Raw genomic sequence first — 105,187 nt, 5'->3', positions numbered from 1 at the left:
ACAAATGTTTTGAATATCAGTTTTTTAAGATATTTGTAGCAAAATGTTGCCATTTTTAAAGATGAATTACACATTCACAGGCTTCGAGAAGTGATTCCTGAATTTGTTTTGGTGTAGTTCTGCGTTGGTATCGCTTGAGAGCAGAAGTCGTTTTTTTGTACTGTATGTTAGTCACAACCTGCACACGTGCAGTATGTCTTAACGCAAACTCCGATGACTGAATAGTAATTAATTATGTATTGTAAATGGGAGGTATTATATATTGTATTGTACAGTGGCTAGCAACGTGCGTAGGGTTGAAAAGGCTAACTAAAAAAAGCCTGCGAGACAAAACTCAGGATCAACAAATATAGTCTTACAATAACATGTAGCAGTTTCAACTATGAGACATGATTTGAACAGGAAACAAATGTCATATTTGGCAGCAACGTCATCATTACTATTGTACCCTTTTCTATGTGATCTAGCTCTGTGCGGTGACGCCGTTGCCATGGTGATGAACGCTCAAACAAACGTCATCAGCCTGCGTTGGAGGAATTAATCTTCGTCTCAACATTACCGCCGAGGTAAGCATATTTCTCTGAGCAATTTTGCGCAGCAAAACAGTTCGATTTTATGATTTAAATTGTATTATTGTGTCGTTTGTTGAGGGCCACGTTGGAGTTAAAAAATATCTCGACATTGTTTAGTTACAAACGTCACAGTTGCTAATGAGACAACATTGTTACATTATAACATATTTGCAAGATCAAAGACGTTTCCTCCATTACGCTAATGTTGCTGACAGAATTACAGATGCCTTTCATTTTTCTAACGTTTTTGTCGTCACTGTAGATGTATATAGACCACTTGAAACCCTTACACTCTGACATACAGTCAGTATTGCGAATAATGAGTCACTTAGGGATGTGTTACATGTGTTACATTCGAAATGTTCAATCTCTCTGCTGGCTGACATTGTTATTATGAATTGACAGCTTTTCAATGTGCGAGGGACCTTCATCAATATGTGGACCTATACCCCCAGACCCATCACTTATTCCTCAGCACTACAAAAGACCTGCTTCAGGTTAGTCGTAGACAGACACATAAAAGTGAGTACCCCTCACCAACCATTTTGTTGTATCTTGTCAAGGGACACCACCATATCAATGAACCTCAGATATAATTTATAGTAGTCAGTGTACAGCTGGTATAACAATGCGGGGATTCTGCGAAAGTGGCTCAGTCAACCAAGGCTTTGTGCTCAAGATGCAACTCAACAAAACAGAATTAAACGGTACTTCAATGGTGGTTATGCACTTAACACTGTCAAGTCCGGTTCTCTGCTTTGTGCTCAGTGCACGTTCACACAAAAGGGACTTCCGCTCAAAAGCGAAGCAATCCCAGCCAGTGTATTTTAAGCAAGTAGAGAAATTATTATTATGCACCGTTATGTAGAGTTCCCAAAAGATTATGACTACCGTAGAGAGAGGGAGGACCGCTGACAAAATAATGCTTGGGCGTGTAAATGCGCAAGTTTGCACTACTATACCCTACTAGTCTTTTCAACATTGCACAACTTTCATATATTAACACGTATCCAATTAGAAAATAAATCAATTGGAGCAACAACTGTCTTTTTTCATCTTTGAAATATGTCTATTTTACGGCAATATAATGCTATACCTCGTGGTGACCACTAGGTGGCACTGTTGACGTGTTTTGTGGTGACTTTTTCTTTGCGACAAGCTTTTCCGTATTGTTAGAATAAATGTTTTGTTGCAGTTGATTGATGCCTCAGCGTGCTTATTCGGGCTGAGTACACATGCAAGCACTGCTGTGACATACACGTCTGCTAACATTGGCCTAATTATTTCGTATTGCATTTTATTCCTGGTGCTCGGCTCAAAAAGTGACCAAATTTAGCGTATTCTCTCGCCTGAAAATCTATATCAATTATAGAGGATTTAATCTGGGAATGCTCTGTTTGGCAATGTCAGCACTCATGCAGCCCTAGACCATGACGCTACCACCACCATGCTTGACTATAGGCAAGACACAATTAACTTGCTATTCACGTGTTGACAGCTTTTTTGAAAATAGCGGCTGTGGGTTGTGTCGTTTTCAGTGGAAAGTAAAGCTACACCACTATACAAGCTGTACACTGACTACTCTAAATTCCATCCAAGATTCATGTATACAGTGTTGACTCTTGAGGAGATACACTGATACAAAATGGTTGCTGAAACTGCTCCTCTTATGAGCTTCTCTTTACACCCCTTGTTCAGGCTACTTTTTTGGAATAAGTGTTGCAAAGAATGAAGGAATTAATGGATTTCATTTTCTTTATCTTCCAGCTAAAGGTCGCATAGAGGGAAACAGAGACGGGACGTTAGCCCTGCTCTCAGGGCCCCTGGCTCCAGACGCTGTTCTGCACCCTGACTACTACAAAGGTCTCACCTCAGCACGTCGCCCACGCATTGGCCCCAGTGCCTCGCATATTCTGGAACGAGGACAGAGAGGCGTCATAAGGGAACTACTTAAACTAGATAGCTTTCCTGCCAAAGAGATTATTAAACTAAGTGAGTCTTCTTGTTTTTTTCTTTTTGAATAATGTTACTGACAACATGGATGAATATGTTGGAAACTTTGTTACCCCCCCTCCAGAAGAACCAGAGTTTGACTTTCGCAGAGAGAATGTCCGTCGGCTTCGGGAAATCCAGAGACGTTGCAAAGAACTGGAAGCTGCTCGTTCCACCCCGGTCAAAGCCCTCTGGACTTCATCCAAATACCAAAATGTTCCATCCAAATTCATGACACACCTGAAGGTGACAATCACATCAACACAAAAGCGCAGGTTTTTAGAAAAAGTTAAAAAAAAGAAAATAGTGGAGACCATTATGTGTGTCTGTCCATTCACACCCTAGGGAGTGTCAGTTTCTGCAATCAGCAGTATGCACTCTGACAAGAAAGTGCCAGTGGATGAACTTTAAACACACACAAACACAAAACAGTGCACCTCTCTGCTATAACCGTCTAAATGAAAACCCGACACATACTGTGGTTCCTCAGACAGAAATAATGCTAATAAAAGTAGTGGTTCATATTTCATCTGACCGCTGTACAGTGCAGCAGTTTCTGCAATCAACAGCATGCACAAAATCTTGTCATTCAAACATAAAATACGTCAAAATCAATTACACAAATCATAATCCCGTACAGAAAGGATACCATAAGATGCCAGGACTGTACCATAATTGATTCCAAGGCGTGGGGGAAGTGCTTCAATTGTTGAGTGTTTTGTGTGTTCCTTTCATGAAGCACTTGTGTTTTTATATTTTTATAATAGTACTTCTGCAGCAAAATGAAATGGGTTGTGTAGTTTTTGCGTCATCCTTTGTTACTGACAAACCAGATCAAGATCTGATTCTTGCAGATGACTTTGACCACCGATGTTGTCTTCTGTGCAGGTCACCAGCCCGGCTGTCAAACCACAGTGTCAAAACTTTCTAAAGAGTCACTCTAACAATAAATGTAAGACACCACCAAGACCACGCTCAACGCCCCCCGCTGTCAGCTTTCATCTCTCCAACTCCTGCTCGCCTATGCAGGATGAGAGTTTGCAAGTAACAATAGCCAAAAGCTAAGATGCACTACACACCGTGACTGATTACAGTATATACATGATTGTTATTTTGCATACAGTTCCAGGTTAAAGGCCCGAGCGTAGACTTCATCAAGTATAATGTGAAAGCTGCAGGAAAGACTATGCAAAGGTCCCAATCGATGACAAACCTCCGAGACAAACCAGTGCCCAGCGCCGTCAAAGGCCAGGTGCCTCACTAGTGAGTATTCCTGAACTGTATTTAACAAAAAAGTAGACTTATAGTCGCACATTCGGTGTCCTTGAACTTGTAGCTTAGAGCAGAGGAAGAAGCAGTGGCGTAAAGAGGAGGAGCGGAGGAGGAAGAACGCACCCGATCCCTCCGTTCCACCACATCACACCTTAATGGCTGACAGCGAGAAGCAGGAAACTCTAAAGTCTCTCCAAGAAAGTATGTTTTTCTTCTTTCAAGTTAGGGGTGTCAAAACTGCGGCCCGGGGGCCTTTTGTGGCCCGTGGCTCTTTTTTCTTGCCCGACGGCACATTCTAAGAGTATAATTTAACAAGAAAACTAAAGAACACAATACAATTAGAATAAGAATACAAGTAAGAATAAAGTCAGTTTTTTCAGAGAGAAAACGTTGCAATTAATTACAAAAAGGTGTAATTTTTACAAGAATAACATAATATTATGAGGAAAAATGTCATTTTATCAGCACTAAGTTGAAATATTTTATATATATATACGACAGCCGAAATGGAAAAAACAGCTGTAATTTTATGAGAATAAAGTCAAAATATTACAAGAAAAAAGTTGTATTTTCACGAGTTATTTTCACATAAAAGTCGCAGCGACTTTTATGTGAGTAAATGCAAAATATTATGAGGAAACCTAATTTGAGTAGCTTACAGTTGGAATATTAAAGAAAAAAGATGTCATTTTTCAAGTTGATATTGTGAGAAACAAATCATGATAAAGTTGTCATTTTTACAATATTAGGCTGGGGAAAACATATATGATTGCAATAAAATCATAATATTACAAAAACAAAATTTACAAAGATGTTTAAGAAGAAAGTGGCAATACAGTAGTTGGAAAATAAGAAAACAGAAAAAATGGGAAAAAAGAGCCAAGATGGAAGTTGATACTAATAGTAGGCTTTTTGACCTATATCCCAAAGCTGAGATGCATTTTTTTTTTCTTTAAATATATATAACTTAGTGTATCTCTTACAAAATATCAAAGAGGCTCTTGCATCCTTTCATTTTTCAGTATTTGGCCCTCGCTGAAAAAGGTTTGGACACCCCTGCTTTAACTCCTATTTCATGTATTGTTTCGGTTGAACTTTCTTTCTTTCTCCCGTAGGCCACCGCACCCTGGTGACAGAGTTGCTAATGCTGCCTCTCAAAGCTGACAACCTGAGTGTCCGCTCACGCCGGGCTTATCTTGATAGAAGACTTTCCGAAATCGAAGAAGCCATTAAAATATTTTCCAGGGATAAGGTTTATGTCAAAATAAATTCCTAACACATAAAGAGGGAGAGAAGGAACATCCCCACCTGCTGAAATATAGTTTATTGAACTTTGCTGTTACATTATGCAATTTGACAGAATGTTACTGTTCAGAATGTAATAATCCACCTTGCAAAATAAGCTTGTGTATGAATAGTATTGTATATATACATGCATTATTTGTTATTTTGTAAAGCAGTGACATTTGACATGTTTCAACCAGTTTTTTTTAGTTTATAACCAACAGATCGGCAAACAACACTGATTAATACGACTTTCTTTCAAAGAAGTCCCTGTAAAAAGCAAGGAGGCCTACTTATTTTTGCTAATCTGTCATTTACATTGATTAAGTGCTTGTTTATATTTGTTGCTGTGAATTGGAGTAAAGGTGGCAGATCGAGACAGTGGCTCATGATTAAAAATTACTACCAGAAAGTTTTATTCCTTTAGTCTTTTTTCCCTAATAATTTCTTGTTAATTAAAATGCTTTAGAATCGGCTAGTAACAGTGATGTCGCAAATAATTGTTGAATTTTATATGGTACAAAACAATGTTTATTTAGAAACGCAAAACGCTTGCTTGACAATATGTATGTCATCACTTCGTTCAGTTTGACGTAACTCCGCCCTCTTCTAACGTATCTCATTACGTAGTTCAGTTCAAGGACTCTAAAATGGGATACCATATGTGAGCTTCAACTTTCACATTTTCGTAGTATGCCCTGCGCCGGCTTGGCCACCATGATGGTAGGCAGAATCCAGAAACATTGGATTGTGAACATGTAACCCGCACACTGTTACGCCATGAATTGCGCCAATATAGCGTCCAAAATATCAGATTTGTCATGTTTCAGGTTTCCCAAAGACAAAGGCTGGTATAACACTGCTAGTTGTAAATAAGCAGGACAGTGGCCAAGACTCAAAGTATATTTAGTGTTGGAATTCTACACAATATAGCTTAAAGCTAATTTATTTCTCTGGGTGATGAATTAATCACATACTGAAATGTTGAGTTGTGTAAATACTTCTAGTTAATTATTCATATAAGTATTGCTTTGTATGTTAAGGGTTGGTAACACTGTAAGGAAGGGGGAAAAAAGCTGCTGCTCAGGTTTGTATTGCTATCTACATGTAGGTCATATTTCTGCAGTATAATGGAATTTTTACACATTTATAGATATTCATATATATTCATTCTGTTCAGTAAATAACATTCATTCGTTTCATCAATGTGTACGCATCGCGCATAACTTCATTTTACACTCGGCTCAAAGCTAATGAATGCTGCTGAACACTGCTGTGCGGCTAGCCCCGTCTACCTCTCTTGCTTACCATCATGGTAAACTTTCTGCTCATGGCGTACTACACTTTATTGCATTCCTTGGCGGTGATGTGCCGTCCAATCCAATTTAAAGTCCTTGGTTCAGTCATTGTTCATGCACTAGCCACTAGGCTAGTTCACAAAAAATACATTTAACTTATTGTACCTCTATCAAGACCCACCGGAATATCAACTGACCTGTTTTAAGGATTTGACGACTCAACCATGAGCAAGAGAAAAGCCCCACAAGAATCTCTAAACGAAGGAATAACAGACTTCCTTGTGGGTATGTGAACAAGAGCTAACCGCTGAGCTATGCTAATGTTAGCGAGAATGACATCTGGGTATTTTTCTAAAAGCAATAGTGCATATATGGAGTTTACATTTGAAAAATAGACGCGAGGTCGTTCATTTACAATTCATGTTATGTGGGTGTACACAAAGTGCAATATTAGATAGGAAACTGATATGGTTGCAGGTTGGGCATTTAAACGCCCCGAGCCTGCAGCAAAGACAGTCCCTTTAGTAATGGCTGTTATAGACAACATTTTGAATCGAAAATCTCTTTTGTGTTTCTAGAGCTGGCCAACTACGAGAAGAACGTCAACAGGGCAATTCACAAATACAATGCTTACAGGTAATGTGGTAATAATCAAAACAAAGACTTTGTAAATCTCAGAGATGGGATTTATGGCTCTTTGAGGGGTCGTATTTGACCAACGAGGGGTGGATGCAATTTTCGGCAGCTCCAAAATCCGTCCTGCCGAGAATTGCATGCACCCCCTATTTCTTGTTTGGGACATTTTTAGATGAAATGACGCCAACTACGTGAGAAGTGGGTGTCTTTGAAGCACATTGTGTGAATTACATACATTTAGGAGTCGTATTTGACCAACCAGGGGTGCATGCAATTTTCGGCAGGTTCAAAATCCGACCTGCCGAGAATTGCATGCACCCCCTATTTCTTGTTTGGGACATTTTTAGATGAAATGATGCCAACTACGATAGAGGTGGGTGTCTTTGAAGCACATTGTGTGAATTACACACATTTAGGAGTCGTATTTGACCAACCAGGGGTGCATGCAATTTTCGGCAGCTCCAAAATCCGTCCTGCCGAGAATTGCATGCACCCCCTATTTCTTGTTTGGGACATTTTTAGATGAAATGACGCCAACTACGTGAGAGGTGGGTGTCTTTGAAGCACATCGTGTGAATTACACACATGTAGGAGTCATCTCTGAACAACGAGAGGTGCATGCAATTTTCGGCAGCTCTTAAATCCTCCCTACCGAATACTGCATGCATGCCCCTCTTTTCTATAAATGAATGAGCTTGGTAATTTGTCATTTGTTATGCAGAAACAAATAAATCGAGGGACAACTGTGTAACAAAGTGCCACAGTTACATTGTGAATGTCTAACCTGCTCCTCCCACCGCGTTTCTGGATATGCTTGAATCAAATGCATCGACATATCTAACAAATATAAAGTCAAGAAATTCGTGCTTTGGGTGCTGTATAGTTACCCATAAAGCTGACAAAACGTACCATCGCTTCATTATCATGAAGTACTGTGCCTTAAGACTAACACGGCGTCACACGGTTGAGTTTTCAGCTGAGCGTGCGCGCTCCCGCGACCTGCATGCAGATCTCGGCATGGATGCCAAACTCGGCACAACACCGGGTCTTTGTGAGCCGTTCCTTCCTGAGAGCCGTTCAAAAAAATTGGCTCATTTGGTTCGTTTTTATATTAAGTTTTAAGAAGCCAGCCTGGCCTTAACTCGTTTTATCTTGTAAATAATCACTGGGAGGAGGAGTGAATTTAGATATCCCACCAATATGAGTTTGAACTATTCTGCAATATTGATTATAACCTTATTTGACATGTGTGGATGAACAGTTCTCAGCTGCGACTCCCATCGTCAGGTTCTCATGTTCATGTTAACGAGCCGTTCAAAATAACCGGTCTGTTAGTGAACGTCACAACACTAGTAAATCTGCATCTTGGCATGACTTGATATTTTCATAAGATTGCAGTCCACTGTACTGATTGTATCAAACCAAATTTATTTATTTTTTAATGTAGGAAAGCAGCCTCTACAATTGCCAAGTATCCCAACAAGATCAAAAGTGGTGAAGAAGCCAAGAAACTGGTACGTACACTGAATAGAATTTCAACATCCTCTAAACCTCTCTTGAACATTATTTGGCAATGGCCATAGTGAAAGAGACAGCATAACTGTATATACCCCTGTAGTTTATGTGGTAATAATTGAGATTTTTGTGATATTACAGATGAAATAGTAAATGTTTAAAAAATAATTGAAAATACATGTAAATGGCTGTTTTATGGCTGCCATGGATGTGTCCACCTCCAAGTGTACAACAAAACATGTCACAGATTTTGAGATATTGCTTTTTCACATTTTAATAGGATGGAGTGGGTGCTAAAATAGCTGAAAAGATTGACGAATTCCTACAGACTGGAACACTGCGGAAATTGGAAAAAGTGAGTCTTATTCTAAAACATTTTTAAATTGATAGGTCAAACTGTTGTATCATAGCTTCTGTTTCTTATTTAGATTCGAAATGATGACACCAGCTCTTCGATCAATTTTCTCACAAGAGTAACTGGAATTGGGTAAGAGGCAGAGGTGTGGACTCGAGTCCACAATTTTGATGACATTGGACATGACAATATCATCAAAGACTTGACATCAATGACTCGGACTTTAGTCTGATGACTTGAAAATACTATACTTGATTTTTAGTGAGTGTGTTGAGTAAAATGTGTGCCCGTTCAAAGTATTCAACTAACGTGACCACTGTTATATCATTTCCAGCAAGACAACTCATTTTCCCACAAAATCTGCCTCATTGAAAGCATCTATCTATTAACAGATTTCAGAACAAACAATGGTGTGGCTTACATTTCTGTGAGCGCCAAGGCAAGTTTATTTATAGAGCACCATTCGTACACAAGGTAATTCAAAGTGCTTTACAGAAAAGAAGGGTAAAATCACTTCATAAAAGGCTGAGCAGTTTTTTTGGTCCCAGGTCGGGACCTTACTGTCTAGCTCATTGAATCCTCTTCCTGCCTGTTTGGAGGCGGGAGACAAGGAAAACCGACACGCATGCACGTGGCAATATATTGAGGCCGGGAAAAATTATAGAGTTTATTTTTAATTTATTGTGTGATTAATAAATTAGTTTGTTATTGTCCCAGGCCTAGTGCCCACAAAGCATTTTTTTTTTTCTGAACAAGATATCTTGTCACGTTTTACTCTCGTGAGAGCTTATGACACGAGATCATGTGACACCCCTACCAGTGCTTATGACTTGTAAAGACTCGAAATTTTCAAGCCTACGACTTCGGACTTGACTCGTCTTGTCTTGGCGTGAGACTTGCACATCTGTACTTGAGACTGGACTCGAAACTTGGGATTAAAGACTTTTAAATTCCATTATTTGGATGTGCCATGTAACAAAATTCAGCAGTGTCAGGAGAATTTTCCCTCATAAAAATACTGCATTTCCTCAAATAGTGGCCTCCACTGTAATAGATACCATGCCTCAATTAATCACAGGGTGTGTCATCCACTTGAATAGCCTTACCACAAATAGACACCAAATTTTTCCCCAACAGGAAAAAAAAACAGGTGGTGACATTTGATGCCTCGTTCAAGTGGTTGATGTCTCTACCACAGCAGACATGACATCTGTAAAGCTGTAATTTACCGCACAGTTCCGGAACAAAAGCTGCTTAATAGTTCAACATTGACTTGGAAAAAAACCAAAGATCTACACAGCCAAGTAGTTTGCAGAAAAATGTTTTTTTAAACCAAGAGAGATCTTCCCTCTAGTTTGTGATGTAAGCCATGATACAACATACATAAAGTACTAATCAAAAGTTGGTACACGCTTGATCATGCTATTGAATGGGAATGTGTCTCCAAACGTTTGACTATACTAGGCCTCCCTTACTTACTAAATAGAAACCTGGTACTCTCTGCAGTTGAGTAAATCAAGACCCCTGGACAGTATTTGAGTAAATACAGTAGATGAAAGATGTAACAATGTGCCTCTCTTCGGTCTCCGCTTTAGCCCAGCAGCTGCCAGGAAGTTTTTTGACGAAGGCGTTAAGAGTCTTGAAGGTTTGTAAAAAAAAAACAAAAAACAATAAATAAATAAATAACATTACAACATGTCCATCAGAGATCCATCCTCACTTAGAAATGTTGATTTTCTGTGCCTTTTTTTTAAAGATTTGAAGAAGATCGAACACAAGCTTAACCACCATCAACAGATTGGACTCAAGTGAGTTTGTTGACAAGTTGAATTATATCCTGATTTCATCTCACACTATTCAATTTTACCTCGCTCAGGTATTTTGAGGAGTTCGAGAAAAGGATTCCACGAGCTGAGATGGAAAAGATGGAGGTGATGAAGATTTCTAATTATAATCAAGGGCTCTCAGGCAGAAAAAAACATGTTATGTAAAGCTGTTCTGGTGTCCTTATTTAGACACTTATTCTTGGAGAGTTGGAGAAGATTAATACGGAATACATAGGAACAATCTGTGGAAGTTACAGGAGAGGTAAACACATGTTTCACCACACAACGATATTGTTGAGTCACTTCACAAAAAGACCCCCATTTCAAATTTTCAGGCGCTACCTCCAGTGGTGATATTGATATCTTGCTGACCCACCCGGACTTCACCTCTCAGACAGAGAAGCAGGTAAGCATGCCACCTGTATCTAAACAGAACTTGTCGCCATAAAATTCAATGGGACCTTTATGTGAAACTTGTTTTCCAGCCTAAGCTTCTTCATGCTGTGGTGGAACATTTGGAGTCCATGGGTTTTGTGACAGACACTCTGTCCAAAGGGGACACCAAATTCATGGTGGGGCCCCCTGTGTACTACTAATCTAGTGAGGACGGTCAATATACACGCATTCGTACAGCACATAACAGTTTACTGACTCTTGTGTTACCAGGGTGTCTGCCAGCTGCAGCAAGGAGATGAAGACGAGGAAGAATACCTTCACAGGCGCATTGATATCAGGTGCCATGTTTTATATATTTCTGTATTTTTTAATAAAAAATGTTTTGTTAACACATCACTCTGCTCGACACCTCAAGGTTAATCCCCAAGGACCAGTACTACTGTGGTGTTTTGTATTTCACTGGGAGTGATATCTTCAATAAAAATATGAGAACCCATGCTCTGGAGAAAGGCTTCACTCTCAACGAGTACACCATAAGACCACTAGGGGTCACCGGTCAGTATCATTTGAAAAGACTTAAGAAAGGGTGCTTTCGATGCTCCAAATCAATTGATCTTTTTTAAAAATATATATGTGTGTATATGTATATGTATGTATATGTATGTATGTATATGTGTTTATAGCGGTTAATTGGTTCCAGGCCCAACCGTGATAAGTGAATTTCCGCACAGTAGGATTCCTTCTAGAATATTTTTGTAGTTATGGCATAGAAAAACTGTTTAAAAATCTTCTAAATACGTTTAACATTATTAGAGCCCTCTACACATGACATAGCACCCATGTAGTCACCTTTACATTCGTATTACCCAATATTGTGTACCGTATATATAATCAAAGAAAATAAGCCATTTAAGACATAAGTACGGTGCTAGTAGGGGAAGCAGAATGGGTGGCGGACAGGAAGTGATTGTGCATGTTGTGAGATAATTTAAAGGGATAGTTTGGATTTTTTTGACATGAAGTTGTATGAAATCCCCATCAGCAGTGTAGTACACCAAGAGTTACTTACCCACAAGTTGGTCTGGTGAGTCCAGTTCTGGTCGCAGATCCCGGGTGAGGAATGTCGCTCTGTTTAGTTGCTGGAGCCATTTAAGTAGAGTCATTTAAGTAAAGACTTTGGCTTCTCAAAACAATATGTGTTCAAAAGATAGATATATTTACATCACAAAAATGCTAGAGTTAGCTAGAGTTATCCGCCTAGCTTCCGGTCTTCGGACTGCACTGTGACCACAGTGACATTTTGTTTTTAAAACAGAGCAATGCGGTTAGTTTGGTGCTTGTTTTTCTCCCACTGGGAAGTGTATATCATGTTCATGACGTACGTACTAACTTTCTGAAGTGTCAGTTAAACATTTTGCTCCCTTGTTGTCATTAGACTAATTATATGTTGTCCTCAAAACACTACTTGTGTGTAGTTGTTTAATGAACATAAACACATAGGATATCCAGCCTTATGATTGTGATACTATCACAGGGGTCTCTATCTGGTCAGCTGATTTTGAGTAGCTCATAAAGGGTCAAACAATATTTGCTTCAACTCTTAGTAGTTTGTATTATAACTGTTGAATTCAGACTTTATGCCTTTTTATATAATGACAAATGACCACAAAATGGCATCAAGACGACCCCTACCTACAACCTGGACATTGAATTTATTCTGTTTTATGTTAGGCAGGACTGATTTCTTTATTTTATTAGTATTATTTTATTCTGTTAATTTTGTTATCTTGAACTAAATAAATAGTGAACAATTTATTTTCCATGTAGTCGTATTACTCCAAAACATGCATTAAATTAAATTCAGGTTTGTGTCAAATTGTACAAAAGTTGTTTCACACAAAGGCAAAAAAAAACGCCCAAAAGTTTATTCATTAATAATTACTTATTTGCCAGAGGCCCTTGGAATTGTCTAATGGAGTGGCCATGGCTAATAGCACTCATAAGCAAATTGAAAAATGTACAGTTAATCCATGTGATGGGTATTGGCCCATCTCATTCATCGAAGAACGGAATGGAATGGAATCGGCAGCATAAAATCCTGATTGTAGCATCCCTATTCATAATTCATATATTTGTATATATATTTATATCAGTATTTTACGTGATTTAGCCATTTTTATGCCTCAAAATGCTTGATTTAGGGGAAAAAAATGTACAAATCGCTTAAATATGCAGGGGTTTTTTTTCTTTTTTTTTTTTTTTTTTTTTACTAATAAGCCGCATTCAACCACGAAACAGCATGATTTATTAATTAACATTTTTGTCAAGTCGTAATAGAGTTAAGCCACGAAATTTGAACCGCGATGTGGCGTGGGACAACTGTATTGAAAAGACCTGTTGCTCGACCTGGATGACATACAAACTGCATACAAACTAAATCAAAGACATTTTCAATAAGTCAATAGCCTGATATTGGTCGCCATTGTTGTTTACACACATATCTGGTCTGGAGTGGTTCATTTGCAAGTTTGGAGGTGAAGACTGGAGGTTCACACCTCAACCAAACTGCACAATTAGAACCATACCAGTTGATTTGACACATGACCACAAACTAGATAAGGACTATTCCACTCAATTGTTTTGGGGGCCACATTTTCTTAAAGCTAAGGACCGGATGTAGGACTGCTTTCTTCACTATTATTCTTATTTTGTGTATAATGTTGAAGCAAGGCTCTGTCATATCTCAAAACCTTCAAATGTCTAACCAAATGTCCAACACGCCACTCAAATGCCATCTTCTATATGATAGGAGGGAGCACTCTGCAGTTTTTAAGGACACCAGTTGAGCAGCGTTTAAAGAGCATTTGAATTATATCCAAAAGTGACCTCATCAGGCTTCTATGATCTCCAGCATTTTCTGTTTGTCGTTGAATTATCAAGTCATTCCTCTTTGTGGCTTTGTTGTAGGTGTGGCAGGAGAGCCTCTGTTGGTGGATAGCGAAAAAGACATCTTTGATTACATCCAGTACAAATACAAGGAGCCCAAGGACCGGAGTGAATGAAGACAATGAACACTTTTAGGCCTTGAAGCACATTTACAACTGTGTGACTGTGTGTAACAGCCTACATAGGTGAAGAGTACTTCAGGGCATTTTTGTTCATATGTAATGTACAGTGTTTTTGTAATCATGTGTTTCTATCATCAAAGTTTTGTCAAGTCTGGGTGTGTGCGCTTTCAAAGTTGTTTTTAAATCATATTTAACAGGCTTGCAAAGCCACTACTACAACTTGTGACTCACCAGTCTTAATGGAGGCTGGCATTATCTGGCTGCATAGTAGTGAATAGTTCTTATGTACTTTTTAAACAGGAAATTATTGAGAGTACTGCATCCCTTTGGGATCACTTAAATGGCATGTATCCAAGTCATTGTGTGAGTGTGTGGGCTTTTTGGGTTTTTTTGTATAATGGACGATTGAGGGGGGGGGCATTCTTATGGGGAATAAGTTAATTGTTTCACACAGATTTGTGAGAATAATATAGTTTGTTTTGTTGGTAGTTTTGTAGTTTATTTTGGGGCATTTGTAGATAACTGTTGGGTAGTTGACTTAATGAAATGCAGCAGTTTAAAGCGATGCTGAAGGACATAATTGTGAGAAAAAAAATTGAAAATATTTGAATTCAGAAATTTCTGAATGCAAATAAAACTCTGAAATAAATTACCTTGCCTCAGTTGATTGTACACAGGGCATGTAAGTATAGAGATAGAAAGAAACTGCCTTTTACATATCTAATTCTCTAGAAAACCTGTTTTATTTCGGGGTCAAAAATGTAAGAGATCAAAGACAATGTACAGTATATTCGCGCCATCAAAAACACAAATGACGGGAGAGATAAATTTGTATTACCGATACATGTAAAAGAATTACAAGTTTTTTGTCAACCGCTTCCACGTAGTTGTATTTCTGTACATGAGTTGTTAAAAATTGTGTAAAACGTCGATTAAGTAAAATCTAGATTATTTTTTTTTAGTAAATGAGATGAATTAGTCACCTGCTATTGCTCGCTGTTTCCATGGCAACGACGGTTTCGCAAAGCATCACGGTCTGAAATAAAATGCAAGCAGAAACACCAGCGACATCGTCCTTGATCAACCAATCACGTCGCCCAACGCGCTGACATCAGCCAATAAGAGCACGGCGTGGCCTCTGTGTTTTAACGCTACACACCCACATCTACTCTCGTGTCCACCACTTTGCGGGACTCTGCAGACAGGAGGTGTCAAGCTATACAAACACCAAATAACAAAAGACAAGTAGGTGCATTTGGGAACTTTGAATGCAATATTTTTTTTACAAATTGTGTATTTGTTTTTTAATACGTGTTTTTTTTTAATGGTAACCACCATTTAGCTCGATCGATATTCCAGTCAACAGCTCGACCATGTTAGCATGTGATGCTAGCTACCTATTTCCTTCATTTCTGTGTAGCTAATTTAATACAAACTGTTATTGTAAATGCAGTGATGTTTTCAAGCATGCTACAATATCGCTTGATACAGTAATGTTGGGAATGTAATTGACCACACAGCGTTAACAAGGTCAGCTGCGTCAAGGGTTTTTTTCTGTATTTTTTTGGACGTAAATCTTAAATGACTCTCGTATCCATAGAAACAACTAAGAGCGCGCGCATCCACTCAGCCCTGCGACTGATGGAAGTTGTTATGCAACACAAGTCCAAATAGCTTGGCCACATATCACCATGCTAGTCATTATATAACTACAAACTTGCTTGGTGACAAAAGTAAATATATGAATTAATAAATGTACCGCCTAGTCATTAGTCTGTCCATGTTTTGGTTTCCCAGGGGAACCATGTCTGACAGGAAGGCCGTAATCAAGAATGCTGACATGTCCGAGGACATGCAGCAGGATGCCGTTGAGTGTGCCACACAGGCCCTGGAGAAGTACAACATAGAGAAAGACATAGCTGCCTACATCAAGAAGGTAAATTATTAGTCATGCTGCATGTTCACGCCCATTCCTTACAAAAGGTGCAAAACTGATGTTTTGGCATTAATAATAAAAAAAAAGCCCTGTTTCCATTTTTTTTTATTTTTTATGCTCTTGTTAAAATGACTTTCAACTTGACTCACTTAAAAGGATGCATGTGATGTATGTATTCTGACCAATGGATAAGATGAACTTTAATAAAAAAAAAAAAAGTGGCTTTGGTCCCAGGCCAGTCAAAGTTCTTTGTGAAGACCTGTAGTAGTCTTTGTGTGTAGAGAAAAATGTATGGGATTGTTTATGAATTGACGCAACACCTATAGGCCTGAATAACATAAGGAAATATGATTGAAACTGGCCTAGTGGAGTAATGGGTTGGATTTAAGTTTGTCTTTTTGTTCCTCTCCAAGGAGTTTGACAAGAAATACAACCCGACCTGGCATTGCATCGTTGGAAGGAATTTTGGCAGCTACGTGACTCACGAGACCAAACACTTCATCTACTTCTACTTGGGCCAGGTTGCAATTCTGCTCTTCAAGTCTGGCTAAAGCGCACACAAACAAAACGCATTGCTACTACTACATGTTACTGACTGATTTGACAAAGGCACTCATCATTCCAAGGCAAGAGGCCGCTGCCTTTTTTTGTGCTTTCTTTTGTTTTGGAGGATTAAAATGTGGCCATCTAAACAGATTAAACACCTGTATTTATTTTTGTCTGTTACATTGAAATGTCTTTTTTTAATTAAAACATAGCTTATTAAGCTTTCTTGATGCACTGACTATTCATTACTATAGTGTAATCTTAGATCACTCGGTGTTCTAGTAAGAAATTCCAGGACAAATGGCTGAAAGACTGACTTTATTAACATGTTTAGAAGACCAGTTTGTGTGGGTACACGCCATTAGACAGGCAGAAGGAGCCACGCAGGTATCCTCTAAGCTGAGGAACTTTCTTGATGAGCGGCAGGAGCTGCGAGTCCACTGCCTTCTGGTCCTCCTTCCTCTGCTCTGTCAGCTGGTACTTCTACACACCAAGAACAACAACCATTAATTCACGTCACCAAACTAGTTTGCAGCAGGTTAATTTACCTCTTTTTCTGTGTCAAAGATCTCGCCCTCCTGGTGGCGGGGCCTCCTCAGCTTCTTCTTCTTGAAGTAGGCATCTTTGAGAGTTTTAGGGAGCTTCATGCTAGAGATGTCAACTTTGGTGGTGGTGGCAATGACAAACTTCTGATGAGCCCTGCGCAAGGGGACTCTGTTCACGGCAAGGGGGCCTAAAAACAAGAGGAAAACTTATGTTTTCATATTTTACATTCATGTATTTGGATTGTGATATTTCAGCACCAATTTACCAGTGACAAGCAGGAGACCACTTCCAAGCTGCTTCAGGAAGACAACACGCTAGAAAAAGCAAAAATTGAGGGTAACTTGGCATCCAAATTCAAAAGGAAAAAATTCTTACTATAAAGAGCGCACTGAAACATAGCCAACAACAAACTTGGATGTGCTAAAGTATTGAGTGTGTGGGTGCTCACACATGCTTCACAGAACTTGACCACACAGCCGAATGTGTGTTATATACTAAATATTTAGACTTGTAGGCTTCACGTAGTCTTCATGTAGTCATGGTGGGGCGAATTTTATTGCATGACTAAATTACATGTATGGCGCCCCCTAAGGGTTGTGATTCAAATGCGTATGTAGCCATGTACATAACAGTTTTACAAATTCTGCCTGATGGCAGCCTTGTTTTTATTTAAACAATCTCCAATTTGACAGACGTGCTTGTCAATCATACCAATTTCGTGGTGATTTGTCTAAACAGAGGATGATTTGAGTGCAATTGACTGAGAAATTAAGCCAATCCAATTTATGGGGTTAATAACAGCACAGATTTGTCAGAAAAACACATTATAACAAATCGTCACTGAGTGCACCTGTTCAGGCACAACCATTAGTTACCAATTATTCCCCATTGTATGTCCAAGTTACTTTTACCGAGGTAATGTGCTGGACAGACTAGCATGTATAACACACCAGGGTAATAGAAGCTAAAAGCTAAAATTGCATCCTGTGTGGCTTAAAAAAAAAAAAAAAGTTTGTTTCAAGACGTTACATTTCCCACTCAATCAGTTTCAAGACAACCCTGTCAAATTATCTCTATCTATGCAGTCTTGCTTTTCTAACAATACCAAGAGCATAATTAAGAGGATGGGTACTTTGTTGATCTCCAAGAGAAATTCACAAGAATCCTACCTTTCCACGGTGGCGACCAGTTAGCAGGATGAGGACAGTTCCTGGGGTGATGGAGGAGCGAAGCCTCCTCTTGTGCTGGCTGAAGGGCTTTTTGCCATGGCTCTTCAACTTGCGAGGAACATCTTCTGTGGGATAGTAGCGTGGCTACAACAAAACAACCAAATGCTCAGATAAAATGAAGACTATGTGCGGCATATGACTGCAGGTTGTTCACTACCATTTGTATCCCTACACATGAACTTAAATCTTACCATCTTGCGCAGCTTGACTACACGGTTGCCTCCATTTTTGTCACCACCGACAGTCTTCACAACTGTGGCTTGCGGCCTCGTTTTAATCTTCTTCTCCACCTAAGGACATGTCAAGGTGCATTCTTCAGTCTAGCACACATGGTGGCTGTATCATTGATGGTAGTGTCCTCACCTTAGTCTCAGTGGTCTTGGTCTTCCTCTTGTACATAGCACGGCGGGCATACATAGCCGAGCGGGAGTAACGACCGATACCCCGGGCTAGAACCGGGTTACGGCTCCCGTGCTTCTTCTTGACTGGCTTTTTGTCTCCCTCTGCCATCTGTCATGTCAGTCAATATGCAACACAATCAACATCTATACAGTGTGGAGTTCAAAGTACCAAAACACTATAGCTACCGTTCGGAGTGACAACTTTACCGAGCCTAGCCACACGCAAGCCACCAAGTGACTTTAGCATGACATTTGCTGGTAGTCAAAGAGAAGCCAGCTTTAGAGATACGTGGGTTCTACACGAAGGTTAACAAATAAACATACATTTGTACAGCTAAACCCCAAATAACACCAGTCACTTGCAACACGTTTCCATGCTACATCTAGCTCGAAAACTAGCCGGCGGCCTGAAGCAGCCGATACATCAAGCTATTTATCTTGACCATTATTACGTATAAACAAGTAATATGAGCATCTAACACATCATCTAATCATATAGATTGGTTATGCGATATTGCAAGAATGTAAAGGGTCTTCAGTAACACCGATTAGATTAGATTTTATTCTCAAAGAAACACGAAGGCAAGGAACCCTTACCTCGCCTATGAAAAAAAGAACGACATCCGGGGAAGTGATATATATAAAGACGCAGAGTGATGACGAAACAGTGACTATTTCTGGTCTTTGTAGTTTCCAAAACATTACTTTGTAGTTTTATTGCGCTTATACATCATAAAAAAAAGTTTAAGTAAATATCACGTATGTTCCAAATTACTTATGATCCATTTGAATGTAAAAGCCACTTCATTTATTCAGCTTATAATATTACACGATCAGACAAAATATACATCAGTTAGTGAGTGCAACTTGACGTCTATCATGATACATACATTTAAAGTAAGTTTAAAGAAACAATACAAAACATAAAAATCAAGCATAAACCTTATTCAACCTTAACGTTAAATGTAAAAATATGCAATGTATGACACAGAGTTGTCTCAAAATCGTTTTTGTAAGACTTTTAAATTGGAAATTGGTTTTAAAATGTCCTCATCGTTTCGTCATCCTGCCCGTTCCCAAGACCGGAATCCTATCCAACACCTCTGGGACATCATGTTTCGTTCCATCCACCGCCACCAAGTCGCACCACGGACTGTCATGAGTTGACTGATGCCCTGATGCAGGTCTGGAGCAGATCCCGCAGAACATCTGTCGTCTCTTAAGGAGCGTGTCCTGACATTGTATGGAGTGCATACAGGCACGTGGAGAACATACACACTACTGAACCTCGTTTTGAATGGTCTTGAGGAATTTCCACAAACGTTGGATCAACTTTTGATTTTTCTACTTTTGATTCTGAATGCAGACCACCATGGGCTAATAATTTATTCTCTTTTCAAGTGGAATATTGACATCTGGGATGTCATAGTTGATTGTAAATAATACTAATCATGCATTTTCACCCCTTTTCAGCCACAAAAATATTAACTTTATTTTTTATATTAACAGAAACTTAAAAGTTAAAAAAAAAGAAGTGTGAGTCAAATTTGGAGGACTGATGCAGCACTGTTATGAGTCAAGAAAAAAAAACAACACATTTTCCAAAATGTAATTTATTGATTCAACCCAACATAGAAATACTAAACATGATTTTTGCTATTGTCTGAGATTTTTGAAATAGCACAGACGTATAAGAATGGGCCGATTAAAATACATTAAGGCATATACACAGCAAGTCTTTCATCAAACAAACTCATTCATTATTATGGATTATTCAAGTAAGGCAACAATATACTTTCATAGAAAACAGTCATGAAATCAGTCTTTTTTTATATTATGTGAATATGAAGAAGTATGTGCGCGAACACATTTTGACTGTGACATTCCTTTTCTAAGGCAGCAAAACTCAGCACTTTTCAAGGATGATGGCGATACCTTGGCCGCCTCCGATGCAAGCTGATCCCACGGCATACTTGCCACCTCGTCGCCTGCCACGAAGAACAAATGAAGCATTCATAGCGGGAGAAAATAACTCTTAATGACTGCGCATATTCTCATGACCCAGCTACCTGAGCTCGTGAACCAGGTGAGCGGTGATGCGAGCCCCCGAAGCTCCGAGAGGATGTCCGATGGCGATCGCGCCGCCGTTTACGTTGCTTTTTTCTGGATCCAAACCGAGGGCCTTGGCAACAGCCAAGTACTGGGGGGCAAATGCCTCATTCACCTGTGGAAAGCAATCACATAGACACAACAAATGCTAGAATTATAGCTCGGGCATTTATTGACCTGAAACAAGATTACGGGCCGTTAACTAGAAGCAGGCGATCATTGGAGAGATGCTGTTATTTCCAATATGTGAAAACTCAATTTCTTAACTTTATCCATTTTGGGGTGCATAAGTATGTGGAAGGAAAATGTAGCTTTCTTTGACCACATGGTCATTTATTACCAGGTATTGTATATTGTACAACACAGCAGCAACAAAACCAATGTTGCAGTAGCGGTAAGCAGACAGCATCAATACTGCTAATGAGTTTATTCAACAGGTACACCTGTACAATATTATAGGATCTGATACAAGAGCGGTTCTTAAATTTCTATTTATTTATTTATTTTAAATCAGCCTTTACGATAATGAGGCACAGTTTTGATCGACACGTTTGAATGTGACAATATGTAACTTTCATTACTAACCTCCACCAGGTCCATGTCACCGAGCGAGAGGCCAGCTTTTTTGAGAGCTTCAGTAATGGCTGGGACTGGGCCTGCACGATTCAAATAAAATGTAAATATCATTCTAAACCAGGGGTGTCCAAAGTGCAGCCGGTGGCTGTTTTTTTGTTTGCCCGCCGCACAGTCTTAACATAATTCAACATGGAAATAAATAAAATAAAATAAAATAAAATAAAATAAAATAAAATAAAATAAAATAAAATAAAATCTGGAAAAATCAGAAGTAATTTTACAGGCATAAAGTGAAAATATTAAGAAAAAAATGTCGTAATATGAGAAAAAATAACTTACATTTTAGTATCATAAAGTGGCAATATTAGACACACTATTTTTTTTTTAAGTCATAATATTATGAAAAACAAACAAAACAATAATAAATTGTAATTTTTGGATAATTAGGTTGTGGGAAATGTTCAAATGTTGCGTGAATAAAGTCAAAATATTATCTGAATGACGTCCACGAGAAAACAATTTACAAGAAGAAAGCTGAACTACTTGGAAATTTAAAAAAAAACCAAAATTAAATTAAAATAAGAGGCTGTAATCTTACAAGAATAAAGTCAAAAATATTATGAGAAAAAATAATGTCCTTTTAGTAGGATAGATTTGACATATTAAAAGAAAAAAATACCTAATTTTAAAAAGTTCTGATGTTATCAGAAAAACAAAACAAAATAAAGTTGTCAATTTTGGAAAATTAGGTGGGGGAAAAAGTCGTACATTTATGGAATAAAGTCATAATATTATGAGAAGTAAATTTCCAAACATTATTCAAGAATACATTTTATATACTGTATTTGGAAAATTAACGAAAAAATGGGAAAAAAATAAGCCAAGACCGAAGTTCCTACTACTAATAGGATTTTTCATCTATATCACAAAGCTGAGGTACAGTTTTTTCTTGAAATACTTCTTAGCATGTCCAGCATGTGGCCCTTGCATCCTTTCATTTTTCACTGTACTGCCCTTGCGAGTGCCACTCACCGATTCCCATGATGCTCGGGTCGCAGCCCGACACATGATAGGCCACAATTCTTGCGAGTGGAGCGAGCTTGTGCCGACTGAGTGCATCCTCACTGGCAATCACCACAGCAGCAGCTCCATCAGACACACCCTGAGGAGGAGCAAAACACTGGGTAACAAACATTGGAACTAAAATGTCCTTTCAGTTTGAATATCTTTTAGAGGACCACTCACTGAAGCATTGGCTGCAGTAACAGTACCCCCCTTCTTGAAGACGGTAGGCAGTTTGGCCATCTGCTCCATGGTGGTCTGAGGGCGCGGGTGTTCATCCTGAGCCATGGACACTTTGCCTTTCTTGGATTTTACATCAATAGGAGCAATTTCTGCTGTGTAGTGGCCAGCCTCATGTGCTGAGAGAAAGCAAACATAGTTCTTGCAAAAATACATTTAAAAAAATCATATGTAAAGAGGTCATATTATGTGGGGAAAAAATGGTAAGGTTTTCAAATAATTTGTAATATTCAAAAAACGTTGTAATGTTACAAAATATTTTTTACGTCATACATACAGTTACTGTTAAGATAAAAAGTATGAGGGGAAAAAAGTTGTAATGCTGAATATTCCACAAATAATAAAAAAAAAATTTAAGTTGCAAGAATGTTACGAGAGAAGAAGTTGTAATATTATTTAAATAGTTTTAGTTTCTTGAGAAACAGGCTGTAATGTTACAAATAGGGATGTCCGATATGCAGATATTGTCCAACCCTCAATTTCCGATGCCGATATCAGCAGATACCGATATGTGTAACAGTACGTATCTCCTGTCATGGAATTAACACATATCTGTTGTGAAGCTAATGGATACAGAACCGGCATTTAGCTTCTCAACGTGGCTGTAAACAACATTGTAAAACATCTGAGAAATGCTTGCAATTAGGCTGTGACATTTGTTTTAAAAGTCAAGAGAGTAGCCATTTACATTTTTTTGATCATCAAAAAGTCCACGGAAGAAAATCAAGTGTCAGAATTTTCATGTAGGCCTAGAACTCTTAGTGCAGCAGCAGTGGCGCAGCCAGAAATGTTTCATTGGGGTGGCCAAGGTAAGACCATTACTCATACAGGAGTGGCAATAAGTTGATACCTGAAATGCCCAGGATGGCCTGCCTAGTTAGCCTAAACCACACCTCTTTATGATGGCTGGAGGCCTTGTTTTGAAGGCAAAGTTATTGTTTTTACAGAGGGAATTCGTTCCACAGACAAAATAGCTCCATGGCTTGAACACAATATAGTTATTTATTGTAATAAACCAAGGTTATATGAACAAGCATTCAAGAAAATCAAGTCATAACACATACTACGAACGCTGATAGAACATACTGTATAAGCTTGCCACCACAGCGGCACATCTAGAAAATGAATGGATGGCAGGAGCAAGCTAGTTTGCTACTAGTCACCCACGTTTGTTTACACGCTTGAGATTCGGTTTGATGAGGTCATCTTTTGCGCACCGGCAAATATGGGAGCCCATAGGCCTATATACAGCATTATGTTTATTATCGGCTTTCATTATAGGGAAAAATACAGATACCGATATTGACAGATATTACATTTTTATGCCAATGTCGAGGAGATAATATCAATGGGCCGATATTATCAGACATCCCTGGTTACAAGAAAAAAAAATCATATTAATATGCAAGAAAAGAGTTGTAATATTATGCAATAGTCATGTTCTGGGGGAAAACGCTGTTTGGAATGTTATCAGAATTAAGTTGTGTTTTACTTAAGTGATAATGTTAAGGAAACAATTATGCCAAAAATTTACATGTTGTGCAAAAAAGTAATAATGTTAAATGAAAAACGTAGGGATATTATAAAAAATTGAGTTATTGAGGGGTCTTTTTTGGTGTAAAAGTAATGTTAAGGAGAAAAACAGTTGTAAAATGATGAGATTAAAGGTTGATGATTATTAATTTACAGCTTTCTCTTGTAAAACTAACACAAATTCTTCAACATAATTATTGTAGCATTTTGGAGTGCATCACTAGCCGGTCTTTGAGCCACTTAGTTTTATGCAAGATGGACATTGTGAGAGGTGAGAGGGTAGCTTCCCTAACCTGCTTTCCACCTTTGCTGTGTCTGGTATGCGTAGTTGTCGCATTCCTCTCGTGTGATCTCATACTTCTCTGCCAGGTTTTCGGCCGTGATGCCCATTGGGATTTTGACATGCAGGTCGGTCAACCCCGCCCATAAGGTGTCCTCCAGCTGTCAATCACACTCAGGTAGATTTAATAGAAAGTCTGCTTTTGTGAAGTGTGACAAGATGAGAAAGAAAATCCAACCTTGAGATCAAATCCAAACTTTGTACCAAATCGCATGTTGCGGACAGCGTAGGGAGCCTGGCTCATGCTCTCTGAACCACCACACAAAACAACCTCAGACTCCTTCAGACAGATTTCCTATAAAAAGAGAAGAATGCGTTAAGAAAGGACTTGAGTCTAAGGTGAACGGGGGGACAGGGGGTTACCTGAGCACCATTGATGATAGACTGGAAACCAGAGCCGCACAGCCTATTGACAGTGAGAGCCGGCACTGGGATAGGAACACCGCTCCTCAGGCCAACATGGCGAGCGATGTAGGGGGCATCTGCTGAGCTCTAACAATGAAAGGGCGCGAGACAAACATTCATTTTCATTATTATGGCCTGTTAAAGGTCCCCGATTAGGAAAAATTGACCTTTTAAATGCTGTTGTAACATATAGAGTTGTAACCAGAAGTTGACATATACTGTGTAAAAACAAACTAATTCTAGAATACTTTAGAGGGTTTTTTTTCTTTTTTTCTTGAAAGTCAAATGTTTACATGTGCAAAGATGAGGGGCCATCTATTCAATGCCAAAAGTCAACAACGCAGAGCACAGTGGAAGGCACAGTCACTGACAATGTGCATGTGCGGGCAAGCAGGGAGCAGAAGCGAGCGGTTATCCAGTGACCGAACACAAAGTCCATCATGCACGCTGTATATGGTTTTTGTGCGTGCAGATTTTGGCACTGATTTGACGCCATATACTCCAAAGTAAACTTATAGAAAAGGTAAATTTATCATTATATAAAAGTCTGTAGACTTTACATACATGCATGACGTTGCCCATGATGACACTGTTTACGAGCTCTGGTACCACGCCTCCTGCAGCCAGGGCAGCTTTGGCTGCATGCTCAGCCAGGTCTGTTGCACTGTGGTCCTTCAGAACACCACCATAGGTACCAAATGGAGTGCGCTTGGCTGCTACAACAAATACACCTGTGGAGAAAACAGAAGCAAGATTTAAACGTCATCCACCATTATTGTTTTTAACTGACTGAAATTCTAATGTGCATCTTTCATATGTTCAATCTAAACATAAATTGTTCACATCGGTGAAGTAAACAAATATCTATTCCACATCATGAGCTTATCACCATATTTGTGCAGGACAGATTTACACTTCCCATGTTCACAACATCCATCCATCCATTTTCTATACCGCTTCTCCTCACTAGGGTCATCCCAGCTGACTTCGGGCGACAGGCGGGGTACACCCCGGACTGGTCGCCAGCCAATCGCAGAGCACATATAGACAAACAATCATTCACACTCACATGGACAATTTAGAGTCACCAATTAACCTCACCTGCATGTTTTTGAAATGTGGGAAGAAGCCGGAGTACCCGGAGAAACCCACGCGCACACGGGGAGAACATACAAACTCCACACAGAAATGCCCAAGGGAGAATCAGGTCTCAAGTCTCGAGAACCCAGGTCTTCCCGATCTCCAGGCTGTTACTGTGTTGGCCAACTTGCTGACCACTAGATCACCGTGCGGCCTGTGATCAGTAATAGCAAGCGGTTCGTCTTCTGCATAGCGAACCAGATACCGTACCGCGGTTGCTTTTACAATACATGTGTAAAAATCGTTACCTTTAGCTTAATTTAAACACAAATCACCTTTTTTCAATGTCGACTTTACATTGTAGTTACGGTCGTTTGATAAAACGATGACGCTACATTGTCACACAAACTGTCGAACTGTACTCTAAATGCCGTAGTTCTGCTTTGATTTGAATTCAAACTTAGCTACTTACCTCTGAGGAGTGCCATGATGACTATTAGAAAGTACAGCAATCACACTTTTTCACTTGTATCTTCTTCTGTTAGCGCCAAACTGTCATTGCAGGCATTGCAGACAAATGTGGGCGACCTTTAACCCAAATCGTGTGGCGTCTATCTTTTTACTTACATAGGACGATTCGCTACTATTGTCGTCAAAAATATATGCAACCTCATTAACACATTTAAATAATATTTCTTAAAAAATAAATAGTTATTTTTAAAGTGTATAAGATGATGTATAATTAGATGACAAAAGTGAAGTATTCAAATTTCACCTAAGAAAAATACGCGAATGTCCTTTCACGGAATGAAGGCTAAACCGACTGATGCGTCATCAGCATGCGCCGCGTCTTTGCTCAGTGAAGTGATGCTAGTACATTTGAACATTCTCTATTTTCATAACTCAACTATGTGTTTAGACTAAATTTTCAAACATGTCTGTGGCCGCATTTCGTTGTATTGGAAGGATTTTATCCCGACCGACTCTTCCAGCAAGGTAAGTTGTTTTTAATATTAGGCGAAATTTGAGTTCGTTTACGCCATGCTAGCCACATGCGGCTAAAGGTTATTTACTGGACAAATGACTTTGGCTCTGGTTTGGGCTTTTTTAACAGTTGTTTTTGTGTGTGTGGCGTTTTAGTTTTGTGTCAGCAGAAAATGCTGGTGTTCACAGCCCTTGGTTTTCTCGAGTGATGACAATAAGGACATCTGCTCCTCTCAGGTATGACTCGAAGAAACCTTCTGATTCGGAGTTTACGGAACATTTTCTTAATATTGTATTATAATATCATTCTTAACTGGCATATACTTATGTAACATTTCTGTAAATACACTCTGGCAGCAGTGTGATAATAAAAATAATGCTCAGTTTGGATGGACAATACTGAAGTATTCATTTAACAACACGTTTGTTTGTGTGTGTGTGTTTTTTTTCAATAAATACACAAGTAAAAACGTATTTTTTAAAGTGCGGAACCCAGAAAGAAGAAGAAGAAAGTGGACCCCAGAAGAGAGTTGATGGTAAGGGAGCGGTTGAAGAAAAAACTGAAGAAGTTGGAGAGGGTTCCACCTGAGCTCATTCCCGTTGAGGACTTCATCACACCAACCAAATGTTTGGATGAGACCAGGTGGGGTTTATTTTATTCTTATTTAATATTTCCTGTATACTTTGACGTTGGAACAGACCGGTGCATTTTCAATCATAAAAATGGCTTGATGAACTAAAATGCAAATACAACGTGATTGTCAGAACAGGCACAATAAAAATCATAATAACACGGGCTACTGTTGGGGCCATAACCCACGACAAGCCAAAAGTCAACTCTGAACCGCCGATGTCACTTCCTGAGGGGACTCATTTACTGTGACACACACGAGCAAGTGCTTCATTTACGTCTGGAATTACTTATTTACTCTTATTTTGTTTACTATATTGGATAATACGAGTGTGAAGCCATTTAAAGCCACCATTACAATATATTGATGAGACAATAGCCACCGCAGGAAGTACGCTATCCAGAAGAAAACAAGGAACTGCTAACGTGAGAGTCTGTTATCTTATTTATGTCTTATTTTCTGGACCACACGGTGGCTAGCATGATGGCCACACGGTGACGAGATTGGGGTTTGAATCTCCATTGTAATGTGCGTGGGTTTTCTTCGGGTACTCCGGTTTCCTCCCACATTCCAAAAACATGCATGTTAGGTTAATTGGAGACTCTAAATTGTCCATAGGTATGAACGTGAGTGTGAATGGTTGTTTGTCTATATGTGCCCTGCCATTGGCTGGCGACCCATCCAGGGTGTACACGCCTCTTGCCCGAAGTTAGCTGGGATAGGCTCCAGCATGGCCGCGACCCTAATGAGGAGAAGCGGCATAGAAAATGGATGAATGGATGTCTTATTTTCTGTGATTATATCTACTGTATTGGGAAATACAAATGTAAAGGTGTCTAGAAGGCTCTAATAATGTTAAAACCCCTAATTAGAAAATTGTAAACAGGTTTTCTATGTCATAATTACGAAAATATTCCATTGCTTAATATTGAAAACTACTAATTGACTTACTGCGGTCAGGTGTGGAGCCAGTTAACCACGATCAACAAGGGATGACTGTATCTTCTATGTAAAATTGCTTCAACCAACATACCAGACAAGCTTTGTACTTCTCTTTGGACATTCTAATACTGAAGTTCTTCTTTGTCTCCAAGGGTACGCGCTGCTCCGAGGCTGTCCTTTGATGAAAGTGAAGCTCGAGCTCTGCTGCTGAAGGAGTGGAGCAAGTACAAATATGTAATTGAAGAAGAAAATGTGACCTCCTACCTCAGTTTCCGCTCATGTCATCTGTAGGCTACATTTGACGCACTCATGTTTTACAGAAGCAGCACAAAGCTGAAGTACAGGCGATGGAGCTGGCCCTGCAAGCACAGACGGAGGCGCTGGAAGAACTCAAGGCTGAATCTGAGGAGCTTTACCAGGCTGCACTAACACCAGACCTCCAGCTGTTCCCTTTCACCCACGAGGGCCCTGCTTACACGCCGCCAAAGACCACATACGAAGCGCCTGATGGGAGGTACACCGACATCACTAAAGTCTACACACAATGATGAGAAGCATCCTGTTTTGTGTATTTTTGTTTTTTCATGGAAAAAAAAGTGATCTTGTATCAAGTGTAAGAACATGTAAAACAGGGGTCACCAACGTGGTGCCCGCGGGCACCAGTTAGCCCCCCCACCACCACATGAGGTACCCGCAAGCCTGCTTTTCATTCAGGTTTTCAGTTAATAATGTGAGAACACTGGAAAGAAATGTATTCTGAAACATAAAATGTGAGTTGTGGATACGAGCATTTTGTGATTGTTTTGGTAAAACAAGCATATTTGATCTGTTTGGGTTGAAATAAGGTATGAAAATCATTTCTACAAAAATGAGTAGCTCTCACAAGGAAAAACGTTGGTGACCCCTGATGTAAAATATGCAATAAATGTTCATGTTTAAAATGAAAACATGTACAGTATGATTGGATTTGTTCAAAAATATTAATCGCAGAACCATTGTGATGAAATGTTATCTTTATATGAATCATAGTTTTCATAACTACAGAAAATACTTTGCAAGGTTGTAAGCTAATTTTGTTACTGCTGTTGATACAAATGCATTCTTTAGGCTACTTTTTGGCTCAAACTTTGTTTTTTTTTTCCCCCAATACATCTTTCTCAGTTTGCAGCCAGCATAGTAAGAATTAGCTAATTGCTGTAAATATAAATACAATTACTTTGTCATCAAACAGATGGTGAATCTCAAGGGTGTTTCCACATAAAAATATTTTGGCATTGGAAAAAAAAACATTGCAATTCTGCCTAAAATGAACATGCAAGCATGTCACATAACAAATCATTGTATTGATTATAAATATTTTATAATTTTATCCAAAGCAACAAAATGCATTCAATTCACACAGTGGCCCACTGAGGATTAGTGTTGACCGCTGCAGCACACATCACAGTACACTATATAGTTGGCACAGTTTTCACGTTTAGAGGTCAAGAGTCCTGAGGTCTTTCTTGGTTGAGGGGCAAGTGCCAGTCGCTGGGTGGCTGTCGTCTCAGCTCCCATACTGGGGTGAACTTACTCTGCTCTGCCACTCTGTTCCCTTCACTCCTCTGTAGGGCTTCCTGCAACACACATCCCCAAATCATAGCTTTGTATGTATTCTTGAAGGACACGACTCTTTAAAGTGAAGTTTGATGTATTGATTTAGTACCTTAGCCTCAGTGCCTTTGTTTTTCTCCCACATTGTGCAGTTGTAGTAGTCCTCTTCCCACTGCTTGCAAGACGGGGATGTCCCATAAGTATAGTATTGGTGAAAACGATTCCGCAAACTTTTACAGTGTCTATATTCACTCCAGTAGTCACTGCAGGCCCGGGGGGTCTGCAAGAAACACGAAGGAAGACAGGACCACCTATTTCTGGCAAATATTTGCACCATGGCTAAGCTGGTACATATATGATTAGGTAAAAACAAAGAAACCCTATCAGCTGAAAAGGTACCTATCAAAAGGGGAATGCATTTACAATAAAGTGTCTACGTAGGTGTGTATAGAAATATAATTGCAAATGTCCTACCAACCGATACCTTCACCGTCTTTGACATGACTAGTTGCTAACGTAGCCATGTTTAGCTATTCAGCAACACTAGCCTACATTACCTTACTAACTTACAACTAAAACTGGGCAACATTTTAGTTCGAAAAAGTAAGAGCACTACAAATGACATTTAGTTTGTGTTTAATTTACCCTCCATAACCTCTCTCCAGACTTTTCCATTGCAAACGATGGATGGACACGCTTCTTCTTCGTCGGTTTTATGGCGGTTGGCATCCATCACTTTGGTGCATTACCGCCCCCTTTCAGTAGTGTCTTGGCTACAGTCACAGCTTCCCTAGGTGCCACATGGAAATACTGTATATACTTCCTACCCCAGAATAAATATTACACCTTGATTCTCCAAACTAAGTACATCTTCCCTCATATTCTATTAAACAACTCTGTGCTTCTTAAATAGTCAAACAACTTCATCTGATGTGTCCTTTCACCCATGTTCAGTTATCCTTTTAGTGTTATTTCTTCCATTCCCACTCCTCATCACCTCCCTTTGTGCATTATACCTCCTGCTCCTAAGAATCACATGCTCAACTGACTCCTCTTCCTGACAGTCTCCACATAATCCAACGTCATGCCTAAAGTCAGCTGGGATAGGCTCCAGCCTACCCGCGACCCTAGTGAGGATAAGCGGCATAGAAGATGAATGGATGGAATTTTATTAATGTAATAATTTCATGTATGTATTATTTATTAGTGTTTTCATAGTACCACAACCTTCATTCAAAATATCCGCAAAAATGTTTGGAGTTTCACATCATAGAGCTCTTTGGACGCATTTTAACGACTTTATTTTGTGGGACATCACTTAATGTGTGTGCAATCACATACTTTATCTACACATATTTGACATATTAAGGTAGTATTAGGGCCGCACTAAAAAATAGTAACTTTACAAGAAACACAGTCATCTTTTTGTGAGGTTAAAGGTGTAATATTGTGAGAAAAAATATATTTTCAGGATGAATACATATACTGTGTATATATATTGTTGAGAAAAACAGCAGTAATATTGCTAGAATACTGTGATTTTAAGAAGTGAATGCCAATATTCCCCCACAAACCTAAACGCACCTGTCTTATAAGTTTCATGTTGAGCTTAATGAACAACAAAAACAGCCAACTTTAATGTAACAATCATTTATTTATCTATAAATAAACCAAAGGACCCCTTCAATGTCTCAGAATAACAAACATTTTTCAATTATTATTAAAAACAAATATTGCACCCATTTTCTCACAACAATGCGGGGCATAATGGGATAACAGTATATTATGAGCGGATTGGAAAATCCTCAATAATAATAATTCTAAAAAAAAAAAAAAAAAAAAAAAAAAAAAAAAAAAGGGTCAAGTAAACCTTCAAGTCCAAATAATGATGCTTCAAAAATTTATCTTGGTCATGTTTTGGTAAAAGAATTCAAACCAACCACCGGCTGCATTTTGTGGATCTTACCTTTCATTGAGCAGCAGCAGTTATAATAAGAGTACAAGCCCACCTCCACAGCACAACTGCAACTTCAAAAGTGATGGACACGCAATGTCCCACTGCACCTGGAAGGAGGATTTTAGGTGTGTGTGTGTGTGTGTGTGTGTGTGTGTGCGCGCGCATGTGATTGAAGTCTTGCTGGAACCCATCACGGCTTTCTGCCTTTTTTGCGTAATGACTGTCCTTGTCCGGAGAAGGCGATGAATCTGTTCATGGCATCATCCTGAGAAAAACATTTGGAATAGCAGCACAAGGTGTGATGATTAACTAAAGTTGTGATATTAACTCTATTTTATGGAATTATTCCACATGTGGACTTACATCATCTACCATTTTCCTAGGCTGTGGCCTGGAGTTTCGGATGAAGGTGATCCTGCCAACTTTGAAGTCATAGTTGGGAATACCTCTGTTTGACAAAAAAATGATATCTAGCCATTTTTGATACAGCTCTCATATTGGAGCGGAGAGTGAATATTGAACATGTTTTTTTTTTTCACCTTTTAATGTCGCTAGCGGTCAGAGGAGCAGGGCTGGGCTCAATCCCTTTTGTTTTACCATCCAAACGATTGCCAGAGCCGGTGAAAGCCTGTGGAGTACACTCAGTATGACCACATTACATTATGAGGTCATGAACGTACGGCTCACCCTCATTGTTAACAACTACTTACTCTGAATCCTATGTCCATGTCAGAGTAACTGCTTGGATCTCCTTCTTCCTCCTGTAGAGAGAACACAAATTGTGGAGCAAAACAATGTACTCAGATGCACAGTTTAATATGTGCTCCTTACAGTCGGTTCTTCCTGGTTCTGAGTGCGGCGTTCGGGCTCTTTGTAGCCTAAAGGAGCATCAAAGTCCACCTGTGTGAGTAATGACACATTATTAAAGTAAACTACATACGGCACCAAATTTTAAAACAGTCGTCCCTCACCACATCGAGGGTTGAATTTCTCAGCCTCACTCTTATCAATTTTTCCAAAAATGTGGTGGTTGAATACGGCCTACTATTGGTTCGATCAAGTTCGTTTTGTCGTCTTATAGAATTAATTCAATTTCTTCTGTTCAAACTTTTTGAAGGTATGTTGAGTGGAAATTTTACCTTGACGTGTTTGGACTGTCACCTGCAGTGTTCTTCAGAAGGGCCAGCTAGCCACTGTGATGTGGCGCTTAACAGCTGTACTTCCTAGGCACGGTAAACCGGGCGAACCTGACAGGTCCACCCGGTTGTCCGCGCCTCCGCCACTTGCTGGTGCCTGTCCATTCAACATACCTTAAAAAAGTTTGTCAATCTATGATTAATTTTTTTTAAAGGCATTTTTAAGCAAACTGTACCTATTTTTGCATAAAATAAGCACTTTCAGACATAAAAATGGCTAATTTAACTAAAATACAAATACAAGGCATTCTGAAAAAAAATTGAAAACCCAATCAAAAACAGTGATATTAAGTAGTACTTTACACTAGCCACTAGGTGTCAGTAATGTTACTGTAATATAAATAAACACCTGATATGATCGCTGAAACAACAGGCTTTTATTGCACGTTTGAATGATCTCAAAACAGGCACAACAATCCTTAATAAAAATTCCCAATAAAAACGCGCTACTGTTCAACACATCGTTTTCAACAGCAGCCACTGTTTTTATTACGGGCTATGTATTCTAATACATAATACAGCCGTAACACACGCCAAGCTAAAACTCAACTCTGAAGCCCTGACATCACTTCTTGTCCCACCACTCAATTCCCCTAGGGAACACATTTATAGCAACACACACGAGCACAAGTATTAGTGATGTCTTATTTTCTGTCATCATGTCTACTAAACTGGGTAATGGGAGTGTAAAGGTGACTGTCATGTTCATGTCTACAGCGCTGTAATAATGTTAAAAAAAAACACATTTAGACGGTTGTAAACAGGTTCTCTATGCTCCAACTACAAAAATGTTCCATTTATTAATAAGGAATCCTACTTCACGGATATTGACTCAACACGGGCTGGAACCAATAAATGCGGGACTACTGTACTTGAAAACATACTTACGTTCATGTCACACTCAATGATGGATACGGCTTTATCTGGCTTGGTCTCCATCACTCGCAGCTCATAAATCTGAAAGAGTTTCTTCTTGTTAGTAGTCAGGCATCAAGACAAGCCAAGGACAACCAACACAAAAGACTAAAGCAAGGGACAATACGGTAGAAATCAAACTCGGACATACTTTAAAGTAGTCAGTACACAGCTTGTATAACAGAACAGGTTTACTATCCACTGAAAATGACGAGACACAGTCATTATTGTCTAAATCAGTTATTCTCAACTGGTGGCTTTTCTCAGTGGGTGGCAGTTTTTAATCTTGCGCTTTTATTCTGAAGGAATTTTTTTATGCAGCGGTGTGTTCTATAAGAGGTGACAACGCTCTGTCATGATATTTGAAACCTGCTGTCATAAAAAAAAAGACCAACAATGTCTACTGCCATCAAGCTGTTGAATGTGCCAACCCTGTCTCTTGTTGAGCCTTAGAAAGTATTTGACTATAAGTACTTTATGCTTATTACATATCAGCTGTTTAAGTGGAATGTGCATCTTAGTTATCTATTTCATTGTCATATTTGGAGGTGTTCAAAATGGCAGCATAAAATCGCTAATGCTAATCGCTAGGGCGTAAATGGGATTTTCTGTGTAAATTCGCATTGAGCATAGCGCATTTGTTTAAATGCATTTCATTGATGTTGAATGTCACAGAGAAATGATTTTTGTATCTTATGTAAGTTATAATTGATATGTTTTATTTCTGTATGTTCAGTTTTACAGTGCTTCAAAGTAAAGGCTCTGAAATTGAACTCAACTGGAGTCTTTATTGAGAACCTGTTATCTGTCTTCTGAGCGAGTAGAGACCAAACGTTAGCGGGAGCAAAACAGAAAACCTTTACAGACACTTTTTGATATAATAATTTTGAGCTTGTGGATAAAAACGTATTGTCCCTGAAATGTTCATTAAATTTGTTTTGTGTTATTTTTGCACCACCCACTATCTACCTGCCAACTATAAGATATTTGAGAAATTTGAGATGAAAAATGTCTACAATTTGGGTCGCCGCTTGTCATCAAAGGGTGATGATGGATCCCGCAGCCAAACCAGTTGAGACCCACTGGTCTTAATAGTTGGCAACACATGTCAAGTGTAGTGGTGGTAGCGGCGGTGGTACCAAAACTACTTAATTTTCTACCTTTTCATTGTAGTTGATGGCTATGACATCACCAGTGGTCAAGCAGGCAAAGTTCCGTAAAGCATTCTCCAACCTGAAAAGTGTTTTACAAGAGATATTACATACAATATGAGAGAAGGATCTGTTTAATGTTCCACACTGCTATTTTCCTTACACTGCTTTTGGGTTTGTGATGTCCAGAAAGTCAGGACTTTGTGGCTGAAACTTTGAATAGGTGGCCACCATGAGGTTAACACTCTCCACCTGGACCAGACCACCTTCCTCCAGCAGAAGATTCTGCATCATCTGAGGAGGAAGTATACACCATGTCAATATATACAGTACTGGCATTGAAGACAAGAGAGGTATTGGAAGGCAAACTATTGCATTTTAGGTTCTGTTTTTCTCACCCAGTGTGGCAGGTAGCAGATGCCCTCATCTGCCACAAACTCCAGAACACCGCAGTGTGTCATTCTGTCTGAATTCTTGTTGGTCAGCTTGAACAGCATAGGATAGGTGATATTAAGTCTACCTGTGCAGGTGGACAACACAAGGAGAGTTAGAAATGAGGATGGAATGTGAAAGAGGGACTTTTTACTATAAAGAGGTGCACTTACTGAGTTGGTCAAGTGCTGAAGGTGGCATTATAACTGAGAAAAACAAATCGGACAAATTAAGAGGGATTAACATGGAGGTATTTCCTGCTTTATTGACAGTTATAAACCACACATCGTATAGTTTGCCTATGAATCCAGCTTACTTTTGCCTCCTTTCTCCACGTCAGATCGGTCATTTGGACCTGCCAGCATCGACACCGAGTAGCAGCGGTACTGAGTGGAAAAGCGGTTCTGGAACCCCCGAGTCATCGGGTGGTCGAAAACGTGAAAGGAAAACTGTAAAAGAAATCACACCATGTTATTAATCCGAACATATATGAAAGAGAAAAATAAATAATGGCGGTTTGTTGGTGTTAAGTTTCATGATGACGGTGCGTGTTTTGTGTAGTGTTGTTGTTGGTAGCAGCTAGCTTAACAGCATAGAGTTTCGGTCCTTTTTGACGGCTTCGTCAGTGTTTGTAGTTAAAAGCAAGTGTTGCTTACCATGTTAACGTTTTTGTCTTTGTTTCCTCGAATCGTCCAAAACAAAAATACAAGTTTTCGTTATGCTATTTTAACATTTACATACGAACCGCGTAGCTCCCTTCTGTTGTCTTCCGCTCATACCGGAAGCACACTGTTGACGTAGTGACGACGTAATTAGTCCAACCAATCCTGACATCGCATTTAGTACTCTTTGTAGTCTTTTCGGTCGTAAGCGTTTCACTTTTTGAATTTAAATTCTGAAATAAATACGCTTAAAAAAATTCGAATTCACTGAGATGCGCTCGTACAACTGACTTAAATAATTATTAAGATTTAATAAAATCAGTCAGAAACTTTACTTTTCTGTAATTTACGGGAATTATTGCTCAAATTTGATTTAAATGTACAAAAATGCCAATATTGTGGGATGATAATGGTATGATGCTTGCTGGGGTTACAGATCATTATTGAGATTGCTTTGCTTTATTTCATAATCCAAGACGAAGATGGCATATCCATAGTTGCAGGAAAGCCAAATTCACTAAAGAAAAAGTCTTAAGAATAATAAGCCTTTCAAAGAAAAAATCCTCCGAAAGTCCTTAAAAGGTTGCGTAAGGTTCTCTCAGAGTAAAAAAAAAAGCGTTTTAAAATACTGATAAATTGTAAAATGTAGTGAAACATTTTGAAATAAGAGTGGTAATAGTTTACATAGAATAAAACCACACGTGTCAACTCAAAATATTGGTATTTTCCTATAAAGACCTAACAAAACACACAAACCAGTCTTAATATTTTAATGAGTCTTATAAAGACTAAATCAAATGCACATGATTGACAGGAGCACGATTAAATGTCATTTGAGTCCTAATTGAGATATTTTCAACAATGAGATGCATGTACAAACAGTATATAAAATACAGAGCAGTGAAAATGGTCATTCTAGTCTTCTGCATGCAGGTCTTCCTTTGTTTCACAGGCCAGACTTTATAGTGGAGGCCAAGTCTTGGCAACGTCCTGATGCAAGGCCTCAGGTAGCCACTGGCAGTAAGCAGACAGCAGGACTGTGGGAGGAGAAACAAAGTTTAGGTGAAAACTTAAATCAAGGCAGACAATCAAGTCAGTGACAACAAATCCACACATTTGTCTTCAGTCTTCCATAGGGAGAGTAGGGAGTCTCTACAGTCGACTCTCCGTGACACCAGTGCTCCAAGCACAGCTTCTGTCCTGGGCTGCAGCCTGCAGTGGAGAAAAGTGAGAAGTCAGTCTTTTCTTTCTGTGAGATGATGTGTTCGAGGGCAATGACCTACCTGGCCCATGTTTTCATCATAATAGAGGGGTTGGACAGCAGATGTCTCCTGTGGACCTTCAGTTTAGGACAGACCTGCACATCACACAAACAAGAACAGCGAGAGGTCAAAGACCTCCACCAAGACTTGAACATTTATCACATGTGAAATCAATGACTTGTACCACTAGGTGCTTAATAGCTTATAACACTTTTTTTCTGGATAAATAGGGAAAAATATGATTACCGTACTTAATTAAATAATACATAAGTAAACACAAATTACTTATAAATACAATTAAGTAATACAAAATATAATACTTTATTTATTTAATTATTTATTTAATATTTGTATTATTAATTTAATACTAGTTTTCTATTACTATGCTGTGCATCTAACGAAGTTGCTATTGTAAATTTGTTGCACTGTACAGTTGTACTGCAATAACAATAAATTCTATTCTATCATAGTGAATTTACACTGCTGCTAAATATGCAATCTGGATTTGATCAGGAATGAACTTAATTTAATGGCTTCTGAACCTGGACAAAATAAAATAATTTTTTCTCCCAATTATAAATGATAGGCCCATGACACCTCCAGAGAGCTCATCGGCAACCATAGCCATGGCCCGGGATTGAAAGATGTTAGTTGATATTGGCAAGCAGCTAATATTTCCCCCAGAGATTGCAACAACCTCCCTCAGGCCAGATTTGGTGCTATGGTCCCCTTCACTCAAGGTGGTCTACATCATAGAGCTTATGGTCCCATGGGAGGATTCCACCGAAGAGGCCTACGAACGAAAATAACTGTTCTACACAGATCTGTCAGCAGATGCACAACAAGGGGGATGGGAGGCCAAGGTCTGTCCAGCTGAAGTAGGATGTAGAGGTTATGTGGCTTCCTCTACCATCAGGCTTATGAAAGACCTTGGCATTCATAGACAGACAATAAGATCAGTCTCTGAAGCGGCCGAAAGAAGCAGCCAGTGGCTATGGCTCAAGCGCAAGGACCCTTGTTGGCCTTAAAGCAGAGGGGGGCACACACTTGTGATGCCAGGTGTTGCCAATGAGCTCTCTGGAGGTGTCATGGGCCAATCACCGGGCCTATCATCGAAACACCAGTGAAGGAGGGTACCCGCCTGACGACCCTAAAGAAGTTTTAGACCCCCACGCCCTGCCCTTGGGTAAGGGCAGGAAGGAAGGGGGGAGCCTGAGCAACGACCCGGTGGGCGGGGCAGTTTTTTTGGCCCCAGGTCGGGACCTTACTGCCTAGCTCAACAGGTTCTAGAATCGTCTCTGCTAATACGTACTGTGTATTCACATTGGCTGTTGTTGCTGAGCTCATGTACATTAGCAGCCAAAATTACAGCAGTGTAAACGTGCTCTCTTGCTGTACCTCTCCCTCTAGAAGAAACTGCGCAAACAGTTTGTATCGCTCCAAACCATCAGGATATTCCATTTCCACAGCAGGGAGCTGCCAGGCCACTCGGACTACAAAACAGAAGACAAGGGCATTCGATTTTCTTCACTTTAAAGAAAACACAAAAAAAAACAAACATGGCCAGCAGTCCCAACTTACAAAAGGTGCTTGAGCGGTGACACCGAACGGTGCCTGTGGATGAACAAAACCATGGCGGCGGTGTCTCCTGAGGAGAGCTGAAATGGCAGTACTGGGGCAGGAGCCGAGGGACCCAATCGGCTTCCACTGCGGACACACCTGAGAGGACCAGGAAAGTACAGCCATCATATAAACTCTCGAGAGTCTTCGAACTCGTGTCCGCGGTCTATGCGGGCGAAGCACGAAACGTAGCATAGCATGATGACATAGCCACAGAGACGCTCCCTTTCAACTCAGCGCAGACTCGTGGGCAGACTTCAAACTGCATACAAGTCTTTGAATGGTGTAAATCATGAACAATAATATTCACAATGATTGTATAAATGTGTTTATGTTTACTGGTCATATGTATGCACTGTTGGTGCAGGAAGGTAAAAAACGGCGGCAATAAAACATGACACCACCTTCCTATTAGTGCAAAAAAGTTTTTCATCAATCAAAGCTATAGAAGCCCTTTAGTTGCAGAGAAAGGGGGGGAAGGTAAGGCAATATTGCCATCATGTGGCCAACTGACGTGAAGACGCACGTCATGCCTTTAAAATCCAACACAGGCCTGACACTTTAGCTATATTATAGTCAGCTTTTCTGAGGTGGACAAAAACATTTCACTATTTCACTACATTTAACAGTGTTGTTTGATAAATTTGTATGTGTGGTTTTGAATTATACATTGTATATTTGCATTGTAAGTTATAAGAAAGGTTCATTACACATGTTAGACATTTTTACAAAAAAAGCATTTATTTATTTTAGGGTTTTGGATTTGGATGCATTTTAGGACCGACTTGATGACACACTATGTCAGAATAAAAAAAAAAAATAGGTGTACAGTTACACTAAAAAAAGGAAACCAACCAATGCACGATATAAAAAATAAACACAAAAGTGTGTAAAAATCGTAAAAATCCTACCCTGGACTCCAAAGGGTTAATAAGGGTTCCATTCCATGAAGGTTTTTACATTGTTCTCCGATTGGTTTTCCATGTAAATAATACATTTAATGATGGCCTAACACTTTTGCACAGTACTGTATATATATTAAAAAAACAAACAGTACATTAAAATATGTCAGCACTTTGAATTAGCTTGTGTACGAATTGTGCTCTATAAATAAACTTGCCTTGCCTTGCCCATGTAATACAAGTTAGCACTTGTGCAGACTGACCTCTCATGTACATCTTGGTGGTTTCCATGATCTCCTGGTAGACGACAAACTCGGGGAGTGTTTTGAACAGCGGTGACGTCGGGTGAATGAACACTGGGTCGTCCATAAGTGGGGTCTATGGAGGGGAAAATGTGAGGAGGTGTAGGCGAGCGATACCTAAACACACACAATGTGCTCACCTTGTAAGCGTTCTTCCATTTTGGATCTAACAATTCCTCCGCTTGCACTCTTCTTGCCAGATGGTCCCCGAGCCCTGCTAGCGTAATCTGTCGCAAGCAGACCACCTGGTGCTCTGTTGGCGGATTCATCTTGGGGTTGACAAACATGCCCAGCTCTGGGCACACAGCGTTCACTGGAAAGAAATATCATATGACGTTGTGTGCTTCCAACACAGGCGTTCACAACTCTGAATTTGTGCATGTGGTGAGTACCTGCATTAGTTAGTTGACTCCTGAGTCGCCTGATCTCCACCATGGCTTTGTATCTCAGCCCGTTCTCCTCGCAGAATTTGGGCGTACAGCCGGCAAATTCACACGCACCGACAGCGCCTGCAGTAACACACATGTAGACGGTAACCTGATTTGTGTACGCGGGTGATGCCACTCGGAATAAAAACAAACTTGCCTAACATGACCATGAGGTCCCCTAGTAAGAGCGATGCCCCTTGCCCCGCCCACAGCCGCCTCATTTGGGCCAGACGAGCACGACGCTGGGAGAGCTTGGAGTTCTCGTCTTCGCTACCTGCAGGTCTGAACAATAACCATAATTGATTCATTTTCTATATCTACTGTAGATATCGTATGTATCAAACCAAATGCGTCCTCACCTGTCAAGGTCTTCGAAAAGCTCCCTGACTGTCATGGCGGCGACGACGGCAATGACGTAGGGCAAGCACTCCTGTTGCTTGCCGAGCGCGAGCATCTTCGCGTAGCGTGGCGCAACAGGGAAGGAGGCCATGGCTCTGCCCAGCGGTGTGATGGGACAGCTCAGCCGGGCTCGCTCCATCTCTTTCACCCTGGAAGATGGCAATTGGAACTTTAATAACAAGAAATACAATCTTACAACAACCATGGGAGCTGGACCATCTGAACTGTGACACCAAACTTGACAAACAGTAAAAAAAATGTAAAAAAAATTGGCAAAGCACAATACTGTTAATAAACACACATGTACAATATATACAGTATATTTATGTTTGATAGTTACAAAGTCTTACAGTAGAAAGTAATCAATAAACATGGCCGATGACATCAATAAATGTGTCATTTAGCATTTGAGGTAATATATCTTCACGCCCATTTACATGCAGAACAAGCTGTGTTAAATACTGGTATCTACTGTAGTATAACCAATAAATATAGATGAATATAGTTCATGTAATCTTTGAACTGAAGAGGATAATACATTTTGCAGCATTAAGGTTACCCCTCGCATGTTTTTCAATTAGGAAACATCTTTCAATCGAATTTGATCATTACTACCTTTGCAAAGGCACCATTTTTGACACTGCACTTGTGTTGGACCACAATACATTGTGCAGGTGTACCTAATGTTGTGGCTGGTGAGCGTATAACCAAAATGCCAAATGGAGGGAATGGAAGATACCTTCCAATGCGAGGCGGCTCTTTTAGAGCTCCTAAGGAAACTAGCAACTGCTCTGCTGCAACCAGAGCCTCAATAGAAGGAGGAGTGGGGAAAGGAAAATTCACCACCTGCAGACACAAGAAATATGAATTAGTTTGTTCTGTTTTTTTCAAACTCAAGTCAGCTGATGATCTGACCTTTTCTATGTTGAGGTCCTTCATCTGCAGGACTAGATCGTCCACAGGCCTGCGAGTGATCTCGGCTTCAGAGAACAGACTGAAGTCTCCAAACACTGCGGACGAGTACAACCTGGAGAAGAATTACATAATTGACATCAAGAAAACATGTTCTCCAAACGCAAACAAAACAATGTATGAACACCAAATATCTCATACCTGTAACAGTGTCCCGGCTCTGTTCGCCCAGCTCTACCGGCCCTCTGATTGGCAGAGGCCTGCGAGGTCCAAGTCACCTTAAACGAGGATACGCCCGTCACACGGTCATAGAAACGTTTCTTTACCCGGCCACAGTCAACCACATATTTGATGCCAGGGATGGTCAGGGAGGTCTCAGCGACGTTGGTGGCAACCACACACAGACGAGTACCAGGAGGAGGGGGCCTGAAAACCTGCAGAAGGAAGACACACATTAGGACATTCTGTAAAATCATTTCAAGTAAAAACAAACCAAATCATCATACATGTAATATATATGGTCTCTTTAGATGATGCCAATTACTTGTTTTCAAGTAACATTACATGTTTTCATCAGCGTGGCTTTATTTGCTTCTGTGCAACGTGCTAGGTTTTTAGTTACACCAATTTGGGTTTTTTATGCTGATTACTAGGCATTCTTCCCATTACATTTTGGTAAAACTACAAAATTGTTGACATCATATAAATAAAAAATGTAATAATAATGGCTAAGATATAAAATCACAACAACAAACAAACACAAAAGAAGACAACATTAAAATGAAAAAAAATCCATCATAAAGAGCAAGATGCAAAAAAACAAACAAAAACAACAACACCAAAACAGACTTTTTTTTTTTTACCATAATGGGTAAAACATGACATCGTATAAACCTGTGAATATTCTCATTCATCCAGGTGATTGTATTCTCAGGGCACTAAATCGATTGCAACTGGACTGTTCAGGTTGTCTTTGAAGACGTTTTGCCTCTCATCCCCGCAGGCTTCATCAGTTCATACTCAGAGACTAGTTGGGACAAACACTAGTCTGACTAGGTAAAACAGCGCTAGTCTTCTAAGACAAGCAATCAATGCCCTGGTCCAATCAATGCCCTGAGAGGACATCATTAAAAAATCTCTATCATAACAGGGAAAAAAAGATAAAATGTTTTCTTTCTAAATATTCAAATGCATCATATTTAATGTGGAAAAAGCTCAAAATCAGAAATTTAAATCTCTCATGCTGGATTATATATATTTTTTGTTAGATGGTTCTGATTTTATGATCATATTTGTTCCCTTGGATTTAGAAAAAAATCTTGATTATGGTGACATGTCTGCTACAGATGTTGAAAGCCTTACTGGAAGTCTGAATTGTGATAGGCGCAGCCAATTATTCTATACAAAGAGCCAAACCGTTAACTTTTTAAATTAGGAGTTCTAATCCATAAATTATGATGACTGTTATCTGTTATTGTGCTAAAATCGCCTGTGGGTTCATAGACAAAGATGTTTCCAGTGGATCCCCACACGTTCAAGATTCAGCATTCACGGCCTCGCAAATTTGCAGATTTTTTTTTTCTCCGGACGTTTTTCCCGCAGAAAACACATTTGTGTCTTGTGTGAATTACTTGCCATTCGCTGTTGGTCCCGTAATGTGAACAGCAGGGTTTTACTGTGATATCTTTATTGGGGGATGAGCCTTAAATAAAATATTTACTAAATTATTTTTTATAAAATAAAAAATACACTAGAAACTCTCCAGGTGACTTTGCTCACCTTGGCCTGCTGTTCAGGAGCCAGCAGAGAATAGAGCGGGAGGACGTACATGGGGATGGACGGGTCAGCCTTCTCCTCTACAGGAACAAAACACAACATAACTCATAAGATAAATATGTTTCATAATCCTCTGTTATTGTTGAATTAGCGAAAAGGCTCACCTGTGTCACCAGGATCATCTCCAATGTCCAGGTCGGAGCCCTCATCCTCATCCTCCACGATGCCTGCTTCCCTGTCCTCGTCTCCTTCGTCCACAGGCAAGGCAGAGTAATTATCCAAGTCAATACGAGGCAGTGACTGTAAGCAGAGAGAAATGAACTACAAATGTATCACAATGTAGTTGAATGTGGTTAAATCATACACAACACAACAGTCAAACATACAACAGTTTTCTTCTGTTTGGCCTTCTTGAACTTCTTCATTGCCTCTGAGCTGTCTGCCTCCTCCTCATCGCCTGGACAAAAAAACCCCAAAAAAACACATAAAACAAAAAAATCAGACAAATACTTGATTGTTTCAAAGTACAAATATGCAACACACTCACCAGTGGTTGTGCTGCCCTTCCTGAAAGGGAAGGCTTTCCTCAGTCGTCTGCAAAGGCTGTGAACCTCAGCCTGACCGGTAAGGAACACCAGGACACCCCCTGAAGCATGGACACATGACATTGACTCCATAAAGACTGTCCACTCAGGTGCAGCAAAGAAGCGGACAAAAGTGGGGAAAAACTACAATTGTGCACCTGAAGGCAGCATCCGGTGGATCTTGCAGGTCTTGTGGAAGGCCTCCCCTGTGTAATCATCTAGTGGGGTGCGTTTATTGAAGTGTACGGTGACTGGGAACTGGCGAGCGTTCACTTTAATGGTGGGCGGAGGCATATTAAACAGCTTTTGGTTGTCAGTGAAGTCCTCCACGCGCAGAGTAGCTGACATGACCAGCAGCTTCATGGGCAGACCTTTCTGCAGAGAAAGAAACACACAAATCATCTAAATGAATGAATGCAGCATAAGAATTGAAAAGGTCACACGCATACACTGTATGCTACCTTGTTTCGAAGTGGAACAATACGAGACAGCAGTCCAATGAGAATGTCTGTGTACACGCTTCGCTCGTGGGCCTCATCTATGATGATAGCGCTGTAACGCCGTAGCAGGAAATCCTGGTTACACAGGAATGACAATGAACTCTTTTTAAGGTTCTAATTCAAACACTTGTTAACTTTTCTGGATGAATTTCAAAACCATGTGAGCACCTTGAAGCTGCACACACACAAATATGCACAATACTGTGCAAAAGTGTGAGGTCATCATTGGAGTTCTTGTTCCAGCAAGTTTATAATGAGCAAATATTATATACATATATCTTTGTATAATATTATCGTGTTGATGAGACAGGAACATGAAGTGGAATGGAGAGTTGATTTGAGGCAAGGAGCAGATCTGTTGCTTTTTCCACGGGGTTAATACATTTATACAAATGCAGTTAGAGGAACAGATGCACAGTTAATGCCATATTTCTTGGTTTCCTTTTTAATTTAGCTAGCAGCAGCAGGGTAAGTGAACAAGTTAACAGAGACGAATACCCGCGAGTCCCGGTACAGTAAAAAAACTCGGTCAGTACTCGACGCATCAATAGTAAATCCATTTTACTGACTATAACAGGTGGTTTGATGCTATAAAAACACTATATCACAAAATTTAAGCACTTTCCAAACTTTGAAAATTAAGATGATTTAATATAATATATATTACATTACTCAATGTATTTAAATTAAATTAATTATTTGACAAACATAAAAACCATGAAAACAGTGGAGGATTATACAACAAAAATACATATATAAAGCACACCAACAATTGATGCAAGTGTTTGGTAAGATGACTGTAGTTACCAGGATGTAACTAATTAAAACAAAGAACTGGAGTTCTTTGATGAAGCAGGGCTTCTACCTTCTGGATCTCCTTCAAAAGAACACCGTCTGTCATGAACTTGATTTTGGTCTCATCGGTCACATTCCCCTCATATCGGATCTGATATGACACCACTCTAAACACACAGATAAAAACACACACAACACAACACTCAACGTGGGGCATAAATGTAATAAAGTTGGCGACATTGTTAGCATTTGTGAATGCCGTTGTGTTACCGTGTGGACAAGTTCATCTCTTTGGCCACTCTGTGGGACATACTGACTGCTGCTACTCTTCTTGGCTCAGTAATGCCAATAATGCCCGTGTCACTGGAAAGAGGAAACACAACACAAGTCAGCAATAATGAATATGAATCATCTCTAAGTCTGCATATGCGCTACACAGGGAAATTGAGAGAGATTCCAACCTGGCATAGCCGGCCTCATAGAGAAACTGAGGCACTTGTGTTGTTTTTCCACTTCCCGTCTCTCCACAGATAATGATGCAAGGGTTCTCTCTTACGGCCTCCATGATGACCTGCTCCTCCGCCAAGACGGGCAGCTTCAAACGAGCCTCCTGCAAGACACAGACACAACACTTGTTACTTTAGCAAAGCCACAATGAGCATACAGTATCTCACAAAAGTGAGCACATCCATCACGTTCCAGTAACCAACTTACTTTATCTTGTCATGGGACAATATTACATAAATGAAATGTGGATATAGATTAAAGTAGTCAGCGTACAGCTTGTGTAGCATTATAAATCTTCTTTCCACAAAGTCACTATTGCCTAAATGGCTGGAATATCCGTCAGTGGAAGGCAAACCTCAGCAACAGTTTGTTTGTCCAGTAGTTAGCTAGCAGGTTGCTTCATGGTTTATTGAGGATGACGATCATGTGGGCAGTACCATTATTACATTACATTGATGAAATGTATCCACTGTTTTAGAACAAAATACAATCTCAAGGAAAGAGCCATTTATTCTCACCTGTATTTTTGGTAATCGATCGACTGGGATGAAGACAGCTGGCTGCGAAATCCTCATCATTTGCTTCTTCTCAGCCTGTGCTTCTTTGACCTCTTCTATGGTGTCCGTACAAAGACGGCTCACTTCCTTGCACTCACTTGTTTCTGTGGTTTTGTCCACCTTATCTTCTTTTTCCTCCTCCTGCTCCTCCTCATACTCCTCCTCGTCATCATCAGATGAGGCTTCACTACTCGTTTCTTCTTTCTCCTCCTCATCCTCCTCTTTCCATTTTCTCTTCCTGTTGGCCCCACTGACGCTGCTGATCTTTGAACCAGAATCTCCTTCATTTACTTCATCTGATGACCTGAAAGGTGGAAACAAGCGAGGGATCAGCACAGAAAAAACGACAATAAGAGCTTATTGGTCTTCAGTACATACAGTTTCTTGTGGTAAAGCTTCTCCCCAGTGCCTAGTTTGGACGTTGTGTACAGTAGCTTCAGTTCAGATTCTGGAAGCTGCACTTCAGCCAGTCGGGTCAGGATGTCAGCCCTCTGAACAGAACACATGCGTGTAAATCATTAATAGTCAGATAAGAAGTCACTTGGAGGATGCGTAATGTACAGAAGCACTGGGCCATCTTACTTGAGCTTTCTTCTGCTTTTTTTCCAGCACTTTCTCCAGCTCTTTCCTCTGCTTCTTAGTGAGAGGCTTCTTGGTGGAAACAGAAGGCACTGACGATTTCTTCTTTTTGGCTTTGCTGGCTGGGAGCACCAAGGCGTTGCTCTCATCGACACCCTTCATTCTGGCTCCATCTACGGACAGCAGAGACACTACAAAGTTGCTTTAAAACTCAACGAAAAGAGCTGACAATGTCGTTTTCAATCACCTTGTAGTTCCAATGTAATCTCATTTTTTTCGACGTTTGCTGGTTGTTTCGGGTTGCATTTCTGTCTGCCCTTCCAGTTGTGTTTCTTTCTAAGGTTGCCCATCTTTACCTAAGGAAGGGGAAATATACAAAAATAATAGGCGAGAGACTAAGGAAACGACCTACGTAAAATAAAACATATTTAAACATAAATTCACGTCCAAAACTCTATTAAAAGTACAACCCGTTTAGTTTAACTGTCCAAATAAGATATCCACACTTCTTTTGCACAGAAGCCTGGTCGAAACCTCACGTGTAAACACAACTGAATCCGTCCGTCTAATATGTCCGTAGTGGAACTGGGCCCCCAACAACTGTTCCGCTCTTCAAAGTTACATTTCAATTTGTGTTTTGTTTTTAATATTATTATTTTTTCGTGTATTATTTATTTTAAATATCTATTACTTGGATTTAACGTTTTGAAATAAAGTTATTCATTGGACTGTGATGAAAAAACAAAGTAAAATAAAAAATGAAATAAAGATATAGATTTTGCAAATTGTGACAATTGTTCCTTTATTATGTGTTTCATAAATGATAATATCCTTGTGTAACTGCGATGCAACTAAAGAATTTTTTAATGCCACGTTATTTTATTTTTTATTAATACAATGTTCTATAAAATTGCAAAAAGTGATGGCACAGCAATTCAGCATATTTTGACAAACACGCACGTGGTGACACACATTTTAAATTAAAATATAATTAGATACAAAAAAAACATTCTAAAATACAGTGTTTTGTGTGAGATCTTCATAATCACTTTTCCATCTTGATTAATGTAAATAAAATAAAATAAAAAAAGACCCAAAAATGATTAAATGTTTGAGTGAATCATTTTATTTCTATAGAACCTTTCAAATCATTGTGCTTCCCGTACATAAAAAAGTGTAATAAAATTATATAACTAAGACTGACAGTGAACGCTAGAGGAGTGATAATTGAGTGATAATCATGATGCTGGTTTGTAGTCACAAGACACAAAGCATGCGTGTAATTAGGATTTAATGTGCTGAAGAAATTCCAAATTTCCCAAAAATGATTTTTTGCATTTCATATTCGTACGTGTTGTACAGAAATGGCTGTCTAGGTTGATTCTGTAATTTAAAAAAATGCACACGTAAATCTGTTATTTTTAGTTCAAAAGCCCTTTCCTCATATTACACCCAACATATGAATACTAAATAAGTCACTTGGTGCATTGAGTCAAAATAAATTCACATGTAAAAGTTGATATTAACTATTTGTATTGAGCAGAGTACTTTCAGCTGTTATTGTTTAAAGCCACAAACTAATTTTCCCTTATGGCCTCCCCAGCTATGAGGCTGTCCTCCATGGTCCTCCTGGCTTCCTTGGAGAGCCTCTCAAACCTCCTGAGGAACACAATGACTGCAGCCAGCAGTGCAGCCTGCACTAGCACAAACACAAAGAGGCATGCCTGCGAAGCCAAAGCCAGGTCACAGTACCAGTAGTGACACGAGTCCAGGACCTCCTCCTCGGTCAGATACACCACCAACCTCCCCCTCAATCCAGGAGGGGAGCTGCAGTTGACTCCCAGGTGCGATAAGAGCCCGCTGGACTGGCCTCTAAGCCAACCTCGCAGGTAAAGCACACCGCAGTCACAGGTCCACGGGTTGCCGTGCAGGGAGACGTGACGGAGGGAGGTCAGCTTGTCCAGCAGGCCGTTTGGGAGCGTGGTGAGCAGATTGCCATGGAGATGCAGCTCGGTGGTGCCCACGGGGAAGCTGCTGGGAAGCCAGGAGGAGGTGAGGGACCTGCCGCTGCAGTTAACTTGGCTGCCATGACAGGCGCAGGGGTGGGGGCACGCAAATGACCCTTGACCTCCAAAGAAGAGCAGACATAGGAGCTGGAGCTCCTTCATCTTTATGAAAATGTGTATAATGCTGCAGATCACAAATATTAACGGTCATGGAACACTCTTGTATCTCTAAATGCTGCATTTGAAAGCGTTACTTACCGTTAGCGCTGCGTGTCTCCAGTGGACGAGTGTCTTCTTCTTGTCACTTTCACTGTGAGTGCGCTGCTGTCAGCTGGTGCTTACTGATAAAGACTTCCAACAGGATGTGCGCACTATCTCACTTTATTTTCACGCCAATTCATATCCTCATACGCCGCATGGAGACTTATTGCGCTCGGGAAAGTGCTTGCTGATTCTATTTTATTCCATTATTTTATGGCCACAGCAACCTTTTTAAAAATAGTTTCCGGACTTTATTAAAGTATTAATTTCTCCACCAAAAACAGACACAAATTAAATCTATTATTCAGTTTATTTATATGAAATTTTTATTGAATTTCATATCTTTGCACAACTATACTGTAAAATAATGTAATGAGCAATATCTGCAAATATGGTGATTATATTTCACTTATAAATGTCTATTTTCTGTAATTGTAACGTTTTCATAATTGAAGAGAGAAATCACATGGTTTTACTGCTTTGGCGTACATTTGTACTCTAGTTTAAGTGACCTAATATTGTTCTGTGCCCTATAACGGTGCTAGAATGGTACAGTCCCATCCACCTCTAAAAGTGCACGAAACTCCTATTACATTTTGGTGAGGATCTGGGGAAAAAATTTCATTTCAGAGGGTCTGTTGAAAATTATATAAAGAAAATCTTTTAAAATGGAAATATTGAATACATTATAAACATTCCAAATTGAAATAATATTTAATTGTTATATTTCTTATTTTTTAGTTGTAATCTAATAAAAATGGGACATTTACAAGCAAATGATTTTCATACCGTGGGGATCTGCTAAAAGAAAAACATACTTTCTATTGTATTTTTTGACAATGCCAATTGTAATACTTTATGGGAAATTCCATGTTGAGAAGCAAAAAAACACACACGGATGCTGAAGGGCACCTCAACAAATAGTCTTCGGTTAAATTAGATAGAACTTTCTAGATAAGCATGTGCCCTCATGGAAATGAAGAAAGGCAGTCAGGAAGCAGAGTAACATCTCTCCACCCCAAGTTAGACCTGTACTGTGAAACCTGGAAACTTTTTACTTAACGATCACGTTTTCCAGCTAAGGAATACAGACATTATATAGACATGCATTCTTATCTTTGTTTATTTTATATACAGTAACGTGTAGATACAGGATGATGTACCCTGCAGAGGAAGAATGGCTATTGGAGATAACTGATTCAGAACACACTGTAGTTTCCAAGCAGCAGCAACTCCGACAAGTGGAAAAGATGCACAATTCCCATATTCTTCACAATAACAATGCACAGAATGACGAAAAACATATTTATTTGTCATACTGGACAGAAGATGCACGTTTTCCTTTATTTTCACTCACTCGCACTGTTCTTCTTCATGGGCAGAATTCAGTAACACGCTTTCAAGGATTAAAAAAAAAACAGAAGCATCAACACTGCAAAAAAATAAAAATAAAAAAAAGTTATCTGTGAAGCAGTAAAGAGTAACCAGCACATACGAGTAGCGGCAGCATGCTTACACAAGCAACCTCTCATCATAATAATAATTATTATTATTATGTGCGTTCACAGTTATCGCCTCTGGCAATAAGTGCATCTTTAGCTCAGCTAAAAAAAAAGCTGACTAAAGAGTTTTTTGACATGATTCAAATAAAAGTTTATGAACATCTGATGTGCAAAGACAAATAAGAAAGGTATGGACACAAGAAGAGATTAATGGCTCACTCACACTCACTCACACACACACACTCACACTCTCACACACTTTCACAGAATAAAAAATTCAAATGTCACCAAGAAAAACATTTTGCAAATACCCTGACAAAATATCCGTAAAGGCTAGCATTGTTTTTATAAATTAGTTACACTGATTCATGATTTAAATTAGGCATTTATCATACACGAGAATTATGTTAAACCACAGCTCGGGAGAGGTGGGGAAACAAAAAGCAAACGAAAAAGGCAGATGACCTGTACAAAAGCACCAAACTCAATAAAGACAAATGTACAGCCAGTCAAAAAACAATGTTGTGTTGCGTTCAATGTCTGAAGTTGTTGTTCAAGGGGACAGCAGGTAGCGCTGGAGCACAGCCAAACACTAGTCTTTCTCATGCATCTGCTGCTGCATCTTAGTCAGCATCTCCTGCATCCTCTTCAACTACACACACAAAAAGTAGGAACAGGTTAGACGGTTGTTTCATGAATGTGTTTTAGTAAAGTTATAGTAGCCAGTATATGTCGATGTTATGGCACCAAAGTTCTAGTTTGGATCTTTAGCTGCAACCCCCATATACAGTAGATTTTCATGAGTGACTGTTGACATAGTTCATTTGGGGTACAGTGTTAATTGAAGGTAATTAAATTTTACTTAGAAAAAGTATGAATAACAACAGTAATACTATCATAAACAATATACATTTTTCTCCTTTATATATAATGCAACAAATAAATGAAGGGAACACTAAAATAACACATGCCAGATCAGAAGGAATTAAATATTCTTATAAATACTTTGTTCTTTACATAGTAGAATGTGCTGACAACAAAAGATATTTTTTAATTTTATTAAATATTTAATGTATTTATTATTTGTATGTATTTATTGGGGGTGTCTTGCTGTCCACCTGTCGTCTATTCCACTTGCAGCATGTGAAATTGTTTGTCAACCTGCGTTGCTTCCTAAGTGGACAGTTTGATTTCACAGAAGTGCGACTGACTTGGAGTTACATTGTGTTGTTGAAGTGTTCCCTTTAGTTTTTTGATCAGTGTATATTTAAAGATATTCTGAAAAAGTTACTAGACCAGCTCGAGACTGACTGTGCTCTGTTTTTTATTTCAATTTGAAATTTACAATGAAAATTCCACATCAGTTAATGGAGTCCGAAAGATCAGAGTTTATTCAATAATGTGAAATCGCAACTCTGATATGGTAACTGAAAAAAAAAAAAAAAAATATATATATATATATATATATATATAAAAACCATATTTTCCAGACTATAAGTTGCACTTTTTTTCATGGTTTGGCTGGTCCTGCGACTTGTACTCCGGAGCGACATCAGCGAGAGGGCGTTCTAGGCTTGTGTGCCAGTATCTGCTACTCCTATCAGTCCTGTATCGCTGAACATTTACAATGTAAACATCAACTTATAAAGACAACCGAGGCCCTGTCCACACGAATACAGATATTTTAAAACCGCATATTTTTCTTTTTGGCCTCTCTCATCCACATGCGTACGGAGGTTTTTGTCATTAAAAACTGAGCATTTGGAAAACTCCGGCCACATTTTTTTTGAAACTCTAGCTGGTGGGACAACTTTCACACGCATGTTGTTATTTTGGAGGAATGGCGTGTGAAGCTTGTGATTGCTTCTACTGTACATCGTCATGTTAGTTATGATTCATCTACGGAAATAACGTCATCGGCGTCTGATTGGTTAAAATTGCCTTAACAGTCTATGGCTGCAGCGGCCCCCTTACGTTGCATGCGCATGACAGCCACCAATGCCCCTAAAAAGAAAATCATATTCTGCAAGATTACAAGCTGCAAGTAGTGAAATATGCAGCCGAAAAGGATAATCGAGCAGGAGAAAGAAAGTTTGGAGTTCACTGCAATGAAGGAGAAAAAAAAGCTGATGGCGGGCTAAAAGCTCGACGGCCACAGCTAGCGGAACAAGTTCACAAAAGGGTGCTTGAGCGATGTGCTGCCGGGAGAGGCTTGTCAACAGTGCAGGTACGTCTCCACGACCAGGTTTGTTGCCAAGGCGATGAATATAGATGACTTTGCAGCTTGTTTAGGCTATATTTATCTGAATAACTACATGTTACGTTAGCATAGCACCTATTTAGGCTGTTGTTCTCCATTTTATCGTCATAAGTATAACTTGCCTTTCAAGATGAAATGTCTGCCCTCGGTCTCTGATTTTATCAAATAAATTTCCCCCTAAAAATGCAACTTATAGTCCAGTGCGACTTGTATATGTTCTTAAATTAAATTGTTTAGTCATTTCAAAATAAAATATAGAGCAGTAGGTCTAACCCTGGCTCTGGCTGTGATTTCACACACTTTATAAAGCATAATAAAACACATGCTGTGACAGCTGCCCCTCTTCCAAAAGAAAGGAAAAAGAATCAGTGTTCATTATTCATTTTGCTGTCTCACCTCCTCATCTTTCATTTTTATCAGTTTTTCTGTGTCCACATCCGGGGTAGACAACGGCAGGATGGGAATGGGACTCTCCATACGGTTGTCCTGAGACAGTTTACTGACAGAGAAAGAGGCGGACGAGAAGTGAAGCAGGAAAACCCACACTGAAGTCTGAATGCATCAGCAGTTATGTGATAGGTTTGTGTACAAAACACTGATCCTGTGGGTTATGTGTCAGCAGACAGTGTACCTGGTCATCTCCTGTATGCACTGCGCTCTGTAGTTTTCATAATGCACGTCGCAGGTCACGTCTTTGAGGTCGTGCATGTGCGAGCGGATCAGCATGTTTCTCAGCTTGACAAAGTCACAGTGGGACTGGTTCTCCACTGCCGGTACAAACACATTTGTAATCAATCGATACTCCACTTCCAAGTTTACAAAAGCCGCATCCAGACTTAAATCAGAAGGCGTACCTTCAACGATGCCCCAAGGGTAAAGTCGCCCTCGCACTCGCTGCCCTCGAGCCTCCACCACTGTGTTGCTGCCAATCACGGCAAAGGGGGTGCACTCCTACACACACACACACACACACACAGAGGTTAGGATTTAAACTGCATTCACAGCATTCAGATTTTACATGCTAATCCACACTTAATGTTTACATTGCAACATATTTAACAACCACAATAATAAACACTGTAATTCAATACCTCTCAAGACTATCTTTGTAAGGAGGAATAGTTGACACAGCTCTTGTATTGGATCTCAATGTGAGGCCAGACACTGGGTGTGTAGTCCATTATGAGGCCTTTAGCAAAATGTGGTATTCTTAATTGTCACAATGACACATTTGCTCGACCAGCAGTGGTTTACGTCACCTACAGTATATCGGTGGTCCCCAACCTTTTTTGACCAGTTATTACATGGCTGTTTGACGTGTGTGGTAAAAGGCAGTGCGCTAGCATGAATTAACTTGAGACAAATGTGCACATTAGCACTCAATAAGTCATCAAAACTTACCTTTATGCATTCCCACATAGTATCAGCATTTGAGAAATATGAGGTGAAAGAAAAATGGTAAAAATACAGTAGTAGTCTATCTGTGCGGCATGAGATTAAAGTTAGCACACGCACAATGGACATGCGTCAATAACACGGATGTAACAGAGAGAATCCGGCCACTTTTCAAAATAAAACATCCAAAAAAATGAAATAATGGAAATTATTTTTTTCTTTCTGTGCGGCCCGGTACCAAATGACCAACGGCCCGGTACCAGTACTGACCTATATGGTATCCTTTTGGCACACATGCAACCCAGTCTGACCAGGTACTAGAAAAAGTACCCAAGTATTTACTCCTTAGCAGGAGATGAAGACAAGTTGCTTGTCTATTTCCACCATTCCATCATCTGCTCAACCGATGAGCATCCAGCAGTGGTTGGCGTCACTCATACGGTATAAGCTTGGCACACTTGGAACCCCTTCGGGTGGACAAACACTACCTAATAGTGCTTGCTTGTGTCAATAGCGAGACATTTACCTTTAGCTCTTTGTCCAACTGTTTAAACTCTTCATCCTCATCAGAGTCACATTCAGGGAACTGGTAGACTTTGATGCCAAACTTGTCTATTTCCTCTCGTATCTATAGACACACACACTCTAGTAAGAACCAGGGTTAAAGTCAGACTTGTGAGAGTGCAGCATTTCCACTCACTCGGTCCTTCAGCTTCTTTATCTCGCTGGGAGTAAGGCAGTCTGCTTTGGCAATGAGCGGGATGATGTTCACCTTTTCATGCAGGGCTTTCATGAACTCAACATCCACTGGACGCAACCTGGGGAAAGAAATGTGCACTCAGCATGTGTGTGTGTGTGTGTGTGTGTGTGTGCGTGCGTGTGTTATTACCCGTGACCAAATGGCGGGATGAAGTAGAGGCAGCAGTGGACACGATTGTCCTGGATGTTCTTCCTGTTGAGGCCGCTCTCATCCCGGAAGTACTGCTCAAACTGCTGATCAATGTAGTCTGTGATGGCCCTCCAGCTATAGGACACACACACACACACACACACGCACACACACACACACGCACACGTTTACAGTTCCTCGAGTTACAAACAGAAGCAAAGAACTCACCACTCATTGTTGTTGACGGCGTCTCCAAAGCCCGGCGTGTCCACGATGGTGAGCTTGAGCTTGACTCCTTTCTCCTCAATGTCAACCGTGTGTTTGATGATCTCCACTGTCTGGTTGATGCGCTCTGACAACCATGACGACGACAAAGAAAAAAAAAAGTGAGCATCAAGTGTGCTGATTGTAATTGAACGCTCTAAAAATGATTCTTGCGCGTGGTAGAGTGTAGTACATAAATGCGCTGTTTGCAGAATCAGTAGAATGTATCACAACCACAATATTGTCTGCCTTTAAACGATGAATCATTGGACATTATTATTCTGCCTGTGCCTCTATGAGTGAAGTCTACAATATGATCTGCTTGTAGCGAAAGCAAATCACAGGGGAAGTCATTGCCCGCGGCCGTGTGACGTGACCACGTACACTTTAGCCACTTATATAAATAGCAGAGCTCCGAGCACAGCCAACAACCAATCAGAGATGAGCGGCAAACATAGCCGATCATTATGAGACTCACCCTCAGCATTCAGCAGCTTCCTGTCCTTGTAGAGGTCTGTGAGGAACAAGCTGTTGACCAATGTGGATTTGCCCATGCCCGACTCGCCTGCACGGTGACAACACACATAATTCATGCAGTAAACAGAGTTTCATTAGGTACGCTAGCACACGTTACAAAGCAATGATAAAGGCAGGCGTTATGGATATTAAATCACATGAAACTGTGTAAGTCTACCTAATAAAGTGTCAATTGAGTGTACATTTATAGCCAATAAACGCTTAGTCAAACTGACCTGCCACCATGAGAGTGAAGTCGAAGCCTTTCTTCACCGACTTCCTGTGGACTTGGTTGGGCAGAGTTGCGAAGCCCACATACTGCTTCTCCTGGGGAAAAAATCCAACAAATACAGACGATCTTATGTGGTGCTGATGTTGGCGCGTTAGCAGGACCAGGCAAAACTGTACCGAGGAGGAACGCGTGACATTTTGGTGAGGATCTGGACACATGAATTTATTTGCAATCGATCAAAATCTTTTCATTTATAGAATTTAAAACGGTACAGTCGTGAAAATTAGCAGTGGGGCGATGGGTTTTGGTGCGATAAAGGTGCAGCTACAGAAATTGTATTGCCGTCACTACGGCATCAGCAAGACTGCCCTCAGCGCCCAAAATGAAAAAGTGCAGCACTCATGCTTTTGTCTTTAGTCATCCTCCATGAACCTGGAAGCAGCTTGCTCGCGAGGGGGTGGTGCACTTGGGCCAAAGACGGGCATGTTCAGTTACAGAACTAAAAGCGTACAGTGTCTGGGGGTGAACGAAATGGTTCTGTTCTGTCTGGCTGCCAGTCCTGTGACTTCATAGGTAGCACGAGGGACAAGGTAGACGACAGATTCAGGAATTTATCGTCAGGTTTGTCATCAATCACCCATCCTATCGTAACGTCTTGCAGTCATCCTTCATGAACTGGGCAGTAGCTTCCCAACTAATGAGACATGACGCGCGGGCCAGAGACTAACCTTTGGTGAGGATCTGGATAAAGGTGTGGAGACAGTTATTTATTTTCACTTTACTGGCATTTTTAGACACAAAACTTTAACTCAGTCCGAAAATGGTTCTGTCCAGCACACAGAATGTAGCAGTTGGTGAAAATATGAATAAAAGGTGCAGATACAGGAATTCATTGTCACTATCAGTTATCTTTGGGACTGTACATCCATCCATTTTCTATGCCGCTTATCCTCTGTAGAGTGTTGGGGGTATGCTGGAGCCTAACCCAGCTGACTTTGGGCGAGAGGCGGGGTACACCCTGGACTGGCTCAATTCACCCAGCCTTAGTTGTAGTCACTAAATTGAACCATACATCTACAGTACATTTATAATGGCACTGCCCATCTTACATCATCCTCCATGTACCAGGAATTAGCTAACGAATATAAACACAAATAAGGTGCAGTTTATCTTTGGCAGAGGTCTCGAGCATTCTAGCTGAAAGTTGGAATCACAGTGTTAGCGCTCAGCATCAAGCATGCTAAAATAGAAAGCTAACATTATCACTGTCGGTGGTGTGAAAGACAATGGAAGTGGAGCATAACCTTCACTATCACAACAAAAGGCCGACTTAAAACTACAGTACACGCTTTATATGAAGAGTCAACATGAGCAAGGCATTAACAAAACTCTCTTAAACAAAACAAAACCTTCAACAGAACCCCAACTCAGCCATTTTTCTAACCCGGATAGGTCATCATGTAAAGAACCACAGGGTCTCTGGGTTCTCGCTGACAGAACATCATCAACATCCGCCCCACAGCAGTGTGTGTGCGGATAAAAATACACACTCTGGTTGATGGCTGGACAACAGAGGACATTCACACGCACACACAGACACCACATTGACCAGAACCCCAAAATGTTTGTAAAGGCACAGCTAGCATCCTTATAGAACTTGTCACTGTGGCATATCACAGCACAGAAAGACCACCAGCAGGGGGCAAACACTGCATGGAACACACACATGCCACATTGCCAAAAAGTTACAAAACACAGATTATTCTAGACTGGGCAGCAAGTCAGCTTCCTGATAGATACTGTATAGATAGATCATCTTTTTTTGCTAGAATTTTCTTGGTGTGTGTGTGTGTTTCCAAGGCAGATTTCCCTGTCCTTTCTTTGTTGTGTGGGGCAGCAGAGCACTCTGGCCCCAAGTTGCCAAGGTAACAGCAAAGTTCAAATCGATACTCAAATCAAAGTATAGATACTTTTGATACTTCAGTCGTTTGAGGTCACGTTTGTCTGAAACGTCGACTGACCGTAAACAGAGCCATGTGTGAATTGTCAATAAAGTTTTCTTATAGGAGTCTTGAATAATTAATCATTATTTGAATGGTCTTATTATTTTCCTTTTCTTTTTTTATTGTTTAAAATGCCATTTTTACATATTTTATATGATTTTGTCGTCTGTTTTTTCAGTTGTATAAATCACCCCACAACCTAAATATACTTCAGGATTTAAAATAAACAAATAACTTAAATGTATTGTATTCTTTATGCTATGATAACAAATACACTACATTTTAAAATTGACCAGATACGTTGGGTGAATTTGCACAAATTACCGGTATCGGATCGGCATCGCCAATACCAGCCTGAAGTTTACCCAGTAAGGGATCAGAAACAAAATCAGTGGTATCGCACATCACTAGTGCTTGGCAACAACCAAACATGAGGAAAATATGTTGACCTACATTAGGTTAATTGGCGACTCTAAATTGTCCATAGTGTGAATGGTTGTTTGTCTATATGTGCTCTGCGATTGGCTGTCGACCAGTCCAGGGTGTACCCCGCCTGTCGCCCGAAGTCAGCCGGGATAGGCCCCCAGCATACCCCCGCGACCCTATTGAAGATAGGCGGCATGGAAAATGGATGGATGGATGGATGTTGATCTATGTTGCTAAGCCTGCTATCTAGCTAAAATGTATAGAAAGGACTTAATATCTACTAAAATGTATTTCATTTCAGTATTAATGTATATAATAAATACGGAATAAGTAAATATGTCAAAATGCTAATTTTAGTGTGTGTGAATTAGTGCTTTAGTGCCTTTTCAGGAGAATTTGGAGGTTCGAAAACAGGAAGAAAATCCTGTGCATTTCACACAGAACCCAGTGAAGCAACATCCCACGATGTCTGAACAAGACAATTTGTCTTATATTCGGGGTCTAGAAATGTATACATTTTTACAATTTTGCTTTTGGTTTTATCTAAAAAAAACATTTTTTCCAAAACGGGTCTTAAAAAAGACACGTGGCTTATATATTCGGGTCAATACAGTACTTGTCAGATAGCGACAATTGCTTTCAACACAACAGGGCGGGAGTAGTGAGTGGCTTCGTAGAAGACCCTTACACACTAGTGGGGTTTCGCCTCCGTTGGTGCTGATTACACAAAACAACAACACGAAAGTGGATGTAAGCCACCTTCTGTACGTTTTCTATGAAAAGAGAGAGAAATGATCTTTTTTTACCTTCTGTCTGGCCATTCTCACTCGTGGGCACAGCAGCCTTTCAACCAGTTTTTCCTGCAGCATGATGGCATCCATCCTAAAACTACACCAAAGCTACGGCGGCCAACGTGTCCACCACTGCTCTCCCAAAGTTACAGAATACTCCAGCGATACAAGAAAAAAAACAACAAAAAAACCCTCTCGACTTCCCTGTTACAATGTGCTCTTCTTTGACTTCTTTTCCTGTGCCCTAGAGCGCTGCGTCTGCCCTTGTTGAGACAGGTACGCAGGAATCCACATGCACGCAGGGAAAACAGAAAGCGAGGCGAGCAGGGCCAGAGGTGCCAATTTGTGGGAGGAAACCAGGGAGGGATGACGCGGGGAGAAAGGGACTAAAAGAGCTTCATTCATTTCACATCTGCCTCCTTCCCCCCTCGGTGTCAACAGCAGTCAGCTAAAAATGTCAAGCCTTCCTCAGACTGAGCCACTGTGCTGAAAAGTGAGAGAACCTGTCTGAGCAGAGCAGAAAGAGAGAGGCCCTGGCGGGTGTCAACAAACCCTAACATCTCGGGCAGCAGGTATGGACGTGCAGCAATAACAATGATCACAATCAACCTCTTTGTCAGGTGCATCCCAACTTAAATACCTAATTGGAAAAGGACAAGTTGAGTCACAAGACAAAAACTGAACAATACAAATAGGATTGGAGCCTAACTTCCATACAAAAACAACAAAAGCACGGCTGTCGAAGACCACAGTGCATCCTCCACTTATTTATGGTACTGTACACTAAATATACCACAAAAAGGAAATCATCATGCCAATCAGATTCCAATAAGGATCAGTTTATAAGAAACTCTTGAGTGTCATCAAAGTGAAAGAAACTGATATTGGCACTTGCGTTCTCAGCACAATCCCCAATATAAGTCCAATATACGGTAACTACCATATTGACCCGAATATAAAACAGATCCTTTCCCATGCAAACAGATGCATCGTCTTATATTCGAGCTCGAGAGATTTACAGGTGATGGCAACCAACTTCTCCCCGAGCAAGTCAAAGCTTTTCTTCCGGTCACTCACGCCTGTCTTAAAATAATTTTTCCAAAAACAGGTCGTCTTATATTCGGATCAAAACTATATTTTATTTGGACAAAAACCCTTAACATTTACAATAGAAAGATGTAAAAATGTAGGATTGAAACTTTGTGGTTGTATCATGTAAAATGCATCTACTTCAGTCTAGTCAGTAATTAAAGTAATGCAAAAGAAGCCATGGTGACTCCACCCCTTTCTTTAGGAGTGGGAGGGGGATTTTGTGGCGATATAGAGACTGCCGGCGATTGCTTCCAGATGTGATCGTTTGTTGTGTGTGTGTGCATGGGTGGGTGTGTCCGCATATGATGTGGGCAATGTAGCTCTTTCAAGTAAAAAAAAAAAGAAAAAAAACAAGGCAACTCTGGCGGCAGGCACACCCTGTTAAGGACGCCACGTTCCAACATGTTGCATGTACCACTCCACACCACAGGAGGGAGCATTGCACTCACAACTTGATTGTTTTTTTTACTGCATGTACTCTATTGTAATCATTCAAAGCTAAGTGTGTCATTTTGGACTTACGCTGTTGTGTGTTTTGGTTTAAGTTAGAGGAGTCCAAGCTTTTTCCACTGAGGGCCACATATGGAAAAAAATCAAAGGATGCGGGGGGACTACTTTGATATTTTTATATATTTTCTTTATTTTGTAAAAGGGCTAACAAAAAGGATAAAAAAAATAAACCACGGACCATAATTGGAAAATGTGCCGCACTTTGGACACCCCTGGTTTACGTGACAGTGGAGACAGTGCAACATATGTGTTAATAAGTGAGTGCGTGTTAGCGTGTTCAGTCTTAATAATTAAAAGGAGCAGATGTTTTAATAGGTATCGCAAACACACCGCTGACGAAAACCCAACCCCACCCTGTCTAAAAAGACAGCAGAAGCACACACAGTTGACATTTCAGAAGCTCACACAAGCAAATATTTGCTTTTAATGGTCTTAAATGATGAGTGGATTGCATATTATTGAACTAATCGCTACAGTTGGCTGCACACAGCACTTGCACTTTCTTGTTTCGCCGCAGTTAAATGCAGTGCGAAGATGTCTTCAGGTCTTCAAAATGAACAATGAGACAGTGTAAATGTGTTGTCGATGCAGCCATGTTGAATAGTGGGACTGGGGCGCTGTCCCAGAGCTCAACAGGCAGCCATCAACTTGTTCTTCAACACTCATTTAAAGACACTGGAGGAAATAAGGCTCGAAAAGGCACAGCAGGAAATATTGTGCCTATTCCAAATGGGTCTAATCCAATAAAAATACTGTCAAAGATACTTAGCATGGATGGATGGATGGATGGATGGATGGATGGATGGATGGATGGATGGATAGATGGATAGACGGATAGACGGATGGACGGATGGACGGATGGACGGATGGACGGATGGACGGATGGACGGATGGACGGATGGACGGATGGACGGATGGACAGATGGACAGATGGACAGATGGACAGATGGACAGATGGACAGATGGATAGATGGATAGATAGATAGATAGATAGACTAACTTACAACCTTTCAGAAACTCTTTTTTTCAGCAGGTCTCTGTGTCAAAGGAAGACAGGACTTTTGTTTTGGTGCCAATTGTTGTTTTGCACCCCAAATAATACGACTTTTTCAGACTGCCTTTTAGGGAAAAAATATTCAGATGCAGTCGTCCCTCGCAACATCGCGGTTCGAACATCACTCCCTCACTTAATCGCGTTTTTCAAAACTTTAATTAATTAATTGAATTAATTCATGTTTCATGGCTGACCACGGCTTATTATTAGTAAAAAAAGAAAAAGCACATTTAAGTAAATTGTATGTACTTGTTGCCCAAATTAAGCTTTTTCATGCCTAAAAATGGCAACATTAACTAAAATACACATACAGTATAGGACCACTACCTTACATTATACCTACATTATAGCGATCTAATTTAATTTATCTTATTTATTATATATTGTGTAAAACTAAGACAGAAACAACATCAAATTAAAAGCACAAAATGAATGCCGACCCACCATCCACCAGTTCAAGCCTGGAGTTTTTCCAGAGAGATTATTACATTGCTGTTTACCTACTTCGCCAAAATTCACTTACCGCGGTAAAGTCTGGAGCCAATTAACCGCAATAAAGGAGAGACTATTCTATTTGGCTCAATATGGTACTTCTGTAGGTGCTGTGAGGACATATTAAATGTTGCAGGGCATAGCTGGCAACGACACAGTAGAACTGTTTTACCCCTGTTGTCAAAATGATCCCCGTTTGCAACAACAAAAAGTTGCTGCAATATGTCAGCTACGTCACTTGTCCTTGTCCAAATCTAATCTAAAACCATTCTCATCTGCATGTGTGTAGACCTGTAGTATGCAAGTAAGTAATGCATCTCTACTGTACACTGTCGCAATGTACGCTTTGTCGTTGTAGCAACCACGTCCACTCTGAGGGCATCTTTCAAAACATTTCCGTCTCCCAACCATTGTTCTGATACTTTCACTACTCTGGCTACTTCCTCACATATGGTAGGGCCATAAAGAGTAGAGCTTGAGATAAATAAAGGGGGGAGGATGCACCATAAAGACAGATGCTGACCAACCTCAGCAACCACCGCCCCCTTGCCCCCTTTTTCATGTCTCCGCTTGGCCATGAACAGGCCGTCTGCATCCACTGGCCTCTTTGCTAATGCTAATCTGACAGCATGTAATTAGAGGTCCACTTCTAGCCCCGCCTCCTCAGGCACAATGGACTCTTGTGGTTATAGAATAACCCTTTCATGAACAAATAACCCAAAATGACAACAATTATTGTGAAAATAACACTTGGCAGGGTCCTTGTGCGGCACTGACATCCATTGTTGCACCTGAACACTTTCTTGTTTTTCATGGTCTAGGAGGGAAAGTTTCGCTTTAAAACAATACAGCAATGTGCTTGTGTGCCGCTTATCCGCACTAGGGTCGCGGCCGCATGCTGGAGCCTATCCCCGCTGACTTCGGGCGAGAGGCGGAGTACACCCTGGACTGGTCGCCAGTCAAAATAGAATGAATTCATTATTAATGAGATATTTATTAGATATTACACAAATGTGCTTTGTCACCTATAACACAAAGCTAATTTGTGGATGCTTTGTTCAGAAAGGTTATTGTATATTGACCTACATTGGATTGGTTTCAGCATCCTTAATGCACAAAATGCATCAAAGTGACCCCCCCACATCCTTCAATTTTGCACTCTAGGTAAGATATTATGTAACAATCTTCATGTGTTTTGTTGGATTACAGCTCAGACATGTTATCCGTATTTGCAGAGCAAAGCCGTAATCCAAAAGTTATCAAAGCGGACCAAATAACGTCGGTCACTTTGGATTTTTTTTTTTTTTTTTTGGAAGGCAATCTGGGTCAGCCTGCAGACAACTAATGAAAGCTTTTTAGGACAGCCTTGACAGAAAAAACTGACTTGGGGGGGGGACGAAGCAAACGCTCCTGAGATGCCATTACATGCCCATATGCTGCAGTGCAGTTGGGCACCACTGCAAATGAACGTGTGAATCTAAACTTTATTATTATTTAGAATTAGTTGAACTAGATAAATCCACTGTATGTAAGCACAAGGCAAAACTGGGTGTTTCCTTTATGAGTCAAGTCAAGTCTTCTCTTCTTTATTGAACCCACTAAATGGGGGCACAGGAGTGGGTGGGTGTCCATTCCCACCCCCTGCCTGCCTACCCCTCCAGCCAAGATGCCGTGCAGCTGCTCCCCACTTTAAGAGCTGAGTCAGCAGTGTGTGAGTGGAGTGTTAAAGAGCATACTAATGTCTCCCACTCAACATCTGTTCACTACTCCAGGGAGACACCAACGTGATGAAACAATAGACGAGTATATCCTCAATCAATCAATTATTCATGATACCGATAGTCACCTGTCTGGAATAATCAATCAGTAAATGAATTATTGTACAACTATTTATACAGATTGCAGCTAGTGTTATTAAGTGTTATTATTAAAATATTGGTATTTTAGATACACTTCACTACAGTATACAGTATGTACTGGATGTAGTATCTGACTAATGGGAGAATTCAACATACGTTTTAATAGTTGTATAGCAAGGACAGAAAGCTCAAAATAAATATCATTAATAATGAATAATTACTATTATATAATACATAATTACAATACAATATTAAATAGGGCTGCAACTAACAATTATTATTAAGTACGCTTAACAGAAAATCTCCTGACTCCTTGAACAGTATGAAAGAAAGTAAGACAAAAAAAAAAAGAACAAAATAAAGTAAAACAAAACAAGCCTATGATGGAAGAGACCCATTTAATAAGTTTAAAAGATAAAAAGACCACTTGACTTCCTTAATAGTATAAAATATATCCAAAATAAAAAAAGATAAAATCAAATCAAAACACCCCTCTCTTAAAACTCTTAAAAATACCACTTGACTATTTGAGTAGTATAACATTTTAACAAAATAGAGTAAAATAAAAATAAAATAAGATAACATGAATCAAATAAAGTAAAAAAAAAAACAAAAAGGTTCTGACTCACTCTTAGTCAGAAAATATTAAAAGACCATTTGACGACTGAGCAATAGATCATAAAACAAAATTAAATACAAAATTTAATTGCAAAAAAATGTAATTTTAGTCAGTGATGTTGACTGCCCACTCAGCATTCGCCCACACAGACCACACATGCTTGTGCATGGGTCACTACCGCGGCGTCTACTTCACCACATCATTAAAAAAAAAAAGCTGTGTTGCCTGGCAACACCGTATCACAGCACACAGGAAGTGATGAAAGAAACCTCCACCAAATGTGAGCACTATTAGGTTGCGCTCACTACAGCTCTCATCTTTTTCCACAGGGTCAGATGGAGATGATAAAGTGTGGGAGTGACAAGAAGTAAAAACTGTGTAGTAATCTAAATATTGATTTAGACTCCGACAGTTGCCTGGACTGGATTGTGTGGTTATTTTTTTGTATTCATCCGTTCTGTAGCCATCATACTAATCCCGGTCTTCTAGCAATATTTCTAAGCTTGTGCGTGTGTGTGCGTGTGTGCGTAGTGATAACATGCGACTAAAATAATTTCTGGATGAACTGGATTTGGTCCAACTGTGAATTTTTGTGAGAGAGAAAATCTGTCTGGGTAGCTTATCTTCCAGAAGGGGAACTATGGGGGGTGTCAAAGGTTAATCTGGCGACTAAACACCACCACCTGACAAACAAACAGTGAGATGGGAACACACACCTGTGCAAAAATAGACAGCAGTGTAAGAGGGAGACAAGAAGGGTTGTTCTTTCAATGTGTAACTACCGCTAATGCACGACTACACACACACACACACAGTCCACATTTAAAGCTGCACCTAAAAATCGCAATGACAACAACAGGGTGACAACATAGTACAAGGACTCTCCGTCTAGCCGTTATGCATAACACTGGTTATCCTGTCAGGGTCACAGGGTGCTGAGTCAGTCAAGGGCACAGCACGAATGACTGTCCTGTATATTACATTGTGTGCATGATATTTACTATTCTGCCACATTTCTCGACCGATTCAAACCATTCCAACATCAAAATGTTCAGCTCATTCGGAACATGCCGGCCATATGTTGGCACAGTCCCAAAAAATTCCCATATTTTTCATAATTCCACATTTCCCGTGACATCATTCCCATTGGAAATGAATGGACAATTTTTTTTTTTTTTTTACAAGTTCCACATTTCTCAACCGATTCAAACCATTCCAACATGAAAACATTTTGCTCCTTCAAGACATTTGGACTAATCATTTTCCACTCCACCAAAATTCCCACTTGTCACAAAATCCCACATTTTCCAAACACAAATGCTCTTTGATCTTAAGAATTCTTACTACATTCCAACACCAAAACATTCCTCTCACTCAAAACATTCAGGGATTTTACATATTCCACAAATTACCACTTTTCCTGGAAATTAAAATTTTCTGGCCCAAAAATTCCCCATGGAAATGAAATTCCAAATTTCTAAGCATTACAACATTCAGGCTCCCAAGTAGCTCCACGTTTCCCACAAGCCCACTTTCGCCGTACAGCATTTCCGTTCATCTTCAGCATGCACACACAATTTCTACAGAAATGGTCTTCTCTAGCTACAAGTGCTGGCCCTCCAGTTGAGTGACTCACATATTACTATACTGAATATGACCTACATTTTTGTACAGTATTGTACTTTAGAGCTGTAAAGGGCCAACATTTGGTAAGTATGTGTAAATGCACGTGTCGCTGTAAGGCAAAGGTAAACTTACAAATTAAACTCATTACATTTCAGTGTGACAAACATGCAAAAAATAAGAAATCAGGAAGGGGGCAAACACTTTTTCACACCACTGTTGGTGTTTCTGTGTGCCGAATAAAGGGTTAATGTCAATCGCCGCTATTAGACTGTCATTCAACAGTTAAGACCATTGTAGACTTACAGTACATGAGCCATGTCAGCCGCCAACTAATCCCTCAGTCATTTGTAGTTTCAGCTGTGCACTCATTATTTTAATAGAGACAAATTTCCCTTCACTGCCACATTTTCTGTTCTTAACAGACATATGTGGTGTTTTTCTAGCTCATCAAATCATATTATCTTAGCAGATATGCACTCTGTCTGACTGATTGTGATAATGAAGTCATAGTGGGGGTAGGGAGCTGTCAAATTCACATGAATGCATGCATGGTCAACCATTGCAAGCACTCAGCACATACAAACACAAGAAAGGGGGGTTACATGGGGGTCCAGGGTCAACAGAGCCCTGCAGGCTATAGTGCACAATGTTGCAGCTGTCTTTATGTTCTAAAGGGCAATCAAAGGAAGCAAATAGCTGAAAATGGCTAATAATGCCGAGGAAGGAGGAGAGGATGGATGCTGCTCTACATAAGCTTCTAAAAATGAAATGTAGCCCATCACCACTCCTCCTCCTCCCCCTTCTCTTCCTCTGAGCAGCATCCTCATGCAGAATGCCTGACAAGACACTCCACGTTGGCTTATTTATCCAATTCATTTCCAAAAGCAGCTGAAAATCAACACAAACAGCAAACATAAAGCCAATAAATACGGTATCTTACTTCGGCGCTGTCCTCTGTGGGCCATGATGGATGAGGAGGAGCAGGTGCAAGGATGCACAGCGACGCCCAGAAAAAGACAAGAAGCTGTCATTAAACGCATCACAAAGTGGTATTTAAACGCAACCGCGAAGGGGACTCACCCGTTTTGACCGGAATACGGCTCTTGTATCTGATGCTGGCCGTCATGTCGACCACTCTCCAGCCCCGACTCTCCACAAGAGATGCTCTCCGCTCGCGTCGCCTCAAGAGCCCGCAGCAGGATGGGAAAGGGCCGAGCTGATGGATGAAGAATGCAAGCCACGCCCCCTAAATGCAACCCAGCCAATTAGATCGCAAAGCAGTCCATAAGCAGGAACTGGGGACTCTACCTTTATGTATGATCTGGATTCCGGCAAAAAACTATATTTTAATAGTACCTTATTTTCATAAAAACTAAATAATTAACATAAGGTAATACATTTAATACAAACGGTGCAGTTCTACTGTACACAGCTACAAAAACAAACATATTGATAAATACTACTTAAAACCGAACATTACCTTTGTAAAGGCACTGTAGACTTAACTCACGTTGTGACTTGTGATTTAATGAAATGGACAATCACAGCATATCACATTACTAAGCACATTTTAAAATGTGAGTCACCTGAACACTAATACAACAAGATAGTAACTTTGTTTTCGCCAAACATCAACTTTATTTCTGTCGTACAAAAACATGTGTTGGCGCCTAAACAGTAACAAGTGTTGTATTTTGGAGTTAATCGAATTATTGGCACATCAGTTATACATCAGTTTCTGACAATTTTTTGGACATGGACAATACTGTGCTGAACTGGAAACTGGCCATAGTACACCATAAATTATACTAATTTTGACACACTACTAAACATTTTTGTTTCATATAGAGAAGACGTCACACGTCTTATAAATACAACAATATAAGTGACATGGCACTGTGAGTGTATTATTATAGTAGCCTTACAGCAACTTTAGTGGATGGATAAGGTGACAGAAAGACAAACATGTAATTGCGTTCAGACAGTTGTAGTGATTTCTCATTAACAGTGAAACAAACAGAATAACTTCGACTTTTCAGATGTAGAAATGGTCAAAAAGTCCTACAATAGCAGTTAAGACTGGAGACCTTTTGGTAAACATGTGAAGTACCGTTAACGGCATCCTGGCAGACCATACTATAAAGATCAGGATTAAAAAACAGATAGTGTATACCATATCGCCAGTGTTGACTCACTGGCTTTTACTTCCTCAAAGACACTAAAAAAACATACACCGACTGCAATTGAAGTCTTGTCATTCTGAGTAAACAGAAAAAAAGGGAATAGTGTGGAGTTTGTGAATCACATAGGAGGGAAGGAAACATGGAGGTGCAGACAACAGTGGGATCTTGGAAACTCCGGCAAATTGCGTTGGGTGACAGCAGGTGTGTTGGGGTGTGTGGGTTCCAACACTTTCACTCGTCTGATTTCATTTTCATTTGCGCCTGCATCTGAGCAATCATCTCTTGCATGCGTCTCAGCTGCAGGAAAAGAAAACAAAGACAACAACACAACATATTATAATGGCAGACAAAATGAACTGTAACTTTTGAAAACACATCAGCAGGTTCGCCTCTTGGTGGTAGTCATGTGGAATCTGTCGCCTCCATGTGGGTAACAGGAAGAACTGCACAATGTACAGATGGGATTTTTGCAATTTATACTTTCTCTCCTACAAGTATAATTGAACGTATCTTAGCATTCAGCAAATCATTTATTATGTTTTAATCTTTTTTAATTGATAGTTTTTATTTGAAAAAAATACATACACTGACATATTCTAGCGGTTTTATGGTAATTTTATTATTTTATTACTTACCATATTGATGAGCTTTTATGATCGTTTTTATTTGAAAGAATATACACATTTACATATTTTAGAGGTTTTATGGTAATTATTATTTTACTACTTACAGTATTGATGAGCTTTTATTCATTTATTTATTTAGTAGACTACCTCTGTTGTTTCTGTCGCCACCTTGTGGGTATAAGAAAGAACTGCATAAGGTGCATACATTTGCATGGGATTTTAGCAATTACTCTGTGAAGCACCTTTAGTCAAATACATTTTGGCAGATAATATTCTTGTTTTTAAAATAATTGCCATTTATTTTTTGCTTATTTTTAAATATACATTTGTGTTATTTAAATGATTTTTATTAATATTATATGTATACATGACTGATCTTTTATTTATTACTTTCATTAATTGTTGATTTTAATTTAATCATACATTTGAAATATTTATGGAATTACGGCTAACGATTTTGTGTAATTCATATTGTTTTTTAAATGTACATGAAACATTTGGGGAAATATTCTCATCCAATTTAACATGTAGGCTGTGTCTTGTGTTTCTTAGAGGGTTCATGTCAATCTTTCTATGATGTACCTGAACAAAATTTAAAAAGAAAACTCTGGACAACGTATAGTATAATTTCCTATACACTGAGACATTTTATGATAAAAAGGGCCACTTTCTCTGCGGCTGATACTATGGAGGTCATTCCCACCATAAAACTGGGCCAGGACATCCGGACAGGAGGTGGTATCACATCCTGTACAACATGTATTACATTGTTTACAAACAGCTCTGATAACACTCGCCCGTTCACAAAGGCGTGTTGCCGCCGTAACACAAACAGGATTATCAAGAGCAATTAGGAAGCGGGTTATTGCCAAATGATGGGCCAACGTGTAAACAATACATACACAAGATAAGGAGGTTGGATACACATTTGAAAACCTGCACAAATTTCTGCAGTGTGTGTGTGTGTGTGTGTATGTCTACCTCTGCTTCTTTCTGTAGCAGTATCTGGTCTTTATCCATCACGTCTTCATCCACAGCTCTGCAGGGAACATTCCACAATGAATGGTGGACAAGAGCAGCTAAAATCAGAGGTGCTATTTCACATAAAAGTGCCTCACCTTCCCGCTTTCTTCAGCCTTTCGGAGCGGAAGTTCTCATAATGTAGATCCTGAGTAACCTCCTGGAGGTCTTGCATGTGCGTCCTACAACCAACACGTGCATGTAATTATGTCTTCGGACTCTAGAGGGAAGTAACGCTTTTCTGCTAGTCTCAAAAGCCATTCTGTCAAGGGTCTCTTGACTTCCCGTCCTCTTTTTTTATGCACTTTTATTAGCGAGGGGACTCACACAAGCATGGTGCGGAGCTTGAGAAAGTCATTGTGCTCTGGATTCTCCACCTCCACAACTCCCCACGGGTACAGACGACCACGGATCTTCTTTCCCTTCACCTCAATCAGCTGGTTGGAGCCAATGACAGCAAAGGGAATGCTCGCCTGGGAGGAGAAGATACAAGTAGAGATGTGTGGGTGCAACGGAAGATCAAGAATGTACTATGATGAAAGTGTACAGTATATCTGCTCACCTTGAGGACTCTCGTTTGCTCTTTGAACTCCTCATCCTCGTCAGAGTCAGCATCGGGTAGCTGATAGATTTTAATTCCGTGCTCTGAGATCTCGTCCAGGATCTGATGAGTGGAAACAAGAGAGAAAGGGTGAGGCAGCCAGGGTCATGACCTCGGTGACACTCCCTTCCTGACGCCTGCAGGTGTCTGTACTCGATCTCAAACCCAAAAATGTTTAATAATAAAACTAATCCTCCGCGGAGCATCTTAAGCTGCTGACAATATAGCCCTCTTTGTTTAAAGCACACTGCTCTCATGGAGAAAATACAGCTGCAGTTCTGGGCCATAAACAGGGAATAAGGAAGCCTTACAGACTAATAGGTGGGTGGGAGCACGTATGCATGTTGTTGCGGCAACACGTTAATTAAACCCCCCGTGGAGTGCACGAGTGGGGAGACAGAAAGGGGGTGGCAGGTGAAAAATAAGCCTTGTGGTGTGTGTTTAAAATCCAAAAAGAGCCCTAAAGTTCTCACAGTGTTTCATTCAAAGGCTAGTTAAACAAAGGAGCTTTCTTTACCCCTGCCATGGGACACACGTCAGTATTTATTATTCTAAACATCAAGGCAGCATTTGTCTTTTGTTTTCCCAAGAGCATACAGTTATTGTTATGCAACGGAGCCAAGAAATTGCAAGCGTTGTTTTCCTGACTTTTTGGGCCACTTTCATGTAGTGGAGAGTATAAAAGGACGGGGTGAGTCAACCCCGATCCCGGGAAGTGAGAGCAGGTTTTCCTACAGAGCGGAGCTCCTGTTTGCGCACTTGTTATGGCTGCAGATTGTTTTCTCAGTGAGCTATATGTGCGTTGTCTACGTGTGTGTGTGTGTGTGTTGGGCGGGTTGGGTATTGTTGTGGTTGCTGATGTAAAAACAAACATGATTTGGAGAGCGTGACTCGAGACCAGGGCTTCTTATGCAATGCCTCCAATGTGGAGGGTGGACAAACATCACTTTGGTGCAGCAGCAGCTACAGGACAGTCTACACTCAGTGAGAAAACAAACAAGTGTCAAACAATAGCCGGAAAAGAAGAAACAAATAACAAACCTACAGTAGTTCTATAGGCTGTAGGTATTTGGGGAAATTTTGTTATCAGGAAATGTAACACCATATCATCAGTTAATTTCTGTTTTTAATTTACAGTATCTTCTTATTCCACAAGGGAATTATCTTTTAACAATTTAACAGTTAAACACGCCTTGAAAAACCAGCAAAACTGGGAATATCAACGGCATTGTAGCTACACGGCACTGCAATATTTGCATGACTTCTTTAGTTCAAAAAAGCCCCAGCATAAAAACCCTCTTCCTGTTTCACAATTCATTATTTTGTCAATGCGTTCCATTAGCAGTCATACAGGCCCATACTATAACACTGCCTCCAACATGTTGGACACGTGATGTGGTGTACTTTGGATCACGAGCTGTTCCTTTTCTTCCTCCGTACTTTTGACCTTGGTTTCATGTGTCCAAAGAATGTGATTCTAGAACCCAGGAGACTTTTAAAGATGTAAAGTCTAATCTGGCTTTCATGTTCTTGAACATTAACAGTATTGCAATACAGTGGTCCCTCGATACATTGCAGTTGGATCACTGCTCCCTCGCTCTATTGCGTTTTTCGCAGGGCTATTGCGTAACCTGTGCATTAGTGTGGCGCAAAGTAGTGTAAACAAAGAATAAAGTGTAAAGTGTGTAAAGGAGTGTAAAGGTGACTATAGGGGTGTTATTTCATGCCTATAGAGCTGCAATAATGGTAAAAACCGTATCTAGAAAGTCATAAACAGATTTTCTATGCTCTAACTGCAAAAATGTTCCGTTTATTAATATTGAATCCTACTTTGCGGAAATTCATTTTTTGCAGTCGGGCGTGAAACCGGACGACTGTATTGACATACATATTTCTTTAGTTTAAAATGACCAAACTTGAAACTTTGCTTTCTTCCACTATAGTTTGTTTCAATTTTAATGACTGCTTATCTAGACAGTCATTAGTGCCAAATAGCAAAATCTATTAACTACACAACATTGAGTCATAGCACCAGGAATCTTAGCTCAACTTTCACATGATTGACAAATGTAATAAATTTTCCTCCACAGTCTCCACCTGACTGCAGTAGTCTGTTTTCTTAAAGCCCTCAGTCCCCTTTTAGATAAAATTGGTCTCCTTACAAAGGCCAACAGCCACATGTCGAAAAGGAAATACATTTTCCTCGATTGCCATTTGTTCACGTGTGTGTTTGGTGAGTGTTTTTTTTTATTTATAGAAAATAGAAAAGCATCAAAACACAGTGAAGGGACGTCTACTATTGCATCATCATTGCATAAAAACGAGAAGCTGCCTACAATACAATCCTGCTGAATCAAAAGCTGCAAGATTGTTTGCAAGTTAATGACAGTGTTCGAGCAACATGTCCTATAGCGAGAGCTATAATCATGATTAGGTGCTAAAATCACTGCCTGCCTGCCTCAAAATCCTCGTTGTCTCCCGCGAATCCACTTAATCCCTCTTGCTCCACCGCACTCTACTCCTTGCAGTTGTGTATTTTTGTTGGCACGGAAAAGTTGGCAATGGGAGCCATCTTGATTTTATGACCGTCCTGTACAGCTACAAGAGAACCCCCCTCCGCCCCACACCTCCTCTCTCTGAGCTGTTATGCTTGGCCACGTAGCTCCACTCAAGTGTAAGTCAGGGCAGTGAACAATGCCCTACAAGAGTCCACCTCAGTATTAATTAGAAAAGGAAGCCTGAGCTTCTGGTTAAGATTGCTGAATATGAAGCATTGTTTATGGAAAAGCATTATGACAAATGTGAGGGTGGAGGCTGATATTTTCCAGCTGGATTTGGTGGAGTTTAATTTCAGCAAAATGAAGCCCAAAAATACATAACCTGCACCACGATACATAAATATAATAACACAAGGTGGTATTACTCAAGCAAACCTGTGATCATTCTGGAAACCTATCATTACAGCGACATGCAGAAGGAATAATATTTACATGCTAACCCACAAAAACACCACTAACACCTTATGGTGGAGGACAACAGAACACTGGAGAGACAATGCTCGAAAAAGAGAGGCAAACAGGGGTGTGACAGTGGTACAAAGTGACCACAAACACTAAAAGCACATAGCTGAAACCACAGTTCTGTGGCCAATTGCTGAAGACAGAACCGAGCCTCCACTGGCCTAGCCAACCCCTGGGAACAATACTTGGAAGTAGAATCAAGCTCGGGAGTGTTCTTAGGAAATGAACAAAGCAGAGAGCGAGAAAAAAAAAGATAGAAAGAAAGGAGTGCACTTGAAGAGGCGGACCTCCACTGAAGTTCCCTAATTGCTTTCTGTAACTGTAACAGAAAAGGTCTCCATCTGCCTCAAAATGTACTTCTTCCTGAGGAATGTGCACCACAAAAAGGCGCAGCAAAACATAAGCGACTGAAAAGAGCAAAAACAACTGCACTGTACACACATCTACGTAACCTCACAGCTGCCTGCGAGCTTCTGCTGGGTCACTGCGGGGATAAAAGCTATGACTGATGCACTTTGAGATAAACTTTGTGATCATGTTTCATAATGATAAAAACACCTTGAGAGAGGTTATCCAAAAGCAATCATAGCCACTGCTGCTCAAGAGCCAAGTGGAGAGTAATGTATCAATGTGGTGATTCTTGTCGATCTGAGAACCTAACAACACTATCAGCATGAGAAAGAATGTTTTCTTTTATGAATCAGACTGACTGCCATTTCAGGCACATTTTGCCGCCCATGGAAAGATATTTCATACTGTTTAAAGTACTGTTCATAATTCTCGGTCCCCCAGGCACACAACTTTTCAGAGGCAGAACGGATTACATTTTGGTGAGCATCTGGATAAATGTGCTAATTCAAGAATATATATCAGCAGAACAATCCTCCCCTTAGAATCCTAATGTTAACTTCCATGAACCACAAAGTAGTGTGTCAACAACTTTTCCACAATTGTTACCAGTTGGGCCTTAAAGGAGGTCTAAGCTCTGCTAAGTGACATTCTAGTTATTTTGTATCACACCAAAGTGAGTACACCGCTCACATTTCAACAAACAGTGTATTTTCTGAAGGTACAATTCTACAGAAATAAAACTTGGATATACTTTAGGAGTAGTCCGTGTACAGTTTGTATGGTAGTATATATTTGCTATCCACTGAAAATGAGCCAACACAAGTGTTCTAATATAAAAAAAAAAGGGGTAGTGCTTCTTTTTAGAGTTGGGACACTATGGACAGATTCTGGTCAAAGAATCATCAGCTTTAATCATCTTTATTATGCGTGAGGATGGGCTCTTTCTGCAGTAAATGTGTGGTCTTTGTCAGTTTGCCCCAACCGGGACGTTCCAGTTCAACACGGGCTCTAAACAAACCGGTGCTAAACAGACAGACATCATGGTCTGGGGCTGCCCGCACAAGGGCTCTGCGATTCACTGAGGGGAAACATGAATTCCAACATGAACTGTGACAGCATGAAAGAGACCATGATCCCCTCCCTTGGTAAACTGGGCTGCAAACTGGCACAAACACCTCCAAGATGACAAGTGCCTTGCCGAGGAAGGCTGAAGGTGATGAAGTGGCGAAGTACATTATGTCTCCACCAGACCTGAGCCCAACTGAGCACCTGTGGGGCATCCTCAAGAGGAAGGTGGAGGAGCGCAAGGTGTCTAACAGCCACCATCAGAAGTGCTATCAAGCTCACTCTCATCACATTAACACAGCTCTGTGTTCGGCAATTGTTGTTTTGAATGTGATGTACTAGTGCATATGCTTGTCCTCCATCTTAAAAAAGAAAAATCTATTTGGCAATGTTTAGACAGAATGATAACGTGATTGTCTTGTAAAACCAAACCAAAAAAAAAAAAAGGTCTTGTGTAATTGGTGCACAACAAATGTTTTTCTCAAACCAGGAAATAACTATCTGCAGGGAGTCTGCGAGGATGAGAGAGCCTCAACAATACCTGAAGAAAGGGGGGTGCAAACACACAGTCACAAATACAGTACAGTAACTGGCAGCTACATCACAATCTGAACTGGAATAATCTGGTGTCAAGTCCTTGGGGAAAAAAAAAGTTAAGAGGAGGAGCTGCGCCACAAGTGATTTTCGCATCTTCCGCTTATCTGAGCTGCACATACTCACGTAAAGCAGCACTGTAAGAAACAATACCTTTGTGTGAACAGGATTAAAGGCATTCATGCACATTCCAGATAGATCCCATCAAAGTTTGAGGGACAGCTTAAACTGGAACAGACAGGACCAGAACAGCTGGATTTGTTTGAATGGAAAGTACAGGGGAAGTCCGTTAGTAACTTGAATGCGTCACATGACTTAACAGTGATCAACGTGGTCACACACCTCACTAACTCCTATTGTCTTGGTTTAAGTCTTAGCACTGTTAAGACCACCCACTTCTCCTTGCGATCAAAGAGCATGGAGAGGAACAATCGAGCTATTCAAGTAATCTTGTATTTAAGGCAGATTTAGAAGGGGACACTACGAGGCGGGCATTTTTTTTTTTTTAAATCACACATCACTCTGTGTTGCCTGCACAAATCAAAAGGCTCTCTACAATGAAAAGCGGTGATTCTACAGGAAGAAGGAAACCTGCAGTTTTTCATGCCGTCTTTCACCCCAGAGCGGATTATTGTGTACAAAAGAGAAGCTTGCTTGATGAAGAAAAGCGTGTATTTATTTGTTTAAAAATCTGCTGAGACTCAGACGATGGTCTGGCACAATAACTGCAGGAGGGCAGAAAAAATAAATATGTCCGCGTGTTTGAAACAGTAACAGGAAAAAGAGCGGACCTGGGTTGGCCATGGCCTCATACACCAGCACACAATACTATGGAAATGAAACTTGGAAATACTTAAGAGTAATCTTAAGTAAGCTTGCACAGGAGTATAACTTAACAGCCATTACAATAGATCCCCGCTTTTCGCAGGGGTTACATTACAAGATCACCCATGAATGGCAAAAAAACGTGAGTAATTGAAATGCCCATAGAAAATGTCTGGCATACAACTTGCTCTCCTTCTCCAAACCCTCCTGCTAGCTGATGCTGACATTCCCCTGCCATTTCAGATCAACATTTGCAATAAAAGTGACAGATGTAATTATTACTTGAGATTTAGTTCCTTTGTCACTCGATAATATTTAAGTTTCAGCCCTAAATATGCCTCACACAGCTGATCAATGAACAGATGGAATCAGATTCACAGTTTAGCCTTTAGCCTGGTTGTCAGGCTAGCGTTACAACCGGCCTTCTGCTTGTTGTGGGGCCGCCTCCATATCCCTCTAAAGTGGCCAATGGTGGTATGTGGCACCACAGGCTGCTGGCTTGCCCTGGCTAGCTGTCAGAGAAGGTATTTCTCCAAGATGCGTCTACATAATCCACACTGTTTGCCTATTGTAATTCCAGTAACGGTTTACAATCTATGGGTGTAAAAGTACAGGTAACCCATGGTCCGTACCTCAGTATTTGGGCTATGGTTTCGGTTTGGTTTTGGTAAATTTTTCGTGCGTAAAGACAACAACTTTTCTCTCTCTTTATTGCTTATTATTATGATCAAGTGATTTTGAAAATGGAGCGTGACAGAAATTGCCGTCCACTCGCAGGTAACTCTCTGATAAATTAAATTCTCAAATAAAAATACATATATTGGTTTAGCATACAGAAAAATTGAAGGCTGTGTGGGCCACTTTGACGTGTACATTAAATATAAGAAAACCAATCCAGTCTAGGCCCGTATATCGTACTATAAGCTTTATAAGCTTTGTGTTACAGGTGACAAATCAAATTAGTGTAATGTCTAATTATATATGTCATTACAAAACACAAAGAACTGCGATTCATTGCTGAAAACATGAATTCTATCATGTCCTGTGACATTCTGAAAGCAGAGCATGATCCCATGCCTTGGGAAAACCTTGCCTTGGCAGTTTTCCAACATGATAATGAGCCCATACGCACCTCCAAGATGAATAGTGACAATAATGACTGTGTGTTGTTTCATTTTCAGGGGAAAGTAAATCTATACTGCTTTCCAAGCTGTACACTGACTACTCAAGTTATGTCCGAATTTAATTTCTATGCTATTGCTATGCTATGCATCACTTGAGTTACGTTCTATTTTGTTTTGCACTTTCTCGTTTTACTATATTTTGTCACCTACAGACATTGAAAATCACACTAGCTCACTAGACCTCACCACTGTTTAATAACAGCTTTGAAGTTCTGTTATTGTAGTTGCGGAAAACTTGGCGACAACACAGGCTAGCACGATCGACTTGGGACAAAAATGTGTCCCTGCAGGGCCGCGGGATTTGTTCACACAGCAGCGCATGCTCGAGTGCTTTGTGGAGACGACATCCAGCCAGACAATGAGGGGAAAACTGTGACTGCGCCCCCGGCCGGGGGTGAAATACGGCAGCTGAGCGGCCAAACGTGAGAGAAGGTGGGAGGGAGGGAGGGTCAGGACCCAGCGTGGGAGAGACAGTGAGGCAAGGGTGACAATGATGTGTGTGTGTGTGTGTGTGTGTGGAGTGGGGGGGGTTACAAAAAGGTGGCTGAGGGAAGAAAGGAGAAGGGATGAGGACATGGAAGGGAATAGAGGAAACAGAAGGGAGCGCAGAGGAAAAAGAGCTACAACTATGGTCTATTGCCAGAACGCTTGTGTGGGTAAAGAGGAGGAATTGAGTTCTCTAACCCTCATGACCTCTGGTTTTGGACAGGGACATGAGGAACAAAAACAAAAAAGATTGGAACCCGTGGCTATTGTCCAACAGGTTGGGTTGATTCACTAAAACTTAACTTTTGGGCATCATTTCAATGTATTCTTCTCGGCTACGAAAAGGAAGTTACAGCCTTGCATCATCTTGGCTCACACTCACCATCTTGAAAAACCTATGAACTTTTCTATTAAAAGCTTGTAAAATGTGCCCTTTTACTTCAAACGGCAATATCACACTAGTAACAATCGCTGCAGCTGTAGAATTCTGGTGAAAGGTACAACGTAGTGTCCCATCTAAACCAGATGTGCACCATCCTCTTCATTGAGATAAAAAAAAGAACAGTTGATTGAGAGCAAAGCCCTACACAGGATATGACTGCAAGGTCCCAAACTGAGAGGATCAGCCTCTCAATATACCCTCCTCTGGGAAATATATGAGTAAGAGACCACCGCAACCCTGCTGTAGGAAAATGGCATTAGAGCAAATGACAAAAAATAAAAAAGCCAGAGGTTTCTGAGGGGGAAGGGGCACTGCAAAGAGAGGAAACAAGTGGACTGTGCAAGGAACAATCAGAAGTGAGAAAAAGAATACTTTTTTTCCCCCCTACTTTGTCTATGAGTATGACCTGCTTGAGGCAACAGCTTGTCTCTTCACATGAGCTATGACACACGGCAGGAAACCTATATTGTTCTGTACAATCTGTTTCCTCCCGTTATAAGAGAAAGTGTATGCTGAGAAGGGGGGACGGCGTGTCGCATTTACTTTAGAGACAAATGTCCAGCAACAAAAATATATACATATATAGTAGGACAAATTCTGCAGTTTATAAATCACCCTGTAGATTTCTGTCAGATTCACGGCTGCGGGCAGGGGTACCTAATAGGCCTATTGCTTGTTTTACTTGACTTTATGACAGGATGCATACGTGTACCCATGAGAACCACTTAAGATAATCTGATCCAAGTGTAACGGATGCCAGCCTGTGAGGCTGCGCAAGTGTACGTTGGTAAACCTCACTCCCTCTGCCTTAAGAGCTGCGCTGAACACACGGTCGACAGTCCGGGCTTTTAGCCGTGTGGTCAGCGCTCTCGCCTCCCATTACGAAGGTCCTGTTTTCAAGCCCCGGTGCGGGCAGTGCGAAACAGGGCGGGTTACACAAGCAACAAATGCCACTTGATCAACTAAGAGACACTTTCAAATATGATTTTCTCATACTGTACTGGGCCTTTGCAGAGCCTTATGATAACTCGGTGCTGCTGTATTAACTGCATTTTTAAGTACAACTTTAACATCCTTAATTGTCATATAGGAGTAAACACTCCCTCACCTTCACCTTCAGCTTCCTCAGCAATGCACTTGTCATATTGCAGGTGTGTTTGGGCTTTTATCATGTTGTAAAACTGCCATGCGGCCCAGTTTACGAAGGGAGGTGAATATGCTCTGCTTCACAATGTTACAGAACATGTTGGAATTCATGTTTCTGTGCCGGCTGCACTCATGCAGCCCCAAGACGCTCCCACCATCATGCTTGACTGCAGGCAAGACACAATAATCGTATTACTCAGTAGGTAGTACAGCATGAGTAGAGAGTAAATCTATACTGCTACACAAGCTATACACTAAGAATATCCAATTTTTGTTTCTATGGCATTGTGTCTTGAGATGATATAGTGTAATAAAAATGGTTGCTGAAATGTGAGGGGTGTACTCACTTTTTTGAGATGCTGTATGGTGACTAAATACATGTACAGTAAATGCCGGCAGTTCTAGTAAATTAGGACAGAGATAAAAGTTGAACCCAATTAGCCAAAGAGAGGGCAAACTGGGTAACAATCCCCCCCGGGAATACATGATGCCAGATAAGTAAACCAACTGTATGTATTTCCTGACAATAATGGCTTTCCCAGGAACCACTGTGAAAAAAAGTTGTTGCAACACGGATGTAAAGGATGTGAATTTCTAAACGTCTACTTGTCAGCAAAGTGGCTGAACACTAAAACAAAACACCTGACGTTTCTCTCACTACGAGCTGAATCAAAAAGTCATAAAGTTTTTAGGGGCCGAGGGAGAGTGGCGGGGAGGGGGTCAGTGGTGGCAGGAAACAAACGTTTTGTTCGATCTGAAACACAGGAACACACAAAGCAACACAACAAAATACGCTTCGCCTGACAGGTCCCTTCAGGACAATGCGTCAAATGTAGGAATTTCACTTTTGATGTGAGAATGACTCACACCTCCGCTGACACTATTACTGCCCTCCAGACAGCCATAGGGACTGAAGGAAAGCCCCCAGATCCAATTGACAGGTTGGCTTTACAATAGTGTGATGTTTCAGTTAAAAAAAAAAAGGTACACATAAAATACACTCCTGATCAAAATTTTATGAGCTAAAAAATTGCAACAATTTACATTTTGCATTGTTGGATCTTAGGTTCTACGTAGAGCGTCAAAATGCAAAAAGAAGAAATGGGAGTGAGACAAAAATGTATTGTACAAAACCATTAAACAGAAATAGGCTGTTCTTCATCTGATCAAATGTTTTAGACCATAACTAAAAAAAAAAAACAAAACCCTCCCTACAAATAGAAAAGGACTCAGTAATGAGTAGCTAAGCCATTCTTGTTAATCACCTCCAAAACTGGTTTGGGCATGCTTGATGACAGTGTGTTTCCATGAGGCTAGTGGGAATGTTGCTCCCGGTGGTGAAGATGGCTTCACGGAGGGCATCCACTGTTTGTAACTTCCTTTGCCATTCATCCCCAATGTTCTCAATTGGATTTAGATCAGGAGACTAGCACTAGAGTGCAAAGGAGTGACGTTATTCCTCTGGAAGAGGTCCTTTGTCAGGCAGGCATTGTGAACTGCAGCGTTGTCCTGTTGAAAAACTCAGTCATTACTACACAGACACACCTTCAGTTATGAGGGATGCCCCCTGAAAAATCTCCACATAGCCAGCTGCCATTTGACGCCCCTGCACAACCTGAAGCTCCACTGTTCCCTTGAAGGAAAAAGCACCCCAGATCATGAAGGTGCCCCCTCCACTGTGCCGTGTGGACAACATCTCAGGTGGGATCTCCTTGTCATGCCAGTACAGTTGGAAGCCATCGGGACCGTCAAGGTTACATTTTTTTCTCATCAGAGAATAAAACTTTCTTCCACCTTTCAATGTCCCTTTTTGGTACTCTCGTGCAAATTCCAAAAGGGCAATTTTGTGGCGTTGGAAGGAGACGAGGCCTTTGAAGACATTTTTTTTTCTTAAAACTCTTCTCTCGCAGATGCTGTCTGATGTCTATTGGAACCAGGACTACACCAGTAACAACCTTCAGTTGGGCCAGGTATCGTCCAGTTTCATGATGGACAGCCAATCGGATCCTCCAGCTCAGAGCCAGTGATATTTTTGGGTCTACCACTTGACATGTTTGTTCCATAACCCTCTGGATCTTTTAAATCAAACCGCAGCAGCAATCGGGCGCTGCAAGAGGCCTCAACAATCCAATCGTGTTCAAAGAGAGAAAGCTTTTTTGCCTTTGCCATCAAGAGATCATGACAGTGTGAATACCTGACAGAAATAGTCCAATTTCTTCTTTTTGCATTTTGAAGCTCTACTTAGAACCTCCTTAAGATCTGACAGCACAAAATGTAAATGTAAAGTCTTGAAATGTTGATCAGGAGTGTATATTATTCAAAAAATAGATTGATTATTGACCAACATTGAACTGCATGACTATGCCCTAAAACTGCCACCTTGCAGTTTCACAAAATTCTGCCTCTGTGTTTTTTAGCAGTCTTGCTGTGGAAACCTTCAGTGAACCAAATTTCCTGTGCACGTGAAAGAGCCTCTTTTGAGTTGACCAGATTCCCCGGTGCCTACCAGACCACCGGCTCCGGTGCTTGAATGAGGCACAGGAGGAGGGTGGAGAGGCTGAGATTTCAAGGGGTAGACTGGGGAGACTTCCAATTAAAAAGCCCACAGGTTGAAAGTTGAGTTGAAAAAGTAATTTTGTGTTAGAGAGTAATAACAACAGAGACAGGAAAGCCCCATGAAGTCAGGCTTCGCGGGGGAGGCCATCAGCTGTGACGTGTGTTGCACTACAGCGTCCTTCCAACTCTCCACAGCAGGAAGCTGAGGAGCGTGCATGCAGCCTGACACTTGGATGTGCTCCAAAGTAAAGTATGAGGGACGAGTTGAGACTGGATGAAATGAGCTCATCTACATTATAAGTATCCCTTTGGCATTCTCCAAAAAAAACAAACCATTTAAATGAAATGGGCAAGCACGCATTTTACAATGTTTCAAATACAGAGCAGCCAGTGAATGTGGAATAAGATAAATTTTGATTTAACTTGTGTATGTGTATCAAACTTACCCGCCTCTTCAAGCGATCCCGCTCCCTCAGCGTCAGTGTATCAGCCTTAGCGATGACAGGGACGATATTAACTTTGCTGTGAATGGCCTTCATAAACTCCACATCTAAAGGCTTTAGACTAGAAGAAAAAGAATATTATCTGAGCTAAAAAGAAACATTCTCAGCTCTAGTGATTACACTGACTAATGTGGCATAAAAAAGTGACTGAGGTTATCCATAAGTTGCTACTTCCAGACTACAATAATTATGAAATACAATTCAAGCAGAAAGTTTCACAGTGTCAGTAATGTATTCATTTACCCGTGTCCAAATGGCGATATGAAGTAGAAGCAGCAGTGCACCCTATTGTCCACTATGTGCCGTCGGTTCAGGCCGCTCTCGTCGTGGAGGTAGCGCTCAAACTGATTGTCGATGTAGTGAATGATGGTCTTGAAGCTTCATGGAAAAGAGAAGTATGTAAGCAGGCAAGCCTACATTCAAGTACAGTAAAACCTCTAAGTTTGAAAGCCCCTGAAGTCTTATGATTCAGAATCAGACCAAAAGAGGTCCTTTTTTTTCTTTTTTGTGGCTTGAAAAAGTTTGAAAAATCCTGATCTCAAGGATTAAATATGTAAGTAAGTATACATATGTATGTATGTAGTTTTGATGATGACCATAGATTAAAAAATGATTGAAATTATTGTGACCTTGTGGTAGTGTAGCATCAAAAGCAGTACAAATGTGTCTGCCCCTGGCTTCTCAGTAAAATGTTCATATATACTGTACTGTAAATATCTTTTTTTTCCATCTGATAAAATTCTCATGTGCTGCTGCTGTCCACTTTGCTCCTGTGCAATTTGAATTTCCCCATTGCGGGACTAATAAAGGCTCATTCAATTGTAAACTATCATAAAAAATCACTAGGAAATGATCTGTGTTTAGTGTGTGACACTCACCCAATTTGTCTATGCATCAGAAAAGGGTGAGGACACAATACATTGCTTTTTTTATTTATTTAACAGTGGTTTAGTTATTTTTACACCTGTATGACAGTTAAGCATGTTAAACTGTTCATTTAAAATAATGTCTGTCGAGTTAATATAGGTTTGTAACAGGTTAAATCCATTTCCATTATTTCCATGTTAAAAATATATTCCAAATACTAAATACTAAAAAAACAATCAGTATTAAGGACATTATGTCAGACCTTCGAGGTTCCATTGTACCGGTAATCATTTTGAAACAACACTTAATAACCTTTAATTAACTGATAACCCTGACAGACTTGCTCATAAACAGCTTTCTATTTTTGAACACATTCACTATGCTAGTCAGTCAGAGGGAGGTCAGATAAGAAATAGGGAGTTGGAGAATGAAACTTGTGAAAAGGGAGTTGAGGACAGAGAGTAAGACAAAAAAACACAAAGGTCTCAAGATGTTAACACACCAGTCCTGGCTGTTGATGGCGTCGCCATATCCTGGGGTATCAACCACAGTGAGGCGGAGCTTCACACCCCTCTCTTCGATCTCCACGGTGGATGCCTCAATCTGCACCGTCCTCTCGATCTTTTCTGTGGAGTGGTGGGTGTCAAAACAGAGACAGGAACCCCAGTGGTCATACAATATTTATCATTTCCACAATGTGTTCCTTCACTGGATTGTGTAACACTGTCACAACCCCAGGCTCCACGCAAGTTAAGTGAAAGCATGTGTTTTGATGTACAAAAAGACTATGTTACTTTCCAAAATCACCCTAGGGGGACCTGAATCATTGTTTTAAAGTCATATAAGGCATTCCCAGAATTCCTGTTGAACCAATGCTCAGCTGGAGACAGTGCAAAGCAGACATTTCTCTGTTATTACAGTATGTGCGTGCATGTAAATGCTTGTGTGTCTGTGGGAGTTTACCTGCAGCGCCAGGAATGTAGCGTTCAGGGTAGAGATCAGTAAGAAACAGGCTGTTTATAAGCGTCGATTTGCCCAAACCAGACTCCCCTACAACAAAGAAAGGGTACATAAGTGTAAACGGAGTGTCAGAAGACTTCATATACATGGTGATAGTTGGTGAATTTGTCATAAAATGACTTTACCCACCGACAACCATGAGGGTGAATTCAAAGCCTTTTTTCACAGACTTTCGGTGAACTTGGTTTGGAAGGTTGGCAAACCCAACGTAACCAGTTGCATCTGGGAACTGATGAGATGAAAGCTTAGTTTCAAAACAAAGACCAAATATAAATTTCCCTACATTCCTTTTGGTCAGTTAGTCGTCTCACATCAATTTATGCACATGTGTAAAAGTTGACTCACCTTCCCCTTTTCTCCAGATTGAGACATATCTGATGTCTGTCAAACCTGACAGTAAAGAAAGAGTTTAACGTTCAATCAAGTACCATGGAACATTGGTTGGCATCATTAATTCGTTCTGAAAGGTCTGACTCTAACTGAAACGGACGCTAACCCAAACAATTTTTCCAATAAGAAATAATGTAAATCCAATTAATCCGCTCCAGAAAGCCAAAAATGTTAACACAAAACAGGTTTTTATAATTTTACAATTATCGTTTAACTCTTGAATACGCTTCTGTGCTTCAAAGCTCTCCATTTTGTTGCATTTTCCTGGTTTCAGTTTCAAGCTCAATCTGTACAGTACAGATATACTGTAAATAGATACGATCAGTTTCTCAATACTGTAGTATTTCAAATCGGAGGGGGCGAGAAAACATTTCTGTCCCCTGGGGGGGCATGACAGAAAATAATTGAGAACCACTGCTCTACACTAACTGGAGAATGCACGCAAAACGAGGCAGAATTGTGGTGTAAATTTCGCTGTTAACCAAAAAACACACTAATCGGGGAGGACACTAAACGAGGTTCTTACTTTAAAGCACGCACTTTTTCTGTCATAATTTTTTCACATGACTGTAGGTATTTGTTAATGTAAGACAAATCTTCTACTCCTTATCGGTTACACACAACAGGGTGAAAATTTGTCAAAAAATGCACCCCAACTGTGCTGCCTGTGCTATTATTTTTGTGACAAATACAAATACAAATGGCGCCGTAATTAAGCCCCAAAATTTGACCCCTAAAGTTGAACTGACTTAAAATTTCACACATAGCTCATTGCGATCTACAAAGCACCCACTGTAACTTCAGGGTGTTTAGCCGAATCCAGATTAAATTTGGTACACACCTTTAAGGGACGAGCACATGTCTGTGAAATTCAAGCAAAATTGGTTGAAACACACCGCCATCAGGTGCAGGGAACTTAATTCACCATTTGTCTAACGATTATTAAACTTAACACCGCCATGGGGTGCCGTCATTTTTTCCCAACTGTAGATGTAATGAAAGTCTATCTTTAATGTACCAAGTAAGTGTGACCAAGCCCCCTTTCAGCAGTTGCACACAAACATTTCCGACCATACTGATGATTACACTCTCGAGATGAGAGTATATCGGTGCTATAGAGCAGCCAGGCGACCAGGCTTGTTCCAAGACTTCCATTAAACTGTTATCCCGGTGGACCCACCTACCACTATGACCCTGAACGAAGGACATATCAACAAGTCAGCGTGATAAATTAGTCACATAATGACGGAGCAGGAAGAACAGGCTCAGTTTTATCATCAACACAGTGGTCCTTGACATGTGGAGTGTGATAAGCATTCGAAGACTGCAGACTGCTTAACGATGCCAAAACAGAGATGCACTCGGAGGGAAAAGGAGGGGGAGGGAGCGAAAGGTGGCATGGGAACCTGAAATGACATTTCTCCACTGGCATGTGACACACTGGTGGGCAGTTGGTGGTCACTTTTCACACCATTAAACTGTGTGGACTGTGTGGTGGCAGCCTGCACATCAACATGATAGTGAGCGTAGATCTATCAAACTGACAGTGTGGTTTCAGGGAACCCTCACCGAGCACAATGGTTGTTTATCCCTGTGCTTCCCGGGACCAAGGGGAGAATGCTGCTTTTTCACTGTATAGTACCAGCTGTGCTTGGCTCTACTCGCCTCTGTTTTTGGTTTTTCAACTTGAAATTAACCATGCCGCACTAAACACATCAGTCAAAACGACAATGGACTTGGGTCAGGGTCTCCTCCTGAACTTTGGCCAAGTTAGAGAAAGCTGGACGGCAACAGGGTCAGCTAGCATGTGTGTTAAATGTCATTTTTACCCACGTCTCATCAAAGTATGCAATGTTGAGGCAATGGTAAACCTGCTTGACCCATGAGCGACCAGCATTAATTTACATCACCAATGTGGTACTGGCTTGGCACACTTAAAACCCTGACTGACCAGGTAGTAGAAATAGCACCTGGTACTGCCAATGGGAAAGAATCAAGGCATGTCAAGATCTAAGTTAGCAAAGAGGCCCCACATTTGAGTATTCATGTGTAACACTCACTTGTACACAAATGATGGTGCTTAACAAGCTCTGTGGGAACCAGCATTGTTAATGAAAACATATCATTATCACAGTGGCAACATCACAGAACAGACAAGCGGGAGGCACACTTCATTAGTACTTTCTTAATAATGGCCGTATACGAGCAATGGCCTGGGTTGCTGAGCTGCTTGCGCTCTCACAGTTATTAACAAGCCAGACGGGAGGGAGATTAAACTGTTTGGGCCAAAAGGGAAAATGCCACCTTAGTGAAGCCAAAGTTGCTGGCATGTAATGCATTTACAGTTGATTTATGGGGTTGGAGGGAAGCCACCAAGGAGCAGCAAGGACTATTTGCCTTCCTCACAAGCAGTGAGGGTCCTAATGTGCAAATGGACCTACTGCTCTGACTGAAAAGACCACAGTAATACTTTCACACAATGGAGTTTTAATGAAGATGGAGACATTGAAATTAATGTTCTGGCAACACATCACAGAAACACAAACCATGCAAATGAAAAAAATTGGCACAAGACTCTTGTAGACAAGGAGTGGCTTTTTAATCATTATTTTCTGGCGTGGGGGGCAAATGTAGCAGTGGTGGGCAAGAGTAATAAAGAGCTGGTATTAGTCTTTAAGTCATTGGTCTTAGAACCACTTAAAAATATTAGCCCAGAGGGCAGGAAATGGGCCACAATAGACGGGATGAGAAAAGCTTTCAACCATGAGGAAACCAGAGGGCCTCTTCAGAAGACAAACACAAGACTTTAAAGCTCAGGATGGACCGTTTATGGATATGGGGAAAAGATTGGAAATGACTTAAACATTAGGGAGTCACAAAGTGATAGCCTTACAACTCAATTCAAACAACTTCTATACAGCACAATGAGGGACAACACTGATGGTTACCTGTGAAACTACAGCTTGGGCTACAGATGAAAGTGCAGATGGATGTACCGTAATTTCCTGACAATAGAGCACACCAGTATACTGTATGAGCCACACCCACTAAATACTGAATAAAGTGAAAAAAAGATTTGTAGATATATAGGGCGCACCAATCTATAAGCTGCAGGTGTCCACGTCGTAACATGGCATATTTAGTACACAGTAATATGTTACAAAGAAAGACTTTTTGAACTTTTAATTAAATAAGGGCTTTTTTCCGAACAGTGCGTGTAACAAACAATGGTTAAGCAGTAGCCTACCAGAAGAGTCTTTTACCACTGTCTTCGAACTCCTCCTGGGAACTAAAACCACTAAAGCAGTCCTCTTCAAGTGTTAGAAGCGAACAGCCCCACAATTCCCTCAGCACACACAGTCTCCTTCTTTGGTTGTTGTTACCAGCGTCACCCCTGCCCCAAGGGAAATCAGCCCCCGAGCCCATGCTGTCCTCCCCATCAAGCAGCAGTCCAACCACCCGAAACCCACCAGTGACAGTGGACCTCCCGACACTGCTCCACGTTGCCAAGATCCAATTCACATCACATGCATCTCTCCACGTGTTCTCCATGATAGTGACGTGCGGATTGATACTGAAATATCGATACCTCCTATACCAGATCTTGAGGCTCTAAAATCAATTCTCAAATCAAAATATCGATACTTTGATACTTCAGTCATTTGAAGTAATGTATATCATTAACAGGAACACAGTGGAATGTAATTGAATTATTAAGACATAAATTACATTCAGTTGTTTAAAATAAATGAATAAATTACTCAGATGTCTTATATTCTTTATTTTATTAGCTATTTGAAATACTTAAAATTTACCCGACACATTAGTTGTATTTGCACAAAGTATCGGTATTGGATCGGTATCGCTGATACCAACCTGAATTTTACTTTTTATTTTTATTTATTTTTGTATCAAAACCATTGGTATCCCACATCACTAATGATGAGGGTGCGCTCACAAAGCACAAAATGACTGCTCCGAGGCACACAGGATGTCGCGAGACCAGAACACAACCAAAAATTAGCCGCATTGCTGTAAAAGCCACAGGGTTCAAAACGTGAGAAAAAAGTAGCAGTTAATACACTGGAAATTATGGTAAATATAACTGATTAATGGCTAGTTAGGACATGAATACAACTGTGAGTCTCTACATTCTATGATAAGTGACATAAATATATTAATATGGTATGTAAAACATTCTTACAGGTACCACATTCTGCAAAATTGGCTTTTTAAATGCCGTTATAACAGTAAAAATCTATCATCTTCCTCACTTGTATACACTAAAGACCAGGGGCTTTTATTTAGTACCAAGCGTCTATGGCCTCCAAGTGTGCCCTTAACAGACTGGATGCCATTCAGTGTCTACCATTCAGCCATCCATCCGTTTTGTCTCTGGTGTGCCTTTTTCTACCCACCATTGTGATTTATATAAACTGATAGGCCGGCCCTCCCTCCACACCAGGTGACTTCATCACTGGCTTCTACTCGTCTATAAGACTCTCAAGGGAAAACACCTAAATACTTCTCCAATCTCTTGCACCTTTCCCATAACAACTATCACCTGAGATCCAGTGAAATCGTTACACTGCCTACTCCAAAAGCCGACATTGCCTTTGGCCAAAATTTATTTTGTTTTGCTGCAGCAAGTGACTGGAACTCCCTTCAACACTCACTTAAACTTTCAGCTCAACAGTCCCTAGCTGACTGTTCTACTGTACTGTTGATTCCCCTTCTGGTCTTAATATACATTAGCAGTTATTTATGTTGTTTTTGTTATTGTCTCTTTCTTGTTGGTTACATGGTTAAGTTTTGGATTCATCTATACTGTATTTGTTTTATACTGTACCTATTTGAGAGGATGCCTTCATGAGGGTGCCTTTATTTTTGAACAAACAGAATGATTTTCTGAGGGAGGAGTTACGCTGTCTGCTCTTTGTTAATTGGTTCTTGGAAAACTATGTTCTGCTCCATGGGAATGGATCCTTTTTCCTATCAATAACGCGTGCAGTTCAAGACGGAGCTAACTGTTCCTGGCCTAAGGTTCTGCAATTCACGTATTATGGAAGAACCGGCTGACTAGCGCAAGTGACCTGGCAACGTTAGGTCTATTCAAGTTTGCACTTGCTACATGGCTTATTGTGTGTATATTTTGTTTTTGTATGTTTTATCAGTTGAAGAGTTCTTTTATCAAACCCACTCTCGTGGACTTGTTTGTTGAAAGAGTAAAGACACATTTTACATGCGCAGAATGGGAGGAAAACAAACAAGCTGTGATGTCATGCTATTTACAGAGCTACCCAAATCTGGGTGAAGGGTACCAAACCAAACTGTACCACTTATTGTCATATATCGTAATGGCAATTACAGCTGCCTAGTGTCAGTAGCTAAGTGTATTTATTTAAGTGGAAGACACACACTGCAATTATTTGAAACACTGCGTCTATTACAGTGAAGCCCACTATGTGAATGTATTGCGGTTCAACCCTGCATCCTACCCAGGCCTAAACCTGCATCCACACATTCTCACTGATTGAGAGTTTAGGGCTAAACCTGCGTCTACACATTCTCACTGATTGAGAGTTTACGGCTAAACCTGCGTCTACACATTCTCACTGATTGAGAGTTTACGGCTAAACCTGCGTCCACACATTCTCACTGATTGAGAGTTTACGGCTAAACCTGCATCCACACATTCTCACTGATTGAGAGTTAAGTCGAGCAGTCCTAGCCAATGAGCTAAAATACCTGGGCTGTCAACTCATTGTCCTGTGCAGATTGAGTTTTACACAGCGTACTATCGCACAGCCACACTAGCTGTCATTCGTTACATGAAGAAATATTTACAGCAGATGAAAAAAAGACGGAGGAAGGAAGAGAGTAGAACAAGACAATTAAATAAGAGTGCAAAACCACTTAGTGCTGTCAACATGAATCTAGTTTGGTTTGTCCATTCACACTACACCGCAAAGCAGGAGGAATCATCCTCTTCATAGATTGTAATGTCAGACAGATGTCTTACTCTGTGCTCCGATGCTGGTCAGTTTTATAATATAAACACTGCAGGAAGGAAAAAGGTTAAAGAGTGATGAAAGAGCTGAAACAAAGACCTTGGTGCGTTTGCTATAGGCTGACGCATTGTCCTCACAACAGTAAACTGATCTGCGCTCAGCTGCGTAAAAAGCTAAATTGTTTCTAAACTAAGGGGGCAGCTGCCAGCCTGAGATTACGGTGCACAAAGTGTGTACCCTCAACACAGCTAGAAAAAACACTAAAAGTGTGCATTTGTACTGAACTCAGAACACAAGCAGAGATGGAGGATAATTCCTCAATAGTGGCCCTGTGCCACATTTGGACGGACGGGTAAAGAAAAGACATTGTTGGTTCCCTCTGTTATTGTGAAGGAAGTTATTTGTTACAATCAAAGGTCAAGGATTAATCAGATATTGGAAAGCCATTTTACAGTAGAACGAAGGAGAGGGATTTGTGCATAATGTGTGAAAGTCAATGCTGTGAATGGCCTGTCGATGTAGCTTTTATGTGGTTCAGATTTAGGAGCTTGTGGGCCCAATAAGGTGGAGTTTCCCCGCTGGTGTGTATAAACCAAGACAATAGGATAATAAATGAGCCTGTTTTCAAATGAGGTATTGGGTTAACAGAGCCTGTAATAATAGCAGGTTACAGTGAGTGTGTGTTAAGGTCGGGTCACTGATTGCACTAATGTGTAATTCCCATACAGTACAGTATTGTCTTTCATTGGTTACATATGCGTATAGTGCATTGTCTAGCCGTACATTCTTATGAACAAATTATTAGGGATTGTTAGGAGTGGATGTGACATAGCCCTCTTGGCGTCCGGAAGGAAGAAACCTACCACACAGACCCGAATATAAGAAGGTATTTTTTTCCAATACAAAACAGTTTGAAAAAATGTGTCCTCTTATATTTGGGGTTTAGAAATGTATACATACAAACCAACAGGCCCCATATTCTTTGCTGTCATTTAAACGCTGGTCCGTGTCTTTGGTCCATCTAGTGTTCACGGCTGAGTGCTTCGCAGACGCAAAGCCCACAACGACACTCTATTTTAGAAGACTTTTGGAAAATCTGAGATGATAAAAATAAAAACAACCAACGTATTTATATGTATAGAATGTTTGAGTTTTGTCATGTAATAAGTAGGGGTTCTCCGATCAACTTTGGCAGGACTTCAAGGTAGCATGCAGCGAGGTTCCAAGTGAGGAAGCAGTTGGTGGAACTCAGTGTCTTCATTTTTGGGTTATTTGCTTAGCCTTCTGACTGTCATGCACATACGAGCGAGAGCTGCCCAGCGTTTAAGCTGTGGTTGCTGCCATTTGACTGATGCTGCACCGTGAGCCTAGAAAACTCACCATACTCCGTCAAGTGTTGTTTCGTCAAATGCTGTATTAAATTAAAGCTTTTTAACATGCTACCCCCGCAAGATATTTTCCGTGGCATGTGTTGCAAACTTTACATTACTCTCACAAATATAAGTTCCACACAGCAGACATGTTTGTTGAGGTTTGCCGCCGTACACCTGCGCAGTGTGAAGGGAAGCGGGAGGGGGACACTAACCAAGACATTAGAGCAGGACAGTACACTGCACACAAGGGTCTCTCCAAGCTGCAGTAGTACGAGACACATTTGATCAGCTTTTGTGACCGGCATTGAAAGGCATTAATCGGTATATGCCAAATCGGCCAATCGGTGATCGATCGGAGCATTCCACGTAATAAGTCACAAAATCTGACCAATCGTGTCCTTACTGTATGCATATCCATCCATCAATTTTCTATGCCGCTTCTCCTCCCTAGAGTGACCAGGGTATGCTGGAGCCTATCCCAGCTACTGTATGCATGTTTTTCGCAATAAAAAAATTATCATTTTGTGTTATCATTAGGGATGTCCGATATTGGAGTTTTTTTTGCTGATAACCGATATGCCGACTCCCAATTTCTGATTCTGATACCAACCGATACCGATACGTGTAAAATCACATATCTTTTTGTTGAGTAAAATTGTTGTAGAGCAACAATGCTCTTAAATAAGTACAGTTGTTTTGTTGGCTACTCCAGCCATCTCTTGAGTAGATAACTCATGTATTACATATTTTATATAAGTATACATTTGTGTTTCTTGTGCCTTGATTTTTGTTATTTTTGGAAAGATTCAATTTATTTTTAGTTTAAGGGGTATTGTTCAAAATACATGAATTTTCTGATTATTATTTTGATTGAGAACTTTCATGTTCTTATTTTATATTCTTATTTTATCACATTAAGTTCTTACCTCAGCCATCTGAGAAGATTACATACATTGTTTTTGGTGCCTAACTGTTTCCCAAGTATATTAGTGCATGTGCCTGTGTGAATGTATGAAACGAGAGACATTAACCTAAACTGCTTTGTAGAAAGGCGCTTTATGAAAGTAAGTACATTTATTTGTATTCACTTACAGCGCAGCCTTGCCACATCCAATATGGCGGCGACGTTCACGTACAGCTCAGAGCTCGATGCTGCGTCTACGTATATGGTTTTGACAGCAGCGCTTCCTGTTTCCCAGCGTGCTTACATGTTTAGAGCTCACATAGCTGTTGGGTTATTCAGCATTATTCGTTGGTAATGTCTTGTCTGTTTTGTTTTGTTTTTGTTTTTTTTTAGCTCTTTCTTTAAAGACACCGTGCGTAAGAATGGTATGTGGAATGGTAACCCCTTCCTGCGATTTCTATGGAGGTGGTAAGTTTGTTGTGAGCTCTGTTGTTACTCTGCTTACTAAATAAAGATTTACCTCTCCTCACAGGCTTGTGAGCGGCACAGTATTAACTACATACTACAGCAATGTTGTAATTTTGCGACGTCTGCAATAAAAGCTTTATTTCGGCTTTCATTGTAGTAGAAAAAAATGATACCGGTGTTGGCTGACATCACATTTTTATGCCAATATCGGGCCGATAATTATCGGTGGCCTATATAATTGGACATCCCTAGTTATCATAATATTTTTCCAAAAACGGGTCTTGAAAAAGAGGTGTCGACTCTATATTCAGGGTCGTCTTATACTTGGATTCATACAATAAATTGAGGCTATGTAATGATATGCACAGCTATTAATAATAATTTATCTCATGTATATTTTCAGGGGCACCTACTGGACATTTTGGCATATTGATGAGTAATGTGTAATGCAAACATTTAAAAGGTAAAATACTTACCTAATGCATTCATTATGTTACAGTCGGTTATGTTAGCATGCATATAGCATGCATATTTTGGGTACATAATGAATGAGGTCACCCCCGTTGTGGTGATGGCTTCTAAAACAGTGGGTGTCCACCACACCCAGTCTGTCAGACACCCACTAAATCTTTATCGTTAACATTCAAAACGTATATTTTGGCCTCTTTAAAATAGCAATATTTACACGAAAGCAAATAATATGAAACACAAGCGCCCTTGTCTAACTTTAGCCAGCAACAGTTGTTACTTCGACTGTTGTCATGTTGCCAGTTAACTTCGACAGTGACCCTCGCGTTTTGTCTGTGTCCTATTCCACCTTTATTTAACTCTTTCGCACACTTTGTTAATAAAAACACACCAAACCACCACCATTCGCGCCTTACCTGAGCACAACTTTGAGATACGGTTTGTAGGAAAGACAGTTTTGCTTGTCGCGCTGTGCCCCAGCCCAGGAAAGGAAACCCGGAAGTGGCTCCAGAAGGGACCACCCTCTGGTGAGGGTTTGGTTGTAGCTACTAGGCGCCATTACGGCTCAACTGTCAATAGACAAGCGTTTAAAACTTTTGATTCAATATGGCGACCGAAGTGTCACAGTTTATTGTTATTTATTTATTTATTTATTTATTTATTTATTTATTTATTTATTTATTTATACGTTTTTTGTATTGTATTTGTACTTTATTTATCCCACAGCGGGGAAATTCACTTGTTACAGCAGACAGACAGAAAACATACGACATGCATACATACGAATATGGCATCACCTTCAAAGTACATTACCACAAAGGAATAATGCTGGATGTTGAAGAAATTTGAAAAGACTAATAAAGAAATAAAATTCATAACCATACAATAAATTGAAAATAAATAAATAATAATAATAATTTCACATTGTAGTTTTTGGCAATATGTAATGAGTCATAGTTTAGTATAATAATAAATTATATTATTAATAATTAGTATTTTTAGACATTCTTTTAAGCAGCACTGAAGCTCCTATAGCTTCATTTGTTGTTACTTTAGAATGGGCAGTCCAAATTGTTTTAAGTATCAATTCAACTTGTTGACAAATATTATATTTTAATTTAAAAACAATATTTAGAGGGTGCTATTAGTATAGTTACAGTATGTAGAAACAACACAACTACAGCATGATGGTTCAGTAAAAGTAAATACGTTACATTTTTATTTCTTGATCTTTTTTTGAAATATTTTACTTTTTTTGAAGTATGCCAACATGAGATAAATATCAGTTCAGATTTTCCACCAAATCAGTTTCAATGTTTAAGTGGTTTTGTTGCCAAACTAGTTCAAAGCTGGTTCCAATAACATTGGACTAAATGATGGTTTGCTACTCCAATGGCTAGAGATGACACACATGATGTCACTGTTCATATCTGCAAATAGAAAACAAAAATATAACTCAGCCATGTGTATCGATATATGCCTAGTACAGCTATACATCAACACACACAGTCAGTATTGTTGGAACTGCTTCTTTAATTTGACCTAGCAAGTACACATTTTTCTGGCTCTTCTTCCCAAGATCTGCATGAACAAAACTATAACGTAAGCTTGTGTCACATGTGACCATAGCGGCATGTCAGCATCACAGAGAGGAGACGTGTGTGGTTTTTACCCGGATAAAGTTATTTTAAAAAAACATACATTTTAGGTCAGTTGGCTCTAGATTGTCCGTGTGTGAACGGTTGTTTGTCTACATGTGCCCTGTGATTGACTGGCAACCAGTAGAGGTTCCACCCTGCCTTTTACCCAAAGTCAGCTGGAGTAGGCTCCAGATCACCCTTGTCCCGATTGAGGACAAGTGTAGTGTAGTATAGAAATTAACTATGGATGTTAGAGACTGAGTTTCTTCAGTGAAGTGGAGCTAGAAAGTTCCTAAAACAAAGCAGAATTCATAAAAATGTTAATTTGAGTGCCAAATATGCTAACCCTGATTTGAAACATAAAAGACCCTCACAAAGATATCGTGTATTTATGTTTAAATATAAAAATAAAAGGCATCAAAAGCTCAAACTAGTTTCTTTGAGCTATGTACTGGTCACACACAAAACCAGCCTACCCAACACCCCCCACCTCCACCCCAATTCGTTGGAAATAACTGTTCAAAAAGCACAATGCACTCTGGACCGCTTTATTCAGCCTCACAACTTCCGTGCCCTCTCATTGGTCCACTGGGGATGCGGCCGAAGCTGATTGGTTGAAAGTTTCTTCTCGACTGGAGCACATTCCCACCCTGCAAAAATATTGGTGGTCCGGCGCTACTGTGAGTCCAGTTGTTTTCACGCTAGCACAAAGGATAGCTGCTGCTGCTGCTGCTGCTGCTGCTGCAAGAGATGAGCAAATAAATAGACGAATAAGTCAGTTTGGAGACGAGCAAGGACAAAGAGGACAGAGTTTTGAGACAAGTTTTTGGACTTATCTGATAGAGCACAAATAGTGAACATGGTGTCGGCTGGGCTGGAGATTCTGGGACTGTCGTTGTGCGTCGTCGGCTCCCTCTTGGTGATGGTTGCCTGCGGGTTGCCCATGTGGAAGGTGACCGCCTTCATCGAGGCCAACATCGTGGTGGCTCAGACCATCTGGGACGGCCTGTGGATGTCGTGCGTGGTGCAGAGCACGGGCCAAATGCAATGCAAGGTGCACGACTCGGTCCTCGCGCTCAGCCACGACCTGCAGGCGGCCCGGGCGCTCACCATCATCTCCTCGGTGATGGGTGTTTTGGGGCTCATGGTGGTCATCGCAGGGGCACAGTGCACCAACTGCATCCGCAACGAGTACGTCAAAGCCCGGGTGGTGAACGCCGGAGGGGTTATCTACATCATCAGCGGCCTCTTTGTGCTGGTGCCCCTCTGCTGGATGGCCAACAACATCATATCCGACTTCTACAACCCGCAGGTGCCGGCCTCCAAGAAGAGGGAGATCGGCGCCGCACTCTACATCGGCTGGGCGGCCACCGCGCTGCTGCTGATTGGGGGGGCTCTGCTGTGCTGTTCCTGCCCCTCCAGCGGGAACTCTGGATATTCGGTGAAATACGCACCCACCAAGCGAGCCACGCAAAACGGAGAGTATGATAAACGGAATTATGTGTAGCCTTTTTTTGCCCCAACGCAAACGTTTTTCCCTTCAATAAGTTGGACATTTTTTTCTATCTTCAGGACCTTTTTGGACACGTTTTGTTTTTTTTCCTTCAATAAGTTGGACATTTTTTTTTCTATCTTCAGGACTTTTTTTGGACACATCACAAAAAGGAGTATCTTTGTTAGGTACATGCTTTTGTAAGTTTTCATTATTTTTGATCTTTTTTGTAGGGGAAGTCTCGCCATTGACTACTGTTGCTTTGCCTGCCAAGTTGTACAGTAACAGAAAAAGATTGCACTCCTCCTCCATAACGGTAGCGGGGACATACAAACATGTCTTAATAAACTTTTGCATATTTTCATGTGCTGGGATTAATGGAATTCCATGAGAAGTTTGCTGTCTAATTCTGGACCCGACCGGAATGTTTATGCCCATTATTAAGAGCACCTGCTGGCTTCATGATGGCTACAGGAAGTCTCATTTCATTTTGTCAAGTTCCTGGAATTGTTTTCTTGTCTTGTTGTTTGACGTAGTGATTCGCTATCCATGTATAAGAAGATGCAATATTGTTACCTTTTTTTTAATTAAGATTAAACTCACTATATTGTCTGGACTCAAGAGAGTTTGTTCCCCAAGCAAACATGTTCCCAGCATAACACATCCACAAACCCCCTCCGATAGTATTCTGGTGATCTATAGAAATCCAGATGACAATGCCCATTCAGCATGAGTGGGGCTCTGCTGTTCAAGCGCACAATACTCCACAACCCCCCACCATCCCCTTTGAGAGCATGCACACCCATCCACCCTTCCACTTGCAGTCAGTGAAAAGGCTTCAAATTAAAGCTGCAGAGAAGTAGCTGGAAATCGTCTTCCCGTAAGTCACCGGCATTCATTAGGAGGGCTCCTGAGAGAGATGCCCCCGCCCACAAGACTACATACGCATACAGGCAACTCAATCACAAATGCATTTGTGGTGTAAATAGTTAAGATGTTCAACCACTGCATCTTCCAAGTTAGAGCCACCCTCTGCTTCCATGGTCAAAAGTGTGACTGGATTCCAAAAGCTTATCCATACTTGTTTTGCTGGTCACTTAAGAGCCTTAGCAGGTCATATGCTCTCTTCAAAGTTGAAAATATGGCATGCATACAGTCAGTGGAGTGTGTGAGATCACTCAATAGCACAGCTGGGGCTTTTCAAAGAAGGGGTGGGCGTTAAAAATGACAGTTAGATTTTGTAGTTATCTGGATATTTTATTCCTTTTGAGTCAGTGAATGTAAAGTAATATGTTACTTGTTAAACATACTTTTTGGAAGGGTGAGGGAGTCTCGCTGTTACACTATTACAACATCCTGTCAACACTGGAGTAAAAAGTTGAGCACAAAAGTAGAATTTACCTCGGAAATAACAGTTTGACGGAACAATAGCCCGCTTTGACTCACAGGGGCGAGTCTTTTATGTCTGTGTTCAAAGACCTTTATAGAGCAAGGAACCGTAAAATGAAACCTCCAAAGTGGTACAATTTGGGGGAATTTAAACAATATTCAGGAAAAATATGCCTCAGCCATCGTCCTGGCTGATGTCACATGAGATGTTAACAAATCGCATGAGACTGCATCTCAGTGAGCATCAAGTGGCGGCCCACAGTCCAACTGCAGTCCACAGAGGATGTAAACCTGGCCCATTACAACAGGGGTGTCCAAACTTTTTCCACTGAGGGCAGTCTTTGCTTCCCCCCCCCATTTTTGCAGTTAAAAAAAAAATATATATATTTCAACTTTCAACTTCCCAAATGTCCCATTTATTCCCGTAATATTGTAACCTTTTTCCCAACTTTATTTTCCAAAAATTCCAACTTTATTTTTGTTTCTCATATTATGATATATTTTTGAAAAAACACATTTTTCTTTAATATTTCAAATCAACTCTAAATTGTCCGTATAGGTATGAATGTGAGTGTGAATGGTTGTTTGTGTATATGTGCCCTGCCATTGGCTGGCGATGGGGGCGGGTGTACCCCACCTTTTCGCCCGAAGTCAACTGGGATAGGCTCCAGCATACCCACTACCCTAGTGAGGATAGGTGGCATAGAAGATGGATGGATTCGATTTGTTAGTTTCGTAAAATTGCAAGTTTTTTTCTCTTAAACAATATTCTCAATTTCTCTCTTAATATTTTGACTTCATTCTTGTAAAATTACTACTGATTTTTTAATTTTTGGTGTTGGTGTTTTTTTTTAAATTAGTTTTCTTGTTATATGATATTTTCAGCATGTGCCGTGTATCGCAAATGGCCCTCGGGGCCTCCATTTGGACACCACTGGTTTACACATATAATTTTTTTTTTTTTAATCCTGCAAAAGATCACAAAAAATTGCTGAGTTTTTGCTCTAATTCTTAAATTAGCAGCCAACACTCTTTTTTTAACTATAGAAAATCTTTGACTCTTCTTTCTTATAATAGAAATATGTTCAGGGGCAGGACAATCACCCATCTGCATTTTTGTTGACAAAAGTGTGTCTTTGCACACTGGCCAAGAACAAAAGTGTGCTGATAACCATGGAAGCAAAAATGGAACTTACTGTGACATAGGCTCAGTATAAAATGAGCAATACTATTATTAAATATCACACATAACGTAATTTTATTAAGAAGATGCTAAGATAAATGTGGCTGAAAGTAGCATGGAAATGACCGGAGACGCTTGTACTACTGCAAAGAGTGCGTCATTTTATTTGTAATTTACGTCATGTTAGTTCTATTATACAGTATAGTGGCTAACGTGTTTGGCAGCTAGGTGTCAGGATCCAGGATTCGTCCTTGTCTTTCATTCCCTTATTCTCCCCCTCCTCTCTTCACCTGTCTTTCATTCCCTTATTGCAGCGTCATAAAGGCATCGCCACTGTCTTTGATGGCAGTTCCTCAAAAGGCCAGCCCTTGATGAGGAACCATCAGCACCAGGTTGTTATCAACTCTCTAGTGTTTGATGCACCTTCCTTCCTGCACAGTGTGGATTTCGGTCCATGATCTCAGTCCCAATCCCTGACATTAGGGACGTTAATATGTTACTTCAAACATTGACCATACTGTAATAAAGTTAAAGTTAATAAAGTTTTATGATGGTGACAGCTTGACCCTGGAGCGGGTTATTTCTATTTCCATTATTTCCTATGGGGAAAAAATGTTTTGAAATTGTAATTGGAAGTAAACCAGCATCCCAGAATGGCTAGTGCTCAACTTTGGAGGTTCAACTGAATTTGAATGCCCCGCCCACCACCCTCCAAGGCAGTGGAACCACCTAAACACCATCATTTTCATTCAGTTATGTCATCTGCAGTATGTGATCATTGTGCTGAAACATGCAAATATTTGAATGAAACAATTTGCTTGTTACTTTGTTGTAGTACTTGCAGACAAAGTCCAAGTATCAGCATGTGTTGATTAAGATGACTAAGTTAGATGTTATTAGTCACAAAGCTTATATTGGCCTCTTTGCTACACAAAGGAACTTCTTCCATGGTTGGTCTGTTTTTGTCACATTCTTAGTTACACTGCTTTGGTCACCGCAGAGAGGCTGACGAAGCACAGTGTGTGTATGTGTGAAAAGGGTTAAGAGTGTGTGTGTGTGCGCATTTTGAGGGCCGGGGGTGCACCTTTAAACAACAGCAAAAAAAAGGCCTCATTTCAATGAGCAGGCAAAAGCAAATAGGGCCAATGACGTCACTCAATGGACGTTCTCCATGGTAACCATCCAGAACCTACTGTTGCCGGGCTACCACAGCCTATAATGTGTTGGTATGGATGGTCCTAATAAAAGGGTCGGCCAGCAGACATTCCTGCTATGAGCGTGCACATGCACATGCGGACCAGCACTGCGGACAATGGCAGGAGAGGAGATTTACTTAAAGCTTGTAATTGCTTTACAGGGCGATGTTACATGTTTCTCTCCATTGCAGAAAAGCAATGGAAGCAAGAAGCAAGTACTCATGATGTAACATACTTCCAGGCTAAACGTGACTCCTAACGTGCCTGGTTGTGATAAGTTACACAATTTCAGGGGTGGGGGTAGGGCCCGGCTGCCTCATAATATGAACTTTGACCTCTCTATTTGGCCTCAGGTCAGGCATGTTAAAAGTCACTTCCCAACTGACATGACTCAGTCAAAAATGAATCTGCACAAGTTTGGATTGAACTGAAAGTTTATCTCACTGGCCATAACATTAGGTACACCTGCACAATCGAGAGACCACGTACTGCCGAGAGATAAGACTGGCTATCAATAAGGAGCGGACCTCCGCCAACGTGTGTGTTAGCTAGCAGGGTGCTTTGTTTTATCAAGGATGAGGTAAGACAAGCGGCTGTACCATTTTTATTCTGGGGAAAGGGGGAACAATGTATTGTATGGAAGCCCATTTCCACCACTGAAAGAAAAAAAAAATCCCTATGGTAGGTCATAATTGTGAGATAAAAAGTGGAAACTATGAGATAAGAAAGTCATAATTATGAGATAAAAAGTCATAACTATGAGATAAGAAGGCATAATTATGAGATACAAAAATGTGCATGTGCAAGGGGCCATAATTATTATTTATAATAATTGACTTTTTATCTCATAACTTTGACTTTTTAATCTCATAATTATGTCTTTCCTACCTCATAATTATGACTTTTGACCTCTCATAATTATGATTTTTTTTAAACTCTGGTTCAACTTTTTATTTCATAATTTCAAGTTTTTTATCTCAATTATGGCTTACCACTGGGACGGGCTTCCATCGTATGGAGACTGAAAGGGCAAAAAGAGAAAATACACAACAAATGAAAATATCGTGGCACGTCGAGTGTGTTTGTCCATCCGTTTGTTAGCTAGCAGGCTACTTCCTGGTTAATGGAGGATGACATCAGACGACTGGATTTTATTGTGGGGAAGAGTTCTACAGTAATACAATTAAACGAAAACATTTGAGTGTTGAGTTTGTTTGTCCTTCTGTTTGTTAGTTAACAGCTAACCTACTTCCTGGTTCATCGAAGAGGACATAAAATGAATGTACTACTTGATTCGGTGCTGGGGGAACAGGTCCATAGGGAAGGAAAGGGCAAAAAGAGAAAATATATTCTGGTAACATAAGAGAGCAAAAAAAGAGCGGTAGAATCTCGCAACCTTTTATGTAACAAATGCACTGTTCAACATCTGCAAGAATCAGCCTTTTAGGACCGAGTGAGAACACCCCCCATAACCCAATCTTGTATTCTTATATACAACATGTTCTTGGCCACCATGGGTCCTAGATGTTTCTTCATCAGATGTTGTAATCCTCACGCCTGTGTGTGCAAAGGCCGGGCCACGCAACATCGCATTTACCTTCCCATTTGTGGTTAACCCCACTGTTTAGAAAGAAGCTGTGGAACGCTTCCCTTTGTCACGTTTCACTTCCCTTTCCTCGAGAGACAGACATACTTTAACTACAAGCAATTTAACATGTTCAATTGTAAACTCCTAACAATTTGTATGTCAATCTGTTTGCTTGCTAGCAGGCTCGACCATGTTTCATGGAGAATGACTGAAGACAATGGACTGTACTATTTTTGATTCTCGGAAAGGCATTAACGACTGCAACGACAAAAAGAGAAAATAAATTCAACACATTCCTCAAATGAGAGAAAAACTGGAGAGTCGCATTTGTGTTTGTTGAAAAAAAATAATCATGGCACATTGTGGTTTTTTTGGGGGGTTTTTTACCTTCGCCAAGGAGGTTAAGCTTGTTTATCTGTTTGTTTGTGTTAAAAATAACACAAACACGTCTTAGACCCCACGTGCGGTCCGGGGGATCTGGCAGGCCAAGCCCAGGGAGTGACACACTGCGTGTGACTTTTTCTTGTGAGGTTATGTTAAAGACAAAGTTTATGTTTCACCACTTTCAGCAAATATCGATGACATGAAAGATCGAATAACTGCTGCAATCAACACAGTGGACCGAGACATCCTGAGGCACGTTTGGGAAGAACTCTCATATCGGCGTGATGTTGTCCGTGCTGTCGGTGGTGGCCACATTGAGCACTTGTAAAACATGAAATAAAAACTTGTAGGTATGTACAACATATGTGTCCCCAAGCTGGAGTTTTCTATTGTTTTTCATTTTTGAAATATTACAAGCTGATTTTGGCGCCTTCTTTTTGAATCACCTGTTAAACCGTCTTCCACTATGTATCGGCCTGCAGTTCATCGCTATCCACTTGGCAAGAACATTTGTCAGCCTGTTGGTCGCAGACTCTAGCTTTGCTATGACTCGCTAAATTGCTAACATCTTTGCTGCTAACATTAGCTGTGGCTGCACTCCCAACCTGGTG

General features: G+C 40.4%; 13 protein-coding genes across 15 annotated transcripts; 5 read left to right on the top strand and 8 right to left on the bottom strand.

Annotated features, from left to right (window-relative positions):
• Positions 1-498: 498 nt before the first annotated feature.
• enkd1 (enkurin domain containing 1) lies at positions 499-5,517 on the top strand. The gene is made up of 8 exons (XM_054773840.1): positions 499-566; positions 978-1,069; positions 2,340-2,564; positions 2,650-2,810; positions 3,453-3,608; positions 3,688-3,827; positions 3,901-4,037; positions 4,952-5,517. The coding sequence occupies exons 2-8, from the start codon at positions 985-987 to the stop codon at positions 5,110-5,112; spliced, it is 1,065 nt and encodes a 354-aa protein (XP_054629815.1). The 5' UTR covers positions 499-566; positions 978-984; the 3' UTR covers positions 5,113-5,517.
• A 992-nt stretch (positions 5,518-6,509) lies between these two features.
• polb (polymerase (DNA directed), beta) lies at positions 6,510-15,088 on the top strand. The gene is made up of 14 exons (XM_054774935.1): positions 6,510-6,703; positions 6,997-7,054; positions 8,502-8,568; positions 8,850-8,924; positions 8,998-9,056; positions 10,520-10,569; positions 10,681-10,732; positions 10,801-10,855; positions 10,940-11,012; positions 11,086-11,156; positions 11,236-11,322; positions 11,417-11,484; positions 11,562-11,701; positions 14,114-15,088. Exons 1-14 carry the CDS (start codon positions 6,643-6,645, stop codon positions 14,206-14,208), a joined length of 1,011 nt encoding a protein of 336 aa, XP_054630910.1. The 5' UTR covers positions 6,510-6,642; the 3' UTR covers positions 14,209-15,088.
• A 253-nt stretch (positions 15,089-15,341) lies between these two features.
• Positions 15,342-16,926, top strand: dynll1 (dynein, light chain, LC8-type 1). The gene is made up of 3 exons (XM_054773480.1): positions 15,342-15,459; positions 16,012-16,150; positions 16,564-16,926. The coding sequence occupies exons 2-3, from the start codon at positions 16,019-16,021 to the stop codon at positions 16,699-16,701; spliced, it is 270 nt and encodes an 89-aa protein (XP_054629455.1). The 5' UTR covers positions 15,342-15,459; positions 16,012-16,018; the 3' UTR covers positions 16,702-16,926.
• Positions 16,927-17,001: 75 nt separating this feature from the next.
• Positions 17,002-19,417, bottom strand: rpl6 (ribosomal protein L6). Its single transcript, XM_054773568.1, has 6 exons — positions 18,835-19,417; positions 18,663-18,761; positions 18,412-18,555; positions 17,508-17,556; positions 17,245-17,429; positions 17,002-17,179 (listed from the first exon to the last, which is right to left on the bottom strand). Exons 1-6 carry the CDS (start codon positions 18,979-18,981, stop codon positions 17,027-17,029), a joined length of 777 nt encoding a protein of 258 aa, XP_054629543.1. The 5' UTR covers positions 18,982-19,417; the 3' UTR covers positions 17,002-17,026.
• A 1,060-nt stretch (positions 19,418-20,477) lies between these two features.
• On the bottom strand, positions 20,478-27,005 carry acaa2 (acetyl-CoA acyltransferase 2). The gene is made up of 10 exons (XM_054774751.1): positions 26,690-27,005; positions 25,702-25,868; positions 25,096-25,224; positions 24,911-25,027; positions 24,686-24,833; positions 22,803-22,978; positions 22,590-22,719; positions 21,567-21,637; positions 20,942-21,096; positions 20,478-20,860 (listed from the first exon to the last, which is right to left on the bottom strand). The coding sequence occupies exons 1-10, from the start codon at positions 26,703-26,705 to the stop codon at positions 20,779-20,781; spliced, it is 1,191 nt and encodes a 396-aa protein (XP_054630726.1). The 5' UTR covers positions 26,706-27,005; the 3' UTR covers positions 20,478-20,778.
• Positions 27,006-27,045: 40 nt separating this feature from the next.
• On the top strand, positions 27,046-31,156 carry mrpl40 (mitochondrial ribosomal protein L40). The gene is made up of 5 exons (XM_054774752.1): positions 27,046-27,213; positions 27,358-27,438; positions 27,686-27,844; positions 28,928-29,009; positions 29,096-31,156. The coding sequence occupies exons 1-5, from the start codon at positions 27,152-27,154 to the stop codon at positions 29,321-29,323; spliced, it is 612 nt and encodes a 203-aa protein (XP_054630727.1). The 5' UTR covers positions 27,046-27,151; the 3' UTR covers positions 29,324-31,156.
• c4h22orf39 (chromosome 4 C22orf39 homolog) lies at positions 29,782-31,170 on the bottom strand. Its single transcript, XM_054774754.1, has 3 exons — positions 31,014-31,170; positions 30,481-30,648; positions 29,782-30,391 (listed from the first exon to the last, which is right to left on the bottom strand). Exons 1-3 carry the CDS (start codon positions 31,095-31,097, stop codon positions 30,260-30,262), a joined length of 384 nt encoding a protein of 127 aa, XP_054630729.1. The 5' UTR covers positions 31,098-31,170; the 3' UTR covers positions 29,782-30,259.
• Positions 31,171-32,029: 859 nt separating this feature from the next.
• Positions 32,030-36,820, bottom strand: ufd1l (ubiquitin recognition factor in ER associated degradation 1). Its single transcript, XM_054773444.1, has 12 exons — positions 36,676-36,820; positions 36,336-36,468; positions 36,193-36,225; positions 35,986-36,107; positions 35,751-35,881; positions 35,597-35,669; positions 34,410-34,478; positions 33,157-33,225; positions 33,036-33,086; positions 32,865-32,953; positions 32,689-32,773; positions 32,030-32,590 (listed from the first exon to the last, which is right to left on the bottom strand). The coding sequence occupies exons 1-12, from the start codon at positions 36,676-36,678 to the stop codon at positions 32,516-32,518; spliced, it is 933 nt and encodes a 310-aa protein (XP_054629419.1). The 5' UTR covers positions 36,679-36,820; the 3' UTR covers positions 32,030-32,515.
• Positions 36,821-37,443: 623 nt separating this feature from the next.
• Positions 37,444-50,087, bottom strand: dhx37 (DEAH (Asp-Glu-Ala-His) box polypeptide 37). 2 transcript variants are annotated; one of them, XM_054773423.1, is made up of 27 exons: positions 50,069-50,087; positions 48,052-48,160; positions 47,808-47,977; positions 47,604-47,716; positions 47,187-47,529; positions 46,623-46,771; positions 46,432-46,524; positions 46,232-46,328; positions 45,328-45,441; positions 45,025-45,241; positions 44,830-44,928; positions 44,669-44,739; positions 44,447-44,582; positions 44,286-44,362; positions 42,708-42,940; positions 42,510-42,621; positions 42,334-42,440; positions 41,555-41,743; positions 41,353-41,477; positions 41,160-41,276; positions 40,908-41,080; positions 40,729-40,843; positions 39,525-39,662; positions 39,342-39,436; positions 37,965-38,038; positions 37,796-37,893; positions 37,444-37,718 (listed from the first exon to the last, which is right to left on the bottom strand). In XM_054773423.1, the coding sequence occupies exons 2-27, from the start codon at positions 48,152-48,154 to the stop codon at positions 37,642-37,644; spliced, it is 3,435 nt and encodes a 1,144-aa protein (XP_054629398.1). In that variant the 5' UTR covers positions 48,155-48,160; positions 50,069-50,087; the 3' UTR covers positions 37,444-37,641. The 2 variants fall into 2 exon arrangements, with proteins under 2 accessions (XP_054629398.1, XP_054629399.1); XM_054773424.1 differs by lacking the exon at positions 50,069-50,087 and adding an exon at positions 49,557-49,575.
• Positions 49,382-49,972, bottom strand: gp1bb (glycoprotein Ib platelet subunit beta). The gene has a single exon (XM_054772615.1). The coding sequence runs from the start codon at positions 49,970-49,972 to the stop codon at positions 49,382-49,384; it is 591 nt and encodes a 196-aa protein (XP_054628590.1).
• Positions 50,088-51,209: 1,122 nt separating the features above from the next.
• septin5a (septin 5a) lies at positions 51,210-68,802 on the bottom strand. Of its 2 annotated transcripts, XM_054773427.1 has the most exons (12): positions 68,682-68,802; positions 68,542-68,555; positions 57,134-57,224; positions 56,860-56,946; positions 56,346-56,469; positions 56,118-56,252; positions 55,929-56,046; positions 55,755-55,856; positions 54,688-54,784; positions 54,465-54,600; positions 54,230-54,332; positions 51,210-52,225 (listed from the first exon to the last, which is right to left on the bottom strand). In XM_054773427.1, exons 1-12 carry the CDS (start codon positions 68,725-68,727, stop codon positions 52,166-52,168), a joined length of 1,113 nt encoding a protein of 370 aa, XP_054629402.1. In that variant the 5' UTR covers positions 68,728-68,802; the 3' UTR covers positions 51,210-52,165. The 2 variants fall into 2 exon arrangements, with proteins under 2 accessions (XP_054629402.1, XP_054629400.1); XM_054773425.1 differs by lacking the exons at positions 68,542-68,555; positions 68,682-68,802 and adding an exon at positions 60,365-61,963.
• Positions 68,803-69,215: 413 nt separating this feature from the next.
• zgc:63587 (uncharacterized protein LOC393431 homolog) lies at positions 69,216-96,237 on the bottom strand. The gene is made up of 12 exons (XM_054773957.1): positions 96,121-96,237; positions 86,436-86,480; positions 86,220-86,319; positions 86,034-86,120; positions 85,573-85,696; positions 84,447-84,581; positions 84,147-84,264; positions 71,993-72,094; positions 71,758-71,903; positions 71,529-71,612; positions 71,392-71,449; positions 69,216-70,081 (listed from the first exon to the last, which is right to left on the bottom strand). The coding sequence occupies exons 2-12, from the start codon at positions 86,460-86,462 to the stop codon at positions 70,016-70,018; spliced, it is 1,047 nt and encodes a 348-aa protein (XP_054629932.1). The 5' UTR covers positions 86,463-86,480; positions 96,121-96,237; the 3' UTR covers positions 69,216-70,015.
• A 1,768-nt stretch (positions 96,238-98,005) lies between these two features.
• Positions 98,006-99,452, top strand: cldn5a (claudin 5a). Its single transcript, XM_054774769.1, has one exon. The coding sequence runs from the start codon at positions 98,204-98,206 to the stop codon at positions 98,849-98,851; it is 648 nt and encodes a 215-aa protein (XP_054630744.1). The 5' UTR covers positions 98,006-98,203; the 3' UTR covers positions 98,852-99,452.
• The last annotated feature ends 5,735 nt before the right edge of the window (positions 99,453-105,187 follow it).

This window comes from Dunckerocampus dactyliophorus, chromosome 4 (assembly GCF_027744805.1).
Source record: "Dunckerocampus dactyliophorus isolate RoL2022-P2 chromosome 4, RoL_Ddac_1.1, whole genome shotgun sequence".
NCBI lineage: Eukaryota > Metazoa > Chordata > Actinopteri > Syngnathiformes > Syngnathidae > Dunckerocampus > Dunckerocampus dactyliophorus.
This window is presented reverse-complemented; position numbering and strand designations above follow the sequence as displayed.

Excerpts from the sequence above, each read along its gene's own strand:
- enkd1 (XM_054773840.1), top strand. The coding sequence starts at position 985 with ATGTGCGAGGGACCTTCATCAATATGTGGACCTATACCCCCAGACCCA. Across the intron at positions 3,828-3,900 it reads AAAGGCCAGGTGCCTCACTA|CTTAGAGCAGAGGAAGAAGC; the intron begins GTGAGTATTCCT and ends TTGAACTTGTAG. Across the intron at positions 4,038-4,951 it reads TCTAAAGTCTCTCCAAGAAA|GCCACCGCACCCTGGTGACA; the intron begins GTATGTTTTTCT and ends TTTCTCCCGTAG.
- polb (XM_054774935.1), top strand. The coding sequence starts at position 6,643 with ATGAGCAAGAGAAAAGCCCCACAAGAATCTCTAAACGAAGGAATAACA. Across the intron at positions 6,704-6,996 it reads AATAACAGACTTCCTTGTGG|AGCTGGCCAACTACGAGAAG; the intron begins GTATGTGAACAA and ends TTGTGTTTCTAG. Across the intron at positions 11,323-11,416 it reads AAGGGGACACCAAATTCATG|GGTGTCTGCCAGCTGCAGCA; the intron begins GTGGGGCCCCCT and ends TTGTGTTACCAG.
- dynll1 (XM_054773480.1), top strand. The coding sequence starts at position 16,019 with ATGTCTGACAGGAAGGCCGTAATCAAGAATGCTGACATGTCCGAGGAC. Across the intron at positions 16,151-16,563 it reads TAGCTGCCTACATCAAGAAG|GAGTTTGACAAGAAATACAA; the intron begins GTAAATTATTAG and ends TTCCTCTCCAAG.
- rpl6 (XM_054773568.1), bottom strand. The coding sequence starts at position 18,981 with ATGGCAGAGGGAGACAAAAAGCCAGTCAAGAAGAAGCACGGGAGCCGT. Across the intron at positions 18,762-18,834 it reads CCAAGACCACTGAGACTAAG|GTGGAGAAGAAGATTAAAAC; the intron begins GTGAGGACACTA and ends ACATGTCCTTAG. Across the intron at positions 17,180-17,244 it reads TCTTTGACACAGAAAAAGAG|AAGTACCAGCTGACAGAGCA; the intron begins GTAAATTAACCT and ends CTTGGTGTGTAG.
- acaa2 (XM_054774751.1), bottom strand. Across the intron at positions 24,834-24,910 it reads AGTTTGGATTTGATCTCAAG|CTGGAGGACACCTTATGGGC; the intron begins GTTGGATTTTCT and ends TGTGATTGACAG. Across the intron at positions 22,720-22,802 it reads TTACTGCAGCCAATGCTTCA|GGTGTGTCTGATGGAGCTGC; the intron begins GTGAGTGGTCCT and ends GCTCCTCCTCAG.
- mrpl40 (XM_054774752.1), top strand. The coding sequence starts at position 27,152 with ATGTCTGTGGCCGCATTTCGTTGTATTGGAAGGATTTTATCCCGACCG. Across the intron at positions 27,439-27,685 it reads AGGACATCTGCTCCTCTCAG|TGCGGAACCCAGAAAGAAGA; the intron begins GTATGACTCGAA and ends TATTTTTTAAAG. Across the intron at positions 29,010-29,095 it reads AGTGGAGCAAGTACAAATAT|AAGCAGCACAAAGCTGAAGT; the intron begins GTAATTGAAGAA and ends CATGTTTTACAG.
- c4h22orf39 (XM_054774754.1), bottom strand. The coding sequence starts at position 31,097 with ATGCCAACCGCCATAAAACCGACGAAGAAGAAGCGTGTCCATCCATCG. Across the intron at positions 30,649-31,013 it reads CTGGAGAGAGGTTATGGAGG|ACCCCCCGGGCCTGCAGTGA; the intron begins GTAAATTAAACA and ends TGTTTCTTGCAG. Across the intron at positions 30,392-30,480 it reads ACAAAGGCACTGAGGCTAAG|GAAGCCCTACAGAGGAGTGA; the intron begins GTACTAAATCAA and ends TGTGTGTTGCAG.
- ufd1l (XM_054773444.1), bottom strand. Across the intron at positions 35,882-35,985 it reads TCTGCTACCTGCCACACTGG|ATGATGCAGAATCTTCTGCT; the intron begins GTGAGAAAAACA and ends CTTCCTCCTCAG. Across the intron at positions 33,226-34,409 it reads TCATTGAGTGTGACATGAAC|GTGGACTTTGATGCTCCTTT; the intron begins GTAAGTATGTTT and ends TTACTCACACAG.
- dhx37 (XM_054773423.1), bottom strand. The coding sequence starts at position 48,154 with ATGGGCAACCTTAGAAAGAAACACAACTGGAAGGGCAGACAGAAATGC. Across the intron at positions 41,478-41,554 it reads CTTTTCGAAGACCTTGACAG|ACCTGCAGGTAGCGAAGACG; the intron begins GTGAGGACGCAT and ends GTTATTGTTCAG. Across the intron at positions 39,437-39,524 it reads TCACCGCTCAAGCACCTTTT|TCCGAGTGGCCTGGCAGCTC; the intron begins GTAAGTTGGGAC and ends TCTGTTTTGTAG.
- gp1bb (XM_054772615.1), bottom strand. The coding sequence starts at position 49,972 with ATGAAGGAGCTCCAGCTCCTATGTCTGCTCTTCTTTGGAGGTCAAGGG.
- septin5a (XM_054773425.1), bottom strand. The coding sequence starts at position 60,439 with ATGGATGCCATCATGCTGCAGGAAAAACTGGTTGAAAGGCTGCTGTGC. Across the intron at positions 55,857-55,928 it reads TAAAGAAGCTGAAGGACCGA|ATACGAGAGGAAATAGACAA; the intron begins GTGAGTGGAAAT and ends GTGTGTCTATAG. Across the intron at positions 54,785-55,754 it reads AGTTGGACAAAGAGCTAAAG|GAGTGCACCCCCTTTGCCGT; the intron begins GTAAATGTCTCG and ends GTGTGTGTGTAG.
- zgc:63587 (XM_054773957.1), bottom strand. The coding sequence starts at position 86,462 with ATGTCTCAATCTGGAGAAAAGGGGAAG. Across the intron at positions 84,265-84,446 it reads ATATCGCCATTTGGACACGG|TCTAAAGCCTTTAGATGTGG; the intron begins GTAAATGAATAC and ends TTTTTCTTCTAG. Across the intron at positions 71,613-71,757 it reads AAGCTCCGCACCATGCTTGT|GACGCACATGCAAGACCTCC; the intron begins GTGAGTCCCCTC and ends TGTTGGTTGTAG.
- cldn5a (XM_054774769.1), top strand. The coding sequence starts at position 98,204 with ATGGTGTCGGCTGGGCTGGAGATTCTGGGACTGTCGTTGTGCGTCGTC.